The sequence below is a fragment of the Musca vetustissima genome, unplaced genomic scaffold, assembly GCF_032173495.1.
Source record: "Musca vetustissima isolate MV318-11 ecotype Yass unplaced genomic scaffold, APGP_CSIRO_Mvet_v1 utg854, whole genome shotgun sequence".
Taxonomy (NCBI): Eukaryota; Metazoa; Arthropoda; class Insecta; order Diptera; family Muscidae; genus Musca; species Musca vetustissima.
Window position 1 is genome coordinate 548 of NW_026873666.1, and position 144,179 is coordinate 144,726.

At 34.5% G+C, this 144,179-nt stretch overlaps 1 protein-coding gene across 1 annotated transcript; it reads left to right on the plus strand.

Moving 5' to 3' along the window:
* The first annotated feature begins 4,917 nt into the window (after window positions 1-4,917).
* LOC133326972 (uncharacterized) lies at window positions 4,918-113,716 on the plus strand. Its single transcript, XM_061535584.1, has 4 exons — window positions 4,918-4,927; window positions 56,941-57,076; window positions 61,277-61,375; window positions 113,576-113,716. The coding sequence occupies exons 1-4, from the start codon at window positions 4,919-4,921 to the stop codon at window positions 113,680-113,682; spliced, it is 351 nt and encodes a 116-aa protein (XP_061391568.1). The 5' UTR covers window position 4,918; the 3' UTR covers window positions 113,683-113,716.
* The last annotated feature ends 30,463 nt before the right edge of the window (window positions 113,717-144,179 follow it).

Consider the following 144,179-nt stretch of genomic DNA (forward strand, 5'->3'; position numbering starts at 1 on the left):
TTTAAAGACCTGTGGTCTCTATACAGACCAGTTGGTCTTTATAAAGACCTGGGGTCTCTCCATAGACCAATTGGTCTTTATAAAGACCTGGGGTCTCTGCATAGACCAATTGGTCTTTATAAAGACCTGGGGTCTCTGTATAGACCAATTGGTCTTTATAAAGACCTAGGGTATCTGTATAGACCTGTGGTCTTTTTATAGACCAATTGGTTTTTATAAAGACCTGGGGTCTCTGTATAGACCAATTGGTATTTATAAAGACCTGTGGTCTATATTGAGAGGTCTTTATAAAGACCTGTGGTGTCTATATAGATCCATTGGTTCGGTTTGGTCCATCTTTTTCATTGTTGTTTTCATATAATATCCACATCAAAATAATAATATTTCAATCTATATTTAATAAAATGTTCATAATTTATTTTTTATTTGGTGCTGTAAATTTCTTTAGAATGTTCTGAGAAAATTATTTCCGTATTCCACCACATCGAAGGACAGTCGAATTTTTGTTCTGAGAAATTACAATCACTTTAAGCAATTATCAACATACAACAAAAACAACAACAAATCGCTAACAACAACTGCGTGAAAGGCCTACAGCTACCAACGTGGCTGGGTAGTTCGTGTGAATAAACAGCGTCAAGTGAAATAAATGAATAAATCAGATTCTGAAACACAACAACAACAACACAGCTATTACACAACAAGTAAAAGTTGTCAACTACAAGATTAACTAACACTCAAGTTCTGGAAGTATGTAATCAACAACCAAGAGAATGTTGTAAACATCTCGAATGAGAAAAATTTTTGGGAGAACTTTACTCCATTAAAGCATCCCTTAGATGTATGAGAGAGAAATCACTCAATAGCTCAGTAACTCAAGTAGAAATATTTTTGCTCATTGGAAACAATGTTGTCAACTGCTTGCAATAAAAACTCTTCTGAAAACACGTCTAAAAGAGCAAATATCAATGACTATAAAAGACAAAGCCTAAAAATTGCATATTTGTTAAAAGTATATGTCTTTAAAGAAATATTACACTTATTTTTATATAAAAATATTAATAAAAATAATTTTTATAAAAAATATATTTTTAAAAACTTTGTAAAAAAATTTTTTTTAATAAAAATGTATTTATTTTCAATAAAAAATATTTTGTAAAATCAATTAAAAATTTATAATATGGTCCATGCCAGAATACGTGTCTGTATTTACCGTTTTATAGAAAAGAGATTTTAGCACTTCAAGAACCTGGAATACAGAATTGCAGCCTATCCATTCGGAGAGTTGGCTGAAACCTTCTTCATATTGAAAATGGGGCCTTAATATGGAGGCTATCTCGAAACATATATCTACATAGAATCTATGTGAAAACATGTGAGGAAATAAATTTCTGCAAAATATTTTTGGAAAAAATAATCTTGACCTTATTTTTTAAATAAATAAAAATCCATGTGGCTTCAATGTTTAAAATCAAGTCTGTTGGATTAAAAATCCAAGCCTAATGATTATTTATTAAATAAATATAAAAGAAAAATTTGTATACTATTCACCACACTGTGGCACAGGGTATTATGTCTTTGTGCTCCCATATATAGTTTCGGCCGATTTTAGGTAAATGGTGTATTAAAGTCCCTGATTTGCACGAGATTTGGCATAGCGTACTGAATTGAGTCTAGAATAATGTATGCAAAGTCTCGTGAAATTTGGTTCGGATTTGGATATAGCTCCTATATATATTTTCGTCCGATTTTATGTAAATGGTGAACCAAAGTCCTTATATGTCTTTCGATTTGCAGGGATTTTGGCATAGTGTACTAAATTAAGCCTACCATGGTGTGTGCTAAGTTTCGTGAAAATCGGTTCAGATTTAGATATAGGTCTATATATAGTTTGATGCGTGTAAAGTTTTGTGAAAATCGGTTCAGATTTAGATATAGCTCCCGTATGTATTTTCGTTCGATTTAATGTAAATGGTACACCAAAGTTCCTATATATCTTTCGATTTCCACGAAATTTGGCATAGTGTACTGAATTAGGTCTAGAATGATGTGTGTTAAGTTTCCTGAAAATCGGTTCAGATTTAGATATAGCTCCCATATATATTTTCGCCCGATTTTATGTAAATGATGAACCAAAGTCCCTATATATTATTCGATTTGCACGAGTTTTGCCATAGCCTACTGAATTAAGTCTAGAATGATATGTGCTAAGTTCCGCTTCAGATTTAGATATAGCTCCTATATATTTTCTTCCTATTTTTTGTACGATGAACTGTGGTTAATATAAATTAATGTCTACCAAGTCTCGAAATCGGTTCAGATTTTGATATAGCTTCTACATATATTTTCGTCCGATTTTAAAGAAAATTTGCACAACGTACTGAAGTTAGTACAACCTGCACCAAACTCCGGCCCCGTCCGACTTTACTACTTTCCTAACTGGATTAATATATCTATGCCTGTATAAAAATATATTTTTTAATAAATCCACGCCTATATAAAAATATTGTTTTAATAAATCTTCTACTATATTTGAATACCCTTCACCACAATGTGGTACAGGGTATTTTGTATTTGTGCATATGTATGTAACAGGCAAAAGGAACTGGAATTGAGAATATGCATAGAATCACTTTCTAAGTCGATTTACGCGTGTCCGTCTGTCCGTCCGTCCATGTATTTTAGTGAACAAAGTACAGGTCGCATTTATGATCTGATTTGGATGAAATGTGGTACATATTTGGCACAAGGACGAACCCTATTGAAATTGGAGAAAATCGGTTCAGATTTAGATATAGCTCACTTATATAGTTTCGTCCGATTTTATGTAAATGATGCACCAAGAGTACTGAATTATGTCCGCGAAGTTTTGTTAAAATCGGTTCAGATTTAGATATAGCTCTCATTTATAGCTTCGTGCGACTTTTTGTAAATGATACACCAAACTCCCAATATTTGTCCGATTGAGCAAAATTTTGCATAGCGAATGCAATTGTGGAAAAAATGATCTGTGATAAAGGTTGTTGAGATCGGTTCAGATTTTGATGTAGGTCATATATATATATATATATATATATATATATATTCGTTCTATTTTATGTAAATGGTGCACCGAAGGGCTTATGTTTTTTCGATTTACTTGAAATTCGGCAGATGGTATTAAATTGAATATAGAGTGATAACAAAACACAAATGATTTACATATAGCTCCCATATATAATTTTACAGGATTTCATATGGTACATCAAAGAATCCAATCCATGCAATTTTTCGTTGCTTTCAGAATTGTATGTGAATGGGGTTTTTTTCAATTTGTTCAAATATCAATGGTCCTCCAAAGATTCTATGACTGTTCTATATATAGGATATTGTAGATATTAACATATCTTCTATGTACCCATAGTGGTGAAGGGTATCATAAAGTCGGCCCCATCCGACTTTTGAACTTTCCTTACAGTTTTTTAATAAATCTATGCCTGTATAAAATTTTTTTTAATCCACGTCTATATACAAATTATTTTTTTTAATAAATTTACGCCTATATTTTTAATCCACGTCTGTATAAAATTTGTTTTAATAAATCTACGCCTATTCTTTTTTAATCAACGCCTATATATTTTTTTAATAAATCTAGGCCTTTATTTTTTTATCCACGCATATTCAAAAATATTTTCTTAATTTCTATACCTATAAAAATGTCTATCTCTAAAAAAATATTATTTCTAGAATATATTTTTCAAAACTCAATATTTACCATTTTTTTACTTTTAAAAGAAGAAGAATTTTTTTATTTAAAAGAAATTTATTTAAAAGAAAATCTGTGAATAAAAAAAATTATGCATTAAATTTATTTTTTTTAATTCACGACTATTATTTTTATAAAATATTTTTTGTAAAACCCTCACCTATAGGTCTATTAGTCAGAAAGTAAATTTTGGAATACTTGCTCAAATTTCACCCCTAATGCATTTATCTGTTTACTGTTTTTGTTTCTGTGTGTTGGTCACCAAAATCACTCAATATTCTCTCTCTAACTCAATTACAAAGAGCTTTGCTCATTTAAATCACAACCTAACAGTTCTGTGTATTGGTGGTTTCTTATCAAACATGAGTGAGTGCTCTTGTTTTGTGTTCAAGCTCATGTTAAAGGTGTTGTGGTGGGTTGCCACACTCATGTTGGAGAGCCACAAATCTTAACATTTTGAGCATTAAATTCATTCTGTAAAATGAGCGAATGTTTTAATGCTTAAATATAAAACCAACAAAGCATATCCGTTGAAATTCATTAAACGTCTTACTTCCATAGTTAGCACTCACTGTTAGCGTTAATAACGTTCGATTCAGTTTTACGTTATTATTTTTTATTTCGAATTAGAAAAAAATTCAATACAATTTTTTACCTCTCGTAAAGAAAATCAATTGTATTTCGGTTTTCTTTTTTTAAGTTTGCGAAACCCCTTTTTTTCTTGCAATTAGAGGTGCAGTGTTAACAAATTTTATCGGCCACATTAGTTTCGTGTAAAAAAAATACAACAACAATTTTGAAATTTTGTGATTACTACAATATCATTTTGTTAGTTGTCCAAAAAAATAAAAAAATAACAAAATTTAATAAAAAATTATTAAAAATAAATCAAAAAATATTTTAAAAATTCCAACCACATAAAAGTGTTATCAAAAAATTATAATTTATTTAAATTGCTGTCCGAAAAAAAAATTCAATTTGGAAAAAAATATATAACAAAAAAAAATTACAATTATTAGTAATTTAAGTGTTAAATAATAATACACAAAAAAATCGAAGCAAAAGAAATTCAAATCTAATTACACTTGATTACAAGTCAACTCCACACTTCATCAACGCTCCAGCTAGCCAGCCGCTACAACAAACAAAAAAACCAACAACACAACCATCAATATGAAATTTGTAAGTAATAGCTTAGAGTTTAGCGTGTTTTTTCTTCTACTCCTGCAACCACCAGCAATCAAATGAAGTTTAATTTGGAGAGCAAATCCATTTTTTTGGTTACATTTTGTTTTGAATTTATTGTTGTTGTAGTTTTTCGCTTGCTTTGAATTATTGATATTGAGCTGAAATATGTGTATGTGGATGGATACCTGTGTCTGTGATTTAGCTGTGCAACACGTTTGTTGCTTAAGTCTTTTGTTTGTTTGCTTGCTTTTATATTTATATATAAATAACAAAATATATGGTTATTAGCAGAAAGAGGGAGGTAATATGTATGTTTGTATGTGCAATGTTATGGTTTGTGCCTGGGAAACAGGATGATGGAGTTTTTTGAGAGCAATTAAAATACTTGTGGGGTATTTTGTATGTAAATTATATGCAGCCGTATTTAGGAAATTTAATGCGAATGGTATTTTTTTGAATTTATTATATATAAAAACCATTTCAAATAATAAAAAAAAAATTGGGCGGAAAATTGGAAAATTGAAAATTTATTTATTTAAAAAAAAAAAAAAAAAAAAAAAAAAAATGGTTTGTAACAAGTAATTTTTTAGCAAAATAAAAATATTTTGTATAATATCAACATGTATAAAAATTATATTTTTTGATATTGTATATAAAAATTTTTATTAAATATTAGACTTCAATTGGGAGGATAATTAGATTAAAAATTGACTTATAAATACATTTTCAAGAATCGTGAACAATAGCTATATTTCCGTCAAATACGTTTCAAAAACTCTCTTATAAAATCCACGCTATAAATTAAAAAAATATTAAATCTTTTAAAATATATTGTTTAAAAGATCAGTGTAAAAAAATAATGAATAAAAAACTACGCCAACAAAAATTTACTTGAAAATCCCCGCTTATAATTCTTTAAGAAATCCCAATTCTTTAAGAAATTCCAGTCTGTAAAAAATATATTTTTTTTTAAATCAGCGTCAAAAAAGAAGTTAAATAAATAATAAAATCATTTTTAAAAGAATAAGACATATTTTTTATAATATTCACACCTATAAATTTTATCATTTAGGATATAAAGGCCCATAAAAAGTTTTTAAAATAATGTTTTATATTAACGCATTATAAAAATTAATTTCCAAAACAAAAAACAACTCCCACAAAAAAACCTTATAAATTATTTTGTAAGAAATGTACATTATAAGTCCGGGAATTTGTTAAAATTTATCTTGCTAATAATAATAATTTGCTAATTAACAGGATTTTTTCCTATCATTGAGTTTCCGATGAATATTTGTGTACCATGGCGCGTATTACTAGTGTCGTTATGTATACGCAACTTGTTAAATTCCATATAAATAATATTATAACAAGATTTAAAATGTTTTTGGAGTTTTCTTTTTTTAATAAAATGGAAAATTGGGATAGAAAAATGACTTTTATTTAATTACTTTCGTCAAGAAATTGGAATATGTGCCTAGGACCATATAAAACCCTGTAAAAGGGCTTTATAAGAGGGCTTCACACAAAGGCCTGTCATACAAATACAGACTGGCGGACATGGCTAAATAAACATAATTTCTTTTCTTATCATGGATTTTCCTATGAATATTTGTGAACCATCGTGTCGTTATGAATCCGCAACCTTTTGAATTTCTTATAACTACTCTAAAAAGTTAAAAACATCTTTTTTTTCTTTTTAAAAATATGTTTAATTTTGAAAAATTTCCTAGGACTCTTCATTTTATTTTTAACCCCTCCATATTCGATAATCATGAAGTTCCCGATGAATATTTGTGTACCAGCGAGTGTACGAAAGTGTACGAAACCTATTGAATTTCTCATAAATACTCTAAAAAGTTAAAAAGAAAAATGTTTTTGGCTGAAATGCAGTATTTTTATACCCTAAACAACTATGTTGTCAGGGTGTTATAGCTTTGTGCAGCCTCAAGAGTTTGTAACGCCGCGAAATATTGGACCCACCTTTAAGTGGGTCCAATATTTCGTCATATCTGGACCAGATGAGTCGATCTAGACATGTGTGTCCGTCCGTCTGTCCATTATATTTTGTAAAAACCCGATACAGGCCACAGTTATGGACCAATCTTCACGGTCCTACAAATTTTGCACGTAGAACCGGTTCTGGCCAATGAAGGCCGCTATTGTTTTTAGTAAAGATCGGTTAATATTTAGGGGATGAAATGGACCAAATACTTAATTTTTGTCGGTTTTTCTGGTCGCTCCACGGGTCGCAATTATGACCCAAACATCGCAAATTTTTACATGGAGAAGGGGATTGGGTCAAAGAATAAGCATGCTTGATTTGAAAACGATCGGTCAATATATAGCGGGTCAAATGGACTCTGAATTTTGTGTGAAAAAATACAAAATTTTTATTCTATGGCGTATATATTTACTTCTGAAGGACATAGACCCAAGAAGTTGATAGTATATCACAGAGGAGTGGTTTACTTTAAATTTGACACCAATTATATTGTCGTATGTACTCGGATGTGGGAGTTACACTTAAATATTTACAGGTGCTTACGTACTCAGATATTATTTAGTAACCCATTACAACACTATAGGGCGGAAATATGGCGCTCATCGCTTTGAAATTTTCCATTAGTATCCAGGTATGGTCAAGGACAACGCCTATCATTTTCGGTGATGATCATTGGGATGAAGTGGACCGACAACTTAATTTTGTTTTTGTTTTTTCGAGTCGATCTACAGGCCACATTTGAAAGCCGAACATCAAAAAACAACCCACGTTGAAGGGAATCTGGACAAGTAAATAGAAGGACTGTACTGAATATTGGTAATATTTGTTGACCTCTAGTGGGTCAAGAAGATGCAAACATCGCGAAATATTGCCCAAGTCAAGAATGTAGTACCACAGAAAGTTAGATGTTCCAGGAACTTGTGTAGGGTGTCATATGATCGGCCCCGCCCGACTATACTGCTCTGTTCACTTGTTTATTTTTATATCCTTCACCACACAGTGGTCTTGTACTGTATTTATGTCTTTGTGCATATGTTTGTAACAGGCAAAAGGAATCGAGATAGACCCACGGTTTCTTTTGAGAATATGAATAGAATCACTTTCTAAGTCGATTTATGCATGTCCGTTCGACCGCCCGTCCGTTGATGTTAAATTGTAAGCAAAGTTCAGGTCGCATTTATAATCCGATTTCGATGAAATTTGGCACAGCTCATTTATTTGACCAAGGACGAACCTTATTAAAATTGGTGAAAATCGGTTGAGATTTAGATATAGCTCCCATATATATTTTCGTCCGATTTGAGGTAAATGGTGTACCAAAGTCCCTATATATATTTTGATTTATACGAAATTTGGTATAGCCTACTGGATTAAGTCTAGAATTAAGTCCTATATATTCTTCGATTTGCACAAAATTTGGCACAGCATACTGAATGAAGTCTAGAGTGATGTGTGCTAAGTTTCGTGCAAATCGGTTCAGATTTAGATATGGCTTTCATATATATTTTCATCCGATTTAAGGTAATTGGTGCACCAAAGTCTCTGAAAATCGCTCGATTTGCACGAAATGTGTCATAGCGTAGTGAATTAAGTCTAAAATAATGTGATCAAAGTTTCGTAAAAATCGGTTCAGATTTAGATATATCTCCCTTATATATTTCGTCCGATTTTATGTAATTGGCACACCAAAGTCCCTACATATCTTTAGATTTGCACGAATTTTGGTATAGGTATAGGGACCACGCTTTGCTGGTCTTAGCAAAATTAAAAACTTCATTCTTCACAGCTCTTCAAAAAATAATCTTTAAAAAATCGAAGCATTGTTGGTCCTAAAAAATATTTTTTTAAATTCTCTTTTTGTGGGTTTTTGAAGAAATATTTGCTACTAATTAAATTCCCTTAAATCGTCACTTTTCCGACTTATTTAAATAACACAATATTGTCGAAAAAATACGCTTTGCTTATATTATTTATGAAATCCAACCTTTTTCCTCTGAATATTTTTTTTATAAGTGAATAACAATTTTTAAATACATATATCTCAGTCTACATTATCATCATAATTGACCCTATTTGGTAGCTAACCATAATATTTCTATATTTTTTTTAATTTCTTATTTTGTTGTAGGTTATAAACAAATAACTCAACACAAAACTATGGAATGTTGATTTTTACATCGAATTTACATAACTTTTTTTGTTTCTATGTTACTATGTGAATTTACTTCTTTGTCATGTAATATTATTATTCATACATCTGTAGCTTATTTAAGAAAAAATTAATAACTTCCCATAACATTCAAAATACCTAACACTAATTTTCACAACACAGCAACCACATTTTTATACCCTACACAACTATGTTGTCAGGGTATTATAGCTTTGTGCAGCCCCAAATGTTTGTAACGCCGCGAAATATTGGTCCTAGACATACCTTTAAGTATACCGATCGTCATATCTCGACTAGCTGAATCGATCTAGATATGTGTGCTCGTCTGTCTGTCCATTATAATTTGTAAACCACAGTTATGGACCAATCGAAATTTTGCATGTAGGATGGGTTCTGGCCAATGAAGACCCCTATTGTTTTTGGAAAAGATCGGTTAATATTTAGGGGATGAAATGGACCAAATACTAAATTTTTGTCGGTTTTTCTGGTCGCTCCAGAGGCCGCAATTATGGCCCAAACACTGTGAATTTTTGCATGGAGAAGGGGATCGGGCCAGAGAATAAGCATGCATGTTTTGATAAAGATCGGTCAATATTTAGCGGCTCAAATGGACCCTGACTTTTGTGTGAAAAATGACAAAATTTGTATTCTATGGCATATATATTTACTCCTGGAGGATGTAGACCCGAGGAGTTGATAGAATATCCAAGAGGAGTGGTTGGCCTTTAAATTGATACCAAATATAGTGATGTATCTACTCAGATGTGGGAGTTACATTCAAATATTTACAGGTGCTTACGTATTCAGATATTATTTAGTAACCCATTACCACATTAGAGGGGAAATATCGCGCTGATGGCTTTGAAATTTGTCATGAAGTTCCAGTTATGGTCAAGAACAACGCCTACAATTTTCGATGATGATCAGATTAAAATTTTGGGATGAAATGGACCGAAAACTTAATTTTTGTGTGTGTTATCCGAAAATCACAACACAACCCACCGTGAAGGTAATCTGGACAAGTAATTAGAAGGACTGTACTGAATATTCGAAAAAAGTAAGAAGAGGTGTTGTTGACCTCTAATCGGACAAGAGGGGGCAAATATCATGAAATATTACTCAGACTCGGAATAAACATCCTCAGAAAGTTAGAGTTCGTGGTAGTTGTGTAGGGTATCGTATGGTCGGCCCCGTCCGACTATACTGCTCCGCTCACTGGTTTTATATACTTTTTTTGTGTGCAGTTTGTGGACTACTGTTGCGGTGGTATTTTAGCTCTAGACCTGTCGTGATAAGCTCCAATAATTATGGTCAATAGATGATGGAGAAAAAATATTAATACTATTTTGGTTAATTAAAAGAAATAATTTTACTATTCCTTGCCACAACGGTTTACACTTCATATTTTTATACCCTACACAACTATGTTGTCAGGGTATTATAGCTTTGTGCAGCCCCAAGAGTTTGTAACGCCGCGAAATATTGGTCCTAGACCCACCTTTAAGTATACCGATCGTCCTATCTCGACTAGCTGAGTCGATCTAGACATGTGTGTCCGTCCGTCCGTCTGTCCATTATAATTTGTAAACACGATACAGGCCAAAGTTATGGACCAATCTTCACGAAATTTTACATGTAGGATGTATTCTGGCCAAAGAAGACCCCTATTGCTTTTGGTAACGATCCGTTAATATTTAGGGGATGAAATGGACCAAATACTTAATTTTTGTCGGTTTTTCTGGTCGCTCCAGATGCCGCACTTATGGTCCGAACACCGTGAAATTTTACATGGAAAAGGAGATCGGGCCAAAGACTGACTTTTGTGTGAAAAATTACAACATTTTTATTCTGGGGCGTATATACTTGCTCCTGAAGGACATATACTCGAGATGTTGATAGTTTGTCCAAGATGAGTTGTTGACCTTCAAATTTATACCAGTTATATGGCTTTATGTAGTCTGATGTGGGAGTTATACGTAATTTGGTAAAGGTAACTATGTGTATAGTTATACTATTACTCCATTAGAGGACGGAAATGTCGCGCTGATCGCTTTGAAATTGTACATGAAGTTCCGATTATGGTCAAGGACGACGCCTACAGTTTTCGGTGAAGTTGAGATTTCATTCAGGGGGTGCAATGACCCGAAAACTTTAATTTTGTCAGCTTTTCTAGGCGCTCTAGAGTCAATTACTATATGCAGAACATCACATATTTTACAAGGTGAAGGGGATCTGACCAAATACTTAGAGCGGGTGTTTAGATGATGATCGTTCAATATTCCGAGGTCAAATCAACCAAAACCCAATGTGACCATTTTTTATTTTCTAGCGTAAAAATTCACTTCAAGAAAAACATTTTTGGAAGTTGTTGATCTATAATCGGTAAAAAGCGTGTTAATATCACGAAATACAGGCTCACTTTTCGTGGTACATTTTTTATTTTACTGGTTTTAAATTTTTTTTGTTATCTACACATTTGAAGTTTGAAGCCAATATTTACCTTCATCTGTCTATATGACTGTTCGGAAAACTTTAATCATATGATAATTTATACTACTGCAAGATATATGAGATATATGACTTTATTTCTACTTTGCCTTTTCTTTAAACATATTACCACAAAAAAAATCACTGACATACACACATAGGCACACACACACACAATGTGTCTGGCTAATAATAAAAAGAACCACCACTCCATGCTTAATAATAACTGCAAAAAATAAAAAAAATATCAAACAAAAAAATAATCATAAAAACGCCACCGAATCAAGTCAATAAAACGTAAATCTTAATTTGTGACTAACTCTTAAATCTTCGAACAAACATCGGCCGGCCATAAGTCGTTAACAGATTGACCACATATCTTTATTGGCTGTAAATGTGTGTATGTATGTGTGTGTTTGTTTGTTTTGTGTGCGATTTTTTTTAAACGCAACAATTAAGCCAGAGAATGAACAAAAACGGCAATCAATTATTAATAGTGCAAAAAAAATTTACAACAACATAACTATAATACCAATACCATGAATGGAGCAACAACAACAATATACGCACATTGAAAAAAAATACAACAACAACAATTGGATTTAGACTTGAAGACAATATCCATATTTTTGCATATGGACATTAAAATGCAACTGGTGATATATTTTGTTTTTTTTTGTATATTCTGCGGCCGATTCATTGGGGGGTCATAGAGTATGGGAAGCTGGCATGGAAGCACACGGTAGTTCTAGAGGGAAACAGTGGGTGAAATCAGATATAAAAAGATAGCCCATATTAAATTTCCTTATTAAAGTTTCATAAAATAATGTGGTTATCTCAAAGAAATATTTCTTAAAAAAATTCACGCCTTGTTCTTTTTTTTTTTAGCTGGCTTGTGACAGAACTTCAGTTCCATAGGCCGAGCTTAAAAAAGATTTCCAAGCGCGTCGGTCTTTTGTGCAGTTTTTCCAATTTGAAAGACCATGTTCGGCAATGTTGTCTTCCACTTGATCTTTCCACATTATTCGTGGCCTTTCCCTTCTGCGTGAACGATCACCTGGTTTGCTTTTATATGCCCATTGGGCTGGGGCATCCATTCTCACAACATGACCTAGCCAACGTAGTCGCTGCAGCTGAATACGTCTAACAATGCCGATGTCTGAGAATAGATGGTACAGCTCGTGATCGGCCTATATATCTTTCGGAGAATTTTTCTCACAAACACTCCAAGAGCTGTGTTATCTGCTTGTGTAAGTACCCATGTTTCAGATCCATATAATAGCACGGGTAGTATGAGCATCTTGTAGGGTGTGAGTTTGGTCTGGCGGGAGGTGGCCTTGTGTCTAAACAGCTTACTTAAACCATAGTAGCATCTGTTGGTCATCTCAATCCTTTTCCGAATTTCAAAACTGATACCATTCATTTTGTTGATGGTGGTAACAAGGTATATATAATCTTTGACCAGCTCGAAGCTGTAGTTCTCAAGTTCCACAGTTGGTCCGAGTCTACTGGACGTCATGACCGTTGATACCATCAGCTTGGTCTTCTCGCCGTTTACTGCCAAAACCACTTTAGCAGACTCTTCTCAATTTGCTCAAAGATGGCTGTTACCGCTCGCAATGTTCGACCCATTATGTCGATATCATGGGCGTAGGCGAGTAACATGTGTTCTTTGGTGTACAGAGTGTCATTTCTGTTCACCTTTGCCTCTCGTAGGACTTTTTCCAGCAGGATGTTAAAAAGGTCACACGACAAACTGTCACCTTGTCTGAATCCTCGTTCGGTATTAAAGGGCCGAGAGGTTCTTTCCGACTTTAACTGCTGATCTTGTGCCAGTTAAAGTTATCCTGCATAGCCGAATTAATTTTGCAGGAATGCCAAACGTAGACATGGCTTTAAACACCTCTGAACGGATAGGGCTGTCGAATGCGGCTTTATAGTCGACAAATAGGTGGTATGAGTCGATGTGTTTTTCATGGGTCTTTTCCTGGATTTGGGGCAAAGTGAAAATCTGGTCAAGGGTGCATTTGCCAGGTCTGAAGCCGCATTGGTATGGTCCAATAATGTCATTGACCATTGGCTTCAATCGTTCACACAGCACACTGGATAGCACTTTTTATGCGATGGGAAGGAGGCTTATTCCTCTATAGTTGTCACATATCTTGTCTCCGTTTTTGTGCACAGGACACAGGATGCTGAGGTTCCAATCATTGGGCATGCATTCCTCGAGCCAAATTGTACTAATCAGCTGGTGCATGCTCCTTACCAGCATCTGACCACCAGTCTTGAATAATTCGGCTAGTAACCCGTCGGCATCTGCTGCTTTAATATTCTTCAGCCGATTGTTTACTATTCTGACCTCATCTTGGCTAGGTGGTACACACTCTATACCATCATCTCTTATTGGTTCTGGGGTATCCTCTTCACCGCTACTATTTCATACCAAAAGTTTTTCAAAATGCTCCTTCCAGATCCTCAGCACGGCTTGTAACCCATCGGCACCTGCTGCTTTATTATTCTTCAGCCGATTGATTGTTACTCTGACCTCATCTTGGCTAGGTGGTGTACACTCTATACCGTCATCTTTTATTGGTTCTGAGGTATCTTCTTCACCACCACTATTTGATACCAGAAGCTTTTCAAAATGGTCCTTTCCGATCCTCAGCACGCAGTCTGTATCAGTCACCAGGTTTCCTTCTTCATCTCTACAGGAGGATATGCCTGCACCAAAACCTTCGGTTTGGTGTTTTACTCGTTGGTAAAATTTTCGGACTTAATTTTGACTCCTGTACATCTCGATTTACTCACGCTCACGTTTTTCTTGTTCTTTCTTCTTTTTTTTGAAAACATGTTTCTCCTCTCTCCTTTGCTCCCGATAATTCTCCATCACATTACGTGTTGCTACTGTCTGCAGGGTTGCCCTATATGCTGCGTTTTTCACATCAGTAGCATTACGACATTCCTGATCGTACCATGGGTTTCTTGGTGGTGGTTTTTGGTACCCAAGTGTTGCTTTTGCTGCAGTTTGTAGGGAGTGGGCAATTTTTTGCCATTGTGCTTCTATGCTATTATCGGGACAAGAAGTGATTTCGTCAAGCAGGTGGGTAAGATGAGAGGAGTAGGCTTCTGCTATCTGTTGTGTTTGCAGCTTTTCGACGTCGAGTTTCCGTGTTACATTAGATCACACCTTTGCTTCTAGATTAAAACGGGTGCGAACCTTGGCTGCCACAAGGTAATGGTGCGAATCGATATTCGCTCCTCGGATCGATCGAACGTCTAATTCACTGGATGAATGCCTTCCGTCTATCACAACACAATCAATTTCATTTCTCCTTGCTTGATCAGTAGAAATCTAGGTGGCCTTGCGTATATCGAGATGCTTGAATCTGGTGCTGCTAACTACAATGTTGTTTGCGAAGTCAATCAACCTCATGCCGTTTTCGGATGTTTCTCTATGAAGGCTGAATTTTCCGACGGTGGGGCCTTCCGATTTTTGCATTAAAATCTCCTAGCAGAATTTTAATGTCATGGCCAGGGCAGCGGTCATATGCTGTTTCTAGGCGCTCGTAAAATATGTCTTTTTTCTGTTCATCTTTATCTTCTGTCGGAGCATGGGCGCAAATAAGACTGATGTAGAAGAACTTTGCTTTTATGCGGATTATAGCAATTCCACGCTCATCTACTGAAGTGAATCTACAGACGAGGTCTTTTATTCTCCTGTTAACCATAAATCCGCAGCCAAATTCATGTCTCGTTTCATGGCAGCTACATTACAGGGCGTAATCATGCGATTTACTTACGCCAGTCCCTTTCCATCGAATTTCCTTTAAGGCAATAATATCGGCTTTGTACTTCTTGAGTTCATCCGCCATGGCGAATACTGCGCCTGTTCTGTACAACGTGCGCACATTCCAGCAGTGCAGATTCGCAGATCGTGGTTCCTTATACGTTTGCGGGGGTCGTAAACATTAGGAGGGGTTGGTTTTCTTTTTTCTTTGCTTTTTCATAGTAGGAGAGGTTTTCCGAGTGTGAGCAACTAACCCGACGCCTCAACCCATTTTTTATAGTTCTTATGGGTGAACTCGGGGCACATATCAGCTCCCTATTTCATCGGGTGATTATAAAAGCTACCCTAGGTGACCCCGCGGTGAGGTCAGTGTCCACAATTGAGATGAAAGAGTGAGGAAAATAAGCCTGGGCTTCGCCATGTTACCCCAAAAAAAAAAAAAAAAAAAAAAAAACTTTTAAAAAATTTACGCCTTGTGGTTTTTACAAAAAATATTTTTTAAAAAATCCACGCCTTGTGGTTTTCACAAAAAATATTTTTTAAAAAATCCACGCCTTGTGGTTTTCACAAAAAATATTTTTTTAAAAAATCTACGCCTTGTGGTTTTCAAAAAAATAATTTAAAAAAAAAATTTACGCCTTGTGGTTTTCACAAAAAATATTTTTTAAAAAATTTACGCCTTCTGGTTTTCACAAAAATTTTTTTTTTTAAATCTACGCCTTGTGGTTTTCACAAAAAATATTTTTTAAAAAATCCACGCCTTGTGGTTTTCACAAAAAAATATTTTTTAAAAAATCCACGCCTTGTGGTTTTCACAAAAAAATGTTTTTTAAAAAATCCACGCCTTGTGGTTTTCACAAAAAAATATTTTTTTAAAAAATCTACGCCTTGTGGTTGTCACAAAAAATATTTTTTAAAAAATCTACGCCTTAAAAAATATTTTTCAAAATTCCACTGTTCCTCTTAGTCTCACTTTTTATTATTTTGTTGCATGAATGCGTCCACTCGGCGTATGAAGTGAGCAGAAAAAAACACGCCAAAGATTTAGATAACATTTGACACATCGTTAAACTTTAAAAGTTAATTTCAGCGACTTATGGTAATGCGGTTCAAAGCAGAGAGTAAATAAACCAATTGCCATAAAGACCAAAACAACAGAAAACAGGCCTAAAAATCGATGTTGGTTGCCTCTCCGTTTGTGGTGGTCTTTCGTGGCCAAAACCAAAAACGAAAAAACAGAAACTGAATATCTTATGGCATGTCTTAATTAATTGCCATCATAAAAATTCCCACCATATATAAAATCTCAATATCAGAATAAATTAAACAATATGTAGATTTTGTTGGAGTTGTTGTTTTTCTAGTCGGCTGTTAAAGAGAAATCTCAAAATGAAATGAAAAAAATATTCAAAAAAAAAAAAAAATAAATAAATAAAAAATTCAAGCGAGATTTTTTTGTCTGCTGGAAGCTAAGTGAGGTAGGTAGTAGCGTATTCTATAACAGATGTTTGTTTTTCAAAAAAAAAAAAAACATTCAAAGTTTAAGCCAAGAAAATTAAAAAAAAAAAAAAAAAAAAAATTGCACATTCACACACTTCAATGTTGTCTGAACTCACACTCATATTTACTCACACACCTAGAGACTCACTTTGGTTGTTAACAAAACTACCGCCTTGTCACCCAACCAAAAAAAAAAGATGAATGGCTTGATGATGGTTATGCAGCCGCCGCTGCAGCAGCTACTGCTGACTTCACCCGGTGCTGCTTTGATGCCGATTGAATTAATTGCCAAGCACGAGTAGCAAAATTTATTACAAAGCGTATTTGCCGAAATGCACAAAAAATATACTGAAATCCACTGTAGGTTGCATTACAATACCACAGACAATAGAATTGTTGTTAATTATTGGCTACAGCATGCAATAGAGGTGCATTTTTTGTTGTTGTTGTTGTTATTGTCAATGACATAACCCGAGGGGGTTCTATAAAATATTTCCTATAAAAGTGCAATATTTTCTTGTGATGAATAATTTTCTTTACAATTTAACATCAACAGACGGACGGACATAAATCGGACGGCATAAATCGACCCAGAAAGTGATTCTATGCATATTCTCTAAAGGATCCATGGGTTTATCTCGTTTCCTTTTGCCTGATACAAACATATGCACAAAGACATAATACCCTGTCGTCATGAGCATAATGAGGAAATTAATATTGGCATCGAATACCAAATTTTGTAACAATCGGAAATACGTAGGATGTTTGGTATATCCTATGGAATTTCTAGAAAAATCTATGTAGTTTTAGACCCCCATATGACTTTCTAGATTAGTAGAAGCTTATAGAATTAAAAACCTTCGTAGGTGTCTTCTACGAAAAAATGTTCAACACGGATTTTCTATGGATTCTAATTCTAATTCCTCCGAAGTATACCTCCGTTGAAAAGAAGACCACGGTAGAGTAATCAATAATTAATAGGAGACCTCGGTCGGAGGCTTCCATGAAGTAAAAAAGCATCCACAGGTGTCCTCTATGGTATAAAATAGTATGTATGAAACTTGTATGCAATAGCGGGATATGTAGATCTCCCTAGCAATATATGCAATATTTTACACCCGTTGTAAACTCCTACACAATAGTAGGCAACATCTGTAGATGACTTCTGGAAAAAAAAACTTCAAAATAATTCAAATTATTAGGAAATTACCTCATGACATATTTCTAAAACAATAGCTTGAACGGTGGTTTTCTATAGAAACGTACTTCGATAATAAATACACCTCAGGTTTTCAAAAGTCTTTTTGATTAAAGAAAAATTCCTCAGACCTATGTAGACCCCTACAAATTTGTAGGCAAAATCCATAGGTGACTTCTGGAAAATATTCTTCGAAATTATTAATAGAATAGAAGAGCTTTGTAAGTCGATCTTAAAGAATTAAAGTCCTCCATAGGGATGCTATTCGATTTATTCGAAAAAATATTAAATTGAAAAGAAGCGAGAATTTTTTTATATAAAAACCAGTGATGGGAGCTCTAAAGTCAGGCGGGGACGACCCTACAAAACTACCTCGAAAATCTAACTTTCAGCGGTTCTATATTCTGAGCCTGGGCAATATTTCGCGATATTTGAACCCTCTTGAACGATTATAGTTCAACAGCTCCACTTTACGCCATAAAATACAAATTTTCTCACTTTAGGTTTTGATTGATGTGACCGTTGGCGGTTCTATGTTTTTGGTCACGTCCCCTTCAAGGTGTATAATATGCGATATTCTGCATATATTATTGGCCTCTAGAGCGACTAGAAAATTGGACGAAAACAAATTTCGGTTCATTGCGTCCCCCATCATCTTAACATCACCGAAAATTATATGCGTCGTTATTGAACATAACCAGAACTTAATGTAAAATTTCAAAAGCGATCATCCCTCTAGTGGGGTAATAATACTAAACAATATCGTAACACATAGACACCTTTAAATATTTACGTATAACTCCCAAATCCGAATACATACAGCCACAATTTAAAAGGACAACCACTCCCTATGGATATACTATCAACTTCTCGGGTCGATGTCCTTCAAGTGTAAATGTATACGCCCCAGAATACAAATTTTGTAATTTTTCACACTAAAGTCTGTGTTCATTTGACGCCATTAAAAATTGACCGTTCTTTAGCCAATCTTATTCTTTGGCCTGATCCTCTTCTCCATGCAAAATTTCGTGCTGTTCGGCACATAATTTTGGCCTCTAGAGCGACCAGAAAAGCGGACAAAATTAAAGTTTTCGGTCCATTTCATTACCTAAATATTAAGCGATCATTACCAAAATCATTAGGGGTCTTCTTTGGCCGGAACCAATAATACATGCAAGATTTAGTGACGATTGGTCCATAACTGTGACCTGTATCGTGTTTATAAATTGTAATGGACGGCTGGACACACATGTCTAGATCGGCTCAGCTAGTTGAGATATGACAATCGGTATACTTAAGTTGGGTCTAGGACCAATATTTAGCGGCTTTACAAAACGTTGGGGCTACACAAAGCTATAATACCCTGACAACATAGTTGTGTAGGGTATACTAACTGATGAAGGATATATGGTCTAGAAAGTCATACAGAGGTCTAAAATTGAATAGAAGAATACACTTCATAGCTTGAAGAATGGTTTTCTATAGAAACATACTTCCGGTGGTTTTTTTCTTCGATAAAAAATACACTTCAGGCCTTCAGAGTTCTGAGCTCTTCTATTTGTTTATAAAAAAGCATAATCAGGAGGCCTCACAGTTCACTGAAAATATTTTTTTATTTAAAAAAAATCTCATTCCACTAAGTAAAATTTTTTCAATGATAAATATATAAAATATCCTAAAGGCCGAGTTACAGCTACATCGGTTTGAAAATTCGGCTAGAATTTTAAAAATATTTTAAATAGGGCGGGGCTGTTATGTAAATGGAGGTATATTGATAATTGTTTCCCCTGAGAAATTGGAATGTCAAATATATCAATCATCGATAGTCTTCATGATACCAAAATTTTGAATTTTTTGTCAGGAAACAATTTGACAGTATGAAATACCTTTATACCAATAAATAGATCGGAAAATATTACTGATATCTTCAAAATAACTTTAAGGAAGGAAGGAAGGAAGGAAGGAAGATGAAATCCCAATTTACAGTCGTTTGCCGCTGGAAGATTAGACTGGGACCCAAAAAAATCTCTAAAGTTCAACGACACCCTTACATGGAAGGTATGTGAAAATTGGGATTTATTGTAACGATTTTATGGCAGGAGATGATATATCCATTGATAAATCGTACTTCGACCTTCAAAATACGTGATAAATCGCGGGACCATTATATGAGCCTTATGTTACATCGAAGATCTATATTTCGTTCTCTGTTAATCTTCCAAGCACACCTAATCTTAAATTATAGTTGGAAATCAGACAGGACCCTTATTTCAGGGCTATGTCGAAAAAATGGACCTATATTGAAAACTTTCTAGTCAAAATGAAGAAATTATAAACACTTCGGATTGGAAAATGCTCCTGGGACCATCATAACATATCTAAAATGGGACCTTTACATTTTCACAACATTGGCCTATATTGATTTTGGCAGGTGTGTCCGTCTGACCATTATAATTTATTATTGACCAGTACTCACGAAATGTATCAAGTGGGTTCGATTCTGCCCAACGACAGCATCTGTCGTACTTTATGTTAAGGTGACCCCTTTTCAATTTCGGTTTCAAAAAATAGGATTTTGGGTTTTTTAATTTAAAATTTATTTCAGATTTTTTTTTTGAAAAGTTTGTTTTTGGTTTGTTAATTTGAGAATATCTCTTTTGTTTTGTTTTTTAATTTTTGAAAATTTAACTGTTTTATGATTTTTTTTATTTTTTTGAATGTTTTTTTATATTTTTTTAAATTTTTTCCAAATTTCGATTTTATAAACAAAGTTTAAAATCTTCAATAACAACTCTAATCGCCCGGTCACGCATTGCAGCCTACCTAACCAAGGTCGCTGGCAAAATGGCAGTTAACAAAATTACAATGGCTTTGCACGCAACATTTTCAATGTTAACACATTGACTTAGTTTGTGTTTGTCATTTTTTGGAAAACACATACACACTCACACACAACACAATGTTGCAAGATACATGGAAATTAAATTATTGGATATTTATCCCGTCAGTTTTTATTAATTTATTGATCTATTAAATATGTGGTTTTCAAGTGAAAGTTTCAAATGACCTGAAAGTGTTTACGAAAATGTTCAAATCGCCTCTTTTGGACACCAGCAGCACCGAAATTTTACGAAGCTCCAGCTAGGCAGCGACAACTTTGATCTTGACCATTTGAGCAGCAGTTTATTTGACAGGTATCCATTAGATATTCGAAATAAAAACTGGTTGAAATTTTATATGTTTTTTTATTAAATATTTATGTACAGACAAACTTGGTTATCATGAAATTATATAATTATTATTATATTATTTCTTATGGAGTTGAAGAAATTGGCGTATCTTTTAATCAGGTTGTAGTGTACTTTAAAAATAAAAATTTTCCACTATGGAAAATTTTGTCTTATTTTTTTTTTGGGAGGAAAGATCGCATAATAATGTATTGCTTAATATAATAATTTAATTTAATAAATTTTTGAGTGGTCCCAAATATGGCTAAACAATTTAACAAAATTGACAGCTACATTAGGCGGAAATCGATGTAGATTTTTTTATTTATCAATGCTGTAATATGAGGGTGGGTTATGCTCGCCTTATTGTTACTTCAAAAAATATGTTTTTTTTAATGTATACTGTATAAAGGAAAGTCGGACAGGCCCGACTATATGATACCCTTCACCATTTTGGGTCTATTTCAAACTTAGCACACATCGTTCTAGGCTTAATTCAGTACGCTATACCAAAATTCGTGCAAATCGAAAGATTTTCAGGGACTTCCGTGCACCATTTACATTAAATGGGGCGAAAATATATATCAGAGCTGTATCTAAATCTGAACCGATTTTCACGGAACTTAGCACACATCATTCTAGACTTAATTTTGTGTGCTATACCAAATTTCGTGTGAATCGAATGATATATAGGGACTTTAGTGCACCATTTACATTAAATCGGAGGAAACTATATATGGGAGCTGCATCTAAATCTGAACCGATTTTCACCAACTTGAATAGGGTTTGTCCTTATGCCATAGAAGTGAGCTGTGCTAAATTTCATCCAAAGTTGATCATAAAGGCGACCTGTATTTTGTTAACAATTTAACATAAACAGACAGACAGAGGGACGGACCGAAATGCACAAAATGGCTCATAAAGTGATTCTATTCATATTCTCAAAAGGAACCACGTGTCTATCTCGTTTCCTTTTGCCTGTTACAAAACTCAACAACATTTGTTTTAATTCACGGTTCAAAAAAATCCTTTTTTTATAAAATTCCCGGCTTAAAAAATCCTTTTTTATAAAATTCCCGGCTTAAAAAATCCTTTTTTTATCAAATCCCCTGCTTAAAAAATCCTTTTTTATAAAATCCACGGCTTATAATTACTTTTAAAAAAATCCACGGCTTATAATTACTTTTAAAAAAATCCACGCCTTCAAAAATTTTTTTTTTAAATCCACGCCTTCCAAAAATATTATTTAAATATCCACGCCTTCATTTTTTTTTTAAATCCACGCCTTCCAAAAATATTATTTAAATATCCACGCCTTCAATTTTTTTTTAAATCCACGCCTTCAAATTTTTTTTAAATCCACGCCTTCAAATTTTTTTTTAATCCACGCCTTCAAAAATATTTTTTTTAAATCCACGCCTTCAAAAATATTTTTAAAAAATCCACGCCTTCAAAAAATATTTTTAAAAAATCCACGCCTTCAAAAAATATTTTTAAAAAATCCACGCCTTCAAAAAATATTTTTAAAAAAATCCACGCCTTCAAAAAATATTTTTAAAAAAATCCACGCCTTCAAAAAATATTTTTAAAAAATCCACGCCTTCAAAAAATATTTTTAAAAAATCCACGCCTTCAAAAAATATTTTTAAAAAAATCCACGCCTTCAAAAAATATTTTTAAAAAAATCCACGCCTTCAAAAAATATTTTTAAATAAATTCACGCCTTCAAAAAATATTTTTTTGAAAAATCCACGCCTTCAAAAAAATATTTTTAAATAAATTCACGCCTTCAAAAAATATTTTTTTAAAAATCCACGCATTCAAAATCTGTTTACATCCCCGCATTCAAAATCTTTTTACATCCCCGCATTCAAAAAATATATTTTAAAAATTTCACAACTTCAAAAAATATTTTTTTGAAAAATCCACGCCTTAAAAAAATATTATTTTGGAAAAATTTCACGCCTTCAAAAAATATTTTTTTGAAAAATCCACGCCTTAAAAAATATTATTTTGGAAAAATTTCACGCCTTCAAAAAATATTTTTTTGAAAAATTCATGCCTTCAAAAAATATTATTTTGGAAAAATCCACGCCTTCAAAAAAGATTTTTTAAAAAATCCACGCCTTATGTGCCCTTAGGTTTATTTCAAAAAAATATTTTTTAAAAAATCCACGCCTTATGTGCCCTTAGGTTTATTTCAAAAAAATATTTTTTAAAAAATCCACGCCTTATGTGCCCTTAAGTTTATTTCAAAAAAATATTTTTTAAAAAATCCACGCCTTATGTGCCCTTAGGTTTATTTCAAAAAATATTTTTTAAAAAATCCACACCTTATGTGGCCTTAGGTTTATTTTCAAAAAATATTTTTTAAAAAATCCACGCCTTATGTGGCCTTAGAAAAAATGTCCTTTAAAAAATCCACGCCTTATGTGGCCTTAGGTTTATTTGAAAAAAATATTTTTTTTTTAAAAATCCACACCTTATGTGGCCTTAGGTTTATTTCAAAAAATATTTTTTTAAAAAATCCACGCCTTATGTGGCCTTAGGTTTATTTTCAAAAAATATTTTTTCATATGTGGCCTTATGTTTATTTCAAAAAATATTTTTTAAAAAATCTACGCCTTATGTGACCTTAAGTTAATTTCAAAAAATATTCTTTAAAAAATCCACGCCTCCAGAGGCCAAGGAAGGTTTTGTTCAAAAAATATTCTTTAAAAAATCCACGCCTCCAGAGGCCAAGGAAGGTTTTGTTCAAAAAATATTTTTTAAAAAATCCACGCCTTATGTGACCTTAAGTTAATTTCAAAAATTGTTTTTTAAAAAATTAACGCCTTATATTTATTTCAAAAAATATTTTTATGAAATCCGCAACTTGTGGTTACTTCAAAAAAATTTTTTTAATAAATCCACGCTGTTTGCTTCAAAAATATTTTTAATAAAATTCAATTTTTTTCCTATTACAACATTTTGTTGTTGCTTGTTAAAAATCTATTAATGGCACGCATGCATGCTACCTCCGTGGTGGCTTGCATTTGTTAAGTCCCAACGGCTTAGATATCACAGGTTAGTTGATTATGAACGACGATCGAAACGGCACTCCAAGTAGGCATATAACAAGTTTTTGTTCGCTCTCGTTATTCAGACTTTGACTTTGGTGTGTAAGAAAAAAAAACTTACGCATGCAAGCGTTTCAGACCAAAAAAAAAAAACGTCAAGGCAGTCTTATGGGGCTTGGCGAACTTCGACAAAAAAAATCGAAACAAGAAACTTACAGATCTGTTAATTTATGAGGCTGTTTTTCCTTTACATGTTTTTTCTTGTCGACTCTACGCTTAATAAAATCCATTGCGTTTTGCCAAGTCGTCGAGGCCTTCATCTTGAACTTGAATTTTATTTGTGTCTGAAAAGAACTTGACTTTTGTACCACCACCACCGGCCAGCCAGTGATCCGTTAACAATAACCATAAACGCTTAAAGGCTTTTATTTAGGAAACTTGCGTAGATATGGATTTTGTTGTTGTTGTGGTCGTTGTTGTTGTTCGCTGTTAACTTGGCCATATAGATCTTGATTTTGGTTTCTTTGTTGCAGCAACAGCAACAACAACAACGACAACATTGTTGATTTGATTGTTAGATTATTTAACATTTTTTATTGGTTAATTGTAAGACAAGTTACGTTGCGTGTACGTGAATATGTGTGTACGTGTGTGTGTCTGCTTGTGGACTTTTTGGTATGTGAACGTTTAAAATTTGTTGCGTTTTTTTCAAATTCATGCGGCTGCGATCTTAGAAATGTTGTTTATTTTTATAATAAAATATTTTTATTTTTTACAAGAAAAAAAAACAATTTGTCGTAATTTGTTAATGTTTTGATAGTTGTTTTTTTATTGTTGTAGTTGTTGTTGTTTTTAATTTGAAGTTAATTGACAAATTTAATGTACGTGACTTCCATAAAGTTGGCAATGATTTTTTTTTTTGGTTCAGGTTAACATGTTTCATTAAATTGTGTATATAATATGTTTTTTTTTAATTTTAACATTTTTTTCATACTCCATTTGCCACTTCCGATTGAATGACCTTTAATTTGAGTTTTTTTTTTTGCTAAAATTTTAAATGAAGTTTTTTTTTTTGTTTAATTAAAGCAAAAGTTGGTCAAGATTCATGCTATTGAATGTTAACGCCATTCTGTGTATTCTATTAAGAACTCAAGCGTAACGTGAATTTTGTTAAATTGTTTGCAAACAGTAAATTTAAAGACATATAAATAACATAGATATATAAAAACGATATATAATAAAAATGAACAAATATTCGCAAAATATATTTTCTTTTAAATAAAAAAATGAAGTTATAGCAAGTCATGGATTTTATAATTTTTTTGAAGTCACAACTATGCATGAATTTAAAAAATATTTTTTGAAGTTCCTCATTGGTTCCTCACAATTTTTTTTTAAAAAATCAAAGCCTTAATGATCCACGTCTTATAAATTCTTGAAAAAAATATATTTTTTGAAATAAACCTAGGCCCACATAAGGCGTGGATTTTTTAAAAAATATTTTTTGAAATGAACCTAAGGCCACATAAGGCGTGGATTTTTTAAAAAATATTTTTTGAAATAAACCTATGGCCGCATAAGGTGTGGATTTTTTAAAAAAAAAATATTTTTTGAAATAAACCTAAGGCCATATAAGGCGTGGATTTTTTAAAGAAATATTTTTTGAAACAAACCTAAGGCCACATAAGGCGTGGATTTTTTAAAGGACATTTTTTCTAAGGCCACATAAGGCGTGGATTTTTTAAAAAATATTTCTTGAAATAAACGTAAGGCGCGGATTTTTTAAAAATTATTTTTTTGAAATAAGCGTAAGGCGTGGATTTTTTAAAAAAATATTTTTTGAAATAAATCTAAGGCCACATAAGGCGTGGATTTTTTAAAAAAATATTTTTTGAAATAAATCTAAGGCCACATAAGGCGTGGATTTTTTAAAAAAATATTTTTTGAAATAAATCTAAGGCCACATAAGGCGTGGATTTTTTAAAAAAATTTTTTTTGAAATAAATCTAAGGCCACATAAGGCGTGGATTTTTTAAAAAAATATTTTTTGAAATAAATCTAAGGCCACATAAGGCGTGGATTTTTTAAAAAATTTTTTTTTGAAATAAATCTAAGGCCACATAAGGCGTGGATTTTTTAAAAAAATATTTTTTGAAATAAATCTAAGGCCACATAAGGCGTGGATTTTTAAAAAAAAAATATTTTTTGAAATAAATCTAAGGCCACATAAGGCGTGGATTTTTTAAAAAAATATTTTTTGAAATAAATCTAAAGCCACATAAGGCGTGGATTTTTTAAAAAAATATTTTTTGAAATAAATCTAAGGCCACATAAGGCGTGGATTTTTTAAAAAAATATTTTTTGAAATAAATCTAAGGCCACATAAGGCGTGGATTTTTTAAAAAAATATTTTTTGAAATAAATCTAAGGCCACATAAGGCGTGGATTTTTTAAAAAAATATTTTTTGAAATAAATCTAAGGCCACATAAGGCATGGATTTTTTAAAAAAATATTTTTTGAAATAAATCTAAGGCCACATAAGGCGTGGATTTTTTAAAAAAATATTTTTTGAAATAAATCTAAGGCCACATAAGGCGTGGATTTTTTAAAAAAATATTTTTTGAAATAAATCTAAGGCCACATAAGGCGTGGATTTTTTAAAAAAATATTTTTTGAAATAAATCTAAGGCCACATAAGGCGTGGATTTTTTAAAAAAATATTTTTTGAAATAAATCTAAGGCCACATAAGGCGTGGATTTTTTAAAAAATACTTTTTGTGATAATTTGTAAACACGATATAGGCCACAGTTATGGACCAATCTTCACGAAACTTTGAATGGAAGATGGGTTGTGGCCAATGAAGACCTGTATTGTTGTTGGTAAAGATCGGATAATATTTAGGGGATGAAATGGACCAAAAACTTTACCTTTGTCTGATTTCCTGGTCTCTCCATGGCCCGAGCATGGCGAATTTTTACATGGAGAAGAGGATCAGGCTAAAGAATAAGCATGCCTGTTTTGATAAAGATTGGTGAATATTTAGCGGGTCAAATGGACCCTGTCTTTTGTGTGAAAAATTGCCAAATTTGTATTCTATAGCGTATATATTTACAACTGTAGGACATATACCCGAAAAGCTGATAGTATATCCAAGAGGAGTGGTTGAACTTTAAATTGATACCAATTATATTGTCGTATGTACTCGGATGTGGAAGTTACACTTAAATATTTAAATATTATGTATTAGCTTATATATTCAGATATTATTTAGTAACCCATTACAACACTAGTGGTAGGAAGTACAGCGCTTATCGCTTTGAAATTTTCCATCAGAATCCAGGTACGGTCATATAATTTTTCGGTGATGATCTGATAATAATATTGGGATGAAATGGACCGAAAACTTAATTTGTTGTGTTTTTTTAGAGTCGATATATAGGCCACAATTGAACGCCGAACATCACAACACAAACCACGGTAAAGGGAATCTGGACAAGTAATTAGAAGGGCTGTACTGAATATTAGTAATATTTGTTGACCTCTAGTCGGTCAAGAGGGTGCAAATATCGCAAAATATTGTCCATGTTCAGAATATAGAACCACAGAAAGTTAGAATTTCGTGGCAGTTGTCTAGGGTATCATATGGTCGGCCCCGTCCGACTATAATGCTCCGCTCACTGGTTTCTTTTTACATTTTTGTTGTTCTTGTTATACCCTTCACCACACTGTGGTACAGGGTATTATGTCTTTGTGTATATGTTTGTAACAGGAAAAAGGAAACGAGATAGACACGTGGTTCATTTTGAGAATATGCATAGAATCACTTTCTAAGTCGATTTATGCATGTCTGTCCGTCTGTCTGTCTTTCTGTCCACGTTAAATTGTAAACAAAGTACAGTTGGAATTTATGATCCGATTTAGATGAAATTTGGCACAGTTCACTTATTTGGCTCAAGGACGAACCCTATTGAAATTGGGAAAAATCGGTTCAGATTTAGATATAGCTCCCACATATATTTTCGTCCGATTTAATGTAAATAGACAACCAAAGCCTCTCCATATCTTTCTATTTGCTCGGAATTTGGTACAGCGTAATGAATTAGGTCTAGAATGATGTGTGCAAAGTTTTGTGAAAATCGGGTCAGATTTAGATATAGGTCCCATATATATTTTCGTCCGATTTTATGTAAATGGTGCAACAAAGTTCCTAAATATCCTTCGCTTTGCACGGAATTTGGTACAGCGTAATGAATTACGTCTAGAATGATATGTGCTAAATTTCGTGAAATTCGGTCCAGATTTAGATATAGCTCCCATATATATTTTTGAATGATTTAATGTAAATGGTGCACCATAGCCTCTATATATCTTTCGATTTACACTAAATTTGGCATAGCGTATTGAATTAAGTCAGAATAATGTGTGGTAAATTTCGTTAAAATCGGTTCAGATTTAGATATAGCTCCCATATATATTTTCGTCCGATTTAATGTAAATGGTCCACCAAAGTCCCTATATATCTTTCGATTTGCACGAAATTTGGCACAGTGTACTGAATTAAGCCTATAATGATGTGTGCTAAGTTTCGTGAAAATCGGTTCAGAATTAGGTATAACTCCCTTATATATTTTCGTCCGATTTAATGTAAATGGTGCACCAAAGTCCCTATATATGTTTCGATTTGCACGAAATTTGGCATAACGTACTGAATTGAGCGTAGAATGATGTCTGCCAAGTGTCATGAAAATCGGTCCAGATTTAGATATAGCTCACATATATAGTTTCGTACGATTTAATGTAAATGGTGCACCAAAGTCACTACATATGTTTCGATTTGCACAAAATTTGGTGCAGCGTACTGATGGTGCACCAAAGTCTCTACATATCTTTCGGTTTGCACGTAATTTGGCATAACGCACTGAATTGAGCGTAGAATGGTGTCTGCCATGTTTTGTGAAATTCGGTTCAGGTTTGGATATAGCTCCCATATATAGTTTTGTCCAATTTAATGTAAATGGTGAACCAAAGTACCTAAATATCCTTCGATTTGCACGAAATTTGGCATAACGTACTGAATTGGACCTAGAGTGATGTCCGCCAAGTTTCGTGAAAATCGGTTCAGATTTCGATATAGCTCCCATATATATTTTCGTCCGATTTAAGGTAATTGGTGTGCCAAAGTCCCTATATATCTTTCGATATGCACGAAATTTGGCACAACGTACTAAATTGGACCTAGAGTGATGTCCCTCAAGTTTCATGAAAATCGGTCCAGATTTAGATATAGCTCCCGTATATAGCTTCGTCCGATTTAATGTAAATGGTGAACCAAAGTCCCTACATATCCTACGATTTGCACAAAATTTTGTGTAGCGTACTGAATTGAGTCTAGAATGATGTGTTTCGGAAAAATCGGTTCAGATTTCGATGTAGCTCCCACATACACAAATATATTCGTGCGATTTAATATTCGTCCTAATGTTTGTCCGATTAATACGAAATTTTGCACAATGTATCACATTGAGGATACATATGTAGAATATCCCCAATGTGGTGAAGGGTATCATATAGTCGGCCCAGTCCGACTTTACTACTTTCCTTACTGTTTTTATACCCTCCACCATAGTATGGAGGGTATATTAGTTTTGTTTTTCCGTTTGTAACGCATCGAAATAATCTTTCCGACCCTATAAAGTATATATATATATATATATATTCATGATCAGCGTAAAATTCTATGACGATATAGCCCTCATATAAGGGTACACGCCAATTTTCGGTATTTTAGGGTTCTTGAGCGCGATTTTCAACCGAATTCGCTGAAATTTGGAACATTGGGTTCTTATTGGGTACCAAAGTTTCCCACTTAAAATTATAAATATAGGTCCACTTTTTCTGGTAGCCCCCATATAAGGGTACCTACCAATTTCCAGTTTTTGGGGGGTTTTGACCGGATTTTTTCACCGAATTGGCTGTAATTAATAATTCCAGTTATTATTGGGTAGCAAATCTCTCCACAGAAAAAATTTTTGGGTAGCCCCCATATAAGGGTACCCCCAATTTTCGATATTTTAAGGTTCTTGAGCGCGTTTTTCAACCGAACTCGCTGAAATTTGGTATTTTTTAGTTGTACATGGTAACAAATCTCCATTAGAAATTGCTGAAGTTTGTATTTGGTGTACATAATAGTTTACATAAATTGGGTTGTAGAATTATCGGTATATGCCCACTTTTTGGTATGTTTCCTATATTTTCATTCTGTATCTGTCAGTATAATTATGGTGGAGGGTATCCAAAGTACGGCCCGGCATTTTCCATTTGTTTTTATGTAAATTCGCATTTTTACCAAACCCTTTCCTTGATTCATTTATAATAAATTTAGGCCAATTTATACCCATAACCAATTACTATTGAAAATAAATGAAATGCTTTAATTTAGTCTTAAAAGCTTTCAATCCCAACTGGATAGTGGATTTTCAAAGGCTAGCTATGTATATGCCGTTGCTGCTGGTGGTGTTGCAAATTACTGGTCGTTTAACAAATGACCTTAAAGTTATGATTTCGTAATGTGGCAAGTGCCAAGAATGTTGAATTTTTTTGCGCCATTCTTTTTTTCGTTATTGTAATTCGGTTTGTGAATGATTCTCTACCCCGTATAACTCCCTTCTTTTAGTTCTGCTGTGTTTTGGGTCGTTAAGGTCTCTTTTTTTTTGGTTCTTTGGGTTATGCAAAGCTTTGAGGCATTCGAAAAAAATATTGGAGGTAAATTTAAAGACTCTGTGGGGCAATGCGAATGTAAATTAGTTGATTGTTGGTCTCTGAAGTTTACAACAGCCAGTTAACAACATAACATTTCATTCTGGGAAACAACAGCAACAACAACAACTAACCACCCACCAATAATTTTGGGGTTGGGGTATGGGGTTATGATTTGATTGGAGACTGATAAAAAATTTTATTTTAAAATAAAAAAATGGGATAGAATAGAATTTTGAGTAGGAAAAGAAGTCTGGAAAAAATCGAGATTTGGAAATATTTTCTAATTTGTAGCAATAAATTGGGGTCTAGGCCTACTACTTGCCAAATACTTGCATATATTTTATTTCAAATTAAAAAAAAAAAATATTTTTTATAAATTAAAAATTTCAAAAAAAAAATGCATTTTAAGCACCTATCATTTATATTAATTAACTATCATGTGTTACAAATTTACACATTTTTTCCAAAGGACCAAAAATAAATATTTGAAAACGACTCCCCATTTTGACAATCACCAAAACGATATTTATTTTATTTTTCATGTAAAATGCCCACCACAAAATGTTTTAAATTGAACATGAATTCGATCGATTTTTCTCATTGTTGTTATTGTTGGTTTGTGATATTAATCTCAAAAAATACATATTCATTGAATTGCAATTTTTTTGTGGAGTTTTGAAAAATGTCTGGCCTGGTGGCCAAATCGTTGTGTTCGGAATTTGTGCCTGTTTGCTATCTTGTCTTGTGTTGACGTTCAAAATTGTTGTGTTTCCTTATTTCTAGAGAATTAGTCATAACTTTATTAGAAAAAAAAAATTAAACAATAACAACAACACGAAAAAAATAAAAATATAAGAAAATTAAGCATATTTAAGTAATAAAGAGATTCGATATGCTTGTTGAAATGATATGAACTATATCTCCGGTTACCTATTTTTTTTTACATTTGTTGTTTATGGAAAAACGTGATAGTGGGCTTGTTTCAATTGCCTGGAAATTATTCATTCATTCATTCATTCATTTAGGTATTCAATTGAGCGAAGTGGCCCAGAAATAGGTGATAGAGAGGAAAAATATTTTGCTGTGGCTAACAAGGTAAATAATTCTTAATTATTTACACATATGTTATTTATACGCGATTTATTTATAGAACTGTAGGTCCGCATGCAATGCATTTATATCCGCACGGAAAATTAAAAATAAAATATGACAAAATAACACAAACAACAACAAAAAACACACCAGTAAGGAAAGTAGTAAAGCCGGACTGGGCCGCCTATATGATACCCTTCACCACATTGGGTATATTGTACATATGTGTCCTTTTAATTGGATATAGATGTTCACTCCAAGGAACATACTCATGTCTTTCTGCAACCTGTGATAAATTTAATTTCATACGGGCACATTTAGAATCGTCTGGGTACCATGGAACAAATTTATGAAAAAAACGATTTATAGCAAAATTGATACACGCTATTCGGTACGCCGCACTGTTAAAAAATTAATTGGTGCACCATTTACATAAAATCGGACGAAAATATATAAGGAAGCTATATCGAAATCTGAACCCATTTTTCCGAAACTTACCACTTACCACTATTTACGTAAAATCGGACGAAAATATGTATGGGAGCTATATCCAAATATGAACCGATTTACATGAAATTTAACACTCAAATTTCTAGACTCAATTCTGTACGCTATGCCAAATTTCGTGCATATCGAAGGATATAAAGGGACTTTGGTGCACTATTTACCTAAAATAGGACGAAAATATATATGGGAGCTATTTATAAATCCAAACCGATTTTTATGAAATTAAACACAAATCGTTCTATACTTAATTCAGTATGCTATGCCAAATTTCGAACAAATCGAAAGATATATAGGGACTTTGGTGCCCCTTTTACCTAAAATTGGACGAAACGATATACGGGAGCTATATCTAAATCTGAACCGATTTTCACGAAATTTAACACACATATTTCTAGACTCAATTCAGTACGCTATGACAAATTTCGCGCAAATCAAAATATATATACGGACTTTGGTACACCATTTTCATAAAATCGGACAAATCTTTATAAGGGAGCTATATATAAATCCGAACCGATTTTTACGAAATTAAGTACACATCGTTCTAAACTTAATTAATGAAAAAAAATTGTGGAATCTTGAAAAAAAATTATAATCCACGCCTTGTGGATTATTAAAAAAATATTCTTTTGAAAAAATATTTTTTTTAATAACCCATGCAATGTGGATTCTTGAAAAAATATTTTTTTTATAAATCCAAGCCTTTGGTTATCTCAAAATATATATATATATATATATTTTAAATTCCGCGCCTTGTGGTTATCAAAAAAAAAATAATTCCAAGTCTTGTGGTTATCACCAAAAAATATTTTTTTTAATTCACGCCTTATGGTTATCACAAAAAATATTATTTTATAAATCCACCACATGTAATTTAAAAAAAAAAATCCGCGAACTGTATTTTAAAAAAAATATATTTTTAAAAAAAAAATCCAAACCTTGTGAATATCTCCAAAAATATTTTTTGAAAAACACACCGTTTGCATATCTCCTTGCTGCTACAATCTTACTTCTTTAATTAGAGGTCTGAATACAACTCAAGGGTAACCAAACACCCCATACTCAAGCAATTCCGCAGTTATTTTTTTTTTCTTCTACCACAATTTTTTAAATAAAAATAGACACTTTGGTCTGTCAAGTTGTTGTCTTGTTCTTGTCATTTTGACTTGCTACTAAGAAAACCGACAAACCACACCAAAGTTTTCAAAACACACACACACCAAAAAAATGTTAACAATGACTGCCACTTTTAGTAACATTCTATGTGTGACGGCGGCCTAACAACAACACAGCAATTTATGACTCTATTCTCCTGTGACTGTTTGACTTTAACTTGGATTCCTTATACAAGTCATTCATAGTTCTGAGTAGAGTATTTGGAAAAAATACTTAAATATATATATTTTTCGAAATAGAATACAGTGGCGCCCAATTAAAAAGTCTACATTATTGTATAAGGAAAATATTGATGTCACACAAAAAGCTGACAGAAGATCATCCAATATAGTTCAAAGTGAAATTAATATTAATTCCCGTACCCCCTCATTTTGTCCTGAATTCGCTCCTGTTGGTCACACTGTATCATATTGGGACCATTAACCGTTCAGAAACAAACAAAAATAATCATAAAATCGTTGATTTTATGTCTGGACATTTTCTAGTTGCCACTAAACGATTCTTTTGGACGAGGGGTAGCCAATAGACAAAAACATTCTAATGGAGTTATTTTTGGTGGGCGACCAAGCTTTGGTTGCTCGGTTCGCCATGCAAAGAAATTATATTTATGGCACTAATTAACATCATTTTAAGCTGTAGTTGTTTTCGTTATTTCCTTTTGGCCAGCTTAAATTATTAAATGTCATTTTAATTGTGTTTCATGTTTCATATACCACCGTGTAATGTTAGCAGGGAGGGTGGGGTGTCTAAATAGCTTGTAAATATGTTCCATTGTCTAGCCAAAAACAACAACCAGAGTGTCATGCCTTTTTACAGCCACATATGTGCGAGTAAATGAAGTGATTTATTCTCACTCCTCCAATTCGAGTCAGACTGGAGTCAGGCTAGACTTATGGATGTATTTGGCGATTTGATGTGAATACTCACATTTGCATACAACAAAATTACAACAACTACAACGCATGTGAATTACAAAACCATTGGTTCTCATACCATTTGAAATATGAGTAATTAATTACCCAATACTAAAATATTAAAACCGTATTATTTTACCCACAAAGAAACCCATTCCAAGCAAATCGATCATTAATGCCTGCCTTGTCATAAAAAAAAGTTTTGGAAACCATTTTGAAGAAAAGGAATTAAAAAAAATAATAAAAATTAAAAAAAATGGAAATAAAAATATATAAAATTATTTTTTAAAGCCACACATCGTGGATTCAAATATTTCTTAGTAATCTCCAAGTTTGAATTAAAACAACAAAAATGTAATGAAGAACGAAATTTTGCTTGTAAGGCGGGATCGGACAAAATAAAACTCTGTTGTTTTTGGTAATGATCGACTAATATTTAGGACATGAAATTACCAAAAATTTTATTTTTGGTCTGTTTTTCTGGTCGCTCTATAGGCCACAATTACAACCCGAACATCACTAAATTTTTCACAGAGACGGGGTTCTGGCCATATACTAAGCACAACTATTTTGATGAAGATCGGTCAATATTTACCTGTTCAAATGGACCCAGACTATTATGTAAAAAATTACAAAATTCTGACATAGACTAGAGAAGTTGATAGTATATCCAAGAAGAGTGGTTGACCTGTAAATTGATATAAATGTTATTGTTGTATGTATTCTGGTGTTGTTTAGTGTTACCATTACCACACTAGATGGCGCTGATGGCCAAGGAATTTTTCTTGAGGTTCCGGTTATGTTCAAGGATGACACCTATAATTTTCGATGATGTTCAGATTATATTTTCGGGGATGAAATGAACCGAAAACTTTATTTTTGTCTGGTTTTCTAGTAGCTCTATATGCCACAATTATAAGCCGAACTTCACTAATTTCCAACGGGGAAGGCACTCTGATCACTAATTCGAATTGTAATGATCGGTTAACATTTAGGGGATGAAATGGACCAAAACCTCTATTAAATTTTTTTTGTACGTTCTAGAGGCGAAAATTATGTCACGAACATGATGAGTTTTACTGAATTGGCGAGTTTAACCGAATTCTCTCTAATTTAGTTGTAATTTATGAAGGTCTCGAAGACTATAGGCATTGTAAATGTCATCTTCATGGTTGAGGGTATAAACAGTTTTTTTTTTTTAAATTTATTACATACAACAAAGGGGATAAGCCTATTTTGCAATATCAAAACCCGAAATAATAAAATGCAACTGTTTACAAACGATTGCAACTAAAATCTGAAACAGAGTTTATTAGTAAAAAAATGTTCATATGATCTATAACAGCTATGACACTATGTTGCGTATGATTTACGTCAAAACTCATTCGCACTATGACATTCTCCAGTAATTCTCTAATAACTGAGGTAACAGTAAATGATTTTTAAGAAACTTATCTCTATACTATCTGATAACCAGATCTGCTAATAACCAAGCTTTGTTAAAATTTAATGAACATATTTTACTAACAACATTTTTGGGATTATATTTTTTTCAAAAATCCAAACGCTTGTCAATACGAGCCTTTTTTAGGGCGTATTTAAAATTGTTCGGTATCCAACGAGAACAAACCTATTTAAGGTCACATGTGAATGCAATACCAAATCTATGTGTATGAAAGAAATGCCCACGAATGGTTCTATCTAACGGAATGACATCTTCATTCAATTCGCATGGTATATGGTCCATTTTTGCAGGTCGTGAGTGTCGTTCTTCGTCTTTGAGTCGGCTATGATACCAAGAGCTAAAGAAAGTAACTACATCACCATACAAAGATTTGAGTTCATCGATGCATATATTTTCATCCGATTGAAGGTAAATGGTGCGCCAAAGGCCCTATATATCCTTCGATTTGGCATAGCGTACTGTATTGAGTCTAGAAAAATGTGTGGTAAGTTTCGGAAAAATCGGTTCAGATTTAGATATAGCTCGTTCGATTTGTATGTAAATGAAACACCAATGTCCCTACATATATATTTCGATTTGTACGAAATTTGGCATAGAGTATTAAATAAAGTCTAGAAAGATGTGTGCAAAGTTTCGTGAAAATCGGTTCAGATTTAGATATAGCTACCATATATAGTTTCGTCCGATTGTATGTAAATGGTGCACAAAACTCCTCATGCTTATCATATATTTATCCAAATAATCAACGGGTGTCCGAGTGATATTTGCTTTAAATTGATTTACATAATTTTTGTCCCATTGTAAGAAGTAACCCTATATCTGACCAAATGAAAAATTTAGTATAGGTTGCAGAATAGCATAATTATGGATCCAATTTCATGTCATGTTAATGGTCCTTCAAAAATGCGACGTCAGTTAGGATTCATCTGTTGAATATACCCAAAGTGGTGAAGGGTATCATATAGTCGGCCCCGTCCGACTGTACTACTTTCCTTACTGGTTTTTTATTCGAGCTTTCAATTTACCTAAAAAATAAATAGCTCCAGATTTTGATTTTTCGTCAAAAACAGATTTTGAAATGATTGGTGTTTTTCTCAAAAAATAATCTTTAAAAAATCGACTCTTGCTAATTTAAAAAAAAAAATTAATATTCAATCTTCTTATTCTCCGAAATATTTACCAGCCATTCATAATTTTGTTTTCCTTATAAATTATTAGTTATTAAATATTGACACGTGTTGAAAATGTATGAAATAATTATACATACGAATTTATGCATGTTGTTAATTGCTAAACAAATACCAACTTCTAATGTATGCAATAATTTTTTTAGCTAGGCAATTAAAATCAAACTCAAAGCCAATAATATTCGAATCGAAAAAGAACAAAGTCAAGCTCTCATTGTGGAACATTCTTATGCTGCTTGATGTTTTTAGCAAATTAACAATTTAAATTGAAAACAAGTTTGAAAACATGAAATGTATCAATCAAGAAAATATGTAAGAGGTAATTTTTTGAAGGTTTTCATATGACTAATATAACGAATACACCTGTTCAGATAAGATATTAGAACAAATGTTGAGGAGATAAAAAATAGGTGACCTTAGGGAGGAAAATAAATGACTTAAGAGACCTTGGGGATTTATTTTATTTTTCAAATACGTCATTATTTGGAAAATTATTTTGTTACTTTTATATAGTCCAGACAGGATGTATTAGAAAAAAATTCAAAATTCCTCTTAAAATGACTTCTATGACCAAAATCTCCCAAAAGTTTGTTACTTTTTTATAGTTCATAGAAGGACATATTTGAAAAAAAATCTCTTAAAATTTCCTCTATGACCAGAGTCTCTTAAAATGTATTTTTTGAAAAATACTAAAAAATATAAATTCAATTCGTTATTATTCCTTTTATTTGTAGCAATACAAACATACACACATTTGTAACCAACAGCTGTTTTACTAATTACTCCCATACATCTGTGCCTAGTTTATCGCCTTAATTAATTCCACTACCAAGTATAGCAGGAACCACTTAAATTTATTTCGATACGTTTCAATTCAAATGGAAGTGATTAATTGCTAGGTTTTTTCATACAAATAGCAAAAACGATTTTGGGAAACAGGAAGATAAAATGGCTCGGGTTAGTTTCTAAAAAAAAGAACACGTGCTTAACTCAATTAACACCTCGCAAAAATAATGCGTAACGTTAATTGCAATTAAGAGAATGCTGTATTGACAAAAATTCAAAATTAATAAATTGATTGAAATTTATATTAGACTAAGTTAAATAATATTTCTACAAAACATAGATCAAATTCGAACATGGGACCTATTGGCATCTATCCACAAAATTTCGGAATTTTGAAAACTTGTAAATCTCATATGAAGCGAAGGAAGAATCCTATTTGATACGTATATTTCACCTCGTAATATGTGTTCCAAATCCACATTAAATCCGAAGATGGGTTCACTTCATCTGAGGCCTTGCCGATGGTCAAATCATTGATAAAAACATATAAAGCTTATGGCAATTATAAAATCGATTGAAATTCATAAAAGAATAAATAAAATAATATTTTTATTAAACATAAATCAAGTTCGGACATGGGGTCCATCGGTACATGCCTTACAAAGTGTCAGAATTTTAAAAACTTGTAAATCTCATATGAAGCGAATGAAGAATACTATTCGATACCACCTGTCTTCCAAATCCACATTAAAACCGAAGATGGGTTCACTAATTCTGAGGTCTTTCCGAATTTTGACTGGTATCGAATACCTAGGCAGTAATTCTGTAGATATCTGCAAACCAAATATTAGGAATATCAACATACACAATAGGCTAATATTATATTTCTTTAGGCAATACCACTTTTTCTTAGTTTGAATTCCCATTCATGATGATTCTCACCAGCATCTGCATATCTTGTATTTTATTTTGGCGAACAAGAGCATCTAATAAAAAGAAACAATAAGCAATAAACAAAAACCTGAATATAGCGTGAGATAAGAGAAATAACATACATGGGCGATTAAAATTCGAATAGTTTTGCTGCTGGTTTTGTTATCGGCTGTCTTAGTTTGAATCCGAATTTAAAAAAAAAAATGCTATAAAAATTATGGTAACAGTTATTTGACTCAAAATACTAAATATTGCATGCCAATCTAAAACAAAGCTGTAAATTTGCTTTCATTGACTTCCAATTGTTGGTGGTATTCAAGATATGATGACCAACAACTGGGCTCCTGATGTGTCTTGTAGTTTATTTTAGAGATCCATGTTGGCCATTAAGAAGTCCAGTAAAAAAACGTGATCCATTTTGTTTTTTTTCAGATGAATGAAAAATGCTTTATGGAATGGAAAATAAAGGCGTAGCCGAATATGCCTTGTGGTAATCCGCCTTGTGGTTATGCGCAAAAAATATTTTTTAAAAAATCCTCGCCTTGTGGTTATCTCAAAAAATGTTTTTTTTTAATCCATGCCTTGTGGATACTTGAAAAATATTTTTTTAAAAAAATTCATGCCTTTTTATACCCTTCACCCACTGTGGTACAGGGTAATATGCTTTTGTGCATGTGGTTGTAACAGGCAAAAGGAAACGAGATAGACCCATAATTCCTTTTGAGAATATGCATAGAATCACTTTCTGAGTCGATTTATGCATGTCCGTCCGTCCGTCCGTCCCTCTGTCCGTGTGTTGGTGTTAAATTGTAAATAAAGTAAAGGTCGCATTTATAATCCGAATTGGATGGAATTTGGCACAGCTCATTTACATGGCCCAAGGATGAACCATATTGAAGTTGGGAAAATCGGATTAGATTTAGATATAGCTCGTATATATATTTTCGCCCGATTTAAGTTAAATGGTGCACCAAAGTCCCCATATATCCTTCGATTTGAAACGAAATTTGGCATAGCGTACTGAATTAAGTCTACAACGATGTGTGTTAAATTTCGATTTGCACGAAATCTGCCATAGCGTACTGAATTAAGCCTAGAATGATGTGCGCTAAGTTTCATGCAAATCGGTTCACATTTAGATATAGCTCCCATACATATATTTGTTCGATTTTATGTAAATGGTGCACCAAAGTCCCTAAATATCCTTCGATTTGCAACGAAATTTGGTATAGCGTACTGAATTGAGCCTAGAGTTATGTCTGCCACGTTTCGTGAAAATCGGTTCAGATTTAGATATAGCTTCCATATATATTTTCGTTCGATTTTATGTAAATGGTGCACCAAAGTCCCTAAATATCTTTAGATTTGGTATAGCGTACTGAATTGAGCCTGGAGTGATGTCTGCCAAGTTTTGTGAAAATCGGTCCAGATTTAGCTCCCGTATATATTTACGTCCGATTTTATGTAAATGGTGCACTAAAGCCCCTATATATTTTTAGATTTGCACGAAATTTGGCATAACGTACTGAATTAAGTCTAGAATGATGTGCGCTAAGTTTCGTGAAAATCTGACCAGATTTAGATAAAGCTCCCATATATATTTTCGTCTTATTTTATGTAAATGGTGCACCAAAGTCCTTATTTATCTTTAGATTTGCACGAAATTTGGCATAACGTACTGAATTGAGCCTAGAATGATGTCTGCCAAGTTTCGTGAAAATCGGTACAGGTTTAGATATAGCTCCCATATATCATCACCATAAGTATCATCCAATTTCATGTTAATAGTCCTGTTTAATATACCCATAGTGGTGGAGGGTATCATATAGTCGGCCCAATCCGACTTTACTACTTTCCTTACTGGTTGTTACTACGCCACTGCATTTCGATTAAATCTGCCAATATAAATTTTGACAGCTTAGCTGTTACACATTTTGTTTCTGTGATTTTTTTCAAAGAACAGCTAACATCTCCACACCGCCAAAGGCCTCTGAGGAGTTGTTACATTTTTTTGAACGTCGAATCAACCAAAAAACGACGAACATTATTCTTTAATCGAACTCCGGAGTGTGTGTGAATTGAATCTCTTAGTCAGCCCACATGGGGCCCGGCAACTATTGTGGTCAGTGAAGTGCAGATATATTGTTACGATTGTTGTTGTTTTTGCAACAATAAAAAAAGATACTCGATTATGTTTATATTAACAACAGTTGTGGTTTGTTGCGGTTATACGCTTGTCAATAAAAATCATAAACGCCTGTCTGTCCTGAGATCAGAGAGTTTTTTGTTTGTTGATTACAAAAACTACAAAAATGTGCAATTAGTGGAGAAGTGTAATTGAATGGGAAATACAGGGGAGGAGGAGGTGATGGTGATTTGATGTATTAAATCACTTAATGTATTAAAAGTCGGTTTTATTCAAATGGAGTTCTGATAAGATTCTGGTAAAGGAGGTTCGAAAATTTTTAATTAAATTGTGTCCCTAATATTTAGGGAAATTTTATATTTAACAATTTCTAATCTGCAATTTTTTCGATTCTTTTACTGCCTTAGGTGTGATAATTTTTGGGTTGAGTTGAAAATCTATGAAAATTGTTATCCAAAATTATTTGCTTATGATAATCCATATTTGGTTCTCTTTGCAATTTTAATTTCTTTGATTTATTGCATTGCGTTTAGCTGCAAATTTACGATAACAAATGTCTTCAATTTATTGGAAATAAATCATTGGCCCGGACCAAATTAAGCTAACAATTTTTATCACTATTGACCTAAAGTCAAATGTGTTCATTGTTCGGAAAGGAGAGCAGAACAATTGTCTGGATTCAATAAAATGGTCATGTGTGTAAGTTAACACTACCAATAACAACACAAAAAATTTTGAAATCCCCAAAGGGGATCACTGGCAATGTGTTAACAAGACATGGTCTTTGTTTCGGAAAATCAAAACAAACCAAAAATATTTTTATTGATGGTATGATTCATGTGAAAATGTGTGGCTATTTAAAATACGAAAAAATGAAGGAAATTTTGTTTAAAAAATATTTTTTTAAGAAATATATTTTTTAAATCCATATTTTATTGTAACTTCAAAAAATTATATTTTAATAAATCCACGCCTGGTTGTAACTTCAAAAAATTATATTTTAAAAAATCCACGCCTGGTTGTAACTTCAAAAAATTATATTTTAATAAATCCACGCCTGGTTGTAACTTCAAAAATATTTTAATAAATCCACGCCTGGTTGTAACTTCAAAAAATTATATTTTAATAAATCCACGCCTGGTTGTAACTTCAAAAAATTATATTTTAATAAATCCACGCTTGGTTGTAACTTCAAAAAATTATATTTTAATAAATCAACGCCTGGTTGTAACTTCAAAAAATTATATTTCAATAAATCCACGCCTGGTTGTAACTTCAAAAAATTATATTTTAATAAATCCACGCCTGGTTAGCTAACCTCAAAAAATTATATTTTAATAAATCCACGCCTGGTCAGTAACTTCAAAAAATTATATTTTAAAAAATCCACGCCTGGAGTTCCTTCAAAAAATTATATTTTAATAAATCCACGCCTGGTTGTAACTTCAAAAATATTTTAATAAATCCACGCCTGGTTGTAATTTCAAAAAATATTTTTTAAAATAACCACGCCTTTTTCTATCAACCAAAAAGTTCAAAAAACCCAACGCCTTGTTGTAACGTCAACAAATATATTTTAACAGATTCGCGCCTTGTCTTTACTTCAAAAAATATTTTATGGAAAACCCACACCCTCTTTTAACAGCTTTTAACAATTGTCAAACTTTCTTTTCACTTTCTATTAGTTTTTTTTTTTCATTTGTTAGCATTACCCTTTAAACATGTTGTGTTATTTTACATCTGCATTCCCTTTTGCAAAGTAAGTTTCTTTGGAATGTTTGTTAAAATTGTATTCCGTGACACTTTCGGTTCAATGATGTAAGTTAAATTAGCACATGTTTGTTACATTGCATTTATTTTTAGTTATTGTAGATGGCGTTGTTCGTAGTCACAACGAAAAAAAAAAAACACTAACATAAATTAAATGTCATGTCAGTTTTCTCTGCAATGACACAACATTTGCGTGGTGGAAAAACAACGAAATGAAAATTAGTTTTTGTCAAAAAGGAAAAGTATTTTTTTCGAATAATTATTTCAGCATTGACCATTTGAAATATTTGTTTAGACTATATTTTAAAAGACTAAAGGAAAAAAATATAATAAAAAAAAATCTCATAAGAATGTGACACACAAAAGATAAAAGACTCCATAGTGCCAAAGTTTCTTTGGCAATATTGAGTGTTTGTTTCTTAAGTCTTTTATAAGATATTTATTATGGGACATACTTATTCCCTTCACCACACTGTGGTCTATGTTTGTAACAGGCAAAAATAATCGAGATAGACCCATGGTTCCTTTTGAGAATATGCGTAGAATCACTTTCTGAGTCGAATTATGCATGTCCGTCTGTCCGTCCATGTTAAATTGTAAACAAAGTACAGGTCGCATTTATGATCCGATTTGGATGAAATTTGGCACAGATCACGTACTTGGCCCAAGGACGAAAGCTATTGAAATTGCAGAAAATCGGTACAGATTTAGATATAGCTCCCATATATAGTTTCGTCCAATTTATGTAAATGATGCACCAAAATCCTAATATTTGTCCGATTGTGACAAAATTTTGTACATCGCACTGATTCAGGTCCCTACCTATGTAAGCGGATATTTTTTGGAATCGGTTCAGATTTAGATATAGCTCCCATATATAGTTTCGTCCGGTTTTATGTAAATGATGCACCAAACTCCCACTATTTGTTCGATTGGGACAAAATTTTGTACAGCGCACTGAATCAGGTCCGTACTTATGTATGCGAAATTTTGTTGGAATCGGTTCAGATTTAGATACAGCTCCTATATATAAATTCGTCCGATTTTATGTAAATAGAGCACCATACAGCCAATATTGGTCCGATTGAGACAACATTTTGCACAGAGTACTGAATTAGGTCCAGATCGATATAAGCGGAGTTTTGTTGGAATTGGTGCATATTTAGATATAGCTCCCATATATAGTTTCCTTCGATTTTTTGTGAATGATGCACCAAACTCCTAATTTTTGTCCGATTGACACAAAATTTGGCACAGAGTACTGAATTAGGTCTAGATTGATACACGAAGTTTGGCAGAGGGTATTAAATTGAATATAGAGTGATAATAAAAAACCAGTGAGCGGAGCAGTATAGTCGGACGGGCCGACCATACGATACCCTACACAACTACCACGGAACTCAAATTTTCTGCAAATGTTTATTCCGAGCCTGGCCAATATTTCGTGATATTTGCACCCGATTAGAGGTAAACAGCATCTCTTCCTCACACTGACATATTTTCCGAATATTACGAGTATTCAGTACATCTATTGTCCAGATACCCTTCACCGTGGGTTGTGTTGTGATGTTCGGCTTTCATTTTTGGTCTATAGATCGACTCGAAAATAACACAAAAAAATTAAGTTTTCGGTCCACTTCATTCCAAAATTATTATCTGATCATCACCGAAAATTATAGGCGTTGTCTTTGACCATAACTGGAACCTCATGGAACATTTCAAAGCGATCTGCGCTATAGTTCCGCTCTCTAGAGTGATAATGGGTTACTAAATAATATACAAATACGGAGATACCTGCAAATATTTAGGTGTAACTCCCACATCCGAGCACATACAACAATAAAATTGGTATTAATTTAAAGGTCATCCACTCCTTATGGATATAATATAAACTTCTCAGGTCTATGTCCTTCAGGGGTCCATTTGACCCACTAAATATTGACCGATCTTTATCAAAACAGGCATGCTTATTATTTGGCCCGATTCCCTACTACATGTAAAATTTCACGATGTTCGGGCCATATTTACGACCTCTGGAGCGGCTCAGCTAGTCGAGATATGACGATCGGTATACTTAAAGGTAGGTCTAGGACCAATATTTCGCGGCGTTACAAACTTTTGGGGCTGCACAAAGCTATAATACCCTGACAACATAGTTGTGTAGGGTATAACAAATGGTGTATGCAAAGATTGCTCAATTAGGTCCATGTGTTTATATATAGCTCCCATAAATAATTTTACTCGATTTCATACAAATGGTACACCAAATAATCCAAGTCTGCCCGTTTGACATGCAATTTTTCATTGATTTCGCCCGATTCCAACTCAATGGTCCTCTCATGATTCAATTTCTGTTCTATCTACAGGATATTGTCGATATTAACATCTCCTGTATGTACCCAACGTTGCGAAGGGTATCATATAGCTCACCCCGTCCGACTTTTGAACTTTCCTTACTGTTTTTTTTTTTTTTGAATAACATCTTATTTTGGACATTCCAAAACATACATTTTAAAAAATCTACAAGTAAATTATTAACGATTTGTTGGATATTGGATATTCCATAAAATATTAAAAAAACGATGCTCTGTATTTACTACAAAAATTTTTGTTTGCTCAAAAAAATATATATTTTTAAGACCACATTTTGTGGGTTATTTAAAATATATTTTTGAAAACTTCCACGCTTTGTTGGAGTTAAAAAATTCAAACTTTGTTGGATTTTAAAAATAAATCTATTCTAAGTCTTAAAAATTATCTTCAAAGGCTGAGAATTTCCGATATGGATACAAGATCTGATCATCTATTAGATATATTTCTAAAAATACGACTTGATACTCCTTCAAATACTAATTTAAAAATCTATAATAATCCGATAATATTTCGTGTGAGAATTTATATACAAATACGAGTATGTATGTACATATACATTTTCATTTGAGACATTTAATATTACTTGCTGCAACAAATAATAATAAATAATATAACTATGTAAATAAATGTATATATTTGAATATCATTGAAACATGTCATTTTTCATATTTTGCTACCACACCATCATGGTCATTTGAAAATTACCAACAATTACCGGGTGAACTTTGTTTAGCTACTTGTTAACAGGTGCTGCGGCCAAAGCAACAGCTGTCGCTGTTCTGTTCTTTTATTACGAACATGATATTAAATACTATAAAAAATCACACGGACAAAAACATAACAATAACAACAAAAAATCTCCATATATTATTCATAGAATGAATTTAAATGTGCTTGAAAATTAAAATATGGCAAATTGTGACATGGCTCACAAAAAAAATTAAACACAACAAAAGGGTAAGAAGTTGTTTTTATTTACCAAACTTTAATTGAGTCACTAAATTTGAGACTTAAAAATGAAAAAAATGCCGCCACAAAACATTGCGTCCATTGTCAACTAACTACATATTGCATTTGAATTACTAACAAATTATCTTATTAAACATTTTACTGAGAGACATGATCTGAAATTGATCATCTCCTTCTATGGCAGCGGACCATGTTTATGGCTCAATAGCTAACCAACAAAGAGACCCCAACACGTTGGACTAATAAATAAGAAACTAGTTAACAATTAATAAGACACAAACATTTATTTAACTTTAACTTATTTTCAAAGTTGCTTTTACGTATGTATGTATGTGTGTTTGTGCATTTTTCTCACTTCTCACAGTGGACAGTAAAGTTCTTTTGCGGCAGCAGCAGCAACCACGACCACAACAACCTCCACCACCACCACCACAACCATTGGATGGCTTCCATGGCAGCCAATACATCTTATTCATGCCTGAAATGACCTTCGTCGTTAGAGATTGTCATGGCTGATAGCTAAGTTTAAACGAAAATTATTTTCGTTCGGTGATTTAGTAACTCTGCGCCAAGTCAAAGACTTAAAAGCTAACATTTTACCAAACAAATATTCACCATTTAAGTGCAAGAAGCAGCTAAACAATAGCCTCCGGGCAATTTTCACAAATGTCTTAATACCTATTTGTTTTCAGATTTTTGCAAAGTCAATTTATTTTGGACATTTCCAAGCACTTCTGTTATTTCAACAGAGGTTTTGGGATTTTTTTCCTCCGCTATGGAAGATATTTATTTCTTAATTTAACTTGATGATCATTAGGCAAAAAAAAAAAAAAGATTTAATTTAAGTGCAATGAAATAAAAATAAATTTAAACATCAAACCAATGATGGACACACCAAGGTACTGAGTAAATGATTGATTTAAAAAATGTTTTTAAAAAATCCACGCTTATGTGTTACTCAAAATTATTTTTTTTGGAATATTTATCTTTGTGGATACTTCTAATATTTTTTTTTAAATCCGGGCTTTGTGTGTACTTCAAAAAAGAATTTTTTTTGGAAATTTCACGCTTTATGGATACTCCAATTTTTTTAAAATCCACGCTTTGTGGATACTCCATTTTTTTAAATCCTCGCTTTGTGGAAACTCCAAAATATATTTTTTTAAAAAATCCACGCCTTGTGGATACTTGAAAAATTTTTTTTTTTTAAATTCATTCTTTGCGGATTCAATATCAATTTTTTGTAGCTTTTAAAAATATTTTTTTTAATCCATTATAATTTTAGATAAAAAATTGCGATAATAAAACAAAAGACTTAAGAAACGTACTTGAATTGTGCTTGTTAGCTCTCTTACATATGCATAAAAAAGTTTGTTTCTTAAGTCTTTTGTTTAATATCCCAATGTGCCCCTTAAATAACTTAGAAAACAAAACCCATTGGTTGATTTGTGCCCTAAATATAAAGATCGACCCTCTTCATTTAATATCCCCTTAACAAAAATTATTTTGAAAACCAGTAAGGAAAGTAGTATGATACCCTTAACCACTACGGGTATATTATAAATATGAGCTATATCTACATCTGGACGGCTTCCAACAAAACTTGACTCACGTTTGGCTATACTATCTTAAGTACGTTGTGCAAAATTGTGTGTCAATCAGTCTAACTTTGAGTCTTTGGTAAACCATTTACATTAAATCGGACAAAAATATATATGGGTGCTAAATCTTAAACTGAACCGATTTTCAGGAAATTTAGCACACATCATTCATGGATTAATTCAGTACGCTATGCCAAATTTCGTGCGTACCGAAAGATATATAGGGCCTTTGGTACACCATTTACACTAAATCGGACGAAAATATATATGGGAGCTATATCTAAACCTGAACCGATTTTCAAAAAACTTAGTACACATCATTATAGGCTCAAGTAAGTACGTTGTGCCAAATCTCGTGCAAATCGAAAGATATATAGAGACTTTGGTACACTATTTACATAAAATCGGACGAATATATATATATATCTAAATCTGTGCCGATTTTCAGAAAACTTATCACACATAATTCTAGACCTAATTTAATACGCTATGCCAAATTTCGTGCAAATCGAAAGATATATAGGGACATTTGTGAACCATTTACATTAAATCGGATAAAACTATACATGGAAGCTATATCTCAATCTGAACCGATTTTCACGAACTTAACACACATAGTTCTAGACCTAATTCAGTACGCTGTGCCAAATTTCGTGCAAATCGGAAGATATATACGGACTTTGCTACACCATTTACATAAAATCGGACGAAAATATATATGGACTAAATTAAGTACGCTATGTCAAATTTCGTGCAAATCGAAATATATATACTGATTTTGGTGAACCATTTACAATAAATCGGACGAAAATATATATGGGAGCTATATCTAAATCTGAACCGATTTTTCCCAATTTGAATAGGGTTCGTCCTTGGACCAAATAAGTGACCTATGCCAAATTTTATCCAAATCGGATCAGACCTGTACATTGTTCACAAAATTACATGGACGGACATGCGTAAATCGACTCAGAAAGTGATTCCATGCATATTCTCAAAAGGAATGCCTGTTACAAACATGCGCACAAAGACATAATACCCTGTACCACAGTGTGGTGAAGAGTATAAAAATCATACGTTGATTTATGCCCTAAATACACAGAGCGACCCTCTTCATTTAATATCCCCCTACCAAAAATTATTTAAAAACCAGTAAGCGGAGCAGTATAGTCGGACGGGGCCGACCATATGATACCCTACACAACTACCACGAAAAGCAAACATTCTGCGGTTTTATATTCTGAGCCTGGGCAATATTTCGTGATATTAACACGCTTTTTACCGATTATAGATCAACAACTTCCAAAATTTTTTTTCTTGAAGTGAATTTTTACGCCAGAAAATAAAAAATGGTCACTTTGGGTTTTGGTTGATTTGACCTCGGAATATTGAACGATCATCATCTAAACACCCGCTCTAAGTATTTAGTCAGATCCTCTTCACCTTGTAAAATATGTGATGTTCTGCATATAGTAATTGACTCTAGAGCGCCTAGAAAATCTGACAAAATTAAAGTTTTCGGGTCATTGCACCCCCTGAATGAAATCTCAACTTCACCGAAAACTGTAGGCGTCGTCCTTGACCATAATCGGAACTTCATGTACAATTTCAAAACGATCAGCGCGACATTTCCGTCCTCTAATGGAGTAATAGTATTACTATGCATATAGTCACCTTTACCTAATTACGTATAATTCCCACATCAGAGTACATAAAGCCATATAACTGGTATAAATTTGAAGGTCAACAACTCATCTTGGACAAACTATCAACATCTCGAGTATATGTCCTTCAGGAGCAAGTATATACGCCCCAGAATAAAAATGTTGTAATTTTTCACACAAAAGTCAGTCTTTGGCCCGATCTCCTTTTCCATGTAAAATTTCACGGTGTTCGGACCATAACTGCGGCCTCTGGAACGACCAGAAAAACCGACAAAAATTAAGTATTTGGTCCTTTTCATCCCCTAAATATTAACGTATCGTTACCAAAAACAATAGGGGTCTTCTTTGGCCAGAACACATCCTACATGCAAAATTTCGTGAAGATTGGTCCATAACTATGGCCTGTATCGTGTGTACAAATTATAATGGACAGCCGGACGGACGGACACACATGTCTAGATCGACTCAGCTAGTCGAGATATGTCGATCGGTATACTTAAAGGTGGGTCTAGGACCAATAGCGGCGTTACAAACTTTGGGCGTGCACAAAGCTATAATACCCTGACAACATAGTTGTGTAGGGTATAAAAATATGAAGTGTAAACCGTTGTGGCAAGGGAATAGTAAAATTATTTCTTTTAATTAACCAAAATAGTATTAATATTTTTCTCCATCATCTATTGACCATAATTATTGGAGTTTATCACGACAGGTCTGTAGGTAAAATACCACAGCAACAGTAGTCCACAAACTACAGAAAAAGAGTATAAAATAAATATTTATTTTAATTTTTACATTATTTCGATGTTATCAGTTTAATGTATTTTCAGTACTAGTCTAGGTACTTCATGGTATTGGCATACCAATACTAAGAAAAATCACATGAAACCGGCATGCAAAATCTGAAAAAAATGACCTAGTTTCATGGCGCATAAACTGCAGCACGTTCAGCCAAACAACAATGTAAAGAAAAAGCAGAAAAAATGCAAAGGAAAATTGTGTGTTTTTTTTACTTATTTATATAGGATATATATATATATATATATATATATTTTGTGCTATTAGACAACATTGTTTTTCTTTTGTTATATCAAACACTTAACTTTTTTAGACAAATTAAAAATGCAAAATACTATGAAATTAATTTAAATTATACAATTTACATGTTGATGGTTCGGAGGCATGTTAGCAGGCTATAAACACAATATAGTTAATTAAATTAGCATTTTAAATTTTATTTTGTTCGATTTCGTTCTTACAACAAAAAAAGGACGTGTGAACATGATTTTTTTATAAACAAAAAATATTCTAAAATCTTCAAAACCACTTTTTTTGCAAAAATTTATGCCAATGACAAATTGTCGATTTTCAACAATTGTCTTTGTGGTCTAAACGTTTTGATTGCTATTGACTAACTATCCGACAAGCTGACCATGTCAATAAATAATGAAAACGCCTTCGATTTCGATTTTGTTTATGTAGCTGGTTATGTTTTTTTTTTATTAATGAACTCTGGAAATAACCATTCAATATTCTGTTTAAATGCAAAAATAACCAACTTAAACTAATATTTTATTTACGACAAACAAACAAAAATCGAACCACAGAACTTGTTGTAATCGGAATATAAAACAATGAAAAAAATAAATAAATAAAAAATATTGATTTCAATTTAGTTAAGTCCTCGTAGCATATGGCCAATTGGCGTTGAATGGGGGTTGGTTCGAACTTGAATATTTTTGTTTTCAGTTTTGCCTCACATAGTAACAAGTTCTTTGAGGTTTTTCTTAGTAATAGTTTTTTGCTGCTGTTGTTATTGTCCACTTTTTTTGTTAATAATTGTAATTAGAATTGAACTGAAACTGGTATTTAACCATTTAATTAATTTTAATGAAATTCTTTTTTTTTTGTGTAATTTTACCATACCACGGGTATTGAAGTTCAATGCAAATGATTTCAATTTTAATATAGAGTTTTTTTTGTGATATTTTCGATTTGAATATAATAATATTTGAATACAAAATATTGTTTTGAAGAAAATATTTGTATACCTTGCACTATTATGTTGTCAGGGTATTATAGCTTTGTGCAGTCCTTAGGGTTTGTAACACCGCGAAATATTAGTCCTAGACTCACCTTTTAGTATACCGATCGTCATATCTCGACTAGCTGAGTCGATCTAAGCAAGTGTGTCCGTCTGCCCATTATAATTTGTAAACACATTACAGGCCAATGTTATTTTACAATCGTCACGAAATTTTGCATGTAGGATGAGTTCTGGCCAAAGAAGGTCACTATTGGTTTTGGTAATGATCCGGTTATATTTAGGGTATGAAATGGACCAAGAACTTGGTTTTTATTGTTTTTTCTTGTCGCTCTAGAGGCCAAAATTATGATCCGAACACGACGAATTTTTACACAAAGAAGGGAATCTTGACAAAGAATAAGCATGCCTGTTTTAATAAAGATCGGTCAATAAGAATAAGCATGTTTTACAGTTTTGATGAAGATAAACCGAATGGTGCTGTAAATATTTAGTGGATCCAAAAATTTGATTTGTACCTTATCAGGATAATGAATTTTGTGTGAAAAATCCAAGAAAACCTTTAAATGAATACCAATTATAGTGATGTGTCTACTCGGATGTGGGAGTTATACTTAAATATTTATAGGCGTCTAAGTGTTATGATGATCGCACTATAAGGTGCAAATGTCGCGCTGATGGTTTTGAAATGTTACATGGAGTTCCGGCTATGATCAAGGACGACGTCAATATTTTTTACTGATGTTTGGATTATATTTAAAGGGTGTAATTACCGAAAACTTTATTTTTACCGATTTTCTAGTTGCTCTAGAGTCCATTATTATATGCACAACATCACATATTTTACACGGTGATGTGGTCTGACCAAATACTTATAACGACTGTTTACATGATGATCGTTCAATATTACGAGGGTTAAATCAATCAAAACCTAAAGTGAACAAATTTTTATTTTATGGCGTAAATATTCACGTCGATTTATAATCGTCAAGAGGTTGCAAATATCTCAAAATATTGCCCAGGCTTTGAATATAGAACCGTAGAAAGTTGGATTTTTGAGATACTTGTGTAGGGTATCATATGGCTTATTGAGGATCTGATTTGACCCAAACTTCACACAAAATTATTATTTTCACACAAATTATTTATTTTAAATATCCTTGTGGTAGCAACCCAAAGGGTTTAGAATAAAAAAATTGTAAATCAAGACAGATTTCCAAAATTGGTCCCCCCTTAGGTACCTCCTTCACAAATTGTTATTTTTATCTTCATACCTTCATAGCCCAGGTGCAACTAGAATATTGCCTAGGCCTGATACGACCACTAAATTTCAAAAATGCTTCAAAAGCCAACCACATAACTACCTATCACTATATTAGGTTGGGGGAAAAGAAATCCATTCTTTTTCCAACAGATGGCTGTATTGATAGATTTCTCGTAAAGTACCGATCAGGCAATTTCAGATTTATTTTGCAGTAAAAACTAGTATAGAAAGTAGTAAAGTCGAACGTGGCCGATTATATGATACCCTTCACCACTTTGGGTATATTCAACAGATGGAATCCTAACAGGCGTCGCATTTTTGAAGGACCATTAATATGAAATTTAAAAATGTCATTCTGCAACCTATACAAAATTTTGGTCTGCTATAGAGTTGCTTCTTACAATGGGACAAAATTATGTAAATAAATTTAAAGCCAAATATCGAAATCTAAACCGATTTCATCGAAACTTGTCACATGTTAGGTTACACTTATTTCAGTATGTTTTGTGCATTCGGCCACATTTTGAGTTCTTCATTTACTTATAAACCCAAATTTCGTGCAAATCGAAGGATATATAGGGACTTTGGTGCACCATTTACATAAAATCGGACGAAAATATATATGGGAGCTATATCTAAATCTGAACCGATTTTCATGAAATTTAACATACATATTTCGAGACTCAATTGTGTACGCTGTGCCAAATTTCGTGTAAATCTAAGGATATACAGGTACTTTGGTACATCATTTACCTTAAATCGGACGAATATATATGGGAGCTATATCTAAATCTGGACCGATTTTCAGGAAACTTAACACGCACCATTCTAGACCTAATTCTGTACGCTGTGCCAAATTTCTTGCAAATCGAAAGATATATAGGGACTTTGGTGCACCATTTACTAAAAATCGGACGAATATATATATGGGAGCTATATCGAAATCTGAACCGATTTTCCCGAAACTTACCACACATCAATTCAGAACCCTGGACTCAATTCAGTACCCTATGCTAAATTTCGAGAAAATCGAAGGATATATAAGGACGTTCGTGCACTATTTTTCTAAAATCGGACGATAATATATAGGGAAACTATATCTTAATTTGTACCCATTTTCACGAAATTTTACACACATCGTTCTACGCTTAATTCAGCACGCTTTACCAAATTTCGTGTAAATCGAAGGATATGTAGGGACTTTGGTGCACTATTTACCTAAAATCGGACGAAAAAATATATCGAAGCTATATCTAAATCTGAACGGATTTTCACGAAATATAACACACATATTTCTAGACTTAATTTAATGCGCTATACCAAATTTCGTGAAAATCGAAGGATATGTAGGGACTTTGGTGCACTATTTACCAAAAATCAGACGAAAATATATATGAGAGCTATATCCAAATCTGGAGCGATTTTCCCAAAATTTAGTACACATCGTCCTAGACTCAATTAAGTACGCTGTTCCAAATTTCGTGCAAATCGAAGGATATATAGGGACTTTGGTTCACTATTTACCAAATTTCGTGCAAATCGAGAGAAATATAGGTACTTTGGTGCACCATTTACCTTAAACCGGACGAAAATATATATGGAAGCTATATTTTAATCTGAACCGATTTTCCTGAAATTTAACACACATCGTTCTAGACTTAATTCAGTACGCTATGCCAAATTTCGTGCAAATCTAAAGAAATGCAGGTGCTTTGGTGCACCATTCACATAAAATCGGACGAAAATATGTATGGGAGCTATACACAAATCTGAACCGATTTTCACGAAACTTAGCACACATCATTCAAGATTCAATTCAGTAGATTATGCAAAATTTCGTGCAAATCGAAGGTTATTGAGGGGCTTAAGTGCATCATTTATATAAAATCGGACGAAGATATATATGGAAGCTATATCTAAATCTGAACCGATTTTCACCAATTTCAATAGGGTTCGTCCTTGGGTCAAATTATAAATGCGGCCTTTGCTTTGTTTACAATTTGACATCAACAGATGGATGGACGGACGGACAGACATGCATACATCGGCTCAGAAAGTGATTCTATCCACATTCTCCAAAGGAACCATGGGTCTATCTCGATTCCTTTTACGTGTTAAAAACATATGCACAAAGACATAATACCCTGTATCACAGTGTGGTGAGGGGTATAAATATTCTCTATTCTATTCTATTTATCAGTCTTTGTTTTTAAATTTTAAAATTCCATTGGTTTATTAACCATTAAGGTTAGTAAATCCCATAAATATTCTTAAAAATCCATTTGCCCGGATACAATCGATTACTGGTGTTGTGTTTTATTAATGATTAATTCTAAAACTTTTACAAACATTCACTTTCAAAATGGGGGCGGGCGTTAGTCACTTTTTTTTAACTGAAAATATGTACCTACAACCAGGAAGTGTGTCCAAAGTCATTGTTTTTCATTTTGTTGTTGTTGTTGCTGTTGTAGTTGTTAATTTTGTTGTTTCTTGTTGTGAATAAAATAAAAATATAAAACTATCGAATACAATTTGTTTTGCCGGATTTCATTTCATTTTTGTTTTCTTTCTTCTAATATTTATTTGAAGTTGTTAACTGACGAAGTATGGCCACAGCCGCCAAAAGAAACACCCTCCCTCCACTTTTTTGTTGTTATTTTAACAGACAACAAAAAAGTGAATGTTAAGATAGATATTGGAGTTTGTAGTTTGAACATAACGGACATACGTACATACTTATGTTCGATGGCTGACAACAACAGCGGTTGTGTTGTGTGGAGGGCGTTAAAGTGCTAGTGGTGGTGATCGGCAGTCGGGATATCTTAAGAAAAGTATCTATCATTAGTTTTGAATTGTTTAATCATTTATAAATAAAAAAAATGTTTGTTGGAATGACGGTATGTTTGTTCCCTTGTATTTTTGTTGTGGTTGTTGTTTTTTTTTTTGCAAATCACCTCTAATGAAATTAAAGCGTATAACACGCTGTCACTTAGCGTGTTTTTAAAAAAACGTTAACATTATCAAGTGGGTGATATATATTTATAATGAATGGTAAGGCATTGGCCAGCGGAAGGAGTTGCCTTACTTCTAAAAAGGACCAAAATGGATTTCGTCCCGATCAATTGACGTTGATCTTCTTTGCATAACAGACCAATGGCCCATTTGTCGTAAATCAATAAAAAAATTCAATTTTAAAGTCCAATATTCCCAATTCTACAAATTTAATTCCAAAAAAGTTAAATATGGCAACCCTGGAACACCTCCCCCTCTAAGTATTGGTGATGTTGAAAAGTTTTTTTCCAATATTTTATTTATTATTTTTTTTTCATGTTACCATTTATAGTTTATTGGTAACACAAGTGCCTTGTAATTTCTTTCCTTTTTTGCCAAGATGTTTGCTTTTGATTTTGAGAAAGGTCCGCCAGAGCTCCTCAAGGTTCCAGATTACCTGTTTGCCTGGCATGGCAATTGTTCAAGAAAAAGGCGGAAGCCTTGGTAGCTGAAGTTTTTTGACAGGTTCAAGAAATTTGAACTTTTTTTGAACGCAAAACGTGCCATGGCATTCGTTGGCAGGCAGTTAGCTTCGGACATGTTCAAGTGAGTCATGAGAGATGAGGTGAGATTGTGGTGTTGTTGATTGTTATATGACTCCAAGGGATTTTATTTTCCATGGATTTTGGGCGAAGGTTAAAGTGTTGTTGATCGCTTGCCATTTGTCAATTTATCAAATGAAATCATAGTTGATGGTCGAGGAAAAATTAAGGCATTAGTGAGTGGGGGAAATGAAAGTTAGGAAAATGTAACCAAAAAGGGAGGTAGAAGAAGTTTAAAGAAAAAATATTTTTTATTTAAAATAATATTTATAAAAAATATGTATAATTTTAAAATATACTAATTTATTTATTTCTTTTTTTATTTACAGTTAATGATCGCCCTTGCTTTCTGTGCCGCTTTGGCTTTGGCAGCTGGCCAAAACTACCTCTTCGGTCCCAGACACTTCGATTACAATTCCATTGATGTGCCACAAGCCACAGGACGTGACCCCAGACAAAATAGAGGTAAGAGCAAAAATGTACTTTAAAAACTTTAAAAATTTAATTAAAAAAAAATATTTTTTGAACTAAACACAATGCGTAGATTTTTCAGAAAATATTTTTTGAACTAACCACAAGGCGTGGATTTATTAAAAAACAAAATATTTTTTGATCTAAACACAAGTCGTGGATTTTTTATATACTGCACCACAGTGTGGTGAAGGGTATATATTTTCGTCCGATTTAATGTAAATGGTGCACCAAAGTATCTATATAACTTTCGATTTCCTCGAAATTCAGCACAGCGTACCGAATTAGGTCTAGAATGATGTGTATTCTATTTTGAAAAAAACATGAAGAGTTTGGTGCAACATATAGCTGCCGTATATAATCGGATTTAATGATAAAGCTATATCCAAATATATATCTCTCGATTTGCACGAAATTTGGCACAGCGTACTGAATTAAATCTAGAATGATGTGTGCAAAGTTTCCTGAAAACCGGTTCAGATTTAGATATAGTTCCCGTATATATCTTCGTCCGATTTAAAGTAAATGGTGTACCAAAGTCCCTATATATCTTTCGAATTGCACGAAATTTGACATAGTGTACTGAAATAAGTGTAGAATAATGTGTGCAGAGTTTCGTGTAAATCGGTTCAGATTTAGATATAGCTCCCGTATATATTTTCGTCCGATTTTATGTAATTGGTGCACCAAAGTCCCTATATATCTTTCGATTTGCATGAATTTTGGTATAGGGTACTGAATTAAGTCTAGAATGATGTTGCTAGGTCGATTGACACAACGTACTGTATATATATATAAATTAGTTTTGCCAAGATTTCGAAAGGGTTCAGATATAGATATATAACAAACACGCTACGTCTGTTAGGATACATATGTAGAACATACCCAAAGTGGTGAAGGGTATCATATATTCCGATTTTATTACTTTCCTTACTGGTTTAAAAATACTTTCTTACTTAGCTAGCTTGTTACAGAATGATTATTCCATAAGCCAGTGTGGTGAAGGGTATAAAAAGATTTCCAAGATTACCAAAAAGCATTCTGGTGCATACTCATTCATTCGCAAAACATGGCCTAGCCACCGACTGACTATGTCGATGTCCGCGTATAAATTGTAAAACTAGTGATTCATTCGACACCAATATTCACCGTCGACGTAGATCTACCCATAGATCTTCCGGAGAATTTTTCTTTCAAACACCCCAAGAGCTGTCTCATCTGCTTGCGCAAGTACCCATGCTCCATATAACAGCACGGATAGTATCAGCGTCTTGTTAAGTGTGAGTTTGGTCTGGCGGGAGGTGGCCTTGTTTCTAAACAGCTTACTTTGACCATAGTAGTATCTGTTGGCCATCACAATCTTTCTCCGAATTTCAAAACTGATGTCATTCGTTTTATTTATGGCGGTATCAAGGTATATAAAGTATTTAACTACCTCGAAGCTGTAGTTCTCAAGTTTCTCAGTTGGTCCGAGTCTACTGGACATCTTGCGCGTTGATACCATCAACTTGGACTTCTCGCCGTTTATCGATGTCATCGGTGTACGTGAGTAACATGAGTTGTTTAGTGTACAGAGTGCAATTTCTGTTCACCTTTGCGTCTCGTATGATCTTTTCCAGAAGGATGTTCTAAAGATCACACGACAAACTGTCTTCTTATCTGAATCCTCGTTCGGTATTCAAGGACTCCGATAGGTCTTTTTCGAGTTTAACTGACTTTAGCTGACCTTGTGCCACTTAAAGTTATCCTGCATAGCCGTATAAATTTTGCAGGAATGCCAAATGCAGACATGGCTTTAAACACCTCTGTGGTCTATCGAATGCGGCTTTATAGTCGACGAATAGGTGGAATGTGTCGATGTGGCGCAGAGTGAAAATCTGGTCAATGGTGCATTTGTCACGTCTGAAGCCGCATTGGTATGGTGCAATAATGTCATTGACCATTGGTTTCAATCGTTCACACAGCACACTGGATAGCACTTTATATGCGATGGGAAGAAGGCTAATTCCTCTATAGTTGGCACATATCGTCTTGTCTCCTTTTTTGTGCACGGGACACACGATGCTGAGGTTCCAATCATTGGGCATGTATTCCTCTAGCCAAATTGTACTAATCAGTTGGTGCATGCTTCTGCATCTGACCACCAGACTTGAATAGTTCGGCTGGTAACCCATCGTCTCCTGCTGCTTTATTGTTCTCGAGCCGATTAATTGCTTTTATGACCTCATCTCGGCTAGGTGGTACACAGTCTATACCGTCATCTCTTATTGATTCCGGACTTTATTCTGACTCCCGTACATCTCGATTTGCTCACGCTCACGTTTTTCTTGTTCTTTCTTCTGAAAACACATTTCTCCTTTCTGCTTTTTTCCCGATAATTCTCCATCACATTACGTGTTGCTACTGTCTGTAGGGTTGCCCTATGCGTTTTTCACATCAGTAGCATTACGACACTCCTGATCGTACCATGGGTTTCTTTGTGGTGGTTTTTGGTATCCAAGTGTTGCTTTTGCTGCAGTTTGTAGGGAGTGGGCAATTCCTTCCATTATGCTTCTGTACTATTATCGGGACAAGAAGTGCTTTCGTCAAGCAGGTGGGTAAGTTAAGCGGAGTAGTCCTCTGCCACCTGTTGTATTTGCAGCTTTTCGACGTCGAGTTTCAGTGATGTGTTAGATCGCAACTTTGCTGCACATTAAGGCGAGTTCGAACCTTGGCTGCTACAAGGTAGTGGTCCGAATCGTTATTCACCCCTCGCATCGATAGAACGTTTACTACACTGGATGAATGCCTTCCATCTATCACAGCATGATCAATTTGATTTCTCGTTGCTTGATCAGGAGAAATCCAGGTGGCTTGTGTATATCGAGATGCTTAAATCTTGTGCTGCTAACTACCATGTTTTTTTGCTGCCGCGAAGTCAATCACCCTCATGGCGTTGTCGGATGTTTCTTCATGAAGGCTACATTTACCGACGGTGGAGCCAAAGATAATTTCCCTTCCGATTTTTGCATTAAAATCTCCTAGCAGAATTTTAATGTCATGGCCGGGGCAGCTCGTAAATATGTCGTTGGTCTGCTCATCTTTGTCTTCGGTCGAAGCATGGGCGCAAATAAGACTGATGTATAAGAACTTCGCATTTATACGGATTATAGCAATTCGCTCATCCATTGGAGTGAATCTGGAGACGAGGTCTTTTTTTCTCCTGTTAACCATAAATCCGCAGCCAAATTCATGTCTCGTTTCATGGCAGCTATAATACCGGGCGTATTCGTCTGATTTACTTACGCCTGTCCCTTTCCATTGCATTTCCTGTAAGGCAATTTTATCGGCTTTGTATTTCTTGAGTACATCCGCGAAAGCGAAAACAGCGCCTGTTTTGTACAACGTGCGCATATTCCAAGTACAGATTCGCAGATCGTGGTCCTTTATACGTTTGCCGGGGTCGTCAACATTAGGGGGGTTTGGCTTTCTTTTGCTTTTTCATAGTAGGAGGTGTTTTCCGAGTGTGGGCATCCAACTCGACCCATTTTTTTATAGTTTTTATGGTTAAACTGGCGACTATTTCAACAGGTGATGAGAATAGCTACCCTAGGTGACACCACGGGGAGGTCAGTGTCCACAGTTGAGATGAAAGAGGGACCAAGATAAGTCTGGGCCAGATTCGCCATGTTAAAGCCAATCAGAGCCGTTGCTTGGTATCTATCATCACCTAAAAATATTTTTTGAAATGTCCACAAGCCGTGAATTTTTCTACAAGGGGGGATTAAAAAATATATTTTTTGAACTAAACACAAGGCTTAGATTTTTTAAAAGATATTTTTTGAAGTAAACATAAGACGTAGATTTAAAAAAATATTTTTTGAAGTAAACACAAGGCGTAGATTTAAAAAAAATATTTTTTTAACTAAAACAATATTTTTAAAAAAATATTTTTGAAATATCCACAAGGCGTGTATTAAAAAAAAATATTTTTGAAATATTCACAAGGCGTGTATTTAATTTTAAAGTAAAGACAAGGCGTTGATTTAAAAAAAATATCTTTGAAATAACCACAAGGCGTGTATTAAAAAAAATATATTTTTTTGAAATATCCATAAGGCGTGTAATTTAAAAAATATATATTTTTTGATGATTCCACATTTTACTTTCATTGTACACAATATATAATTGAATACTTTGTTTCTTCTTTTCCAGGACCCGTTGTCTTCCCCCCATCTCCCCCAGACGCAATTGATGAATCCAGTGGTGTTATTGTTGGTGCTTCCGGTTATGGTTTTGTGCCACCACAACAAAGTAATACACATTTCTAAATAAAAAATAACAACAACAAAATAAACAAATAACAGTCACATTTTACACCGCAATACTCCATATTATATCTAAAAATCGACACTTAAATTAATTTTTAATTATATTACATATATTTTATATATAAATGTTAAATAGTTTTATATAAACAAGCACAATGTAGAATTAATTATATGCACTATTTTTTTATTTTAAATACTTTGTTTTTTTTTTTCTTAATAATAACTTAATCTAAACTCAGAGGATTTGCAATTTGAAAAGCTTTAATTCAATTTAGTGCAATTTGTTTTTATTATTATTGTTTTATTTTTTTCTGTATAACTTGTCATTAAATTTTCTTATATGCTTTTCGTTTTTTTATTATTTTTATTTCTTTAACAAATAATTAAAATTAATAATTGTTTTTTATTTTATTTTTTTTTTTTAATTAATTTTACACAGGAGGTAGAAGAGTTTTGAGACAATAGGAAAATTTGTTCACAGATTAACTAATGCGCACACCAATACACACAACACTCACCCACCACACACACACACAATGCCCAGCACAACCTAGGTCATATGGAAATCCCTTCTGCATCAATAACTCCCATCCCACACCCTCATTCCCAGTACATAATGTATCATCATAGTGGAAAACACACACAAAACCCAAATCCCCTTTATGTATATGTATTAGTAGATTGTTGTAGACCCCCTTCCTTATCCAAATCCTATAATATATTGTATTAAAACAATTATGTTGCGCGCCCAATGTACCATAGTTATGTGTTCTTCTTTTAATTATTATTATTATTTTTTAATTTAAATTATTTGTAAACCCCCCAATAAAAAATTAAACAATAAAGTTACCTCCACAATTTTATATATGCTTATAATTTGTTTATTTTTTTATTAGTCCACCTTTATTAACTTTAATGCTTAAATGTGATACACAAAATAGCTTTGCTTTAGTCATTATTTTACTAATTGACATTTGTATTACAGCAGCAGCAACAGCTACCGAAAAATTTTGTTTAATAATTATTTTTTTAATGATATTAATGCCATGAAAATTATGTTAATTGTTTTGCGGAAAGAACATTCAAATAATAATTTAATTGGAGCAACTGACAAATTTCTCAATTATTAAGGAAATCCTCATCTGTCGCATGTTTAAACTCAGGGACGTTGAAGAATGTGATTAAGAAAAAAATAAATAAAAAAGATGTCAAGTTCAACAGGTCCGAACTTTTTATAGTCTCTTCTTAAGGTGACCATTCAAAATTGTCCCATATAGCTGTCACTGGGTCCCAATGACACGGGACCTTTTTAATGGGAGCCAAATCATCATAAATTGTCTGCTAGTAGGTTGTTTATGCTGAGAAAAATTATGAACCAATAAAAGGCACTAAGGTTGTGACTTTAACATACCCAAAATAAGCGGAATCTTTTGAAAAAGTATGTACTAGAAATGCGGAATGCCAAATGCATCCATTTTGGTGGCATAATGCAACTAAAACCTTTAAAATATTAAAAAAAACGGAGCGGGATTATTTAAAAATATGGACATATATCTAAAATGTTTTACAAATATATACTTCACACTTCATAACCCCGGAATACCAAATTACAATCGATAACAGTGTGGGAACTTAAAATCGGGACTATTTCAAAATACTGACCTTGTACAGGGGAGTTGAAAAAACTGCAACCAACTCCACTCGTCCGACTGCTGTTTAAATTATTCCAGTGACAGCTCATTATATTGTTTACAAGCGTACAAAAGCATTTTGGTGTGAATTTTCCAGAAAAAAGTTATTCGTGATGGTATTCCAGCGTCATAGAGTGATTTCTTTATTTTTGGCTGGAAATCCACAAGTGTTAGAGCACTAGAGCGCAGTGGCCGTGAGCTGAACATATCGCAATATTTCATTCGGCAAATATTGAAAAATGAGCTCGGGGTAAAGCCATTGAAATTCCAAAAAAGTGCAAGAACTTATACCGCTAAAGAAAGAAAATAGACTCAAACGAGTTAAAGAATTGATTCGCTTGGCCGAAAGTGGTGAAGTGCCGAATCTAGTATTCTCCGATGAGAAAACGTGTCGTGTGCTTGCCAAAGAGATCAGCTAAAAATGTGCGGTTGGCCTCCAGAACTCAAGCGCCGGCCATGGTGATGGTGTGGGCCGGCATAACAGCCGATGGACGCTCTCCGCTCGTATTAATCGACCTTGGCATCAGAATAATCGACCTTGGCCGAATATTATCGGGAAAATATTCTGGAGGGTGTATTAAAGCCTTGAGCACGCAAACATTTTGGCCGCAGACCTTGGACATTCCAACAGGACTCAACACGCCACCCAAGATACCAATCCCTTCGACTATTGTGGGGTATCTGGGGTATTTTGGAAAGCAAGCGCTTCGCCGGGAATGGGCCAAAATACCGCAGAGCAACATTTGGGCAGAGTGTGGCATTTTCATTGGCCGTTTGAAGGCCATAATTCGTGCCAAAGGTGACCAATTTGACAAAATCTAAACTTATTCTAAAATTAGATTATCTCCGACATTTTTTACTTTCATTCAATAAAATTAATTAAAAACCAAATATGTACAAATTAAATTTTTTTTATATCAGCCTGTATATCGAACATGCTCTACAAATAGGTTTTTACTTCAGTTAAAAGGTGCGTATAAAAATTCCAAAATTGCTGCAAAGATTTTTAGTACTCTCCAAGAACAAAAAGTGACTCATAACAGCCACTTCAAACACACACAAAAGGGAATAAAACCGTTATATTGGGGTCTCGTCTAAAATGATCCTATATGGATCATTTTCTATCTGTAAGAAAATGAGTCGGGACCTTTACACGGGGTCATTGTCTAAATATTAAACCTGTTAAATGTCTACAAATATGTGTTTAACCCTCGAAGAACCCAAAATGTTATAATGCAGCCACATCAATGAAAATATCATTAAAATATCGAAGATCAGGCAAGATGTTCATATGGGACTTATGTCAAAAATTATCTTAATGTGTTTGCTGAAAAGCCTTTTTATCGCTCTCCAAACATCCGGAATGCCAAATCACACCAACTCCATGTGAACTGACAAGTAAAGAAAGATCACCATTTTGGGTACATACAAGAAATGCTCATCGTACAATATCCTGTCGATAGAGAATAATGGAATTGGACGAAATTAAATATGTGATCTACATAGAAATACTGCAACATATACAAACATTTCATTTCCATCGAAGAGACTTAGATTCGGTGGTGTACCATTTATATGTATCGAACAAAATTATCAAAATCTGGACCGATAGAAAAAAACTTGACACACGCTATGCGGTATATTACAGCACATCGCACTGTGCGAAATTGCATCTCAATAGAACACATGTTGACTATTTGGTGCACAATTGACCGATCATCATCTAAAAAGCCGTTCTAAAGAGGCGTGTAAAATATGTAATGTTCTGCATACAATAATAACCTCTAAAGCGACGAGAAAATCTGATAAAAATTTAGTTTTCTGTTCATTGCACACCCTAAATATCATCTTAACATCGTCCTTGACCATAACCGGAAGTTCATGTAACATTTCAAAGCGATCAGCGCCAAATTTCCGCCATCTAGTGGGATAATAGCAATACTAAAAAATATCATAATACATAAACACCCTTAAATATTTGCGTATACTCCCACATCCGAGTACATACAAAAACAATCACTCGTCTTGGATATACTATCAACTTCTCCGGTCTCTGTCATTCAGAATTAAAAATATACCCAAGGAAATGGAAATTCTGCCACTTTTCACACACAAGTCATAGTCTGTTTGACCCGCTAAATATTGATTATGTCTTAGTACATATAGAGCGACCAGAAAACACACAAAAATAAAGATTTTTGTCCATTTCATTCCCTAAAAAAATAGGGTCTTCATTGGCCAGAACACATCCTAAAAGCAAAATTTTGTGACGATTGGTCCATAACTGTTGGCTGCATCGAGTTTACAAATTATAATGGACAGACGGACGGAGGCACATGTCTACATCGTCTCAACTAGTCGAGATATGACGAACGGTAGACTAGGACCAAATCATTAAAACTCTTAGGGCTGTACATAGCTATAATACCTTCATAACATATAATACCACATTATTGTGTAGGGTTTAAAAAGTTAACACACATCATTCTAATCTCAATTCAATACGCTATGCTAAATTCTAAAATTCGTCTATATCGGAGTAATAATGGGAGTTTGGTGCACCATTTACATAAAATCAATAAAGAAATTTGCAGTATTTTGTACATACATTGTTATTACTTATAGGAAGTTTTGGTATTGAAAATCACTATATTTTGGTAAAGCTATACCCATATAAAACTACCTCCCAAATGTATGTATTTTGAAGATCTTATGTAAATTTGTCAACCGAATTCTTCGTAATTTGATATTTTAGATTCTCATTGGGTAGCATGTCTTTATATCAAAAATATCGTTATCAGTCAACTATGGTAGCATTGATAAAGTTTTTACGATTTCATGAGGTCGGCGAAACTTTACTCCTCATATTTCGGTATTTTGCGGAGTTTGTACGTTTTTAAGCCAACTGGACTACCCTACCTCCCGTAACGGTACACTCCATTTTTTGCAAATATGAGGATTTTAGGAAAATATTTCAACCAAATGGACTCTAATTGGTTATATTATGTTCTCATTGGATGCCTCCATATATCGATACCCACATTAACGGCACCTTAGCCCAATTTTCTAACCTGAGTGTCTACAGTGTGGTAATTCCTCTTCTACTGGCAGCAATTTACCATGACATATCCCCCATATAAAATTCCCAACCGATTAAGGGTGCAGTGGAAATCGTTTATAAAGATGTATCGATCATACCGACGTAATCCAAAAGGCCCGAAAAAAAACTCTTCCCTTTATATGAAGCCACTTAAAACGCATATTAATGTTAGCGACTCTTTTCGTCGGTCTCTTGTTCGTCTTTATTAAAGATTTCCACTGTGTGTTAAATGCTCATTTCAAATGAGCCAAGATTCGGAAAATTGTTTTGGAGTATTTAATTTCAATTTCAGGTTTCTCGAATATGCATGTTCATTACTAATATAAAGATCCTTCACCTTGTATTTTGTAATACGGCTGTCATTTCACATTTTATTAAATCTGCATATTTGTGTCAATAAAATACATGTTTTAATATCCCAGTCGATGCTGTCCACTAAAAAAATTAAAATTTTCAATTTATCTGCATAACATGTAGTAAAACATAACACTTTTTTAAACCGTATTTATTATCAAAATATATAATAAATGTTGCTAATTAATTATTAAGTTTTAATATATCATCAACAAACAGTCGCTTACACACACCAGTTATGTAAATTTGCACTTTTGTTACAATGGCTCACATCCTCCTTCCTGTATCATTTCGTTAATACCCAAAATTATTCAAAATTAGTATTTGAAGAAAAAACAAATACTTTCCTGTTTATTTTTATTATTTTTCGATTATTTTTAGTTTATTGTAAAACCAGTTTTTTTTTGTAATAATTATTAATTTTTTTATTTTTATTATTTTATAATTCAATACACAAAAAAACATGATTATTAAATTTTGTTTGATTTTAAATTGAAACTCCCAAATAAAAAAAAAATGTTTATACCTCCCACCCCGATTTTGTATTTTTCTTTCCTCCCAAAAACAAAATTTTGGTTTGGCTTTCTTTTGGATGTTATTTTAGTTTTTATTTTGACTCCTCCAAACCCCCTCAAATGCACCAGTTTTTGTGGTTTTTTGTTTTGGTTTTTCAGTTGTAAGTGCTTGTAAAATGCTGCCACTAACAACAACAACAAAAAAACACACATGTATAGATGTTTGCCACCAACAACCGCAACACAAGACCACAACATATTCCGTTACAAGTCACTAGTAAAGTGGTGTTGTTGCATAAGAATCGATCTGCGGGTTACAAGCTCCAATATAATTCGTTTTCGGCCACATTAATTAGCTTCAAAACTACAAAAAAAACAACAACAACAAAATGAAATGCTTTGATTTCCATTGTTGGTCGCTTTATTTGGCAACACTTGTAAGTATGTAATTTTGTGATCGTGTAAGTAGTGATAACCCTGCTCATATATCCAAAGAGGTCATCGCATAGTTCCAACAACAAATTGACGGCAATAAATTTGTATTTCAGTAAGTATAAACAAAAAGTAACTATAATTACATCTCATGTGACAACTTGTGTTCTATTATACGAATTAAGGGATCATTTTGTGATTTCGGATATATTTAGCAAAATAGTTATTAAAATCGTATGAACCCTAACATTGATCTATGATAGATTGAATATTCCTATTCCACATACATTTCTCTCCATTGACAAAAATATTGATAAGGTAAAAAGTATTGATAAGTAAGGAAAGTAGTAAAGTCGGACGGGGCCGACTATATGATACCCTTCACCACTTTGGGCATATTCAACCGATGAATCATAACAGACGTCGAATTTTTGAAGGACCACTAACATGAAAATCGATCCATAAACATGCCATTTCTGCAAACCAGATATATAAATTTTTCATTTGGTCATTATATAGAAGCTATATCTAAATCTGAACCGATTTCAGGAAACTTAACACACATCTAGACCTAATTCATTACGCTGTGCCAAATTTAGTGCAAACCGAAAGATATTAAGGGACTTTGGTGCACCATTTACATTAAATCGGACGAAAATATATATGGGAGCTATATCTAAATCCGAACCGATTTTCAGGAAACTTAACACACATAATTATAGACCTAAATCATTACGCTAAGCCAAATTTAGTGCAAATCGAGAGATATATAGGGACTTTTGTGCACAATTTACCTTAAATCGGACGAAAATATATATGAGATCTATATCTAAATCTGAACCGATTTTCAGGAAACTTAACACACATCATTCTAGAGATAATTCATTACGCTGTGCTAAATTTCGTGCAAATCGAAATATATATAGGGACTTTGGTGCACCATTTACATTAAATCGGACGAAAATATATATGAGAGCTATATATAAATCTGAACCGATTTTCACGAAACTTAGACCTTTTTTGTCAAATCGACTCAAAAAGTGATTCTATGCATATTCTCAAAAGGAACCATGAGTCTATCTCGTTTCCTTTTGCCTGTTACAAACATATGCACTAAGACATAATACCCTGTACCTTAGTGTGGTGAAGGGTATAAATAGAATTTGGTTGAAGAACCTCAAAATACCGAAAATTGGGGGGGTACCCTTATATTGGGGCTACCAGAAGAAATTGATCAATATTTATAATTTACAGTGGAGAGATTTGCTACCTAATAAGAACAATCAATTCGGTCGAAAAATACGATCAGAACCCCCAAAATACCAAAAATTTGGGAGTACCGTTATATGGGGACTACCAGAAAACCTGGACCTATATTTATAATTTTTAATGGAGTAATTTGGTACCCAATAAGAACCCAATGTACAAAATTTCAGAGAATTCAGTTATAAAACGAGACAAAGAACCCGAAAATACCGAAAATTGAGGGTACCCTTAAATGGGGGTTCTCCGAAAAAATTGACCTTTATTTATAATTTTTGGTAGGGAGATTTGCTACCCAATAAGAACTCAAAGTACCAAATTTCAGCGAATTCAGTTAAAAAACGCGCTCAAGAACCTCAAAATACCGAAAATTGGGGGTACCCTTATATGGGGGCTATCCGAAAAAAGGGACCTTTATTTATAATTTTTGGTAGGGAGATTTGCTACCCAATAAGAACTCAAAGTACCAAATTTCAGCGAATTCAGTTAAAAACGCGCTCAAGAACCTCAAAATACCGAAAATTTTGGGGTACCCTTATATGGGAGCTATCCGAAAAAAGGGACCTTTATTTATAATTTTTGGTAGGGAGATTTGCTACCCAATAAGAACTCAAAGTACAAAATTTCAGCGAATTCTGTTAAAAAACGCGCTCAAGAACCTCAAAATACCGAAAATTTTGTGGTACCCTTATATGGGAGCTATGCCTAAAGGGACCGATTTTCTATAATTTTTGGTTGGGCCAATTAAGTGACCTGTGCCAAATTTCATCCAATTCGGATCATAAATGCGACCTGTACTTTGTTTACAATTTAACATGGACAGACGGACGGACATGCGTAAATCGACTCAGAAAGTGATTCTATGCATATTCTCAAAAGGAACCATGGGTCTATCTCGATTATTTTTGCCTGTTACAAACATATGCACAAAGACATAATACCCTGTACCACAGTGTGGTGAAGGGTATAAAAACTCAAAAATTGTGGCGAAATACGAAACTATCATTTTGGTACACTTTGTAGGGGAGCTCCAATATAAGCGTACCAGCAACATGTCGGTATATTAAGAGGTTTGGACATGTTTTTTAATTAAATTGCCTGTAGATTCTTTTGAATTCTAATTGGTTAGAAAATCTTTTTACTTCTTACTAAATATACGTTCAGATAAAGCCCCCATATGCCTGTAAAGCCAATCTCAATCCGAATTAAATTCTATGCCAATTAAAACACGACAGTCCGTTTGTCTGTTGAAATCACGATAGAGCTCGCAATATTGGAGATATAGTATAAACATTTTGATCACATACATTGTTACTACTCCTAGGATGTTTGCTATTGGAAATAGGATTTAAATTGTAACGGTACACCCCAATAAAAGGTATTTTGGGATTTTCGTCATGTTTTTCAATAGAACTGGCTGTTGATTGTTATTTTGTGTTTTGGGTGGCACATCTTCCTACCTATAATCATAGTTTTTTAGAATACAATCAATTTCTGAGTCGATTTATGTATGTCCGTCCGTCTGTTGATGTTAAATTGTAAACAAAGTACTGGTCGCATTTATAATCCGAATTTAATGAAATTTGGCACAGCTCATTTATTTGGCCCAAGGACGAACACTATTGATATTGGGAAAAATCGGTTCAGATTTAGATATAGCTCCCACACATATTTTCGTCCGATTTTATGTAAATGGTGCAGGCTTTACCAAGTTTCGTGAAAATCGGTCCAGATTTAGATATAGCTCCCATTTAATGTAAATGGTACAACGGTTTAATGTAAATGGTGCACCAAAGTCCCTATATATCTTTCGATTTGCACGAAATTTGGCATAACGTACTGAATTCAGCCTAGAGTGATGTCTGTAAAGTTTCGTTAAAATTGGTTCAGATTAAGATATAGCTCTCATATATTTTTTCGTCCGATTTAAGATAAATGGTACACCAAAGTCCCTGTATTTCTTTAGATTTGCACGAAATTTGGCACAACACACTGAATAAGGTGTAGAATGATGTGTGGTAAGTTTAGAGAAAATCGGTTCCGATTTAGATATAGCTCCCATATATATTTTCGTCCGATTTAAATTAAATGATGCACAAAAGTCCATATATATCTTTTGATTTGCAAGAAATTTGGCATGGCGTATCGGATTAAGTCTATAATAATGTGTGCTAAGCATCGTAAAAATCGGTCCAGATTGACACGATTGACACGAAATCTGACCTAGCGCACTCAATTAATTGTAGAATTATGTGTGTTAACTTTCGAGTAAATCGGTTCAGATTTGGAGATAGCTGACATATATATTTTACTCCGATTTTATGTATATTGTGAAATAACGACCCAATGTTTTTCCGATCTGCACAAATTTTGTACAATGTATGAAATTAATATAAATGAATTCCTGGTAAGTTTCGTTGAAATCGGTTCAGATATATATATATATATATATATTCGTCTGATTGTAGGTAAATGGTGCACCAAACTCCTAACATTTGTCCGATTGACACGACATTTTGCACAACATACCAAATTAAGGGTAGAATGACGAAGGGTATCATATAGTCGTTCAGTCAGACTTTACTATTTTACTTACTGGTTAATTAATATTTTTATATCCTCAGCCTTTGATTTGTCAAAAATGTGCCTCATCGAAATATCGGTTTTAGCCCCCATGTTTCTTTGGACTAAATCTGTTTCACACAATTTGGAGTCCGTCTTTTGCTAAAAATTGATCTGCTAATATCATGCTAATGTACTATCCAAAACTATTTGAACTAACCTTAGCACAACCACCTATTTTAACCATGCCTATATAATATTGGAAGATTAAACGTTCGGTTCACTCCTTCTAGTAACTCCTCCCAAAGGGTAAAAATGTTTAAAACTTATAAATCTAAAACTTTACACATCAAAGATCAAGCTTTAATATGGGACCCGTTGACCCAAAGTATCACCATTTTGCAAATTTCTTAATCCAATATCAAGATAATTGAATATTAATGAATGAGGCAACCTCATCTGGAACCTATCCAAAGATGGTAAACTCTTTGAAAAATCCTTATATAAAGCGAATAATAAAACCTGTATTTATTTCGTAGAAATCCGCAAAGCGTAGGCTGATGGTATATATCTATCGGCAAAACCGACAGACACTTTTTTTACTTCTTTAATATTAATCCATGTTATGTATGTTCCAAATCCTAGTGAAAGTTTCACACTTGTGTTACTCCAGTTTGGTATTTTGATTTCACACACTTCACCACACAGTGTGGTACAATGGATTATGTCTTTGTGCATATGTTTGTAACAGGCAAAAATAATCGAGATAGACCCATGGTTCCTTTTGAGAGTATGCATAGAAACACTTTCTGAGTCGTCCGTCCGTCCATGTATATTTGTGAGCAAAGTTCAGGTCGCATTTATGATCCGAGTTGGATGAAATTTGGCACAGCCCATTGGTTTGGCCCAAGAACGAGCCCTATTTAAATTGGAAAAAAAATCGGTTCAGATTTAGATATAGCTCCCATATATATTTTCTTCCGTGTGCTAAATTTCGGGAAAATCGGTTTAGATAAAGATTCGTCCCATATAAAGATTCGTCCGATTTTAGGTAAATGTTGCACCAATGTCCCTGAATATCATTAGATTTGCACGAATTTTGGCATAGCGAACTGAATTAAGTCTACAATGATGTGTGCTAAATTTCGGGAAAATCGGTTCTGATTTAGATATGGTGTACCAACGGCTCAGATTTCGATGTAGCTCCCATATATAGTTTCGCCAGATTTTAGGTAAATGTTCCATCAAAGTCTCTGCAAATCTTTCGATTTTCACGAATTTTGGCATAGCGTACTAAATAAAGTCTGGAATGACGTGTGCTAAGTTTCGTGAAAATAGGTTCATATTTAGATATAGCTCCCATATATACTTTCGCCCTATTTGAAGTAAACGGTGCATCTAAGTCCCTGCAAATCTTTTGATTTGAACGAACTTTGGCATATCGTATTACATTAAGTCTAGAATAACGTGTGCTAAGTTTCGTGAAAATCGGTTCAGATTTAGATTTTAAGTAAATGGTGGACCAAAGTCCTTGAAAATCATTAGATTTGCACAAATAGCGTACTGAATTAAGTCTAGAATGACGTGTGCTCAATGTTCCTTCGAAAAGGCGACGTCTTCTAGGATACATATGTATAATATGCCCAAAGTGGTGAAGGGTATCATATAATCGGCCCAGTCCGACTTTACTACTTTCCTTACTGGTTTTTATTTCCATTACACAGATTAAAAATGTATCAGAATTCGAATTGTATAGTTTGGGAATCACTAAATTTAGTACCAGTTAATACCAAAAACCCTTCCGTATTTTATTTTAACCAGCTGTCACCGTTACCCAAATCGAAATTTAAATTTAGTGCATTTTTTGAGCTATTCCAGAGACCAAAACTACTACACTTCAAACGTAATCTAATTTAGATTCAACCAAATCCAATTTGTACCAAATTTTGAACTATTTAGTACTTTTCATACTCATAAGTAAAGATTTCTAAAATTACATCAATCCTACACTCTAACAGTTATCTTAATTCCACCAAAGTCCAAATTGTACCAAAATTTGTACTTTTCGTACTCATAAGTACGAATTGTCAAATGTCCCTCAATCTTGCTTTCAAATAGTAATCGTAAGTCCTAATTTAAGCTCTGTCTGTTCACCAACAACCAAATTGTACCAGATTTGGTACCATTCTGTACTTTTCGTACCCATACTCCAAACCTATGTCAATCCCATACTACTTTCACTTTCAGGATTCGAGTTCTACCCGTTCACCAAAGTCCAAATTGTACTAAATTTCATGCCATAAGTACGAATTTCCAAAACTACCTCAGTCATGCACTCCAATAATAACCTTAAGTCCATATTTAAGGATTCCAGCTCTATCCGTTTACCAACATCCATATTGTACCAAATTTAGTTCCATTCATTACTTTTCGTAGACGAGTTTCTAAAACTTCCTCAATTATACACTCCAACAGTAATTTTAATCATAAATGTCAGGTTCACATCCGTTCACATGGATCCAAACTTAACATATCTAACAGTAATTTAAATTCCAAATATATAATTTTTATACCCTCCACCATAGTATGGAGGGTATATTAGTTTTGTTTTTCCCATTTGTAACGCATCGAAATAATAATTTCCGACTCTATAAAGTATATATATTCTTGATCAGCGTAAAATTCTAAGACGTTTTAAGCATGTCAGTATGTCCGTCTGCAGGCAGGTCATGTTCGAAGATGGCCCACGTTTAGCCATAGCTCCCATATAAGGGTACCCCCCAATTTTCGATATTTTGAGGTTCTTGTGCGTGTTTTTCAACAAAATTTGGTACTTTAAGTTCTTATTGGGAAGCAAATCTCCCCACTAAAATTTATAAATATAGGTCCATTTTTCGGATAACCCCCATATTAGGATTCCCCCCATTTTCGGAATTTTGGGGTTCTTGAGCGCGTTCTCTAACCGAATACGCTGAAATTTGGTATACTAAATGTCTCCACAAAAAATTATAGATATAAGACCACTTTTTCGGGTAGCCCCCATATAACGGTACCTCCTAATTTTCAGTATTTTGGGGTTTTTGATCGTATTTTTCCGCCGAATTTGCTGTAATTTAGTATTTTAAGTTTTTAATAGGTACCAAATCTCTCGACAAAAATTATAAATATAGGTCAATTTTTTCGGATAGCCCGCATATAATGGTACCCCCAATTTTCGGTATTTTGGGGTTCTTGAGCGCGTATTTCAACCGAATTTGCTGCAATTCGGTATTTTGTAATCGTATATGGTAACAAATCGCCCTACCAAAAATTATTAATATTCGCCCCATTTTTGGGGTAGCACTGATATATTCCGCGTTTTGAGTTTGGTTCTAAGACTCTGTTATAATAATTCACCTACGGAGGATAGCGAGATAAAAAATTAGAACATAAGGTTCGATAATGAACTATATCTGCATTTAGACCTAGACCCTGTGTGGAGGTTCCAAAAGGAGTGGACCGATATTCCCCATCTTCGAATTTGAACTAAGTTTGGAAGAAATAATAAGATGGGCAAAGGTTGGTCCAAAGAAACATAGGGTCTAGAACCAATATTTCGATGAGGCACATTTTCACCGTTTTAAAGTGTATACAACCTCATAATTTCAACCTTCTAGCTTCACTCACTTATCACTAAGCTCATTTATATATTAAGATTTTATACGGCATTCTCGATTTAATTTATTACGATGTGGGAAAAATGCATTTCACTCCAGCAATGTTCGCTGAGAATCACATCGAACTGTTCCGATTCGCAGTTGAACCATACATATGAGTAGTGTGTAATTAAATATGGCCGTAAATTCGGATTAGGCCTTAATCGGGGGTCAGTGACCCTTAATCCGGGGTCAATGACCATTAATCCGGATTAAGACTTAAGCCGGGGTCAGTGACCCTTAATCCGGATAAAGCCTTAATCCGGGGTCAATAGCCCTTAATCCGGGATAAATGATTCTTAATCCGGATTAAACCTTAATCCGGGGTCAATGACCCTTAATCCATATTAATCCTTAATCAGGGTTCAATGAACCTTAATCCGTATTAAGCCCTAATCCGGGGTCGATGCCTCTTAATCCGGGGTCAATGGCGCTTAATTCGGATTAAGCCTTAATCCGGGGTCACTGACTCTTAATCCATATTAAGCCTTATTCAGGGTTCAATGACCCTTAATCAGAATTAAGCTTTAATTCGGGGTCGATGCCCCTTAATCCGGTGTCAGCGACCCTTAATCCGGATTAAGCCTTAATCCGGGATAAATGACCCTTAATCCGGATTAAACTTTAATCTGGGGTCAATGACCCTTAATCCATATTAAGCCTTAATCAGGGTTCAATGACCCTTAATCCGGATTCGGGGTCAATGACCCTTAATCCGGATTAAGCTTTAATCCGGGATAAATAACTCTTAATACGTGATAAATGACTCTTAATCCGGATTAAACCTTAATCTGGATTTAATGACCCTTAATCCATATTAAGCCTTAATGAGGGTTCAATGACCCTTAATCCGGATTAAGCCTTAATCCGGGATAAATGACCCTTAAGCCTTAATCCGGGATCAATGACCCTTAATCCGAGTTAAATGACTCTTAATCCGGGATAAATGAATCTTAATCCGGATTAAACCTTAATCCGGGGTTACTGACCCTTAATCTATATTAAGCCTTAATCAGGGTTCAATGAACCTTAATCCGGATTCGGGGTCAATGACCCTTAATCCGGGATAAGTGACCCTTAATCCGGGATAAATGACTCTTAATCCGGGATAAATGACTCTTAATCCGGATTAAACCTTAATCCGGGTTTACTGACCCATAATCCATATTAAGCCTTAATCAGGGTTCAATGACCCTTAATCCGGATTAAGCCTCAATCCGGGATAAATGACTCTTAATCCGTGATAAATGACTCTTAATCCGGATTAAACCTTAATCTGGGTTCAATGACCCTTAATCCATATTAGGACTTAATCAGGGTTCAATGACCCTTAATCCATATTAAGCCTTAATCAAGGTTCAATCAACCTTAATCCGGATTAAGCCCTAATCCGGGGTCGATGCCTCTTAATCCGTGGTCAATGGCCCTTAATTAGGATTAAGCCTTAATCCGGAATGAATTACCCTTAGTCCGGATTAAACCTTAATCCGGTGTCAATGGCCCTTAGACCTAGCCCCTGTGTGGAGTTTCCAGAAGGAGTGGACCGATATTCTCCATCTTAGAATTTGAACTAAGTTTGGAAGAAATAATAAGATGAGTAAAGTTTGGTCCAATGAAACATGGGGTCTAGAATCAATATTTCAATGACGCACATTTTCACCGTTTTAAAGTGTATACACTCTCATTAGCCATAAGGCTGAGGGTATAATTATCCAATAAAAATTTCTGAAATTTTTATTATGATTTACATTATTGTTTACATAATCCGTTTTTAGAAACGTTTGTATAGGTCTCTTTTTCACATGTTCCTTATATTTTCATTTCTAGTACCTGTCTATGGTGGAGGGTATCCAAAGTTCGCCGCTTTTTCACTTGTTACATCTCAAATAGTACAAGATCCTGAAAATCAAATTGTACCAAATTTTGTACCATTTAGAGCACGTAAGTACGATGCCTCCATATTCCAATTCTACAACTTTTAGGTTCCCAGGTCTCTCCGTTCAACGCAATCCAATTGCAGGCTGGATAGCACTTTATATGCGATTGGAAGGAGTTTGGAAAGAAACTTATTCCTCTATAGTTGACACATATCGTCTTGTCTCCTTTTTTTGTGGGCGAGACACAGGATACTAAGGTTCCAATCATTGAGCATGCATTCCTCTACCCAAATTGTACTGATCGTAAATAAATTCACTAAAATCTTGAACCAATCGGGACATACAATTGGTTAATTTTTGAGACTTTGACATTGTGAGACTATAACCATGTGAAAAAGACATTCAATCCAAACGTGGTTTTAAGACAAGTTGTTTATTTATAATTTGACTATTTTTCGACATATATTGTTGGTTGAATTAATCATAAAAAGTTTGAATCAGGTCCTGAGGGCACATTTAAAAAGAAGTCGGTCGAAGACCTCTTGGTGCACATCAATCGGACAAACATTAGGAGTTTGGTGCAATATTTACCTCAAATTGGACTAAAACATATGTGGGAGTTATATCTAACTCCGAAACGATTTAAACAAAACTTGACACACATCATTCCAGACTCAATTCAGAACGATATGTCAAATTTCGTGCAAATCGAAAAAATATAGAGGCTTTGGTGCACAATTTACATAAATTCTGACGAAATATTTATGGGAGCTATATCTAAATCTAAACCGATTTTTAACAATTTCCATCCAATCTGTTCAGATTTAGATATATTTTCGTTTTTAATTTAATGATCAGAACAGCAATCAGCCGAAAAATAATGCATATCCTTTTCCCCAACCCAATATGATACATTGATACGAAGTGGTTAAAAACGCATAACACTAATCTACATATTGTTATATGGTTTTATATGTTACCATTGCCGCACAGGGAAATATCGCGAAATTGTGACGGAATTTTATAAGGTCCCGCACTAAGGAATTGTTGCGTAGGGTACCAAATGTCCTTCTGGAGCGGTGTTTTGCAACTGCTCATAGGTCCCCAATTTTTTTTATAATTGTTATTCGAAGTTAATCCTAGTTCATACCAAATACAGAAAAAAACATTAATTGTATGTGTGTCCCTTTAAAATGTTGTAGGACTTTTATAGGGGAACTTATGCATTATATATGAGTTTTTATACCCTCCACCATAGTATGGAGGGTATATTAGTTTTGTTTTACCGTTTGTAACGCATCGAAATAATCATTTTTGATCCTATAAAGTATATATATTCTTGATCAGCGTAAAATTCTATGACGATCTAAGCATTTCCGTCTGTCTGTTGTAATCACTATAGCGTCTAGCGCAGGCAGGTCAACTTCGAAGATAAGTTATATCGGTCCACGTATAGGCATAGGTCCCATAAAAGGGTACCCCCCAAAATTTTCAGTATTTTGGCGTTCTTGAGCGGGGTTTTCAACCGAATGCACTGAAATTTGGTAAAATGGGTTCTTTTTGGATACCAAATTTCTCCACTAAAAACCCCCATATAACGGTACCTCCTAATTTTCAGTATTTTGGGGATTTGTATCGTATTTTTCCACCGAATGTGCTGTAATTTAGTATTTTGAGTTCTTAATAGGTACCAAATCTCTTCACAAAAAATTATAAATATAGGTAAATTTTTTCGGATATCCCCCATATAAAGGTACCCCCCAATTTTCGGTATTTTGGGATTCTTGAGCGCGCTTTTCAACCGACTTCGCTGCAATTTGGTACATCGGGATCTTATTGGGTACCAAATATCTCTACTAAAAATTATAAATATCGGTCCACTTTTTCTGGTAGCCCCCATATAAGGGCACCCCCAATTTTCGTTTTTTTGGGGTTCTTGAGCGCGCTTTTCAACCGACTTCGCTGAAATTTCGAACATTGGGTTCTTTTTGGGTACCAAATATCTCTTCTAAAAATTATAAATATCGGCCCACTATTTCTGGTAGCCCCCATATAAGGGCAACCCCAATTTTCCCCAATTTGAATTTCTTGAGCGCGATTTTCAACCGATAGCCTCCAGCGACGTACTCATACATTTGTTTCTGCAATACCAATTTTCATATTGAAACAGCCGCTTCCACCATAATGTACTTGGTGTACATTGTGGTTTACATAATCTGTTTGTAGAAATGTCTGTATAGGTCCATGTTTTGGTATGTTCCCTGGTCCATGGTGGAGGGTATTGAAAGTTCGGCCCGGCCGAACTTAACGCTTTTTTACTTGTTTATATTAAAATAGTTATCTGATTTGTTCCGGGTTCTGGGGTTGTCTCCATATACCCGTATTCCACAACAGTATGGGGGATATCCTGTACTCGAAATTGCCCGTTTATACAATTTATCTATATGTTGTTATTAATCTTCCTTTGGAGGATATCGAGATAAGTTCTATGAGACAGGTTCTAGAATGACTATATCGGCCCGCATTTAGGCCCAGCCCCTATATAAAAGCACCTACCGATTTAATATTTAGCGTTGAGGAAGGTATTTAGATACAAAACTAAACCAGTGAGGAAAGTAGTAAAATCGGACGGGGTCGACTTTATAATACCCTTCACCACTATGGGTATATTAAACAGATGCATCCTAACAGACATCGCATTTTTGAAAGACCATTAACATGAAATTGGATGAACCAAAATATGTTATCTTTATCTAAATATGAACTGACTTAGATCAATCCATTTCAAGCAAAAATCAATCGGGTATCCGTTGAGTTATGTGTGTACTTTTTGTACGTTGTGCAAAATTGCATGTCAATCTGACAAACATGAGGAATTTGCTGCACCATTTGCTTATAATATATGCAAGCTATATCCAAATATGAATCGATTTCAAAGAAACTTGTCACAGGATAGGTTATACTAATTTAATATATTTTGTTGCTATCGGTCTTATTTTGGGTCCATGGTGCATCATTTGCATAAAATCGGACGATAATATATATGGGAGCTATATCCAAATCTGAACAGATTTCAAGAAAAATTTACAAACGTTTTGTTATAGTAACTTGAGTAATTTGTGCAAAATGTTGTCCTGATCGGCTTAACTTTGGGTCTTTGGTGGGCTAATCTGAACCGATGTTCCCCATTTTCAATTGGGTTCGTCCTAAGGCCAAATAAATGAGCTGTGCCTAATTTTATCCGATTCGGATCATAAATGCAACTTGTACTTTGTTTATAATTTAACATTTTACTTTGTTTATAATTTAACATTTAACATGGGCAGTGTATAGCTCTCGTATGATCTAGGATAAAGCCAATCGGTGAAGATCTTCCTTATTTTTTAACATGGTTTTTGGTAAAAAATCGGCGATTTTCCAAAAAAAAATTTTCAAAGGTCCACCATTTTGTTAATTTTAGAGTGAAGTCAATAATCCTAGTTCATACGAGAGCCAGACATGTCCTCTTTCTAACACAGTTGGAATTTTCGGATTCCGATGTTCCAGTGAGGAGTTATCATGCCTGCCATCGGAAATGTGGACTTTTCTTTGCACCCAAAAAACAACAACAAAACAACAACAACAAATTTTTGTAAATTATTTTTCTTCCTTTTTAAATCTTCAAATATATATGTGCCAAGTTACAAACCTTAACAAGCATTGGTATTCATTTACCAGCCCATTTAAAGTCTTAAAAATAAAAAATCGAGAATGGGGGGGGTTCCCTTAAGATGTCTTTTAACCAGCAATAATTCGGAATTGCAATGTACAGCTACTTCTATTAAAGAATACCCCTAGGACCATCAAATTATCTACAATGGCGAGGTGCCTATATATGGTCCTTCGACGACATATATACACATTTTCAAAAAATAGAGCTCCTTATACCCAATCCTGATTATAGTAGGACATAAAAAGTTCCCAAATATTTAAAATGTTTTCTCATTATGACTTTATCACCCTATTCCCATAAATGTTATCCCCCTCTGCATTCGTCACAGCCCACAAATAACAACAATATTTCACATTTATCTCGAATCCATCATTCAAATCCAAATGCCCACTTAATTTTAATGGTGTTCTCCTTTTAACGCTAATCATTTGTTTATTTATTTATTTGTGTGTAATTTGGCCAAATTTTGTCAGATGGTAATACGTTTGTTGTTGTTGGTCAGATTTATTTTATTGCCAAACCGTTGAAATGTTTTTTTTTTTGTTTTACGGGGGGAACAAATGACAAAATCACGTCTCTGATCGATATGCTAACAACGGGAAGACCACGTTCAGGCAGGACAAACCAGCAGCAATGAGGAGTAAAGTATGCCAAACAACAACAAAAGTTTGAAAATAAAAAATGAATTGCCAACATGACGACAATAACTGTTACACATTTGAAAACAAAACGACGACAGATCTTGTAAAGATAAATTTTGAAATGGAACATACAAGCGGCGAAGTTATTGTGGCGACAAAATGCTGGATAATCCCCTGCAAACAAAAAAATTATGGACATACAAAATAATCGGACACGAAATAACAACAACAGCAGGAATGGAACGAACCAACCGAAAAAAATATATGTCGCCGCGAATAGGTCAGTTAGTCAGTCAAACAGCAAAACTCAATATTTTTGCCTGGCTAGCCACCATTTTTTTCTCGGGACATTTTGTAAATAAATTTTGAAAGCACTTGTCGCTTCAATTGAGTCCAGCCATCCAATCGGACCTAATCCAAGAGCTGAAATAATGCAACAATGAAAACAAAAACGTGATCAAACAAATTGACAAAAGTTTCGGGCCAAACACACGGACACACACACACTCAGACAAACATTTTGTTGCTGTTATCAATTTTTTGTTGTTATTCGTATCTAACTGGCAGGCTGGCAGTCAGGCATAGTTTATTTGCCTGTTAGCCTGCCACATTCGACGTGTTGGTATTTCGCTGCTGCTTCGAAGGATTGAAATTTAACTAAACTGAAAATGCCTTTGGGTAAATATGGGAAAATTTAGAGCAAATTTCAAATATTGTCTGAAAATATTACTAAATTAAAGACAGAATTGGATTTAAGATAAACAAAAATCATTTCTAATTTGTATTTTGTAATCATAAACGTTGGCACAGTGGTTGATCATTGAAAAAATATATATAAAGCCATGAAAAAAATATTTAAAACCAGTGAGCGGAGCAGTATAGTCGGACGGGGCCGACAATATGATGCCCTACACAACTTCCACGAAAATCGAACTTTGTGTGGTTCTATATTCTGGCAATATTTGCACTCACTTGACCTTCACCGTTGGTTGTGTTGTTATGTTCGGATTTCAATTGTGACCTATAGATCGACTCAAAAAAAAAACACAAAAAAATTAAGTTTTCGGTCCACTTTATCCCAATATTATTACCTGATCATCACCGAAAATTACATGCGTTGTCCTTGACCATACCTGGATCCTCATAGAAAATTCAAAGCAATCAGCGCTATATTTTCGCCCTCTAGGGTGGTAATGGGTTACTAAATAATATTTGAATACGTAAGCACCAGTAAATATTTAAGTGTAACTCCCACATCCGAGTACATACGACAATGTAATTGGTATCAATTTGAAGGCCAACCACTCCTCTTAGATATGCTATCAACTTCTCGGGTCTATGTCATTCAGGGGTAAATATATACGCTATAGAATACACATTTTGTAATTTTTCACACACAAATCAGGGTATATTTGACCCGCTAATTATTGACCGATCTTTATCAAAACAGGCATAGTTATTCTTTGGCACAATCCCCTTCTCCATGTAAAAATTCGATATGTTTGGGCCATAATTGCGGCCTCTGGAGCGACCAGAAAATCAGACAAAAATAAAGTTTTGGGTCCATTTCACCCCCTAAATATTAACCGATCTTTACCAAAAACAATATGGGTCTTCATTGGCCAGAACCCATCCTACATGCAAAATTTTGTGAAGATTGGTCCATAACTGTGGCCTGTATCGTGTTTACAAATTATAATGGACAGACGACTAGATCGACTCAGCTAGTCGAGATATGACGATCGGGTGGGTCTAGGACCAATATTTCGCGGCGTTACAAACTCTTGGGGCTGCACAAAGCTATAATACCCTGACAACATAGTTGTGTAGGGTATAAAAATGCTTGCTTGCTTGCTTACTTACTTAGCTGGCTTGCGACAGAACTTTCGTTCCATAAGCCGAGCTTAGAAAAGATTTCCAGGCGCGTCGGTCTTTTGGGCAGTTTTTTCTAATTTGAAAGACCATTTTCGGTAATGTTGTCTTCGACTTGATCTTTCCATCTTATTCGTGGCCTTCCCCTTGTGCGTGATTCGCAATTATATGCCTTCTGGGCTAGGGCATCTTCATCCATTCTCACAACGTGACCTAACCAACGTAGTCGCTGCAGCTCAATACGTCTAACAATGTCGATGTCCGAGAATAGCTGGTACAACTCATGGTTCATTCGACGGCGATATTCACCGTCAACGCAGATCGGCCCATAGATCTTTCGGAGAATTTTTCTCTCATCCACTGCAAGAGCTGTCTCATCTGCTTGCGTAAGTACCCATGCTTCAGATCCATATAACAGCACGGGTAGTATCAGAGTCTTGTAGAGTGTGAGTTTGGTCTGGGGGGAGGTGGCCTTGCTTTTGAGACTTTTGCTCAGACCATAGCAGCAATTCGGATAGTGATGTTGACCATCACTATACTTCTCCGAATTTCAAAACTGATGTCATTCGTTTTGTTTATGTCGGTACCAAGGTACATCAAATCTTTGACTACCTTGAAGCTGTAGTTCTCAAGTTCCACAGTTAGTCCCAGTCTACTGGACGTCTCGCGCGTTGATACCATCAGCTTGGTCTTCTCACCGTTTACTGCTAGACCCACTTTGGCAGACTCCTTCTCAATTTGTTCAAAGGTGGCTGTTACCGCTCTCAATGTTCGACCCATTATATCGATGTCGTCGGCGTAGGCTAGTAACATGTGTTTTTTAGTGTACAGAGTGCCATTTCTGTTCATTTTTGCCTCACGTATGACCTTTTACAGCAGGATTTTAAAAAGGGTCACACGACAAACTGTCACCTTGTCTGAATCTTCGTTCGGTACTAAAGGGCTTCGAGAGGTCCTTTCCGACTTTAACATTTGATCTTGTGCCAGTTAAAGTTATCCTGCATAGCCGAATTAATTTTGCAGGAATGCCAAAAGCTGACATGGCTTTAAACACCTCTGAACATTAGGGCTGTCGAATGCGGCTTTATAGTCGACAAATAGGTGGAATGTGTCGATGTGTTTTTCGTGGGTCTTTTCCAGGATTTGGGGCAGAGTGAAAATCTGGTTAATGGTGGATTTGCCAGGTCTGAAGCCGCATTGGTATGGTCCAATAATGTCATTGACCATTGGCTTCAGTCGTTCACACAGTACGCTGGATAGCACTTTATATGCGATGGGAAGGAGAGTTATTCCTCTATAGTTGGCACATATCGCCTTGTCTCCTTTTTTGTGCACGGGACACAGGATGCTGAGGTTCCAATCATTGGACATGAATTCTTCTAGCCAAATTGTACCAATCAGCTGGTGCATGCTCCTTACCAGCATCTGACCATCAGTCATGAATAATTCGGCTTGTAACCCATCGGTACCTGCTGCTTTATTATTTTTCAGCCGATTGATTGCTATTCTGACATCATCTTGGCTAGGTGGTATATCCTCATTCCGTCATCTATTATTGGTTCTGGGGTATCCACTTCACTGCTATTATTTGATACCAGAAGTTTTTCAAAATGCTCCTTCCAGATCCTCAGCACGCTGTCTGTATCTGTCACCAGGTTTCCTTCTTTATCTCTACAGGAGGATGTGCATGCACCAAAGCCCTCGGTTTGTGTTTTACCCGTTAATCGAATTTTCGGGCTTCATTCTGACTCATGTACATCTCAATTTGCTCACGCTCACGTTTTTCTTGTTCTTTCTTCTTTTTTCTGAAAATACTTTTCTCCTCTCTCCTTTTCTCCCGATAGTTGTCCATAGAATTACGAGTTGCTACTTTCCGCAGGGTTGACCTATACGCTGCGTTTTCCACATCAGTAGCATTACGACACTCCTGATCGTACAACGGATTTCTTTGATCGATATTCGCCAATCGATATTCGCTCCCCGGATCGACGGGGGATGGAAAAATCAAATCGATAATCCAGTGTTTTAGACATTGGATAATCGATTTGATTTCTCGTTGTTCGATCGGGAGAAATCCAAGTGGCCTTGTGTATATCGAGATGCTTGAATCTGGTGCTGCTAACTACCATGTTTTTTGCTGCCGCGAAGTCAATCAACCTCATGCCGATGTCTGATGTTTCTTCATGGAGGCAGAATTTTCCGACGGTGGGGCCAAAGATATTTTCCTTTTTCCGATTTCTGCATTAAAATCTCATAGCAGAATTTTAATGTCAAGGCCAAAGCTGCGATCATATGCTGTTTCTAGGCAGTCGTAAAATATGTCTTTAGTCCGTTCATCTTTATCTTCGGTCGGAGCATGGGCGCAACTAACCCGACGCCTCAACCCATTTTTTATAGTTCTTATGGTTGAACTCGCGGCACATATTAACTCACTATTTCGTCGGGTGATGAAAATAGCCCAGGTGGAACCGTGGGAGGTCAGTGTCCACAATTGAGATGAAAGAGGGACTAAGGTAAGCCGGGACTTCGACATGTTAAAGGCAATCAGAGCCGTTGCTTCGTTTCTAGCATCACCTACGTCACCCAAAAAAAATACCTCTTATATGGCCATGAAATAATAAGATATTGCTTCACTCTTGAAAATTGTCTACACAGGACCATATTTGATTTAATTAGCAAAGACTTTCTAATTAATTCTTTAATGACGGTTGTCAAGTGTGCTGTAAAGAGCTTAACAATATTACTATTTATTACCCCTTGTATATACCCAAATTATTGTGGGATATTCTTTAGTAGGCTTTGTCCTACTTTGTTTATACTTTACCTAATTTACTTATTATTTTCGGGGTTTTAAAAAATACCTTCATAAACGACGGTGACTGTATACCCCAAATAGTTAAGGACTGATTATTTCTTATCCACTGTACATCAATTTATCGCCTCGATATATACACACAAACATTTTTTGATTTGCACGGCAACATAAAGTTCGTGTCTTAAGTCTTTTGTTTTATTTATAAACGGATCATCGAAATTTACCCCCCCCCCCAAACACAAAAAAAAGAGCACATAAAACGGCAGCAGTTGCACTTTTTTCGGGAGATAAAAATCAAACATACATTTTAATAAAAAAGTACTTTACATTTTTAATTAAATTGTTAACGTTATGGGCGAATCGTTTAAATGCATACACACAAACACAATGGCATACGAAAATTTTATGGAGAAAAAAAATCAAAAAAATTCCCTGCAGGCTAAAAAGGAGAAACGAAAAAGAATTGTAAAGTAACTAAATTAAACGTGATATACGAAAAATTAAAAAAAAAAACAAATGCAGCGATTTCTTTTTCCACAATCATATTTTTGGTATACCCTACACCAGACTGTGGTATATAGTGCTAAGTCATTGTGAATGAGATTGAAAAAGGCACAGAGCCCACATTAATTTTTTTTGTAAAAAATACTGCATTTTATTTTTTTTTACAGAAAAATATGCACAAAGCCTTCAGGACTATCACATAGCCCTCAGATAAATTTTTTATAGAAAAATTTCCAGAGCCGAAAGAGAAATTTTTTTCTACAGAAACATTTTTCGGACCTCACAGGGCTACTATCTTCCATAGAAAAAAACCCCAGAGCCCAAAGGGCTATTTTTTATATAGAAAAAAATCATAGAGTCCACAGGGCTAGTTTTACCTCAGGGCTATTTTTTTCTATAGAAAAAAAATTCCAAGAGCCCACATGGACTCTACAGAGCCAATAGTGCTATTTTGTCTATAGAAAACAAATTACAAAAACCCAAGGGAGTTTTTTCCATAGAAAAATAATTACATTGCAACCAGGGTTATTTTTTCTACAGAAAAAATTACATAGCCCCTAGGGCTATTTTTTTTCTATGGAAAAAATTCACAGAGCCTTGGCTATTTTTTCTATAGAAAAAAATTACAGAGCCTTAATGCTACTTTTTATAATTGAAACGAATTTTCAGAGCCCACAGGTCTATTTTTTCCTATAAAATACGGCCAGTCCTCAGGGCTCTTTTTTTCTATAGAAAAAACCCAATCGTACACAGGGCTATTTTCCTATAGAAAAAAATTCTCAGAGAAAAATAATTATGGAGACCTCAGCGTTCTTTTTTCTATAGAAAGAATTGTGGACACTCAGGACTATTTTTTTCCTAGAAAAAAATCGTAAGGACATCAGTGCTATAGAAAAACTCGTAGAGGCCTTAGTGCAATTTTTTCACATAAAAAATATAGAGACCTCAGGGCTATTTTTTTCCTGCCGACAAAAATTATAGAGCCCTCATGGCCCCAGAGAAAAAAATCATGGAGTATCAGGGCCATTTTCCTATAGAAAAAATTGTGCACACCTCAGGGTTCTTTTCTTTTATAGAAACCAATTCGTGGAGACCTGAAGACTATTTTTTCAATAGAAAAAAATCGTGGAGGCATCAGGACTATTTTTTCAATAGAAAAAATTCCGGGAGACCTCTGGACTATTTTTCTATAAGAAACATATTCTATGAGCAAACTGGGCTATTTTTTCTGTAGAAAAAAATTGTAGAGACCTCTATTCTATTTTTTGCCTGCAAAAAAAATCGTAGAGACCTCATAGCTTTTTTCTATAGAAAAAAAAAAATCATAGAGATTTCAAGGCAATTTTTTCCTATAAAAAATCTTAAAGACCTCAAGGCTATTTTTTCTTATAGAAACAATACTCAGAGTCCACCGACCATTTATTTGTAAAAAAATTACAAAGCCCTCAGGGATATTTGTTCTGGTGTAGGATCTTATAAAGTCGGATCCGTTCGACTTTGGTCCTTTCCTTACTGTGGTACACCACGCTGTGGTACAGGGTATTATGTCTTTGTAACAGGCAAAAGGAAACGAGATAGACACATGGTTCCTTTTGAGAATATGCATAGAATCACTTTCTAAGTCGATTCATGCATGTCCGTTCGTCCGTCTGTCTGCCATGTTAAATTGTAAACAAAGTACAGGTCGCATTTATGATCCGATTTAGCACAGCTCATTTATTTTGCCCAAGGACGAACCCTATTTTTTAGTCCGATTTAATGTAAATGGTGCACCAAAATCCCTATATATCCTTCGATTTGCACGAAATTAGGCATAGCATACTGAATTGAGTCTAGAATAATGAGCGGTAAGTTTCGGGAAAATCGGTTCCGATTTAGATATAGCTCCCATATATATTTTCGCCCGATTAAAGGTAAATGGTGTATCAAAGTCCAGTACGGAATTATGTTCAGAATGATGTGTGTTAAATTTCGTTAAAATCGGTTCAGATTTCAGGAAACGAGATAGATACATGGTTCCTTTTGAGTATATACATAGAATAACTTTCTGAGTCGATTTCCGCATGTCCGTTTGTCCGTCCGTCCGTCTGTCCTTCTTTTCATGTATTTTTGTGAACAAAGTATAGGTCGCATTTATGATCCGATTTGGGTAAAATTTGACAGAGTTCACTTATTTGGCCCAATGACGAACCCTATTGAAATTGGGGAAAATCGGTTCAGATTTAGATATAGCTCCCATATATATTTTCGTCCGATTTTAGGTAAATTGTGTACCAAATATATTTTTCGATTTGCACGAAATTTTGCACAGCGTACGGAACTAAGTGATGTGTGCAAAGTTTCATGAAAATCAGTTCAGATTTAGATATAGCTCCCTTATATATTTTCATTCGATTTTATGTAAAAGGTGTACCAAAGTCCCTATATATATTTCGATTTGCACACAATTTGATATAGTGTAGTGAATTAAGTGCAGAATGATGTGTGTTAAGTTTTGTGAAAATCGCTTCAGATTTAGATATAGCTCCCATAAATATTTTCGTCCGATTGAATAACAATGGTGCACCGAATTCTCTATATATCTTTCGATTTACACGAACTTTGGAATGGGTTACTGAATTGAGTGTAGAATGATGTGTGCTGAGTTTCGTGAAAATCGGTTCAGATTTTATATTACAAACGGGTATCTGATTAAAATTAAATTTATGTAAATAAACTCGATTTACGTAAATATATCCCATTGTACGTAAAGGACTCTAAACTTGCCCGTATGAATTTAAATTTAACATAGGTTCCAGATCACATATTCAGGTTTGTTCAATATCATGTCAATGTTATTTCCAAAAGGCGGAGTCTGTTAGGAGACATATGTAGAATATACCCAAAGTGGTGAAGGGTATCATATAGTCGGCCCAGTCCGACTTTACTACCTTCCTTACTGGTTTTTTATTGCTTTTTTGCCAATACTACATAAGTCAGCTGCTGCTTAGGCTTTTGCTGCTATTGTTTTTGACCTAAGGCTAAGGCTTTCTTTGGTTGCATTTATTGTTGTTGTTAGTTTCATATTACCAAAAAGGTTCCCGGGTTTTCCTTTGGTTTAAACAAGCAAAGATTAATGACCCAATATACATTACAAGTTAGTCTGTGAGCTAGTGAGCGGATGAATGACTTACTAAGTCAAAACACTTGCATAAAGTAACCCAAAGAAAAAAACAAAAAATACCCTAAGAAATGTTTAGACTTTTTCCTTTACATATTTTTTACATTTAACTTCATTTCGTTACGATTTGTTTATCTAGCCAGCATTTCATTATTCCCCAAACAATGGTTAAAAGGCTTTTTGAAAAGGCAACCGCCTTTGCAGTCGTTTTTTTTTTTGCATTTTAAGTTATCGCTAGTGCATTTATTGTAAAAGCTGTTGCCTTAGACCAAATTTTCAAATGAAAATACTTTTCGTTATTTTCTCATTCACCCGAATTTGCAACGCAACTCCCTCAAATTAATTTATGCACATGTGTTTTCTTTCATTTCGGGGTTTTGAGGTTTATAGTTCTGTTTTTAACAACACCACCTCCAACTTCGTAATAAATAAACCACAAATTAGTCTTTTGTTTCGCTTTTGCGATAAATGAAAATGTATCACTTAAATTTGCAAATGAATAATTCTGTTTGAAAAGCAAACTGGAATTAATCAGACGAGAGTATTTGAAAATACTGTTGTTGCTGATAGTTGGGATTTTGTTAACAATTAAATATTTATTTTTCCCATTTGTTTGCTTCTAAGTGAAAGGTGATATGTAATGCGAGTGTTGTGGTGAGAACAACGACTGGTGTTAAGTAATTGCCGTTGTCACATTAACGGCTTATCTAAATGGTTTCACAAATTTGTTGCAAATGGGAACACACCAAAGCCTGGTGCAAATAAAATTTAAATCTGTAAGGAAAGCACAAAAGTCGAACGGGGCCGACTATGTGATACCATTCACCACTTTGGGAACATACAAGAGAAGCTCATATGTACAATATCATTTAAATAGAATAGACATAGCATCTTTGGAGGATCATTGAAATGGAATCTGACGAAATTAATTACGCGAAGTTATAGATATTTGAACTAAATTACAACAACCCATACACATATCATTCTGAAATGTTTGAAAAATTTAATGTCAATCATCTACACATCAGACCCACAGCAAGACATTCATTATCTTTATTATATGAAAACCATGTTCGCTATGTGAACAGGTACGTTGTGCACTAGTTCGTCCAAAGCTGACAAACTTTAGTTATTTTGTAAACCATTTAGATGAAATCGGTTGAAAATATATATGGAAGCTATATTTAAACCTGAAAAGTCTTCAATCAAATACGCTATGCAATATTTTATGTAAAGCGAACACACATAGGAGGAGCCTTTTATATAAACCAATTCCAACAAAAAAATATCGCGCAAATAGAGCAGGATATATGGTTCACCATTTACATAAAATGGGACAAAAGTACAGATGTGAGCTATATTTAAATCTGAACCGATTTTAATCTTAACCAAAGCATTCTAGACCAAATTCTATACCCGCAGCGAAATTCCGTGAATATAGAACAAACATCGACTACCCCGTGCGCCATTTAGATCTGAACCTATTAAAAAAAACAGTAAGGAAAGTAGTAAAGTCGAACTGGGCCGACTATATGCTACCCTTCACCACTTTGGGTATATTGTACATTTGTATCCTTAGAATTCTATGTCAATGGTCCCTCGAAGGAACATACTCATGTCTTTCTGCAAATTATGATAAATTTAATTTCATGCAGGCCGATTTAGAGTCATCTGCGTACCATGAGACAAATTTATGTAAAACGATTTATAGCAAAATTGATACACGCTATTCGGAACGTCACACTGTTAAAAAATTAATTTCAATCAGTCACCCGTTCGAAATACATATGGAAGTTATGGCTGCATCTGCACCAATTTCAATAAAACACAATAACGTCATTCAAGTCTCAATTTGATACGTTGTATAAATTTTCGCGTTATTCGGACAAACATTAGGACTTTGGTCCACAATTTATGTAAAATCGGACGAAAATATATATGGGAGCTATATCTAAATGTGAACGGATCTTCACTAAAATTAGCACACATCTTTCTAGACTCAATTCCGTACGCTATGCCAAATTTCGAGCAAATCGATATATATATATATATATATGGCTATATCTAAATCTGAACAGATTTTTACGAAACTTTCACGAAATATACCACATATCATTCTAAACTCAATTCAGTACGCTATGCAAAATTTCGTGCAAATCGAAGAATATGTAGGGTCTTTGGTGCATTTATTGTCTTAAATCGGACGAAAATATATATAGGGGAGCTATATCTAAATCGGAACCGATTTTCCCCAAATTCAGTACAGTTTGTCCTTGGGCCAAACAAATAAGCTGTGCCAAGTTTTATCCCATTCGGACCATAAATGCGATCTGTATTTTGTTCACAAAAATACATGGACGGACTGACAGACGGGCATGCATTAATCGCTGAGAAAGTGATTCTATGCATATTCTCAAAAGGAGCCATGGGTCTATCTCGATTATTTTTGCCTGTTACAAACATATGCACAAAGACATAATACCCTGTACCAAAGTGTGGTGAAGGGTATAAAAAAAAAAACTTCACGGATGTCAACCTGTAACTTCAGTACGCTGTACGAAAATATATGTGGGAGCTACATCTAAATCTGAACGGATGCCAACATGCAGTAACTTCAATACGCTATGCAAAATTTTGGCTCAATCGGACAAACATGGACAATATGGTGCACAATTTCTGTAAATCTGAACCGATAAAAACAAAACTTCGCATAAAAAAATTTGGACCTAATTCAGTACGCTATGCAAAAGTTTGTGCCATTCGGTCTAAATTTGACTCTTTGGAGTTCCATTTACATAAAATCTGACGAAACTATATATGGGAATCATATCTAAATCGATTTCAATAAAACTTCACAGGCATCAAATTAGACTTAATTCAGTACCCTGTACAATATATTGTCTCAATCGGAAAAAAACCTTGGGAGTTTGGTGCACCATTTACCTAAAATCGGATAAAACTATATATGGGAGCTGTATATGAATCTGAACCGATTTTTCCCAATTTCAATAGGATGCGTCCTTGGGCCAAATAAGTGACCTGTGCCAAATTTCATCCAATTCGGATAAAAAATGCGACCTGTACTTTGTTCACAATTTAACATGGACAGACAGACAGATGGACGGACGGAGGTACATGCATAAATCGACTCAGAATGTAATTCTAAGCATATTCTCAAAATGAACCATATGTTTGTCTCATTTCCTTTTGCCTGTTACAAAAATATGCACAAAGACATAATACCCTGAAGGGTATAAAAAACAGTGCTATGCACTTTGGATTCATCACGAACAAGAAGCCACATTTAAAATTTTATCAGAATAATGATTTTTAGCATAAGTACACATATCTATAGTGCGGACGTGGCTTCTTTATAAATTTAGCAAAATTTACTATACACCAGACCAAAGTCCAGCCCTTATACCTATTGAATGAATGGTGCACCATTTGACTTTAAAAAATTTGCCTATTCGATGAAAAAAAATTATAATGTGTGGTAGATGAAAAGAGCGGTCATACAAAATCAAAAAAGATAGCAGAAACTTTTAAACTTAGATCATTAAACTCGACTCGAAAGAGTATAAATAACTCACTTAAAAATTACTTTCAAATGATCTCTGCCCTTGCAAGGCAAATTTCAAATAACAAAAATTAATTCAGCTGAGCACGGCTAGAGCTCGAACTTCGATCCTCAGAGCAACCCTAATGTTGCCAGACCACTTAACGATCTGAGGCATCAATACACGTCCAAAACGGTTGCGCAAAAACATGTGTATATCAAGGAAGCAATTGTAGGTGTGTGGATTATTTATCCATCGCTACAACAAAAAATCTGCTTTGAAAAGGACTGTTTCTAGAAGGAAGACAAATGTCGAATCTTGACAAATTTAAATTTAAGTCGCATATGCATGTTTCGCATCAGGGCGGAATAAATGCAAGTTATCAACATAAAACCTTTGTAAAGCCACATACAACAATATGCCTGATAAGCCGCTTAATCAACGGCGAAACGCGTCGCATTATGGTGGGTCCTTTTCATTGCAAAACTTAGATCATTAAGCTCGATTCGAAAGAGTAAAAATAACTCACTTAAAAATAAACTTTTATGTTTAGTACTAACAAATTAAAAAACATAGTTATTATACCCTTCACCACACTGTGGTACAGGGTATTATGTCTTTGTGCATATGTTTGTAACAGGCAAAAATAATCGAGATAGACCCATGGTCCCTTCTGAGTCGATTTATGCATGTCCCTCCGTCTGTCCATGTTAAATTGTAAACAAAGTACAGGTCGCAGTTTTGATTCGAATTGAATGAAATTTGGCACAGCTCATTTATTTGGCCCAAGGGCGAACCCTATTGAAATTGGGAAAAATCGGTTCAGATTTAGATATAGCTGCCATATATATTTTGGTCCGATTTAAGGTAAATGGTGCACCAAAGTGGCTATATATATTTCGATTTGCACGATTTAAATAAAGCTCCCATATATAGTTTCGTCCGATTTTATGTAAATTGTGTACCAAAGTCCCTATATATCTTTCGATTTGCACGAAATTTGGCACGAGGTACTGAATTGAGCCTGGAGTGGTGTTTGTCAAGTTTCATGAAAATTGGTCCAGATTTAGATATAGCTCCCTTATATTATCGATTGATTTTAAGTAATTGACGCACCAAGGAACCAATATATGGCTGAAAGGAACAAAACTTACTGAAATTAGTATAACCTAACCTGTGACGAGAAATCGGTTCATATTTGGCTATAGCTTCCATATATACTTTCGTCGGATTTTAAGTAAATAGTTCATTAAACTCATCATGTTTTTCAGATTGGCATGACATTTTGCACATCGTACAAAATTTAGCATAGAATAGCGTAACAAACGAATGACATGTTTATTGATTGATCTTAGTCGATTCAGATTTAGATAAGTATTACATATTTTAGTTCATCCAATTTCATGTTAATGGTCCTGTTTAATATACCCATAGTGATGAAGTGTATCGTATAGTCGGCCCCGTCCGACTTTACCACTTTCCTTACTGGTTTATTCAATTGGTAAACTGATTCACGACATACTGTAGGTGATATACCAAAATCTGAACCGATAGTAATACTTTTTTGTGGAAAGATGTCGGAAAAATCAAATTATGGAGTGTACCGTTATATGGCTTCTTCTTCGAAATTTGTGCCAAAATTTATAATTTTTAGAAGGAATATTTACCACACAATGAGAGTCCAGAATATAAAATTACTGGTAATTTAGTTTCGCCTCATAAACCAATGGGAACAAATTATAGCCAATTCGGCTGTAAAACAACTGCCCATTCAGAAAGTATGATATTCTCCATGGAAGTATAGGTTTCCCTCGAAATAAATTATGTAGTTTTAATCAGTATAAAAAGAGGTTTCTATGGTAAAACTTCAAAATTTTTCTGAGGGGTTCATTTAAGACTACAGACAGACGAACATGCCAAAATTTACATAGACTATAGATCAAGAATTTAGGTGCTCTCCATTGAATATTTCGAGGGGCTACAAACGAGATTAAGGTGAAGGTATAAAAATTAGTAGGAAGTTCAACCTGATCGATGATAAATGCTACCCCTCCCCCTCTTCAAAATTAGAATGTAATATAGGTTTTAACCTATTTGATCGTATCATTTGTAGCCATTGTGGCATGTTTTTTTTTAACATTCTCTACCCCCATCCACCTAAACAAGACATTTCATCAGCTCTTAACCACAAGCTATTCATTTCATTTATAAAATGGTCAATAGTGTTTTTTTTTCTACCAAAAACAAAACCTCAACTAAACACAACGCAATTCATGTTTGGGGCGTCGTCACACTAATCTACATTCCGTCAACATTTGATTGAAACCACCTGATAGGCTGGGGCAGTCGTCAATCTGCCAGACGACATAAACACCGAACATTGTTGGCAATAGCAATTGTTTGCAAAAACCAAAAATTGAAACCCAAAACCAAAACTAATTCAATTTACATAAAATTAGGAGACATTACAAATCACAAATAAACCACAAAAAATGCTGACAACAGCAACAACAACAAGAAAATTACAATTTAAACTAATTTTTGTTTAATGCAATCACAATCCGAAAACAATGACAACATTTAACGAAATGTTGTTGTGTCATTTTTTTCTGTTTTTTAAAAGGGAATCTGAGCAGCAAATGAAATTAAATTGAATTAAATTGAAGGAATTAGAAACAACAACATTGTTTTGTTGTTGTCCTATTGAAAATGCCACTTGTGCCAAAAATTAAAAAAAAAAAATCTATTAACCTTCCCTCAAACATTGAAGGTAATAACAGTTTTGGGGTGTTGGTGTCTGTTTTTGGCATTAGTCAAACTTTTGAATCACTCCAACCATTCGGCACTGCAACCGTCACCACCACCAGCAACCACCAAATGTTTGACTTTTATAATTCAAGTGGTCGAATCAATCACGCCCAACATTTATCACAACGCTTTAGCTCACATGTGATTTTGTTTTGTGTTTCGTCTTAACGAACAAATTGGAAAATTGCCCACAATTTTCAATGCAAAACGAAAATCGTGGAAAATAAGTGTGGCCACAATTAAATAGTGTAGGATAGTGGAGAATTTTAAAACCACTACACGACAATGAAATTACTATAAATTCATAATATGAGAGCTATTCCATGAAACCAGGGCGACGAAAGCGAAGTCTGAATTGATTCGGACTTTAAATGCCCAAGATCCATTGGTACTTTTCTGTGGACAAAATTAAACTACAGACACTCAGATTGAAACTAAGAATAGATTCTTAAACATAATGAAAACGACTAGATACCTTAGTTGGGTGCTATGTAGAAACACGGACTTATTGAGAAAGATCTGTGATGAAGATAACTACTAGCGTCTAGGACCACCAAAATATACAGGGTGAGATAAAAAAACAGCAACAAAGTCAAACGCCATAATTTTTAAATTTTATTGATTGAAGCAACAAATGTCGGAAATAGCATAAAATTTTAAAATAAGTCTAGATTTGTTCGAACGAATTTTGAACATCAAATGGCCATTGAAATCGTCACACGCTGCCCGAATGTTACTCTGCAGTATTTTGGCCCATTCCCGGCGATCGACACTTTGGTATTTTTTACTGCCAACCTTACTTTCCAAAATAATCTAGACACAATAGTCCAACGGATTGGTGGCCATTGTGCGCTGGAAATGAAGCAACGAACCTCATTTTGTAACCATTCATCGCGTGCTGAGTGCGATGTTGCTGAGTCCTGTTGGACTGTCCAAGGCCAGCGGCCAAAATGTTTGAGTGCCCAAGGCTTTAATACACCGTCCATAATATTTTCGCGATAATATTCGCCCTAAAAAGGCATAAAATTCGGAATTTATTCTCATGCCACCTTCGATTAATACGAACGGAGAACGACTATCGGCTGTTATGGCGAACCACACCATCACCATGGCCGTCGCTTGAGTTCTCGTAACCAACCGAAGGTGCACATTTTCAGCTGACCTTTTTTGCAATTAAACAAAATTAATTTTTATATACAAACTGCTGGACAACGTATGTTTTCTCATCGAAGAAAACCAAATTCGGCAGTTCACCACTTTCGGTCAAGCGAAGCAACTCTTTAGCTCTTTTGAGTCTATTTTCTTTCTGTTGCGATGTAAGTTGTTGCATCTTTAGGAATTTCAGTGGTCGAATGGAATATTGCGATATGTTCAGCTCAGGAGCCATTTTTCGACCACTGCCATGCGGGTTTCGATCAAGTCGCTTCTTTACTTTTCGAATGATTTCTTTTGATGTTTCTGTTTTCTCTCGTCCACTTCCTTGACGTCGGGCTACGCTACCAGCATCACGGTAACGAGCGATGGTACGAGAAACAAAAGAGAGCGACTAGAAAACCAAACTAAATAAAGACACCTTTCTCTGTGATGTTCGGACGGACACACATGTCTAGATCGACAACTTTTAGGGCCACACAAAGCTTTAATACCTTTACAATATGTAGGGTATGGTGTAGCGTATAGGTATTTCGTTCTCTCCTGGGAAGAATTTACCACGGCATAGTTCCTTTAGGTGGACGTGCTCCTTTAGGTGTACGTCATTAAGTCCGGCCTGGCCGGATTTATTTCCTTGAAATTGAAAATTGTTGTTAGGACTAGAGCGGCATGGTGTTTCGGAATCTATAATTTTTTTCTGGAGTCCGAATTGTCGAAGTTTTAGTATGCTTCAAGCATGTTACATAAAATTTTAAAAAAAATTTAAATATAAAGCAGTGAGTGGAGCAGTATAGTCGGACAGGGCCGAACCTACACAACTTCTCTTTCTTCTCTATTCTGAGCTATCTATATTCCGAGTATTCTGAGCTATCTATATTCCGAGTAGAGGTCAACAAATATTACAAATATTCACTACAGCCCTTCTATTCACTTGTCCAGATTCCTTTCACCGGGTGGGATATGTAATGATATTCGACTTTCAATTGTGGCCTATAGATCGACTCAAAAAAATACAAAAAAATTAAGTGTTTGGTCCACTTAATCCCAATATTATTATCTGATTTTAATTTTTTTTTTTAATTTTTTACACAAAATCGGGGTTCATTTTACCCGTTAAATATTTATCAAAACAAGCATGCTTATTTTTTGGGCGATCCCCTTCTCAATGATTGAAAAATTTACTGGTTGTTCAAAGTCCCCAGATTTGATATACATAACACTTTTTCCTGTGTACCTGAAATGGCCTTTTTGCCAATATTATGAGCCTTTGAGCCTTTTAATTACCTTTAATTGTTCAGTATCTCTATTTTTATATGGAGACTATCGTTTTAGTTTACCAAGTTAATATCAAATTACAGCTAAAAATTCCCAAAATAACGAAAATTTGGCGGTACCACTATATGAGGGCTATACCAAAACGTGGATCGATATATCCCATTTCCAATACAACATTGCGAGCTATATCAACATTTCAACAGGAAGTGGGACATGCATAAATCGACATAGACTTCGAGGTGAATATTTCTAGATGTTGCAATTTCCAGGTGTTGCGGAATGACAAATTTAATATGCACTCCATCTTATGGTGGAGGGTATAAAAATCCGAAGAAGGGTATTAATATAGGGCTGAAAACTTGTAAATCTTATATGAAGATTATTCGGAATGCATACAAATTTTGCACATCGTAATGTGCTTATAAAACCTAGATAAAATTCAAAGTATGGACGCTTCTAATACCTCACCCACTAAGGGTCAATTCAAGCGAATAGAGTATCCGACTTGGTCCACCTATTTCATTTAGTAATATTTTACCAACATATATATTAAATTCGGGAAGGGAGTCTATCGACCCACAACTTCGGGTACAATCACGAATTTATTTTTTATACCCTTCACCACACTGTGGTACAGGGTATTATGTAATATAATCGAGATAGACCCATGGTTCCTTTTGAGAATATGCATAGCATCACTTTCTGAGTCGATTTATGCATGTCCGTCTGTCCGTCCGTCCGTCTGTCAGTCTGTCCATGTATTTTTGTTAACAAAGTGCAGGTCACATTTATGATCCGATTTGAATGAAACTTGGCACAGGTCACTTAATTGGCCCAAGGACGAACCCTATTGAAATTGGGAAAAATCGGTTCAGATTTAGATATAGCTCCTATATATATATATATATATATATTCGTCCGATTTAAGGTGAACGGTGTCCCAAATTCCCTATAAATCTTTCGATTTGCACGAAATTTGACACAGCGTAATGAATAGAGTCAAGAATGATGTGTGTTAAGTTTCGTGAAAATCGGTTCAGATTGAGATATAGCTCCCATATATATCTTCGTCCGATTTAAGGTAAATGGTTTACCAAAGTCCCTATATATCTTTCGATTTGCACGAAATTTGGCATAGCGTAATTAATTAGGTCTAGAATGATGTGTGTTAAGTTTCCTGAAAATCGGTTCAGATTTAGATATAGCTCCCATATATATATATATACATATATGTATTCGTCCGATTTAAGGTAAATGGTATACCAAAGTCCCTATATATCTTTTGATTTGTCCGACATTTGAAATAGCGAAATGGATTTGGTCTAGAATGATGTGTGTTAAGTTTCGTGAAAATCGGTTCAGATATATATATATATATATATATTCGTCCGATTTAAGGTAAATGGTGTACCAAAGTTCCTATATATCTTTTGATTTGCCCAAAATTTGGCATAGCGAAATGTATTAGGTGTAGAATGATGTGTGTTAAGTTTCCTGAAAATCGTTTCAGATTTAGATAAAGCTCCCATATATATTTTCGTCCGATTTAATTTAAATGGTGCACCAAAGTCCCTTTATGTCTTTCGATTTGAACGAAATTTGGCATAGCGTACTTAATTAAGCCTAGAATATTGCACGTTGAGTTTCGTGAAAATCGGTTTGGATTTACATATAGCTCCTATATAAATGTTCGTCCCATTTTACGTAAAGTCCCTATACATATTTCGATTTGCACAAAATTTGATATAGTGTACTGAAATGAGTCTGGAGTGATGTGTGTAAAGTTTCCTGAAAATCGGTTCAGATTTATATATAGCTCCTATATATTTTTTCTTCCGATTTTATGTAAATTGTGCACTAAAGACCCATAGTTTGTCCGATTACCACACAATTTTGTACAATAAACTGTAGTTAATATAATTTAACCTCTGCCATTCTCATTGGACATTGACACAAATTGTGCACTAAAGTTTTGAAATGTGGATAATTTGGATAGAGCTTCTATATACATTTTCGCACGATTTTAGGTCATTTTGTCCCATTGTAAGCAACCCTATATCCGAACAAATGAAAAATTTAGTATAGGTTGCAGAATTCGACGTCTGTTAGCATTCATCTGTTGAATATACCCAAAGTGGGGAAGGGTATCACATAGTCGGCCCCGGCCGACTTTACTACTATCCTTACTGTTTTTTTTTTAATTTCTGCTACTTTGTCAAGGCGTTTATCTTCAGTGTAAAACAAAGACTTCACGAAATTTTGAGTTGATATTTTGAATTAGAAGAAAAAAAGTGTCAGTCGGTGTTTCCGACAGATATATGCCCCCTGCCTATGGTTTGCGGAGGTCTTCGGAATTTCACACAGATTTTATTATTAGATTTATAAAAGAAATATGTTTTTATCAAGGAGGTTTGGAATTTAATGTTAATAAAATTTTATAAAATATTGACCAATTGTAAGGGAGGTGCCGGAAGGAGTGGACTACTTGGTCCCATCTATGGAATTTATATAGGGTTGGTAAAGATAATAGGTTGTGCAAGGTTTGGTTGAAATATGACATTGCATTCGCCTTATATTGAATTTATAAATATTGAAAATTTTGACCATTCGTGGGGGATGTACCATCTTCAAACATGATCTAGGCTTGGTAAAGATAATGGGTTGTGCAAAATTTGGTTCATATCTGGCATTCTATTCGCCTGATATTGCATTTATAAATATTGAAAATTTAGCACAATTGACCATTTTATGGGCGAAGTACACGGAAGAATGGACCAATGGGTCCCATCTTCAAACTTGATCTTGGTTTGGTAATAGGTTGTGCAAAGTTTGGTTCACATCGGACATTCCATTCGCCTGATATTGGATTTACAAGTATTGAAAATTTTGACCATTTGTGGGGAGGTACCAGAAGGAGTGGACCAATTGTCCCAACTTCCTACTTGATAAAGATAATAGGTTTACAAAGTTTCATTAACATCGGATAGTCCGTTTGCATGTTATTATAAAATTAATTTTTAGCACAATTTTGACTATTTGTGGGGGAGGTACCAGAAGGAGTAAACCGATATTCCCCATCTTCGAACTTAAACTAAGTTTGGACGAAATATTAAGATGTGCAAAGTTTGAATGAAATCGTTTGCTGCGAGTTATCGTGCGCACCAGCCAGACAGACGGAGAACGCTCCGACGGACGGACATGGCTAAATCGTCTCCAAATATTCTAAACCAATATTCGATAATAAAAACCCTTTCAATTAATTTTAAATCGTTTGAAACGAATTTTTGTCCAATCAGAATTTCGATATCATAATTATTACAAAATATGCAATATCCGAGAGAAGGAAGATATAAAAAAATGGCACTCGGGCAATATTTTTATAGTTTCAGTTCCTTTGTCTAGGCGTTTATCTTCAGTGTAAAACAAAGACTTCATGAAATTTTGAGTTTACATTTTGAATTACAACAAATATGTCCTTCCACGTTCATTTCCTTAAATTGTCAGTTATTTAAAGAATTTCAATTAAAACCTTGATGTTTTTCTGAATTTTAAAACATTTGTTTATAGTGAAAAGTCCCATCAATGTTACAAACATGGCGACAATTTAAATACTCCCACATAAATCACACAGCCAGTATGTAAATGTGTGTGTGTGTGTTTGTCTGTGAGTGTGAGTGACAACAAGATTTCAACTATTTGGCTAAAATGTAATGGCATAGCTGGCTTAGAAACAAATCATTTGTTTAAACAAAACGAAAAACACATGTACACATCAGGCCAAAAACAGAGGTTTGTCAGAGTCAGTCCGTCAGACAGTCAGCCAGGCAGTCATCCAACCACCCGAGACAATCAATTTAAACCAAGTTAACTCTTAAAGTATGCATTTATATGAATAAATATACATGTGTATCTGCCTTTGTGTATGTGTGTGTGTATGTATGTTTGTCTGCGCCACTGATAGACAGACGTCCATCAAGTGTTATCTGTTGACTGCCTGGCTGGTTGGCTGACTGTTATTAGATGGAATTTACGGCTCTGATGGCGTTTGGTGTTCAGCTGGCTTGGGTTGTTGTTGTTGTTTGGTCTTCGGTCTGAAAATTTCGGTTGTATTGTTGTTAACAAATAACCTTCGTCGTCAAGCCTTGTTGCTTTAAATCATTTTATTTTATATTGGCCAAAAAGCGAGAGAGAAAGAAAGAACAACTGCAGCACACAATCAGGCAAACAGAAATTGATCGCTTATTAACCAGATTTACATTTACATTGCAACAGCAGGCAAATGGGCTAAGCCACTTTGGATGCTGACCTAATGATGAAAGATTTCAAACACAAATTAGCCCTTTTCTGGAAATCAATTATCATTGCGAGTAGTGCTGATATTTCACATAAGAATTTCATAATGGGTAAATTTATTTGTTTTTTTTTTTTGTTTCGTATAATTTCTGGTGGTAATAAAGTGCGGTTGTAGCCACCCCAAAAAAATGGTCGTGTGATTTTGTCAGCAATAAATCCCAAAATTTTATATTTTTGAGGGCCATGCTCATTGTTGCATGAAGTTGTTGGCTTCGATTCTCTGTTGTTTTTCTAGCTCTTTTTCGGATTTGTTAATCCGACTGGTGTTGAGGTGACATTGTCGGTTTCGCAACTTTTAACTTGATCACTATTTTATGTTCATTGTTGTGGCTGTTGTTGTTGTTATTTTGTTACTGTCAAAAATATTGCAACACCTAATTAATGAGTAAAAAAATTGTATTGTAATGGCATGAGGCGGGTGCAGGGAGCAATAGCGGTGATTTAAATCAACAACTACATTGTCAGGTCATTTCCTCAGTGGTAATTTGAGCTTACGGCTAAGTTTTTTTAAGAACAAGGATTTTTTTAATGATTAATGTTTAAAATCTATATATCGACCATCAGTCTATTGATCTGATGTGAAACCAATATGAGGGCTACTATATATATTAGGGCTGGCCAATTTGGCAGTGGTCATAGGTAAAAATAAATATCAGAAATGAATTTCTCGATCCCAAAAACCCCCCATATACGCAAAGAAAATAATACAACGATGAATAAAAAATCGAATTTTGAATCAAAATGTTATAATTTTTTAAAAAGTGGGAGACTCGAAAATCGAGATAGATCTATGGTTCCTTCACCAAAGTTGCTTAGAATTGTCTGGATTTAATTAATATGTAAATTTTCGAGCAAACATTTTCTTCTTCCATTGAGAGAAACTGATTTAAAACAAGTAAAAAAGTGTTAGTCAGTGTTGCCGACAGATATATACCCCCAGCCTTCGGAATTACACACAGATTTTATTATTAGCTTTATATAAGAAATATCTTTTTATCAAAGAGGTTTCGGATTTAACGTTGATAAAATTTTATAAAATATTGAACATTTGTGAGAGAGAGATAGCGGAAGGAGTGGACTACTGGGTCCCATCTTTGGACTTAATATAGACTTCGTAAAGATAATGTGTTGTGCAATGTTTGGTTCATATCGGACATTCCATTCGCCTGATATTGGATTTACAAATATTGAAAATGTTTACCATTTGTGGGGAAGGTACCAGAAGGAGTGGACCAATGGGTCCCATCTTTCTTTCTAGGCTTGGTAAAGATAATAGGCTGTACACAGTTTCGTTAAAATTGGATAGTCCGTTTGCATGTTATTATAAAATTAAATTTAAATTAATTTTTAGCACAATTTTGAACATTTTGTGGAGGAGGCACCAGAAGAATATTCTTCTGGTACCACATTTATCTTCGAACTTAAACTAAGTTTGAACGAAATATTAGGATGTGTAAAGTTTGAATGAAATCGATTGCCGCTTTCGAGAGTTATCGTGCGCACCAGCCAGACAGAGAGACAGACGGACAACGCATGACTAAATCGACTCCATATTTTCTGAAACGGATTTGGTCCAAAGAAACATGGGGTCTACAACCAATATTTCGATGAGGCACATTTTCACCGTATCAAAGTATATATACCCACATTAGCCTAAGGCTGAGGGTATAAAAAGCAATCACGACCGACGCTGGCTCAACAACAAGTGTCCCCATTGTCTATAATTCTTCGTTTAGATCAGGAGTTCGAAGAGGAGCCATATCTTTCAAAAGTAGTTACATAAACAACAATTCTGAGTGTTACGCCACAATTAGTTTGCCGGAAGTCTTTGAAATTCGAATAATAAGCAAGAAAAACAAATCATCGTCAGAAGATCTTGTAAGTAGTGTCTTATTCGGAATTGGAAAAGACCATCAACAATTTGAAGTCGACTTACAAATGTCCATTTGTCCGTATGTCCTCCAGCTGGTGCGCACGATAACTGTCGAAGGGAGTAACTCATTTCATCCAAATTTATAAATGGGCCCACTCCTTGAATATCTAAATTTCATCCAAACTTTCAAAATCTTTATAATTTGACCAAAAATTGTTCAAGTCCGAAGAATCGGTCTACTCCTTCTAGCATCTCCACAACAAAGTAAGCGATTTTATCCTTTGATTGCACAACATAATATTTTACAAAACGTAAATTAAGTTCAAGAAGGCGGTGCATATACTCAGGTCTTTTACAGCGTTTTGTTGAAATTGAGCAGATTCAGACATAGTTCCCATACATATTTTCGACAGATTTCATGTCGATTGTGCACCAAATAATCAACGGGTATCCTATTGAGGAAATCGCAAAGTCGACATTCGATTTTCTTTATAACTACTTGCTTACTTATCACAAGCCCGAATTGCCAACAATTACACATTCCATATCTTCTTTTGACAACAATTCATATAAAAACCAGTAAGAAAAGTAGTAAAGTCGTACTGGGCCGACTATATGATACCCTTCACCACTTTGGGTATATTCTACATAGTCTTCTAACAGACGTCCCCTTTTCGAAAGAACATTGACATGAAATTGAACAAAAGATATATAATAACTTTGGTGCACCATTTCTATTAAATCGGAGGAAAATATATATATGGGAGCTATATCTAAATCTGAACCAATTTCCTCGAAACTTAGCACACATCATTCTAGGCTTAATTATATACGCTATGTCAAATTTCATGCAAATCGAAAGATATTTACCTTAAATCGGACGAAAATATATATGGGAGCTATATCTGAACCGATTTTCACGAAACTTGACACACAGCATTCTAGACTCAATTCTATAAGCTGTGCCAAATTTCGTGCATATCAAAAGATATATAGGGACTTTGGTGCACCATTTACATTACATCGGACGAAAATATATATATACGATTTTCCTTGATACACGTCCTTCTAGACTCAATTCTATAAGCTGTGCCAAATTTCGTGCATATCAAAAGATATATAGGGACTTTGCTGCACCATTTACATAAAATCGGACGAAAATATATATGGGAGCTATATCTATATCTGAACCGATTTTCACGAAACTTAACACACATCATTCTGGACCTAATTTAGTACGCTGTGCCAAATTTCGTGGAAATCGAAAGATATATAGGGACTTTGGTACACCACATCTATTAAATAGGACGAAAATATATATGGGAGCTATATCTAAATCTGTACCGATTTTCACGAAACTTGACACACATCATTTTAGAATTAATTCTATACGCTGTGCCAAATTTCGTGCATATCGAAAGATATATAGGGCTTTTGGTCTACCATTTACATAAAATCGGACGAAAATATGTATGGGAGCTATATCGAAATCTAAACCGATTTTGCCGAAAATTACCACACATCATTCTAGACTCAATTCTGTACGAAATGATAAATTCCGTGCAAATCGAATAATATAAAGAAACTTTGGTGCACTATTTACCTAAAATCGGACGAAACTATATATGGGAACTATATCTATATCTGAACCGATTTTTCCCAATTTCAATAGGGTTCGTTCAAATCGGATGATAAATGCGAGCTGATTCTTTGAATATTCTCAAAAGGTGCCATGGGTCTATCTCGTTCCCTTTTACCTGTTACAAACATATGCACAAAGACATAACAACCTGTACCACAGTGTAGTGTTTATTAATATGTATAGTCGATTTATCATTAATCGGTAAAAGTTGAAAATCGATTTTGATCAGGTTTGATAAAGATTACATACGTTCGTCCAATTTCATTTAAACGGTCCTTCAAAATTGACAGGATACATCCGTTAAATATATCCCCAAATCGGTTAAGGATCTCATATAGTCAGCCCGTTCGCCCTTTACTGCTCCTTACAGGTTTTATTTTATACTCCGTAATTCCGAAATGTCAAATTATAGAAATTTTGGCGGGAAAATAAGACTAGTATCTTCAGGTGTAAAATTGGTAGGAACTTTTATATGACGACTGTAACACCAGATGAACCATTATTGAACTTGCGGCTAGGTCCTTCAAAATACCAAATAATGGGAGGAATGGCAAATTTCTAACAATTTGTTGAAATTATATCAAAACACTTTATTTTAGCCAATTTGTTTGATAAATGCATCACGATGTGCCAAAACATGGCTCTACAAAGACAACTTTCTGCGAAGTTATCTTCCAAGAGCCCCTAAAAGTAAAATAACACTTTCTTCGTATTGAAATTCAAATAAAAGCTATCCACAATAGACCGAGACATTTGTATGTGAATTACGTCAAAGCTTGACCCATTATTGAAATTTTCCTGGCAAGAAGTACATCTTATCCTCTGATATCCTGGCTATATCAGCGGAAAGTATATAAAATTTGCCATTTCGTTTACAATTCTACGTCGATTTAGCCCTGTCGGCCAGTCTGTTGAAATCGCCATATAGCTCGCTATAATTATTTTGCACATACATCGCTACTACTTCTAGGATTTTTTGGTATTGAAAAAGGTACATATACATATCACCCGGAACTCTCAAGAATCAAAAATCGTTCAACAACAAATCGAAATGTGAATGCAATGTAGAGCTATTTAAATTTCACAGTCTCAGTGAGGCACTAATTCCTTTTCATTTTCTTGTTCCATATCTTAATCCACACTTCTATCGCTTCAATTAATATTGATTTAATTTCACTTTCAATTTTCTGATCGCACTCAGTTTGATGAACTCATATTTGTTTTATTTAATTTCCTTCCTCTAATTACCTTTCGTAATCACCCGAAAAAAAGGCTTGTCACCTTTAAATAACGACTGTAATTAAAATAAAGGGGCGTGTATCTGTCTCTTTTTCTGCTGCTGCTGGGTTGGGGTGACTGGTTTTTTGTTAATCGCTTAACTGGATACGTTTCAGAATAAATTCATGTCATTACAGCGAACAATTAATCAACAGGTTTGCAAATATTGTTCCGCAAAAAAAACGAATGTTCGGCCATTGGCAACAACAAGTTAAGCAAAAATTGTCAAAACCATTTAAATTATTCTTAAGCGTGTATGTTTAACTTCAGTATGTGACAACTTCCTAAGCGAAGTGAAGCCTTCGGGTAAATTATCTGGTTTTATTGTCAACTTAAACAACTTTATTCTGTATGTCTGTCGTTGTTTAGAATAATGCATTAAGCGAAAATGGTTTGTGGAATGTTTAATAATTCAATTGTTTGTCGGAATCAAGCAGCATGTGTGAGTATTTTTCAAATAACAATTTGTTGAAGGCTAATATATGTATATCCTCTACCATATAAGCAAGACCTTTTTGCAAATATGTTTGTGTGTGTCTCAACTAAAATCTGCAAGTTTTTCACATTTTGAACCTTTGGGGGGAGTTACCAGCAGAAGTGAACCGATGGGTCCCATTTTCGAACTTGGTATATGTTTGAGAAAACTGTTACGTTTAGATAAAATCGGAGCGGATGGTATCGCTTGATATTGCATTAACATTTTCTTAAAAATATTGATATTTTGTGGAGGCTCCCGAAAGAGTGAACCGATGAGTAGTTTTTTAAGACTCTATCTTGGTTTAGTAAAGATATAACAATGTGTAAAGTTAGGATCAAATCGGACATTTGATATTGGATTTATAAATATTGAAAATTATTGCACTTGTGTGGGAGGTATTAGAGGACGTGAAGTGAATGGTTTCATCTTTGGTCATTATCTAGATCTGGTTAATATGCCCCTTGGGAAAGAGGTACTATTAGCCCCACTTCAAACATTATATGGCTTAGGATCAAATCGGACATTTGATATTGGATTTATAAATATTGAAAATTATTGCACTTGTGTAGGAAGTATTAGAAGATGTGAAGTGAATGGTTTCATCTTTGGTCGTTATTTAGATCTGGTTAATATGCCCCTTGGGAAAGAGGTACTATTAGCCCCACTTCAAACATTATATGGCTTTCAATTAAATATTAGGTTATCTAATATGTTTGGCTCGTTTGGGTCATATCCACAGCAAAGCTATAGCTGGATTGTTTGTCCTACCTACTACTTTCGATTAGATGGAATGCATTCTATAGTGAAACAGAAAAATACATTTTCGTCAATTAGTCTGCGATTGATCGATCGACCATGACAAGGTCTTAGAAACTAAACCAAATGTCGTATATATTTTGACCGTTTTGAGGCGCCATCCGACATCCGACAGTCTATTCCAAAATCCGATGACTGATTGTCTAGAATTATATAAAGCACCCATCGACTGTTTTAGTCGATTTCATTTACATTTCATCTCATCCGACCTTGTGGATAGTCAATGGTCTTTTTTCGCTTGAGCAAAGTGTGAGGTCAATTCTGAGTCCTACGCTACAATGTGTTTGTATGTAGTCTTCCAAGAAATTCCAAATCATTCTACACCATGACAATGCAAGCTCTCACACATTAACTTACCCCAACGTGCAGCCCAATGTGACAAAATGGCTCCCTTTACGGGTTCATGGCGATATTATAACCCCATATAAAGGTCCAGACCCATGAAGAGGTTGTAATATGGCATTCCGACATTTTTTAACATATCCCTCTGGAGACTGTTATGTGACAATCCGATTTTTTTTGACATATTCCCCATGTTCCGCGCCTTTTTCGAGTATTAAAGGTGTTAGTAACATTTTTCATCCAACATTACTTTAATTCCATGTTCCAGGAGGTAAAACCTATATTTGCAGGTCATATAAAATATAGGTCCTTGTTTATACCCTTCACCACACTGTGCTACAGGGTATTATGTATTTGTGTATATGTTTGTAACAGGCAAAAGGAATCGAGATAGACCCACGGTTCCTTTTGAGAATATGCATAGAATCACTTTCTGAGTCGATTTACTCATCCGTCCGTCCGTCTGATGCACCAAACTCTCAATATTTGTCCGATTGGGACAAAATTTTGCACAGAATACTAAATTAGGTCTAGAATGATGCACCAATTTCCCAATATTTGACCCGATTCCCTTTTCCATATAAAAATTCGCCATGTTTGGGCTATAGTTGTGGCCTCCGGAACGAACAGAAAAACCAAAAAAATTCAATATTTTGTCCATTTCATACCCTAAATATTAACCGACCTTAACCAAAAACAATAGGGGTCTTCATTGACCAGAACCTATTCTACATGCAAAATCTCGTGAAGATTGGCCCACAACTGTGGTCTAAAACGTGTTTACAAATTATAATGGACAGATGGACGGACCGACGGACACACATGTCTATATAGACTTTCCTGTTATTTTTGAAATGACATGTAAAGATGAGAACGTCACTCAAGAACTTCTTCTAAAAGGATATGTTTTACAGATATATTTCTCATTGAATTTGACTGAAGCCACGTCATCTCAAAAATAGAATTACCAGCAAAAAAATTATCGCACCGTAACTCAATAACTTGTTCTATTGCAAATGTGTCCTTCTGCCCTACTCGCCAAGAAATTTCCTCCCAATAAGGAATTTTTGACCACCCAGATCATGAGGTGGATTTTTATACCCTTCATCATACTGCGGTACAGGGTATTATGTCTTTGTATATATGTTTGTAATGGTTCCTTTTGAGAATATGCATAGAATCACTTTTTAAGTCGACTTATGCATGTCCGCCCGTCTGCCTGTCCATATTAAATTGTAAACAAAGTATAGGTCGAATATTTGATTCGAATTGGATGAAATTTGGCACAGCTCATTGAAATTGGGAAAATCGGTTCAGATTTATATATAGCTCCAATATATAATTTCGTCCGATTTAAGGTAAATGATGCACCAATGTTCCTATATATCCTTCGTTTTGCACGAAATTTGGCATAGCGTACTAAATTAAGTCTGAAGTGATGTGTGTTAAGTTTCGTGAAAATCGGTTCAGATTTATATATAGCTCTCATATATATTTTCGTCCCATTTAATGTAAATGGTGTACCAATGTCCCCATATATCTTTCGATTTCCACCAAATTTGGCATAGCGTACTAAATTAAGTCTAGAATGATGTGTGCTAAGTTCCCATATATATTTACGTACGATTTAAGGTAAATGGTGCACCAAAGTCCCTAAATATCCTTCGATTTGGACGAAATTTAGCATAGCGCACTAAATAAGGTATAGAATGATGTACGTGAAGTTTCGTGAAAATCGGTTTCGCCCGTTTCCACTTCAATGGTCTTTCAAAGATGCTATGACTACTCTATCAACAGGATATTGTACACATTATCATCTCTTGAATGTACCCAAAGTGGTGAAGAGTATCATATAGTCGATTCCCTAAGATCTTTTTTATCTTTCCTTACTAGTTATACCCTACAGAACTATGTTGTCAGGGTATTATAGCTATGTGCAGTCCCAAGAGTTTGGTCCTAGGCCCAACTTTAAGTATCTCGATTAGCTGAGTCGATCTAGACATGTGTGTCCGTCCGTCGGTCCGTCCTTAAAATTTGTAAACAGGATACAGGCTACTGTTATGGACCAATCTTCACGAAATTTTGCATGTAGAATGGGTTCTGTCCAATAAAGATCCCTATTGTTGGTAATGATCGATTAATATTTAAGGAATGAAATAGACCAAATAATTAATTTTTGTCGATTTTTCTGGTCGCTCCAGATATTTTTACATGGAAAAGGGGATTTGGCCAAAGAATAACCATGCCTGTTTTGATAATGATTGGTCAATATTTAGCGGATCAAATGGATCCTGATTTTTGTGTGAAAAATGACAAAATTTGTATTCTATTTCGTAGATTTGTACTCCTGAAGAACGAGAAGTTGATAGAGTGGCTGGTCTTTAAGCCTTTGACGTATCAATTAGCGCAACGAAGTTCGCTTCCAACTGTTAGCATACAACTTGCACATTATTAGCTGAAAATAACAGGAAAATTGCAATTCTCTTTTCATCAAATGTACACTTCTACACACCACGAGTTAGATAATCAATTTAGGCACAGAAATTGTACCACGAGTCAGACTCGTAGAAATACGTCAAAGGGTTAAATTAATGTCAATTATTTTTTCGTATGTACTCGGATGGGGGAGTTATACTGAAATATTTACAGGTGCTTACGTATTCAGATAGTATTTAGTAACGCATTACCACACTGGGGGGCGAAAGTATAGCGCAAATTGCATTGAAATGTTCAGTTATTGTCAAGGACAACGCCTATAATTGTCGGTGATGGTCCGATAATAATTTTGGGATGAAATAGACCGAAAACTTAACATAAGCCGAACATCACAACACAACCCACGGTGAAGGGAATATGGACAAGTAATTAGAAGGGCTGTACTGAATATTAGTAATATTCGGAAAATATGTCAGTGTAAGGAAGAGGTACTGTTGACCTCTAATCGGACAAAAATAAAAATCTGTAGAGAGTTAGAGTTCCGTGGTAGTTGTGTGGGGTATCGTATGGTCGGCGCCGTTCGACTATACTGCTCCGCTCAGTGTTTTTTTACATATAATTTTCAAAGACTATTTCGGTAATATTAATTTTTTCACAAAACTATGAAATTTTGACATTGACCTCATGTCTTTTGGAAAACGTGACCTACCAGAAATATGAAATGTTTCTGGTGTAAATCTCAAAGTTCCTAGATTTGAAACATATAACTTTTTTCCTCTGAACCTGAAATGGACATTTTGCCAAAACATTGTGTGCCTGGCACATAGTGTAGCGTATTAAATCGTGTCTAGAATAATGTGTGTTAAGTTTCGTTGAAATCGTTTCCGATGTAGATATGACACCAATATTTATATTCTCTTGTATACTAGTATTTTTATTCTCATATGTATATATTTTTTTTCTTTATATATGCGCAAAGTGATGTAGGGTATCATATAATAGACTCTGTCCGACTTTTGAATTTTCTTTACTGATTTTATATTTAGGTTTTGTATTGGATAGGATTTTTACATGTTTACATTAAAATAACCATGACATCTATTCAATACACTTCGTTGTCAAGGGCCAAAGATTAATTAATTACATGTCAATAATAAATTAAAAAGAAAAAAACATATTTATTAGCCCACCTATCACCATCCGCCCTTTCCAAACTAATAAATACCACCTAGGTTTATTTTTCTTACCAACTTCTCTCAACAATATTTATTTGAAAAGTTAGCAAATTAATATGTAATCATTAACAACATTTATGTGTGTAATTATCGACACATGTTAAGAGTATTTCAGTTCCGATTGCACGATAAAACAATTAGCAAATCGGGACGAGTATGTAAATGAAATGCTGTAAACAGCTTCGAGTGAAAGAAACAAGTGAGAATTATGATTATTACCCGAAAGGGTACTAATCAACGACAATTGAAGTTCAACGGTACCGCCAACACTTGAATAAAGCCATTAACGATAAACAGCCATCAGCAGATGGTGGTGGTAGGGTAAGGTAGGTGTTATTGATCCCTCCTAAAAGTCGCTGTATATTGTTTCTGTTTTGATTTGCAGTACTTGTGGAGGGTACACCTGTTGGCAATTTACAAACATCATTTAAACTCATTTGCATTTCCGTAATTACTGAGATACAAAACAATGAACGATACACACACACCGAGATATATTTTTCTGTAATGCAGTATTTTTGTTTTCAGATGCTTTGAAGTAACAGTTTGCTTAGATCACGTCACAGCTTTGGGTTAACTGATGAGGCACCTTTATTTATTTATTTATTTTTTTAATTTTCTTTGCTAACCAAGTCACGTGTTGGTAATCGTACTACAGCTAACATAAATAAATTGTTTACTTGAGATAATACCACAGCTCATGTTTTGTTGTTCAATTTTTTATTCTCCTCCATTTTTATAGGTCCCTTGTATTACACCACCACAGCGTTAAAATCACCAAGTGCCACATCGTATGCCTCATTTAATTACTACAACATTCCGTATTACCAGCGATTAAATTTTGTTTAATGCCTGGCAACGGCAGTGGATCTGAAGCTTACTTAGCAACGAAAGACCTCCTAACAACCTAATAGACAACCAGCCAAGAAATCAAGCAAACCAAACCAATCGACTAGAGACAAACCTCAGACACCGCCAGAGCACCCAATAATGCCAACACCGACACCATCATCGTCGTCACCACCTCCACCACCGCGATCATCGTTAGCAACAAACAAAGCCCAGAGAGTATTAAAAACAGCATCAGCAGCTCTTTTTCGAACAACAAAGACACACAACCACTCTGGTTCCATCAACTTAGGTGTCTATCATTTCCTTAAGTGGACGCGTTTTGGTAATGTATTCCACCAACAACAAACATAACAACAACAACAACAACAAGAAAAATAAAAAACGATATAGGGTGCATTCGGTAGATATTGGATTGGGTTAAATTAAATGCTTGGTAATAAATTTAAATAGGTATTGGGCCATATGTAAGAGATATATATTCGTATAGCCTACCACATAATTTGAAGATTCCGAACTCGCTGTAATTTATTATATCGAATTCTTAATGGGAAGTATATAGCTACAAAAATTATAAATATAGATCAGTTTTATTCGGGTAGTCCCCATATAAGGTTATCTCCATTTTTTCGGGTTCTTGAGCGCGTTTTTCAACAAACAAATTTCGCCACTAAAATCTATAAATATGGGTCAGTTTTTTCGGGTAGCTCCATATAAAGGTACACCGATTTTCGATATTTTGTGGTTCTTGAGGGCGTTTTCAACCTAATTCGCCGCAATTTGGTATTTTTGTTGTATATGGTAATAAAGTCTTAATATTCGCCCCATTTTGGGGGTAGTCCCCATATAACCCACTTCCCTCAATCTTATGGCTATAAAGGGTATATAATCTTTGATACGGTGAAAATGTGCCTCATCGAAATATTGGTTTTAGAACACATGTTTCTTTTCAACAAATCCGTTTCCGAAATTTTGGAGTCGATTGTAATCCAATATACATAATGTCCAATTTGAACTAAACCTTGAACAACTTATTATCTCTACCAAGCTTAGATCAAGTCTGAAGATTGGAACCACTCCTTCAGGTACTCCCTTACTAATGGTAAACATTTTTAATGTTTATGGATCCAATTTTAGGCGATAAATTCTCCCTCAGAAAGGGCCAATATTTTATAAACTTGAAAAATTTAATAAATTGAAGCAAATTGGTATAATGATGGTCCTAGTCGTATTTTCCTTCAAAGGAGTCTGTATTTTGGGTTTTCTGTATATTCCCTTCCTCACAAGAAGTAGGTTAATAAAGTTATAGTCTGATGTTCTGACTGAATTGGCTGTAATTTGGCATTAGGGCTCTCAGAGGGTTAAATACATCCTTAGAAAAATCTCCATTTATCTGTGTGTCTTGGCATAAAAAATATCCGCCATGTTTTGTTATTTTTATTGTTAATAGACAAGGGCCCCAAATCAAGGACACGAGGCTTTAAAAGGTAAAATACTTACTGGAAATCGGAATGTTCTTAGCCTAGCCCAAAAACGCGGTATATACAGAAAAAGGTTAAGTGTTTTGGAAACTTCCATCTCTATTATAAACACATGTTAAATTGTATTTCGATCTGGCAACTCCTTCACATAGAAACAGGTATTCAAAAAAGACGCATCCGCAATTTTTTTCATTGGTCCTGATTTATATTAGGCGAGTTTACTTGCGGCAATTTTTATCGTTCTCTTTTGAACTTGCTCCATGCGTCTATACAAGGCAATTCGGTTTCCAAAATATTTTTTTATTTGTTGTTTTTATCACATTTAAATATAAATAAAATGTCAACAAATACGAAAAACACAAAACGAATTGCCAGAAAATTGTCGGTACGAGCAATTTTTTTCATTTCTATACCCCTTGCCCCTCTCTCCTACAAACAAAGACTTGCCGCAAGTAAACTCACCTAATCTAAATCAAGACTTGTAAAAAAATGCGTATGCGTTTCTATATGAAGGAGTTGCCAGATCGAGATAGGTTCATATTTTACATGGTTGCTACATAACATTCAGAAACGACTTTTAACGTTGTGAGGACCTCAGCTTTGTTCTCAGAGGGTATAATATTTTCCTCCTTACGAACAATTGCCAACATAGGTTATGTGCATATCGGTATAATTAGACATTATGAGGTCTGTCTTTTGACATAGTCCCAATATATGGTCTCTGATCTATTTGAGACATTTTTAGGATTCTAGCCTAATTTTACAATCGAAGTGGGTTCACAGAGGTTAAAATACCTCCACATGGACTATTTTAAATATAGAGTTGTGTTTTTGAAAGGTTCCAAAGTAGATTGACCTATATCATTGCATTTAATCTGTGTTTAGTGGAGATAAGAATTTTATCCAAGAGTTGACTGTCTGCGGTACGGTACCAGCAGAAGTTCCCTTAGAAATCCAAATATTAAAGTAGGTTTGTTTAAAAAATATTACGACCGATCAAATAAAATTTTCATATGAAATTTTCAATTACTAATTTCAAGAATTTTCGTGCGCACCAGCCAGCCAGTGTGAAAATTTTTAGAGAGAAGGTGATATTTTTAGAAATTGTAGATTTCCAAAACGTTACAAAAAGTATTTATTAGAAATTACATTTTCTCCACCATTATCTGATTATCCAAAATCATATTTAACACATTAATGATAGTCTGTTTGCTTATTTCTACCTTCCACTCAAACTCTGAACTCAATACCAAATTTTGAAGAATGTTACTTTATATTCTTTCTATCAACTTCATACCTCAATCCCATACATCACTTTTGATTCATATACGAAAAAACAAAAGCGATCTCTATACCAATGTTCTGTTATTAAATTCTGTACCATATGGTACATTTTGTACACTTTTAGTGTGCATTTAAAAAAAACACACACACACATATATCATAACTCTACACAGTTATAGAAATATCTATACAAAAGTTCGAGATCCTCCGCCTCCTTTCGTTTACCAAATACTGAACTTAATAATTTTAGTACCAATCACACCACTTGGTACAATTAAAGTACGAAGGGACTGTAATTTGACACATCGAATTCCTGAAATGTGAAAAAATATATTTGCAGAAATTGTTCAAAATAGGTGCATATTAACATGGCCATAGTACGAAGGTCGTGGCTTAATTTTCGGTATGTTAAATGTCCCAACCTGAGTGTCTCGAAACTGGTAGATTTTTTCTCACAAAATTTAGGGACGTTATTTATATAAAGTCGTTCATCTATTTCTTATTGTACTAAATTTAGATGCCAAATATCAGAGTCCCCCTGAAAAGCCATACGGTCAAATTACAGTCCCTTAGTTGAACAATGCCGTTAAAATCTTCCCTTATAAGCCATAATTGAACCCATGACCCATACCTACATATTTAATATAACCCAATCCAATATCTACCAACAAAACAACAACAATCTACAAATATTTATCTTCAAAATCAAAAGCTTAATTTTTTTCCAGTTGCAAATGCAAAAAACCAGTCATAGTTTTAGTATTTGTTTAACTTATTGTTCAGCTGTTAAAAAATAAAGAAAAAACAGTTACAAATGGTTTCAATTGGACCATCTCAAGTGGAGAGCACTGCTACTACAACCAACAAAACGAAACGAAAGAAAAAACCAACAGCAAGAGGAATGCGATAAAATCTTGTTAATTTGAGTTTTTTTAGCAAAAAAATAATATTTCATCTTAGTTTTTAATGTAAATAAAAAAAAAACTAATATTTTATTATTTAAGTAATAATAAATAATACGAAAATGAATTAACGAAAATGTAAATATAAATTTAATTTAAATGAAATGTAAACAATCAAATTAATAAATATATGTAATAAAAATAATAAATTAATTTAAAAATAAACTAAATTGTTTGGTTTGTGTTCTATTACAAAGAATGATAAATGAAGGACTTGGTAAGTAATATGCATGCTATATAATATTAATAATAATAATTATAATATTTCTTATAATTTATTTAATGTTTAAATTTTAATGCTAATATTTAGTTTATAATACTTTTTTATTTAGTTTATTTATCAATCTTTAATTGGCAATTGTTTATGGGATGATGCTTAATTCTTTCCATAATATTTATAATCATTATTTTCAACTCATTTTATTTTATTTTCGAAATTTGTCTCAACTCTCTTAAAACCAAATCTGAAAAACCCATTTACATTTCTTTTTTTATTTTTATGATCAGCACCAAATTGAAATGCCCTCAATTCTCACAGGAAATTGAATCAAATATAGGCAATTACCATAAATGGACTTATCTTTTGACACATTATATGATAACATTCGGCTAAAAAGTTAGTACGAAGTGACCAAATACGAGGATTGTTTAAAAAACCCAATTAGTCTTCGAAGACAAGCCGAATCCAACGAAAGTTGGAAGAAGCACTTCAAGGCCAATGTTCATCGGTTTCGTAATCAAATCTGGTATACTGCAATTTGCGCGTCTGAAGTCTCCGGATAATTTAAAAAAAAACCAGTAAGGAAAATAGTAAAGTCGGACGGGGCCGACTATAAGATACCCTTCACCACTATGGGTATATTAAACAGGACTATTAACATGAAATTGGATGAAATATAATATGTTATATTTATCTAAATGTGAATCTACCTAGATCTGTCCATAAAGAATGTAAATCGACTTCAAACAAATATAAATAGGTCATCCGTTGGGCTATGTCTGTACTTCTACAAAACGCAACTACGTAATTCTATCCTCAATTTTGTACGTTGTGCAAAATTTGATGTCAATCTGACTAACATGAGGAGTTTGATGCCCAATTTACTTGAAATCGGGCGAAAATATATATGGAAGCTCTATCCAAATATTAAGCGATTTCAAACACACTTGTCACAGGTGCCTAAATTACTTAAAATCAATCTATAAGGCAGACATCACTCTAGGCTCAATTCAGTACTTTATGCCAAATTTCCTGCAAATCGAAAGATATATAGGGACTTTGGGGCACCATTAACATGAAATCGGACGAAACTATATATGGGAGCTATATCTAAATCTGGACCGATTTTCACGAAACTTGGCAGGCATCATTCTAGGCTCAATTCAGTACGTTATGCCAAATTTCGTGCAAATCGAAAGATATATAGGGACTTTGGGGCACCATTTACATGAAATCGGACGAAACTATATATGGGAGCTATATCTAAATCTGGACCGATTTTCACGAAACTTGGCAGGCATCACGAAACTTGGCAGGCATCATTCTAGGCTCAATTCAGTACGTTATGCCAAATTTCGTGCAAATCGAAAGATATATAGGGACTTTGGGGCACCATTTACATGAAATCGGACGAAACTATATATGGGAGCTATATCTAAATCTGGACCGATTTCCACGAAATTTGGCAGGCATCATTCTAGACCTAAATTATTAGGCTGTACCAAATTTCGTGCAAATAGAAGGATATATAGGGACCGTTTACATTAAATCTCGTTAAATATATATATGGGAGCTATATCTAAATCTGAACCGATTTTTCCCAATTTCAATAGGGTTCGTCCTTGGGCCGAATAAGTGACCTATGCCAAATTTCATTCAAATCGGATCATAAATGCGACCTGTACTTTGTTCACAAAAATACATGGACAGACAGACGGACAGACGGACGGACGGACGGACGGACGGACATGCATAAATCGACTTAAAAAGTGATTCTATGCATATTCTCAAAAGGAACCATGTGTCTATCTCGTTTCCTTTTGCCTGTTACAAACATATGCACAAAGACATAATACCCTGTACCACAGTGTGGTGAAGGGTATAAAAAAAACTACTCACAACAAAGTCTTTTTCGCCGACCAAAGTTTGTGGGTAATTCGCCGAGCAGCACTGACTTGACAACAATATTTTTATACCCTCCTCCATAGTATGGAGGGTATATTAACTTTGGTTTTCCTTAATAATCATTTCCGACCCTATAATAATGTATATATATTCTTGACCAGCGTATAATACTATAACGATGTAAACATGTCTGTCTGTTATTATCATTCTAGCCTTTAAACCAATAAATAGATCGCCACAATTTTGCATAGATTTGTCGTTTGTCTGCAGGGAGGTCAAGATCGAAGATGGGCTATATCGGGCCACGTTTAGGCATAGCTTCCATATAAGATTACCGCAAAATTGTCGGTATTTTGGGGTTCTTGAGCCGTTTTTTCAAACGAATTCGCTGAAGTTTGGTACAATGGGTTCCTATTGGTTACCAAATATTTCCACATAACATTTTTAATATCGGTCCATTTTTCTGGTAAGCATCGATATAACGGCACCAACAATTTTCGTTTTTTTGAGGGTTCTTGAGCACGTTTTTCAACCGAATTCGATGAAATTTGGTGCATTGCGTTCTTATTGTGTAACAAATGTCTCCACTAAAAATTATAAATATAAGTCCACTTTTTCTGGTAAGCCCCCATATAACGGTGCCCTCAAATGTTCGGTATTTTGGGTTTCTGAGCGCGGTTTTCAACCGAATTCGCTGTAATTTATTACTTTGAGTTCTTATTGGGTTGCAAATCTCCCCATTAAAAACTATAAATAAAACAAGTGAGCGGAGCAGTATAGTCAGACGGGGCCGACCATACCACTAACACGCAACTCTAACATTCTGCGGATGTTTTTTTCCGAACCTGGGCAATATTTCGTGATTATAGGTCCGAATATTCCGAATATTACTAATAGTCAGTACAGCCATTGTGATGTTGTATTGTGATGTTCGGCTTATGAATGTGGCCTTTAGATCGGAATAAACATAAAAAAATGATCATCACTGAAAATTAAAGACGTTGTCCTTCACCATAACTGGAACTTCATGTAAAGCGATCAGCGATTATATTTTCGCCCTCTAGTGTGGTAATGGGTTACTAAATAATATCTTAATACGTAAGCGCCTGTATATATTTATGTGTAACTCCCACATCCGAGTACATACGACAACAAAATTGGTATGAACTTAAAGGTCAACCACACCTCTTGTATCTATCTTCTCGGGTCTATGACCTTCACACAAAAGTCAGGGTCTATTTGACCCGATAAATATTGACCGATCTTTATCAAAACAAGCGTGCTTATTATTTGGCCGGATCCCCTTCTCCACGTAAAATTTCTCGATGTACGATCATAATTGCGGCCTCTGGAGAGACCAGAAAATCCGACAAAAATTAAATATTTGGTCCATTTCGTCCCCTAAATAATAATCGATCTTTACCAAAAACAATATTATTGGCTAGAACCCATCCTACATGCAAAATGTCGTGAAGATTGGACCATAACTTTGGCCTGTATCGTGCTTACAAATTACAATGGACAGACGGATGGACACACTTGTCTAGATCGACTCAGCTAGTCGAGATATGACTATTGGTATACCTAAAAGTGGGCCTAGGACCAAAATTTCGCGGTGTTACAAACTCTTGGGGCTGCACAAAGCTATAATACCCTGACAACATAGCTGTATAGGGTATAATAAATAAGGGTAATATAAGGGTATTCGGTATTTCGGTGTTATAATATTCGGTATTTTGGTGTTATTGAACGCGTTTTCCAAGGATACGAAATAGACACATGGTTCCTTTTGAGAATATGCACAGAATAATTTTCTGAGTCGATTTATGCATGTCCGTATGTCCGTCTGTCTGTCCATTTTAAATTGTAAACAAAGTACAGGTCGCATTTATGATCCGATTTGGATGAAATTTGGCACAAGTCATTTATTTGGCCCAAGAACGAACCCTATTGAAATTGAAACGAACCCTACAGTCCGATTTAATGTAAAAGATGTACCAAAGTCCCTACGCATCTTTCGATTTGCACGAAATTTGGCACAGGGTACTGAATTAGGTCTAGAATAATGTGTGTTAAGTTTCGTGAAAATCGGTTCAGATTTAGATATAGCTCCCGTATATATTTTCCTCAGATTTAATGTAAATGGTCGATTTGCACAAAATTCGGCATAGCGTACTGAATTGAGTCTAGAATGATGTCTGCCATGTTTCGTGAAAATTGGTTCAGATTTAAATATAGCTCCCATATGTCTTTTCTTCCGAATTCATGTAAATTGTGCACTAAAGAACCAAAGACCCTTCGAAAAGGCGACGTATTTTAGGATACATATGTAGAATATACCCAAAGTGGTGAAGGGTATCATATAGTCGGCCCAGTCCGTCTTTACTAATTTCCTTACTGGTTTTATATTAGATTGGTTCATCTAGTCTAGGAACAATATTTACACATTTTGGGACCACACAAAGCTGTAAAACTATTATAACATAGTTGTATAGAATATTAATATTCCGCAAATATATTTTCCATTTTCCAAGGAAGGTCTAATTACAGCCTTTTCAGCCAAACTTGCAATATACAGAAATTATGGCAGACAATTTTATCGGAGCTATGTCAAAACAACAAATTTTTAAAACTATGTTTCTCTCCTTCCACAATACCTGTATACCCACCTCGGTGGGTAAATGCGGCTAAAATCTTCATAATATCGAAAACGAGAAATGATTATTATATTAGGTCGATGTCAAAAGATAAATCCATATCCTAAATATTCTACAAAAATATTTTTCACACTCCACGAATCCGGATTGCCAATTTGTACCCATTTCGGTTAGACATGTGACTAAAACCTTTGAAATATCGAAAATGGGACGGTAACTTTATTTGGGGCCAATATCAAAACATGGACCCCATATTTAAACTTTTCTGCCAAATAACAACCCAATCGATTGGAATAGCGATCAAAACCATAAAAATTGCAAAAATGGGCGTATGTATAGATAAAGATACATGGAGCCTATATCATAACCACAGGGCCTTGGGCGTATTTTATCATATGAGAAAACGAAGTACTAAATTATCAACCCTCAGAATTGGAAAATGAGTCCTGTAACATGGAAGCTATGTCAAAATGAAAACCTATTTTGAAAATATTCTGCGAAGAAGTTTGTTTTACCAATGAAGAATCATGATATTGCCACTTCGGTTGGACAATGCACGTAGGATAACTAAAATACATAAACGGACAGACCCCACATAAGAGATTATGGACATTTTGCATAGAGGCTATGACAAAACATGGACTTATATTGACAATTTTCTACAAAGATTTGTTTCACCCTCGAATAACTCGGAATGCCACATAACTTTGGTTAGAAAATAGGACTGAAACATTAAGAATACCGAATATGGTTCGTCGTCGTTATACGGAGGCTACAACAATAGTGAACCGATTACTCCCATTTTAAATACACAAAATTCCTTGGAGTAGTACGTATGTGCAAAATCTTATATCTTAATTGCAATGTTATATATTTAATATTTGGATATTAAATCGGGAGCACAGCAAGTGTGGGAAAAATTTCATCTCTACATTTGAACCGAAACTTCTCATTCCACTCCTCACAGTTCTCACATGTGTATGACCAAAAATCCCTCCAAAATTTAAAAACTAAATTTACATATACGAAAATTTTAAGAAAACATGCACAAACATGACTAACATAGCGCCTCAAAAGCAATGTTATTTTTGTTTAAAAGCAAATACCGAAACCAACATAACAATTGAACAACAGAATAACACGAATATTCGCACATATTGCAAGTAGTCGGAATTGTTAACAATGTCTGTTGTTGTTATTGTTGGTGGTTAAATGTTTTCCATGGCTTTTATGGAAAAAAGCCGCAATGTAAAAATTGTAACATCAACAATGAATTCGTATTTTAGCTGCTGCTTTGACACCACACAGACACCGACTACCATTGAGAAGCGTTAAAAAAGCTAAAAACTCCAACACAAAAACAACAAAAATCTTTTGTAGTTCACAGAAGTTAAGCAAAAAGATTTCAATGCAGAACTGCTGTAATATGCAAATCTCAATCGTTTGCAAATGAAATGCGTTTAATTGTACATTGCTATGTATGTATGTAAAAACATACCATGGTAATGATTATGATTCGGAAAACACATAAAAAATTATAGACAGAGACATTGCTGTGTATGGATGTAACCCCATACATACATATTTAGTCGCTTTTTTATTTTGATTGGGTTTTGAATGAATTTGAAAATGCGATGTCCCCCTTGGAGGTACAGTGATATCATGTAGGGAATTGTTTAAATATGTATATTCGTTCGATAAATATCACAACTATACTACGTCTCCGCGAGATGTAGTGAATATTAAATTCGTCATTTTGTTTTCAACACACAGTCGGAGATCCTATACATGAATACAATAAAAAGTGTTCTAAAAAATATTCTTTAAGGAATTCACGCTTGGTATTGGACCCTGAAAATTGTTTTCTTTAAAAAATTCCCGCCTTGTATTAGTCTCTGAAAAATATTCTTGTTAAAAATCCAGGTCTTGTATTGGCCCTGAAAAGAATTCCTAAATAAAATTTAGGACATGTATTGGTCCCTGAATATTATCAGCGAAAAATCTAAGTCTTGAATTGGACTTGTATATAATTCTTCAATATATCGTGAACAAATATTCCTCAAAAAATCCACGCATGAAAAAATATTCCTTAGAAAATCACTCCTGGCAGTTGTTCCCTGAAAAGTATTTCTAAAAATGTCCAGTCCTTGTATTAGTCCCTGAAAAAAAATTATTTAAAATATCCAGCACTTGTATTGGTTTTTGAATATTTTCTTCGAAAAATCCAGATCTTGTTATAAATTCTTCAAAATATCCATACCTGGTATTAGTCCCTGAAAAATATTCTACAAAAAATCAACGCCGATTGATATTCGTGAAAAAATATTCCTTAAAAAAATCCACTCAGGTATTTTTGTTTTTAAATCTAGGCCATGTATTGGACCCTGAATTTTTTTTTTTTCAAAAAATCCAAGTCTTTTATTGGTATTGAAAAATATTTTTCAAAAAATCTAGATCTTGTAATAGCATTGAAAAATAATTTTCAAAAATTCTTTCAAAATCCACTTCTATTAATGGTCCCTTAAAAATATTCTTTCAAAAATCCAGGACTTGTATTGGTCTCTGAAAAATATTCTTTCAAAAATCCAGGACTTGTATTGGTCTCTGAAAAATATTCTTTATTTTCTTTTTAAAGAAATACGCCCTTATTGATGGTCCTTGAAAATTTGTCTTTAAAAAATCCATGTCTTATTTTTTTATTCTTACAAAATATTCTTTAAAAATCCACATCTATTAATGGACCTTGAAAAAATGTCTTTAAAAATTCCACACCTATTAATGGTCCTTAAAAAATTGTCTTTAAAAAATCCGCGACTATTAATGGTCCTTGAAAATCTACGGCTGTTGACGATCCTTGAAAAATTGCCTTGATGGTCCTTAAAAAATTGTGGTTAAAAAATCCACGCCTATTGATGGTCCTTGAAAATGTGTCTTTAAAAAACCCACGCCTTATTTAATCCTTACAAAATATTCTTTAAAAAATCCACATTTATTGATGGATCTCGAAAAAGTTTCCTTAAAAAATCCACACCTATTGTCTTTAAAAAATCCACACCCATTGTCCTTGAAAAATTATCTTTAAAAAATTCAAGCCTATTAATGGTCCTTAAAAAATTGTCTTTAAAAAATCATCGCCAATTAATGGTCCTTGAAAAATTGTCTTTAAACCAGTAAGGAAAGTAGTAAAGTCGGACTGGGCCGACTATATGATACCCTTCACCACTTTGGGTATATTCTACATAGCGTGTTTGTTATATGTCTATATCTGAACCGATTTCAGGAAAACTTGCCAGAGACTAATGCATATTACTTCTGTACGTTGTGTCAATCGCCCTAGAGAACATCATTCTACACTTAATTCAGTACCCTATACCAAAATTCGGGCAAATCGAAAGATATATAGGGAATTTGGGGCACCAATTACATAAAATCGGACGAAAATAGATATGGGAGCTACATATAAATCTGAACCGATTTTCACGAAACTTTGCACACATCATTTTATACTTAATTCAGTACGCTATGACAAATTTCGTGCAAATCGAAAGATATATAGGGACTTTGGTACACTATTTACCTTAAATCGGACGAAGATATATATGGAAGCTATATCTAAATCTGAACCGATTTTCACGAAACATAACACACATCATTCTAGACCTTATTCATTGCGCTGTGCCAAATTTCTAAAAATCTAATGATATATAGGGACTTTAGTGGACTATTTACCTAAAATCGGGGGAAACTATATATGGGAGCTATATCTAAATCTGAACCGATTTTCACGAAACTTAACACACATCATTCTAGACCTTATTCATTGCGCTGTGCCAAATTTCGTGCAAATCTAATGATATATAGGGACTTTAGTGAACTATTTACCTAAAATCGGGCGAAACTATATATGTAGCTATATCTAAATCTGAACCGATTTTCACGAAACTTTGCACACATCATTCTAGACTTAATTCAGTACGCTGTGCCAAATTTCATGCAAATCGAAAGATATATTGGGACTTTGGTGCACTATTTATATGAAATCGGACGAAACTATATATGGGAGCTATATCTAAATCTGAACCGATTTTCATGAAACTTTGCACACATCATTCTAGACCTAATTCAGTACGCTATGCTAAATTTCGTGCAAATCGAAAGATATATAGGGACTTTGGTACACAATTTACCTTAAATCGGAAGAAAATATATATGGGAGCTATATCTAAATCTGAACCGATTTTTCCCAATTTCAATAGGGTTCGTCCTTGGGCCAAACAAATCAGCTGTGCCTAATTTCATCCAATTCGGATCATAAATGCGACCTGTACTTTGTTTACAATTTAACATGGACGGACGGACGGACATGCATAAATCGACTCAGAAAGTGATTCTATACATATTCTCAAAAGGAACCGATTATTTTTGTCTGTTACAAACATATGCACAAAGACATAATACCCTGTACCACAGAGTGGTGAAGGGTATAAAAATACACGCCTATTGATGGTCCTTGGAAAATTGTCTTTAAAAAATACACACCTATTCTCCTTGAAAAATTGTCTTTAAAAAATCCACGCCTATTGATGGTCCTTGAAATATTATCTTTAAAAAATCCACGCCTATTGATGGTCCTTGAAATATTATCTTTAAAAAATCCACGCCTATTGATGGTCCTTGAAATATTATCTTTTAAAAATCCACATTTATTGATGGATCTCGAAAAAGTTTCCTTAAAAAATCCACACCTATTGTCCTTGAAAATTTGTCTTTAAAAAATCCACGCCTATTGTCCTTCAAAAATTGTCTTTAAAAAATCCACGCCTATTGTCCTTGAAAAATTGTCTTTAAAAAATCCACGCCTATTGATGGTCCTTGAAAAATTGTCTTTAAAAAATCCACGCCTATTGATGGTCCTTGAAAAATTGTCTTTAAAAAATCCACGCCTATTGATGGTCCTTGAAAAATTGTCTTTAAAAAATCCACGCCTATTGATGGTCCTTGAAAAATTGTCTTTAAAAAATCCACGCCTATTGATGGTCCTTGAAAAATTGTCTTTAAAAAATCCACGCCTATTGATGGTCCTTGAAAAATTGTCTTTAAAAAATCCACGCCTATTGATGGTCCTTGAAAAATTGTCTTTAAAAAATCCACGCCTATTGATGGTCCTTTGTCCTTGAAAAATTGTCTTTAAAAAAAATGATGTCTTTGTTGAAAAAATTCTTTAAAAAATCCACGCCTATTGATGGTCCTTGAAAAATTGTCTTTAAAAAATCCACGCCTATTGATGGTCCTTGAAAAATTGTCTTTAAAAAATCCACGCCTATTGATGGTCCTTGAAAAATTGTCTTTAAAAAATCCACGCCTATTGATGGTCCTTGAAAAATTGTCTTTAAAAAATCCACGCCTATTGATGGTCCTTGAAAAATTGTCTTTAAAAAATCCACGCCTATTGATGGTCCTTAAAAAAAATGATGGTCTTGAAAAAAAAATCCACGCCTATTGATGGTCCTTGAAAAATTTCTTTAAAAAATCCACGCCTATTGATGGTCCTTGAAAAAATTAAAAAATCTTTAAAAAATCCACGCCTATTGATGGTCCTTGAAAAATTGTCTTTAAAAAATCCACGCCTATTGATGGTCCTTGAAAAATTGTCTTTAAAAAATCCACGCCTATTGATGGTCCTTGAAAAATATTCTTGAAAAAATCCACGCCTATTGATGGTCCTTGAAAAATTGTCTTTAAAAAATCCACGCCTATTGATGGTCCTTGAAAAATTGTCTTTAAAAAATCCACGCCTATTGATGGTCCTTGAAAAATTGTCTTTAAAAAATCCACGCCTATTGATGGTCCTTGAAAAATATTTTTTAAACAATCCACGCCTATTGATGGTCCTTGAAAAATTGTCTTTAAAAAATCCACGCCTATTGATGGTCCTTGAAAAATTGTCTTTAAAAAATCCACGCCTATTGATGGTCCTTGAAAAATTGTCTTTAAAAAATCCACGCCTATTGATGGTCCTTGAAAAATTGTCTTTAAAAAATCCACGCCTATTGATGGTCCTTGAAAAATTGTCTTTAAAAAATCCACGCCTATTGATGGTCCAAATCCACATCTATTGAAGGATCTCGAAAAAGTTTCCTTAAAAAATCCACACCTATTGTCCTTGAAAAATTGTCTTTAAAAAATCCACATCTATTGATGGATCTCGAAAAAGTTTCCTTAAAAAATCCACACCTATTGTCCTTGAAAAATTGTCTTTAAAAAGCCCACGCCTTATTTAATCCTTACAAAATATTCTTTAAAAACCCCACATCTATTGATGGACCTCGAAAAATGTTCCTTAAAAAATCCACACCCATTGTCCTTGAAAAATTGTCTTTAAAAATCCACGTCTATTGATGGTTCAGAAAAATATTCTTTAAAAATTTCATGCCTTTTTATTGTCTCTCAGAAAATATTTAAAAAAATTCATGCCTATTTTAGGTCCCTAAAAATATTCTGCTATACCGTGAAATACGAAAATAGTGTGTCCGGCACACTAAAAAATGAGACTCATAAGAAAGTGATGGATGCGGTCAAAACTGTGAATTCAAGGGGAACTAACAACAATTTCTTCAATTTTCATATCAAGGGTCCATCAATGATACTACAATTATTCGATCGATAGATACATCCAAAATCATAGGATAATTATGTTTAAATCGTATATATAATTTTTAGGAAAAATCTTCTAAGTATACTCAATGATGTGTAAGGTATCTAATAATCAACCTCGTCTGACTTTTTCCTTTTTTTTCTTTAAATATATTTTTTCAACCAAAATAAGTTTTTTGAGTCCACTGTTCTGCCATGCGTTTTAGTCATTTTCTTTTATTATTTGAAAATTTGGTGCATTTTCTTCAAACCAATGATATTCACAAAATTGTGTTTTTTGTGGAAAATTCCATTTTTGGCCACGATTTAGTTCAATATTTGTATTTAGAAACCAAATCGCTGATAAGTGTTACAATTTTAATTACATTTTTGGTATTGATCTTAAAACGTCATAAATTATGGTGTCAATATAATATTTTTTTTATTACATTGATTGAAATAACAAAGGTGAGAGCTGCAGAAGGAAATATACAGAAATTACAATTCGTAAGACTAAAGTATTTTAAGCATCGTAAAACACATATTTGATTTACGGTTCAAGAAAATAAGGCCCAAAAAGACGCACAAGAACTCAAAATTGAAGGAGGATATGTTTAACCAAAAAAATATCTATTTGTTTTTGCTGAAGACATGTCATCTCAAAAACAACTGACAATCGACACAAATAGGGCCTCCAGTAAAACGAATCATCGCGAAATAACTCAAAAAGTTGACCTGTGGCAAATTTGTTATTATTGGTTCTTAATATACTTACCTGAGGCTTCCATCCCTATAATAAAATTTTCCAACCCCTAGACCCTAAGCTCGATTGTTGTATAGTCGTGTTATTAATTTCAAAACCCTGTTTGTTTTAATTGGATGTTGCTAACAGTCATATTATCAGTCGCTTCATTCGGACACCAGTGGCCAATTGCGTTGATCATGAAAATAAAATAAACAAGTGAAAAAGCGTTAAGTTCGGCCGGGCCGAACTTTGGATACCCTTCACCATAGATATATTGACAGGTACTAGAAATGAAAATATAGGGAACATACCAAAAAGTGGACCTATAACGACATTTCTAAAAAGGAATTATGTAATCCCTAATGAGGGTGTATACACTTCAACACGGTGGAAATGTGCCTAATCGAAATAGTGGTTCTAGACCCCATATTTCTTTGGACCAAATCCGTTTCAATAAATTTAGATTTCATCCAAATATTGTCTATAATATTATTTTTTCCAAACTTAGTTCAAGTTCGAAGATGGGGAATATCGGTCCATTCCTTGTGGAACCTCCACACAGGGGCTAGGTCTAAATGAGGGCTAAAGTTCATTATCGAACCTTACGTTCTACTTTTTTATCTCGATATCCTCCGCAGGCGAAATTATTACATCAGAGTATTAGAACCAAACTCAAAACGCGAAACGAATCAGATAACTTTTTTTATATAAAAAAGAGGGTTATATGGGGACTACCCCAAAAAGGGGGCGAATATTAATAATTTTTGTTAGGGAGATTTGTCACCATATACGGCTACAAAATACCATATTGCATTAAATTCGGTTGAAAAACGCGCCCAAAAACCCCAAAATAGCGAAAATTGGTGGTACCCTCATATGGGGGCTAACCGAAAAAATGGACCTATATTCATAATTTTTTGTGGAGAGATTTGGTACCTATCAAGAACTCAAAATACTAAATTACAGCCCCAAATTACTGAAAATTAGGAGGTACCGTTATATGGGGACTACAAGAGACATTGTGGAGACATTTAGTACCCACTAAGAACCAAATGTAGCAAATTTCAGCGAATTCGGTTGAAAAATGCGCTCAAGAACCCCGAAATACCGAAAATTGGGGGGTACCCTTATATGGGAGCTATGCCTGAACGTGGACCATCTTTGAACATGACCTGCCTGCAGACAAAATACGACTCTATGCAAAATTTTGGCGATCTATCTCCATTCGTTTAGACGCTAGAGTGATTACAACATACAGATGGACAGACAGACAGTCAGACAGACATGGCTATATCGCCATACGCTGATCAAGAATATATATACTTTGTGGGGTCAGAAATGAATATTTCGATGAGTTACAAACGGAATGACAAAATTAATATACCCTCCATACTATGGTGGAGGGTATAAAAAGGAGAAAAAGAAGAGAGAAGGGGGTTGAGCTTATGTTTAGTTATTTTACCTTGACCTTTTTTATTGAAAAACTGAATAAATCTCTAATTTTGACTTGACTATGACTTGAATACCTTTAGAGCCACATAACTACCGACATAGTTTTTAGTCGCCGGTCCTTTGACACAAACCCATAGTTCCTTAAATAAATCGGCTATCTTCATAATCACTTGACCTATAGCAAAACATGATCATAAGTTCGATTGTTGTAGTGTATTCATAAGTTAGATATTTCCGCAGAGTATATGACATTGTTAGGATCATATAAGATGAACGGACTATGTGGCGTATTCGTTATGTCATGTGTTATACGCACATCTGATGGGTTCCGGGGATGATATGAACCAAAATCTTTATTTTTATCTATTTTTCTGGTCGCTTTAGAGGTCACAAGTATGACCCGAACATTACAATTTTGTACACAGAGAAAAGGATCTGACCATAGAATAAGTGTTTCTGTTTTGATGAAGATCGTTCAATATTTAGCGGATCAAATGGACCCTTCAATAGATTTTTTGTCTTATATGCAGAACATCACATATTTTATACGGTGAAGGTGATGTGACTAAATACTTAGAACGACTGTTTGTCGGTCAATATTCCGTGGGTCAGATCAACCAAAACTAAAATGACCAAATTTGTATTTTATTACATAAATATTTAACTCGGGAAAGCAAGATTTGGAAAATATGGCAGGGTCAATATGGTGCAAATATCTCCAAATATTACCCTGGTTCAGAATATAGTAACGCAGAAAGTTAGATTCGAGGTAGTTGTGTAGAGTGTCATATGGTTGGTCCCGTCCGACTATATTGCACCGCTCACAGGTTTACAAATATTTTTAAAAAATCCACGTTTGGTGATATATTTAGATATAGCTCTCATATATAGTGTCGTCCGATTTTATGTAAATGGAGCACCATACTGCCAATATTGGTCCGATTGAGACAAAATTTTGCACAGAGCATTGTATTAGTTCTAGGTTGATATGTGCCAAGTTTTGTTGAAATCGGTTCAGATTTAAATATGGCTTCCATATGTATGTTCGTTCGATTTTATATAAATGGAGCACCATACTACCAATATTTGTCCGATTAAGACAAAATTTTTAACAGCTTACTGAATTAGGTCCAGATTGATGTATGCGAAACTTTATTGGAGTCGGTTCAGATTTTATGTTAATGGCGCACCGAGGAGTCTATGTTTGTTCTATATTCACAAAATTTAGCAGCGATTATTGAATTTATTAGTCGAGAATGTTTTTTGTTAAGTTTCAAATCGGTACAGATATAAATATAGCTCACATATATACTTTAGTCCCATTTTATGTAAATGGTGCACAATAGATCCTGTTCTCTTTGCACGATATTGTATTGTTGAAATCTGTTCAGATGTAGATATAGCTCCCTCATATATTTTTGTCCTATTTTAAGCAAATGGTCCAAAAGGAGGAGCATATGGCTGTTCGCTTTAATTGAAATATTGCATAGCGTATTCGAATGAAGACGTTTCAGGTTTGGATATAGTTTTCATATTTATTTTCATCCGATTTAATCAAAATGATATACCAAATAACTAAAGTCCGTCCACTTAGGTCGAATTAGTGTACAACGTACCAAATCAAACCTAGAAAAACGTGTACTGGATTTTGTGTCGATATAAATATTGGATAGCGCACTGTGTTGTAGCATACCAAATGGTGGATGCCACGGATGCTCAAATACGCCCATTTATATATAGATCTTATACATATTTTGCCCGATAATTGACATTCAATTTTACATATTTATACCCTTCACCACTCTGTGGTACAGGGTATTATGTCTTTGTGCATATGTTTGTAACAGGCAAAAGGACACGAGATAGACACATGGTTCCTTTTGAGAATATGCATAGAATCACTTTCTGAGTCGATTTATGCATGTCCGTCCGTCTGTCCGTCTGTAGATGTTAAATTGTAAACAAAGTACAGGTCGCATTTATGATCCGAATGGGATGAAATTTGGCATAGGTCACTTATTCGGTCCAAGGACGAACCCTATTGAAAAAATTTGGTACAGCCTAATCAGTTAGGTCTAGAATGATGTCTGCCAAGTTTCGTGAAAATCGGTCCAGATTTAGATATAGCTCCCATATATAGTTTCGTCCGATTTCATGTAAATGGTGCCCCAAAGACCCTATATATCTTTTGAATTGCACGAAATTTGGCATAACGTACTGAATGAAGCCTAGAGTGATGTCTGCCAAGTTTCGAGAAAATCGGTCCAGATTTAGATATAGCTCCCATATATAGTTTCGTCCGATTTCATGTAAATGGTGCCCCAAAGTCCCTATATATATTCCGATTTGCACGAAATTTGGCATAACGTACTGAAGTTACGTTATGCCAAATTTCGAGAAAATCGGTCCAGATTTAGATATAGCTACCAAATATAGTTTCGTCCGATTTCATGTAATGGTAGCCCAAAGTCACTAGATATCTTTTGATTTGCACGAAAGTACTGAATTAAGCCTAGAGTGATGTCTGCCAAGAAAAATCAGTCCAGATTTAGATATAGCTCCCATATATAGTTTCGTCCGATTTCATGTAAATGGTGCCCCAAACTCCGTATATATCTTTCGATTTGCACGAAATTTGGCATAACGTACTAAATTGAGCCTAGAATGATGTCTGCCAAGTTTCGTGAAAAACGGTCCAGATTTAGATATAGCTCCCATATATAGTTTCGTCCGATTTCATGTAATGGTAGCCCAAAGTCACTATATATCTTTTGAATGATGTCTGCCAAGTTTCGTGAAAAACGGTCCAGATTTAGATATAGCTCCCATATATAGTTTCGTCTGATTTCATGTAATGGTAGCCCAAAGTCACTATATATCTTTTGATTTGCACGAAATTTGGCATAACGTACTGAATTAAGCCTAGAGTGATGTCTGCCAAGTTTCGAGAAAATCAGTCCAGATTTAGATATAGCTCCCATATATAGTTTCGTCCGATTTCATGTAATGGTAGCCCAAAGTCACTATATATCTTTTGATTTGCACGAAATTTGGCATAACGTACTAAATTGAGCCTAGAATGATGTCTGCCAAGTTTCGAGAAAAACGGTCCAGATTTAGATATAGCTCCCATATATAGTTTCGTCCGATTTCATGTAATGGTAGCCCAAAGTCACTATATATCTTTTGATTTGCACGAAATTTGGCATAACGTACTGAATTGAGCCTAGAATGATGTCTGCCAAGTTTCGAGAAAATCGGTTCAGATTTCTATATAGCTCACGTATTTTAAGTAATTGACGCACCAAGGAACCAATAGGAACAAAACGTTCTGAAATTAATATACCTGTGACAAGTTTGCTTGAAATCACTTAATATTTGGATGGAGCTTCCATATATATTTTCGCATCAAACTCCTTATGTTAGTCAGATTCACATCAAATTTTGCACAACGTTCAAAATTGATCATAGAATTACGTAGTTGCGTTTCCTAGAAGTACAGACATAGCCCAACGTATGACCTAGTTATATTTGTTCGAAGTCGATTTACATACTTTATGGATATATATAGGTAGATTCACATTTAGATAAATATCACATATATTATTTCATCCAATTTAATGTTAATAGTCCTGTTTAATATACCCATAGTGGTGAAGGGTATCATATAGTCGGCCCCGTCCGACTTTACTACTTTCCTTACTGGTTTTCAGATTGGTATGTGTATGAGTTGTTTTAATTTAGTTTAAATATCTATGTACTTCACGCTGTTAGTTTCGTCCGATTCCGTTTCAATGGTCCTCCAAAGATGCTATGTCTATTCTTTCTAAAGGATATTGTACATATGAGCCTCTCTTGTATATACCGAAAGTGATGAAGGGTAGTCGGCCTCGTCTGACGTTTGAACTTTTCTTGCTGGGTGTAATTCCGAAAACCTTCTCAGACCATCGGCTGAGGGTATATATCTGTCGGCAACACCGACTGACACATTTTTACTTAAGTTTTTGCTTTGAAACATTATTTCAACAGTTTGAAAGCAGGTTATAACCCATAAATATATCTACCTGTCTATCTGCTGTCCATCGAATAATCTTAATGTAATCATGTGGGGGGTATTATGACATTGACTCTTAACTTCAATTTTGTTTTTGTTTTCGTTTTTTTCTGACAATAGCAGAACTCTACAAGAGACCGTTCTACATATTCGGGTCTTTGGTGGTGGCTAATGTGGCCCAGTTTTTTTTTATATTTTTCCATTCATCATTTCGCTGCTGTTGCTGTGTTCTTAAAACTTCAATCTGTTATTGCTGAGTGGTTTTTTGATTTTTTTACTCAAAACGTTTTTTGAGTGGCAAATCAAGGAATTTTGACAAATATTATTCAAAATGTGATGGGGGGAGAGTAAGAGGTGTAACGGTTTCATTTTAATTTAATATTGTTTTATTTTTTCCAGCAGACATTCACTATTTCTTCGGCATTTGTTGTTAATTTTCAAGTTGCAATATGTTCTAAATGCATTTATTTTGAACGGACAGACAGATCAGCCAGCCAGCCATTATAGCAAGGAGTGTTAAGTCAGAAAGAAACGCGCGTGTGTGTGGCTTTTAGCCAGGGTCCATTGGCATACGTTTGGTCTCTTTGGTTTGGGTCCACATCGTCTGAACATGAACTTCAGTCAAAATGACAAAACAATTAATCGTGACAGCAAACAGGCGTTTAGAATATTTTTTCGGTGTTATTCTCATAAATATCCATTGTTAAATTGAGTATTAAAATTGCAACAAAAACATTTTCAAAATAATTTTTTGTAGAATAGTTTTGTAAAGCTAGTTTAGTTATGTTTTTAATTTTATTAGTTTATATTTTTATTCCAGTTGTTTTTGTATTCTCTTTAGCTATTTCAGTCTATGCCGGAAAAAGTTGATTTAGAACAAGCTGTTCTTGTTCTGCAGACATATGTTGGGTTAAATTTGCTCTTAACCCCAAATAAATGAATAGATCAAGATCTTTGCAATTGGGTGGGCCTAGAATATGATACAATGTAATACAAGAGACATATACAAGCAATAATAATTATATGTTGTGGAGGTATAAAGGAGAGGAAATGTGAAGCATGTATAGAGGTGAAAAAAATCCATACAAATTATATCACTAAAGAAATAAAAACACCGTTATGTTCAAACATATGAACATTTTCTGAGAAGAAATAATTTTATTCTTAATAACCCGAAATGCTAAATAACGGCAATTTCGAATTAGAAATACACATAGGACCATCAAGTTACCAAAACCGGTAATGAAAAGTCCAAAGTCGGATGGAGTAGACTTTTTCATATCCTTCACAACTTTGGGTATACATAGGAGATGCTCCTAAATATATATTTCTAAATATTTGGTTGGGGAAAACCGGTTGTCGAAAATGTCGATGAAATCGGAGAAATTATCGAAGTTGACCGGCATGTTAGCAGTCGTAGCATCACCCAGAATCTAAAAATCGACCACAAAACTGTTTTAAACCATTTACACAAACCATTGGATTCAAAAATTAATCTCGATGTTTGGGTGTCACAACAATTTACAGAAAAAAACCAGCAAGGAAAGTAGTAGTAGTCAGATTGGGCCGATTATATGATACCCTTCACCTCTTTGGGTATATTGTACATGTTAATGTTTCCTCGAAGGAACCTGTGATAAATTTAATGATTAATATTTAATATGATTTCGTGTTGATCGGACAAACATTAGAAGTTTGGTGCACCATTTATGTAAAATCGAACGAATATATATGTATATGTGGGAGCTATATCGGAGTCTGAACCGATTTTCACGAAACTTAGCACAAACCACCCTGGACTTCATTCAGTAAGGTATGCCGAATTTCGTGCAAATCGAAAGTTATGTAGGAACTTTGGTGTATCATTTACATAAAATCGGACGAAAATATATATGGGAGCTATATCTAAATCTGAACCAATTTTCCCGAAACTGACCACTCATCATTCTATACTCAATTCAGTACGCTATGCCAATTTTCGAGCAAATCGAAGGTGCACTATTTACATAAAATATAACGAAATAATATATGGGAACTATATCCAATTCTGAACCGATATTCCCGAAACTTACCACACATCTCTCTAGACTTAATTCAGTTCTCTATGTCAAATTTCGTGCAAATCGAAAGATATTTAGGAACATTGGTGAACCATTTACCTTAAATCGGACGAAAATATATATGGGAGCTATATATAAATCTGAACCAATTTTCATGAAACTTAGCACACATCATTCTAGGCTTAATTCAGTACGCTGTGCCAAATTTCGTGCAAATCGAAAGATATATAGGGACTGTAATGCACCGCTTACATAAAATCGGACGAAAATATATATGGGAGCTATATCTAAATCTGAACCGATTTTCAGGAAACTTAACACACTTCATTCTAGACCTAATTCATTACTCTGTGCAAAATTTCGTGAAAATCGAAAGATATATAGGGTGCACCATTTACCTAAAATCGGACGAAAATATATATGGGAGCTATATCTGAATCTGAACTGATTTTCAGGAATCTTAACACACATCATTCTAGGTCTAATTCATTAATCTGTGCCAAATTTCGTGAAAATCGAATGATATATAGGGACTTTGGTTGACCATTTACATTAAATCGGACGAAAATATATATGGGAGCTATATCTAAATCTGAACCGATTTTCAGGAAACTTAACACACATCTTTCTAGACCCAATTCATTACTCTGTGCCAAATTTCGTGCAAATCGAAAGATATATAGGACAAATGGATCACATACGATAACCCTGTGCGAAAACGATCACGGTCAGGAAGTTTCTGCTATGCATTTGGTGAGACTGGAAGGGGATTTTTTATTATGAGTTGCTTCCATATGACCAAACGCTAAATTCTGATCTCTACTATCAACAACTGGACCGTTTGAAGATAACAACAGAAACAGCCAGAACTGGCCAACAGGAGAGGTGTCGTGTTCCACCAGGACAACGTTAGGCCACACACATCTACAGTGACTCGCCAGAAACTTAGGGAGCTTGGTTGGGAAGTTTTAATGCATCCGCCATACAGTCCGAACTTGTCACTAAGCGATTATCATATTTTTCTTGCTTTCCAAAATTTCTTTAATGATAAAAATTGGTATCTAGGGAGAACTGTGAAAATCGACTATTAGAGTTTTTCTTGAAAATTGAGAGCAGCACTTCTATGAGAGGGGCATTATGAAGTTACCTTTAAAATGGCAACATATCATACAACAAAACGGTGCATATTTGTTCCAAATCGGACAAAGCAAATGGAATGGACTTAATTTCCCCCAACCTAATATATTATTCTCCTCAGATCCTCGGAAAAATCCTGGACACAAAGTAACGTGGAAAAGAAGTGAGTAGGAGCTCACTAAGACGGTGAATAGGCAACCGAAATCGTACACTGGATTTACGATGGTTCTTCCTTACTAAATTATGGATGCATTGTATTTTGACTCTTGACTCCCTCAGAAGTACACCTCAAAAGCCTAAACTTCTAGCCACTGGAATTTTTAGTTAGGTTTCAGGTAACAATGTTTAATTTGAGACTCGAAGAACAGCACTTTGGATATGCAAGTATACTAAACATATATACAATATTTTTCCGAACAGGGAATCTATTAAACGTGTCACTCTACATACACAGATGGAATATACCAAGATGGAAGAAGGTTCTAGTGCAGGTGTTTACTTTGAGGCATAAGCAAGATATGACCTTCAATATGTCGAAAATGAGAGAAAGACGTAGTCCTCTATCGAAAATGTTCTTACAGTCACTTCGATGAGAAAATTTTCTAAATGAAAAATCTCGGAGTATAAAATTACAGGCACTTCGAAAATGTGACATACCTCCTTCACAATGGTACCCGAGCAGAGACCCTTAAAGAGAGAAATAAAACAAGTATAGTCAGACTGGGCCGACCATATAATACCCCTCACAACTTCCACAAAAATCTTACTTTCTGTGATTCTATATTCTGGGCTTGGGAAATATTTCACGATATTTGCCAACTAGAGGTCAAGAAATATTACTAATATTCAGTACAGTACTTCCAATTACTTGTCCCGATTCCCTTCACCGTGGGTTGTGTTGTCATGTTCGGCTTTCAATAAATGTGATGCCAGAATTAATACGGGACAAAGCCCTGATATGCCTTCAAAATAGATTTTTTAAACTTATTTCTGTCACGCAGTTATTTCGAGAAACTGGATTATGAAATATGGAAAAGGATTCAGAGGCTTAAAGTAGCATTCAAAGAGTATGTCCTGAAAATTCAGAATCTAATGCAACATGGCGAAATGACACAGTAGGAAAAATTAGAACGCATATTTAGAAATTCCCAACCAGAATATCAATGATATATTTGACGCAAAGATTTTACATTACTACAAGAATTGTATAAATTAAATGATGACCTGGAAAGTATTTCGAATCCAGGACCTTACGAACCACTAAGGTACAAGCCAAAGCTGACTTGAAATATGGAACAGCGCAGACACCACTTTTATCAAACGGAAGGACAAGATAAAACATCGGTAGATGAACAATACCGAGGATTCGTCAGAACAAAACTCCGCTCAGATAAACAACGTATTGGAAATGATATAGTGTTTAAATATGAGGAACATGGTCCGTCGGTTAAATTAGTAATCGAGAGGCCACATTTAATCACATTAATCACAGCCACAATGGACACTGATGCCACGAGTTGATTTTCTCAAAAATGAATTTCTGGATGGATTGAAGAAAAATCCAACATACGACAGAAAGTCAACTACAGTCATTTCGGCAGATGGCACCACAATGAATATGACAAAATCAACAGTGCTGCACGCCCTTTCTAATGTGCTGATGTACCCTTTATACTTAAAGTGGATATAATATTGGAATTGACATTTATGATACGATTTCCAACAACAATTCATTGCACTAACCTCCGAGTATCGCCATAGTCATAGGTACTATGTACTGTGCCTTGCTTCCGCCAACCTTCATGTGGCGTCACCGTTCTCTAAACGGAGTTATACCTACGATCGATCTAACTTCACCTCCTCAGAGCCATATCGTGTGATTAAGAACTACAAGTGTAGTGTTTTATTATAAAAAATAAAATCTTTGTATAATCTTGTAAATCTCTTAACAATTCGACAACGAAAATAAATTCTTGTGACGACCCTGGCCCCGCTGAACCCATCCCAGCTTCAATAAGGTAACACGTCGTGGCATACCTCCTTCTATCTCAAGACCTTGTGCCTTTATGTCACTCATAAGCTTTCAGATAGACTCCTTAAATACAAGAATGAAAATACATTGTGCTGGGTTGTGATACGGCATACTGGACACTGAAGAAACAAAACACTTAGATAAGAATATGGTAAGGCATCTACACATAACCACACACCAATCACCTAATACGAAAACCCAATCTTCTTAGAAGTTTTTACAACCAGTCAAATACAAAATCATAACGAAACTAACAGGCTTAACTGGTTAAGCGCTTAAGGTCAAGCAATATTTTGGGTAATTGGAGTATTGCCAAATTGTGTGAGACAACGTCAGCAAAACATTTACAATGACAACAATTTTGACACCGCACACACATAGGCACACTTACCTGGCTAACAACACATATTTCGATATGAATCATTTATTGAAATTCCGAATTATGAAAAAAATAAATAAAAACAACAATTCATATTTACTCTACTTCCTCTAACCAGAATCCCAATGACAATTGTTTATTTTGGCGTTGTTTTTTTTTTTGCGGTAATGTTTCGACAACAACACCTTGAGGTGTTTGTAAGAATTTTGTTGTTTTTTGTTTTACCACAAATAGACAGCCATAACTTCTGGACCGCCTTCGGTGTTTTTTTTGGCTTTTGCCACAGATTTACATATGGAAATGTGTAAATTTGGTTGTCATAAAACAATGAAATGTGTAGTTGAGACTGAATTTCGTTGATAACCTCTTGGCCACCTTCCATGTCCATGGAAAAAACAAGAACTGTTTGTGGAACAGCAAAAATAAAATATGCTTACATTTGTAGGTAGGTATGTTTTGTTAAAATAATTTGTTTTCGCCAGTTTATGACATAAATAAGTTCGTTATAGAAGTCGCATTGTCTAGTCGGAATTGAGAGTCATTGACAATGCGATCTCGATTTGATTAATCAATTGAATATTTAGAAGTTGTACAAAAATCGTGAACTTGCAGGAAACCACAAAAATAAAAATGTATGCCACCTATTAAACGAATGTAGACGATAAGTTATATTTAAAAACCACGTTTGGGAATAGCCACATATACCCTCCGTCGTAGTAGACTATATTTTGGTATTCTGAATTATTTAAAGAGAAACCAGTGAGCGGAGCAGTATAGTCGGACGGGGCCCACCATATGATACCCTACACAACTTCCACGAAACTATAACTTTCTGTGGTTCTATATTCTGAGCTTGGGCAATATTTCGCGATATTTGAACCCTCTTGACCGACTAGAGGTCAACAAATATTACAAATATTCAGTACAGCCCTTCTAATCACTTGTCCAGATTCCCTTCAACGTGGGTTGTGTTGTGATGTTCGGCTTTCAATGTTGGCCTATAGATCGACTCGAAAAAAGCACCAAAAATAAGTTTTCGGTCCCCTTCATCCCAAAATTATTATCTGATCATCACCGGAAATTATAGGCGTTGTCGGTGACCATAACTTGAACCTCATGGAAAATTTCAAAGCGATCAGCGCTATATTTCCGCCCTCTAGTGTGGTAATGGGTTACTAAATAATATATGAATACGTAAGCACCTGAAAATATTTATTTGTAAGTCCCGCATCCGAGTACATACGACAATATAATTGGTATCAATTTAAAGGTCAACCACTCCTCTTGAACATACTATCAACTTCTCGGGTCTAGGACCTTCAGGTGCAAATATATACCCCATAGAATACAAATTTTGTAATTTTTCACACAAAAGTCAGGGTCCATTTGACCCGCTAAATATTGACCGATCTTTATCAAAACAGCCATACTTATTCTTTGGCCCGATTTCCTTCTCCGTGCAAAAATTCGCGGTGTTTGGGTCATAATTGCGGCCTCTGAAGCGACCAGAAAAATCGACAAAAATAAAGTTTTTGGTCCATTTCATCCCCTAAATAATAACCGATCTTTTCCAAAAACAATGGCCAGAACCTATTCTACATGTACAATTTCGTGAAGATTGGTCCATAACTGTGGCCTGTATCGTGTTTACAAATTATTATGGATAGACGGACGGACGGACACACATGTCTAGATCGACTCAGCTAGTCGAGATATGACGATCGGTATACTTAAAGGTGGGTCTAGGACCAATATTTCGCGGCGTTACAAACTTTTGGGGCTTCACAAAGCTATAATACCCTGACAACATAGTTGTGTAGGGTATAAAAAAACAAAATATAAATAACCTAATTTATGTTCTCACTAGGTAGGAAAACTTCCTACTAAAAGTTATCAATATTGGTCCTCTTATGTACCGTTACATTGGGGCTACCCAACCCATACAGCCCCAATTTCAACCAAAATAGCTATAATATATAATTCTGTCAACGATTATCAGTATTGGCCCAAGTTTTGGGGAGGCCTTATAATCTTCCATATTAGGTCAAGTATTTCAACGAGTTGGATCTACTTTAATTGTTCATGGGATGTCAAATCTTACTACTAAAAATAACCAACATTGTTCTACGTTGAGGTATAGCTCCCATATAATTGTACCCAACACTTTTCGTTATTTTGAAGGCATTGTTGAGGATCAAAGGAGCAAGATTAGGCGCGCGGAGTGTGGGAACACATTGACCAAGTTCCCTTGTTATGGTTGTATGTGTGTGTCGTTTTACATATTTTGTTTGTGTTTGCCTTTTGTTCAAATTTCCTTTCGATTGTTTGTCCCCTAGAGCTAATGGTAACAGGGTTAGGAATTCCCAATGTAGTGGCTCATATTTTTCGGGATAGGGATAGACCCTATTTTCGGTATTATTAGGATTTTAATCGATGTGCTTTATCAAAGTGGCTATAATTTATCATATATCGGAGTCCTGAGATGGGTTTCGGTTCGTGACAAAAAACACGCGGGCTTCAATTGTTAACTACTTCTGACATTTTAGTAATACAATTTACCGTTTACAATTGATCCCCAATGTTTTCGGTCTCAAACCGAATCCCATTACATGCTAAAATAGTTGTTGATTTCATCAGTGGAGTAGTTCGAATGAACTACAATGCAAAACATATTTTTTCATTGTTCGCAAAAATTTATTTTGATTTCGTTTTTATTTACTTTAAACTTCGGTATTGAATAAACCAAACCTGACTTCTCAATTTTGTGGTTCGGGGGAAAATGCAAAACACCTTGATTGAATTTTTCCACCATTCCGGAATGGTTGTAAATCATATTTTGCCGTTCGTCAGCCAGCCAGCCAATAGTTTACCCTCCACATGTTGACGCATTTGTGTCCACAGATCGCGTATGACAGATCAATTTATGACCTGGTCAACAATAGCTGGTGGGGTCGTTTGCTAATAGTAGAAGGCGTTTGGCATTTCATGGGATTTATCTGTCTACGATGTCTGAGTATGTAAATGTGTTAGTTTTGCATGCGAGGTAGCCCATTTGGCAGGAGGCAGACAGGCAGGCAAGCGAAAAAAACAATTCAATTGATCTCTTGTATGATTTCGATATATAGTAGTTCGGTATGTAGTAGTTAGTTTTGTGTTCATTTGTTCTTAATTAATTAATAGTCTCCTGTTTGGTTGTTGTTGTTTTTGTTTGATGTATCGCAATCAACGGACAATTTTAAATGGCCGCAGGGAAGTAAAGGCGGGGGTTTCTATATAAAATCTGTGTTTGTTGTATTTCTTTTTTGTTTAGTTTGAAATTTCAAAATTGCCATTGGTGTCGATTGTGAGAACAAAATGTTTTTTGTTGTTGTTGCCTTTTATTTTTTTCCTTGTAAAAAAGGTGTTGTAATATTGTTATGTTAAATTACGATTTATACAATTTATTTATGTTCCGCAGTTTAGTGTAGCTGGGTGGGTCTGTAATGTCAAATGAAAT

What these genes read in the sequence shown, in the direction of transcription:
- LOC133326972 (XM_061535584.1), top strand. An exon ending in TGACCCCAGACAAAATAGAG is followed by an intron (nt 57,077 to 61,276) that starts GTAAGAGCAAAA and finishes CTTCTTTTCCAG; the next exon opens with GACCCGTTGTCTTCCCCCCA. An exon ending in TTTTGTGCCACCACAACAAA is followed by an intron (nt 61,376 to 113,575) that starts GTAATACACATT and finishes CCATTTTTATAG; the next exon opens with GTCCCTTGTATTACACCACC.